The 144,179-nt window shown below is 38.6% G+C and overlaps 1 protein-coding gene across 4 annotated transcripts; it reads left to right on the forward strand.

Moving 5' to 3' along the window:
* Nucleotides 1-10,216: 10,216 nt before the first annotated feature.
* SYT9 (synaptotagmin 9) lies at nt 10,217-77,772 on the forward strand. 4 transcript variants are annotated; one of them, XM_051622215.1, is made up of 8 exons: nt 10,217-10,377; nt 44,310-44,661; nt 47,478-48,024; nt 73,317-73,437; nt 74,486-74,657; nt 75,308-75,437; nt 76,031-76,187; nt 77,234-77,273. In XM_051622215.1, exons 1-7 carry the CDS (start codon nt 10,230-10,232, stop codon nt 76,136-76,138), a joined length of 1,578 nt encoding a protein of 525 aa, XP_051478175.1. In that variant the 5' UTR covers nt 10,217-10,229; the 3' UTR covers nt 76,139-76,187; nt 77,234-77,273. The 4 variants fall into 4 exon arrangements, with proteins under 4 accessions (XP_051478175.1, XP_051478176.1, XP_051478174.1 ...); XM_051622216.1 differs by lacking the exon at nt 76,031-76,187 and having other exon boundaries at nt 77,234-77,772; XM_051622214.1 differs by having other exon boundaries at nt 76,031-77,276.
* The last annotated feature ends 66,407 nt before the right edge of the window (nt 77,773-144,179 follow it).

Below are 144,179 nucleotides of genomic sequence, written 5' to 3' on the forward strand. Positions count from 1 at the left end.
TCAACCCATTCTGTTTGTTTTTCCCTATGATCCTAAGTTTGTTTTCAAAGTCCTGCTCTAGTTACTTATTCCAAACAGCACAAGCACAAGGTGGATAATGTATTCCTCACCTTCCACTGTTTAATATGGGGGAAAGGGGCATCTGCTTTCACACATAATCTCCAGGGACTGGCAAATGCCTCAACAAAATTAAAAATAGCTCAGTTACTGACCGAGGAGCTTGCTGGAGTCAGCTCACTCCAAGTACCACTGAAGAGACAGCCCAAGGGAATGCTGGGACCAGCACAGTATTTTACATTTTACCTGTTTCCTTCAGACAGAAGGTGGACCCCATCATCCACCTGGAATACCATTTAGAATTGTCTCCCAAAGACTCTTCCAGGAGGTTAAAATCAAAAGACACAGTAGACAAAATGACATGACCTCAGTATAACAACATCTCACATCACATTCCAAAAAGGCAAGACCAGGAACCCGTTCTTCACAGGCAATATTTTTTGTCCACAGGTTCCGGCTCACAGAACAAATTAACAGCCCATCTACAGACACCCTGTGCCCCCCACCTTGCAAAAGCAACCTTAGCCCTTCTGGCTGAAAAGATAACTACTCCGGTGAGAAGAGCTGAAAATTCACAGTACCTAAAGAATGAACAGGGCTTCTAAAGCTAACAGTAGCTGACATAGGGTGGGGAACATTGCTGTGACAGCTTCAGTATTTTACCAGAAAAGTACTAACCAATGAATCTCAATGTCCTATTTAGTGGTCCACTGTGGAGTTTTCTTCATGGAGTAATTAATAGCAAAAGAAAACCTTTTCACACAGCAAACTCAGATGCTTGGCACCCTTTGATTCTTAGCAAATAACACGTTTTCCAGACACTCATAATTTGTAAGAGTTTATTTTTAACATCAACTCTGGCATAACATGAAAGTTCAACTGCTACCAATTGCCAGTCTTTCCTAGATTTAGGCAACAATATATTTTGGGAGTATGACTCAAGAAAGCATTCACATGAGCAAGTAAAGCAGGTGGCCAGGACCTACTACATAAGCATCAGCTTCATCAGAACATCCTCAGAGAAGGAAAAATGGCTCTTAACTGTTTGGGGAAATGATCAGAGGATGGAAGAAAAACTGTTCTAAGGAATAGGTTGTAATTATTACAATCAATAAAGCAAACCGTAGAATAAATTACCTCAGCATCACAGAGATATATATAAAAAACATACTACTCTTCTGATCAAAGTGTTTATCACTGTGTTTCCAGTAAGTCTCAAAGAAATTAATTTTCACGTGGGGACTCAGTGATAAGTTTAAGTTATGCTTGTGCCAAGTAAACAGCTTACCTGTTTTTCCCTCAGAATTATCTCTCACAGCAGCATAGCTCATTTATTCACCCAATGTTTCAGCTGCAACAGAAGAAAGAAGCTGTTTGTTAGTCTGTTGGGAACAAGGAGTACAAGCTACCTATAAAACTCTTGCCATTGTATGCAGATTAATGCCAGCAGCCATTGCAGTGAGGTACCCCAAGTCACACTGCAGCCCAAACATCATGTTCAGCTGGGATTCCTTCATCTTCAAGTGAATCAAGCAAACGAGAAGAGGACATAGAACAATGTCATTTCTGTAATGTTTGCTTAGTAACAAGGTTTTGACCGAGTTCACTGTTAGAAAAGCCACTTAGTTTCAGAATAAAGTTTTTCAATATTAGCCAGGGATTTGAGAAAAGGATCCTACCATCTTTACTCAAAAAAGCAGTCCAGGAGTGTTACTGTAGGCAGTCCTGATTCCACATAATACTTAGGAAGCATCCAATTTTAAGGACATGGTTTGTCCCATGTAATTAAAACCAGAAGTATTCTGGTGCTTTAAGCAGAGTACATACATGTGCTTCAACCCTGATTTGAATTCATGCTTGTGGGAAAAGGAATTACATACCAAAACCCTGCCTTGACTCCAGAACACTGATGGAAATCACACATGCTGTAGAGGTATTACTAAAGGAGTCAAGCCAAGGAAACTCCAAAAAGAAAACTGGATGTATAAGACAAAGCCTTTCCTAAACCCAGTGTAACATCACATCAAAAGTGAAAAGAGGTTTTTAAGTCTGTACATCTCCACACAACCTGAGTTCATAGGCCCCATACACTTTGAAAATATTCGTTGAATGCCTAGGAGGAAGGAGAAAATACTGTCCCCTACCTGAGATGGTCACTATTTAATAACCTACATGATTAAGTTATAGAATCAGAGAATCGTTTTGGTTGGATAAAACTTTTAAGATCATTAATTCCAACCATTAATCCAGCACTGCCAAGCCCACCACTAAACCACGTCCCTGAGCACCACATCCCCAGGTGCAGCGTGTCCGTGGGCTGTGCCAGGCTGAGAGCTCCTGGCTGCAGGACAGGCTCAGCCAGCTCCTCACAGCACAGGAGCTCCTGCAGCTCTCACTCAGCACCAGCCCCTGTGCCACCCACCTGCACCTGCCTGTATCAGTGCAGCAGACAGTTCTCACCTGAGCATCTTTTAGGAATAAAGTGGTTTCCTTGTAAGGAAATTCTGTAATAGCTCAGATGAACAAAAGGGAAAGCTTCTCTCCATGGACGGGAGCTGTTCTGCTCTGTGCAGGGCGCAGCAGGAAGATCCATCCAGGCTCCATCCATTGCAGCACAAAGGAATGTATGACTTATTAGCTACACCCCTCTTTTTATTCTGTCTTATTAAAGTGGTTACCTTATTAAGCCATTGGTTGTCAGGCATTTCTTACTGAGATGCAGAAAGAGCCCAGCACCATCTCACTCCCCCCTCACCTGGGGCAGAACACCTCCCCTTCTGACACAAACACACACACACACCATTCTCTGTCCTCGCTGTTGTCAAAGCCATGGCCAATGTCGTCACCCTTAGAACTGTTAAGTGGGGTTCTGAAGAAGAGAAGATGTTTGCTTGCATTAAGTACTATCTATATTGTGACCAAAAACCATGTCACTGTTCTGCTTTATATTGCCCTTTTATTAGAAAAGAATATTGAGTAGCTTTTTCGAGAAACCAGTCAATTTTCCCTTACCTTCAATATAAGGGCCTGATCCCAAAGGTCCAATATACCTGTTGGGACACCATGCTTGTAACAACATTTCTACTGTGTTCACACTTCCTCTAAAATTTAGTTAGCATGTAAAAATAACAGGTACAAGTGTCATACAGGTATTCACTGCCAGAACCCAAATTCATAACTTCCTGTCTCCTTCCAGAGAAAGAAAGCAGAAAATGCATGTTTGAAAAATTAAGAACTCAAATGAGACTGAAAACAAATCATCATTAAATTTTCCTGTTTTAACTGAAGTGATTGGAACAACTTTGATCAATATAATGTTCCTCAAGAAGACATGGATCAACAGTCACCCCAGGTATTTACCAGAGATTACACTGGTCCATGTCTACTCATGATTGTAGTAGCTGCAGACCAAGGAAATTAAACACAAGATGACCAATGAGGCTGCTGGGACATTCCAGGTGCTTGTAATACAAAAGTTGAACTTTCTGTCCAAATGTATCCTCAAAAACATGCTATTACTAATTCGTTCATTCCGTTACTTCAGTTACTACACTTCCTACTTCAAAAATACCCTAGCAGAAAGCATATTCTTGATGCAATTAATCAACTTTTTTTAACCACTATAGCCTTCTAGCTTATATGATTCTATGTTACTAGGCAAAAAGACCTGGCTGAGAAGCTCAGTCAGGAGGAGGTCTGCCAAGTATGTTGCTTGCATCCATTCTGATCTTTGAGTCCTTGTACTTGCAGTTCTAGTCTTTCAAAATAATCCAGTTATGACACACCTGATCTAATAGGAATGAAATTTTTCATCAATCCACAGGGGAACTTGTGGATTTATTTTACTTGCAAGCTGATCCCATCTGATCTATCACTTAATTTAAAAAGTTTTCTAAATTTAACTACTTTCAAAGAAGATCATGACTACAGAAACACTAGTGACAGCTATAATTTAAAAGGCATTAAATTACCAGAAATCAAAAAAGGTTTTATTTTGAGTGGATTTTTTTCTCATGTAGTTGAAAGTTTCAAAGATAAGGGACTATGTCCTCCTCACTGAAAGCTAATTTCTTAGCATTCTCGTAAAAATTCATCAAGCTATAAACCATAAAACCACAAAACATTTCTATTTCTTCTTTTGGTTAGGAAATAGTAACATGTAGCTATAAGCAGCAGAGTGGAAATACATTAGCAGAGCTCTCCTGCAGCCCACATTATGACTGAGCTCTTATATATTCACTTGTATGAACTGTACCACTGAGTGAGACCATCAATAAGAGTTAATTAAATAAAGTCCCTACTAGACAGTATGGTACCAATTTTGAGACTCATTTTTGTCCCAGCTCATTCTGCTTCTTGAACTAGAAAAAAAATACTTTAGAGATAATAACATTTACTTTGTTCAGTGACTTTAAAGTTTGCTAAGCCTGGTTCAGGTTTTACATACAGTCCTGAATATTAGCTAGACTCCTATTTTTTTTTTTCTTCTAGATAAGCTACTTTCACTGACATTTATTACATCATCATTCTACCTTGCACAAAATGGGCTCTATTTTTTTATGCAAATACTCAAATGATATAAAGACATTTTTTGTTGCTGGTTGATTGTAGATGCACAAAGTACAGGACCAACTCCTATCTTGTTATCATCTGACTCCCATTAGCATATAAATATAAATAATATAAATAACAGACTTCATGGATATATCTGGAATGAGTAAGACACTCAATTTTCAGAGGCTTCTTTCTGATATCAGGTTTTCATCTTCCTTAAGGATTTGGATGCTTCAGCACATGAAGGGAGGATACTAGCAACAATGCCTCAGAAAAGAACAATATGAAGGTTGTCCAGATTCATGTAGGAACACGCTTTCCAGCACATTTCCTTTTTCTAAATAATAGTCCACTAAGCAATGTGGACTTTTGCTCTTTATGTGAGAATAATTCTGGTATTAGAGAGCAAGATGGTGTTGTGCCTCCAACCTAGCTGCAGTTATAGTGCAGTTTAGGGAACACACTTGAGCAGTAAAAGAAAGACATCACAGGTGATGATCTGGTTATTACTTGCAAGGTAAAACAAAAGTTTTCATTTGATTGTTTATACATGGGATACAAATTTCCTTGTTTCACACCATGCCTTGATGTGTATTTGTTAGATTAAAACTTCAGTAATAAGAGCAGCATCCAATAACTGGCAAACTTGAAGGGCAAGTGTCACAAATAATATGCCAAATAACAGGAAAAAAAAACGCTAGGTCTTAGAAAAGATGGCTTCATACTCGGCATTCTGTGACTCCATCAGCTGTCACTGGACTCTCTTCAACATGTCCTTCAACAGTTCTTCGTAGGTTTATTTGCAAGATTAGAGAGCTGGCATCAAGGGATGGAAATCTAGACAAAACTGCAGCATCCAAAAAGGAGATAAAAACCACTGACTGCAGACAGAGGACTTTAAATCCATGTGAACAGTCAATAACAAAAACCACAGACCACAGGCTTGGGAATTCAACAATTATCCTCAAGCTCAATTCACTCTCCGAATTGAATTATGCAGTAAACTTTTTTTTTTTTTTAACCAGTAGCATTTGCAAAAGCTGTCAAGGAAGAGATTGTTAAATTTGAATTAAAGTGAAATCAGAAGAGAAGACATGTTTTCTTCCCCTTCTCTACTTTGGAGGACCCTTTCTTAATATAGATGAAAAGAGCAGATGACAAGCTACAGCACCCAGAGTCCTCTCTATTAAGAACATGAGGTGTATGAAGATCAAGAAAAAAAAAGTTATCTGCTATAGAGAAGTCAGGAATGTGATCCATCATCTGAAATAGCTTGCATTAATGTCATACTGTTTAGAGTCTTCCATGCAGTATTTTCTGCGATGACCCTGCATCTCTTCCCTCAGCAGTAAAGCTTTGTCCAATGGCAACACAGGAAAAAAGCAAGCAAACAAAAAAATTCCACTGATGAGCTACAGTAGACTTACAGAAACTGTTTTGCTTTTTCTCACAACCTTCATTCAAACACCTCATTCATTATCTACACCCCTTAAACTCATCTCATGAAAAGGAGCTTCCTTCAGGACCTGCTGTGAGAAAGCAACCTATGTCCCATCATTCAGAAAACTCTGTGTTGACATTTTTATAATTCTGATGCAGGAACAGCTCACAGGCCTCCTGCAGAGGGAATAACAAAGCTTTATACTATCCAGTGTTTAACACTGCTTTTATGCATTCTGTTTTAAAAATCTGAACAGATGTCAATAAGGGACATGTGATTCCACATAAAAAGCCTTAAGATTTTATAAATAATGTAGTGAAAATACACCACCATCCCTTCTCATGTTCCTTCATAAAGATATTTAATACTGATCTCAGAATCTTTAAATGTCTCCATATTATTAGCTGCACCCCAAGTACAGCTACCAAAGTTTTAGAAGACATTCTCAAAAGGAAGATACCACCTTTCCTTTAGTTAACACTAACCTGTTTCTGTAGGACTTCTAGCAGTCAATAAGTAAAAAGCCCATGGGGGCATATCTGTTTTCTAAATACTTATATATACTATAAGTATATACATATATGAGGGAGAGTGAGGCAGAAATTCTGGCACAGACAATGACAGAAAGATTTGATAGATGTATTAATCTTTGATCCGACAGTGGCATCTCCCTTCTCCAGCCTGGACTTCACAATGGCACCCTTTAACCACAGCAATGTCCTCCTTGAGCTCTGCCTTTCCTTGCTACTCTTCAATCGCAGAGTTCACCCACTTTGACTTCTGAACAAAAAAACACAAACAAAACCTTGCTTGTCATGTTGCATTTAGTAAGTTTACTGTCCTACATGTTTCCTTGATTTCCTGAAATACACATAGCCTTCTTTGTTCCCTTTTTTAAAAAAAAGTACTACCATAATGAGCTATATCCATCTATTTGTGGCAACTGTCATTCCAACAGTTATAAATACTTGATATAAATACTTGATAAGTTCTAGTTGCAGCACAGCCATAAGAAAAATTCTGATGCAAGTTGCCTTACTTTCTTCCAGAAAAGCATTTGTTTCATCAGCACTTTAGCTTTGAAGATGATTTCATTGCCAAGCAACCCCTGTGTTACTGCCAGAACACTGGGGAAAAGCTTTATTTCAAGAAAAGAAAGAAGAACGTGTCAATTGATGATGACAGAACCGTTGTAGGTCAAACAGTTAAACTTATTCTGACTCCATGTAGCAGGCTTGGGGTTTTTTCTTCTGAGCAGACTGTACTGCAGGAGGGTGGCTCTAAGCTAAACAGAAAAAAACAGACTTATGGTCAGCATAAGTTGTAACTCTCGAGATAAGGTTAAGAGGAGTCTCCCACTGGACCATGCAGTGCCCTTCTAGGACCAAGGTTGATAAGTACAGCATTCACTAGGAATCTCAAACATAATTAATACAGTCCCCTGACCAGGCAAAACCTGCAGTTGACACAAGAGTAATCTCAGCTCAACTAGGGGTGCCTGCAAGAACACAAACATGTAATCGATGACAACAAAATGGCAAATATAAACCAGTTTTCACAACCAACCACAGGAAGGAAAAGTGGCATTTGCTTTTAGACACAGTGGATTACATTTACTGCTGTTATCTCCAGAAAGAGACATGGGCATTTGGCTTACACAGTGCACTTAGTACTTGCTAAGAGCTTTTGAGAATAGATGCCTTTGTTTACTAGCAGTGATGTACAAACAATTTCATGGTCTTGCCTACTCCAGACTGAAAAATTTCCAGCCCTCACCATCTGCATTACAAACATCTCAACACCTTAAAATTGCTGCTATTTAAAAAATGAAGCGAGATGTTGTAGTTATAGGAGAAAAATAAACAAATTACTACTTCATCACCAGGCTGTCCAGAGTTCACTCTGCTGCAAGCTAGAATCCAGGCTAGCAATGGGCTTGTGGTCCCACAGGATGAAAAAACCTCTCTGGTAAATGCATTAATATCACTTTGCAGTTGATATATTTGACCATCCTGGACAGAGTACAAGCTATAGAACAGCACAGCCATCTAGGTCAGGGCCAAATTACCAAAATATAGCCAAACAATCTGCCTAAATGAGTCATAATGCATAAATTGTACAGTAATTTAAAATCTGGTCACACTTGATCACTGGACTGCTTGGAATGTACTTCACTGATGTCTGTCAGTGATCTCTGATGGCTACTCTGTCTTTCCTCATTTTTATTTCATACTGCCAGCATCGTCCAGGATGTGATTTTGTACTATAGATGAAAAGTTTCCATCCCCAGAGAGCTTATGTACAAATGAGTAACTCACTAGTCGTCTTGCAGCTGCTTTTTTTCCCCAAAAAGGGATTCCGGGATCTCTGGTTTGATCACATTCTTTCAATTTCACCCCTTCTTCTATGAAGTAGGAAGAGCAGCAGTACTGCTAAAGCCTGGTCCTAAGTTTCAGAGAAAGGGCTGTGATTGACAGGACCTCTTAAGAATTGCCTCACTTCCCTCCTTCCCTGCATTCTTGGAAGAACAAGCCTCTTGGAAAAACAAGCCAATCACGTTGGTATTTCCAGCACCAAGATATTTGTGCAGCATTTATTGAGGCTAGTAGGAAGCTTTCCTGTGCCTAGATGTGAAGACGCATATGACATAAAAAAATCTCTGGGCTTCCAAAATACGACCTCAACGACCGTAACAGCTACCTCCCATTTTATTATAACATGTATTAATTCCTGATAACAAGCCAGCATGAAAGAGTTGCCTGTTCCTGACTGAATTATACCTGGTCTGTACAACCATGTTTTACAGACATATTTTTTCTGTTAAAAGTGAGAGGAAAAAATGTCATGCCTTCGAGACAGCAGCAATGCTGCCACAGCAGTAGGAAACATCAAGTTATACTTGGTAAACAACTTTTGTTGTTAACATCCACTCCATCTGCAGAATACATTTCAACTTATTTCAACAATATACTTTTTTCCTTAGAAGAGGAAAAAGCCTCTGCTAGAAGATGTTGCTGTCTACACTGTTTCTAGAACCGCCATCACCAGTCTTTCAACAGCAGGTTCAATATCCACACTGGTCTGAACTCTCCAAGCTCATCATGGCCTTTGATATTTGCTTAAACTAGAGTAAAGGGGGGGGGGAATCCAAGTTAAATGGAGCAGCCAGTTCTCAGCTTTCCCCCTCATGACACCTACCAGCCTCCCTGCCTACAAACCCAGAACGCAAAGCAGCACCTTACAAATCTTCTGCTTGTCAGGATAAACATGTTTAATGGCAGACAGGTTCTCAGCCTCCACCTCCTCCAGCAAAGGCTCTCCTGCCCTCCCCTCAAGCTATGGCTGCTGCTCAAGGTGCCTGGAGATTTCTCATCAGTTCTTCAACTCTTTCTAACACATCGCTCAGGACAAAATGTGCACCTGCTGAAGAACATGGTTCTGTCCACACCACATTTCTAACGTTGCCCCCTCCACTAGGTTTCTAACCGTGAGGGCACACCTTATTTATAGAGAGTAATTTCAAGACAATTAACGGAGTGAATGTGCTCGTTTCTGCACAGGAGTAGGCAGTGAGACACGAAAAGCACGGGGTATCTAACAAACTGTTCCTTAGCACCAAACGCGGAGTGGCGAAGAGGAGGTTTGGGCCTGGCCAGTGATGGAGAGGAGGACGAGGAGCTGCCCATCGGGACCTGCCTTCAGGACCGTCCTTCCTCAGCCCTTGCGCTGCCGCCGAAGTTTTCCTCCGCGCCCGTTTTCGGACGGAGCCGAGCCGGGGGGCAGAGGGGCGAGGGGACCCGCCCCTTGGGGCGCAGGCACAGCCGAGCCCCCCGCCCGCTCCCCCCGCGGGGGATGCTGCGCCAGCGCGGCTGGGCGGTCGCGGCGGGGCCGGCCCTCCCCGCCCTCGCATGCAACTGGTGGGACCCCCCCCCCCCCGTCCTCCGCCCCCGGCAGCGGCGCGGCGCGCAGGCGGCGGCGGGACGGAGCGGGCGGCGGGGGGCGGGGGGCGAGCGGCGGGCGGCCCGGCCCGGCTCGGCCCGGCCCGGCGGGGCGGGCGGCGCTGGCGGAGGATGCGGGCGGCGGCCCCGCGGCGCGGGCGGCTGCAGGCGGGCGGCGGGCAGCGGCGCGGTGCCTGACCGCGGGGCTCCGCTCCGCTGCCGAGGATGCTGGGGGGGCGATGCCCGGCGACAGGGAGGACGAGATTTGCCAGAAAGCGCTGCAGCTGCTGGCCGAGCTGTGCTCCGTCGGGGCGGTGGAGAACGAGAACTGCCGGGATTTCATCGACTACGTGCGGGACAGAGCCCGGCCCCGCCTCAGCGACTCAGGTACGGCCGCCGCCGTTAGGGGTGCGGGCTGAGCGCGGGCACCGGCGGCCTCCCCCGTCCCCCGGCTGCGGGAGGAGGACGAGCAGCCCCGAGCATCTCTCGGAGGCCGGGTGCCGCGGGGCGAGGCCTGCCGGCACGGCGAGGGCTACCCCGGGGTGCGAGCGGCCGGGGAGGGATGGAAGCAGGGATGCGGTCCAAGGAGCCCGGGGCCGGAGGGGTTCGCCCCGGTCTGGGCGGGGGAGGACGCTGGTCCGGGCTCGGCTGCCCGCCGCTGCTGCCGGGTCTCCGTTCGGGGCGTCCAGCGCCCGGGGGCTGGTAGAGATGAGAAGCCGAGGCTCGGCAGCCCTCTCCGCTGCAGCCGGGTTGGCTGCCCGAGCGGCGGCACGGCGGGGGCGGGCAGGGTGGCCGGCAACTTTCCGCCTGTGCTGCCGGCGCTGGGCTCGGCTCAGCCCGGCCCTGGAGCCTCCTGCCCAGCGCTGCCGGCTCCGGAGCGCGCTGCAGTGTCACAAGCCGAGGGGGCTCATCCTCTGCTCCTCTGGCCCTCCCCGGCGCTCGGGGTTGAATTGTCAAAGACGGAGGGGTGGGGTGTAAGCTTCCCAGGTCTGTTATTTCTCAAGCTAAGAAGGCAATTTCTTGCATTTCTGGAGCAGGTGTGGGGGCTGTAGTTCTGACGAGACGTGTGCTGAGTGGTTTCGTGTGTGTGCCTCTGGATTATGGTTGCCTTTTCACATCTTGACTTTAAAACTTTACCTTCAGGAAGCTTTTTAATAAGCAAGCTGAGCTCCAGCTGCTCAAAAATGCTGAACGACTGATGATGTTCTGTACGTCTCTGGCCGGGAGGGAAAGGCAAATTGCAATTTGGAGTAGGAGTTTATTGTATTTATTTTTAAACCATCAAGTTAAGTTCGCTCAGTATGAAGAGAAATTCAGAGAGTTAAAAGAGAAGTTGATAAACGTTTGCAGCACTGGAAAGCCTTGCTGTTAGATCAGCTGATCATCACAGCACAGTATTCCCTTCTTCAGTATTCTCTGGAAGAAATTAGATAATGTAGCATAGGACAGTCTAATGGCACCCTGTTCTTAAGTATTTTTCTGGCATTTAGGAAGTCTGAAGTAGCCTTCAGTCTGCAACTTAACTGACAAATGCCTGGGTATGTTAAAAGGCCTGGAGGAAACAAGTAAAAAGAAAAAAAACAGGGGAGAAGAGATCTGCTATCTCAATAAACAACTGAGGAATTTTCTGACATTGATTTTGCTTGTATTCAGTGCTATTTACAGCCACTCTGGCTTCTCGCTCACTTAAAAATTCTCCCAAGTGATTCATGCAGTGTTTGATAAGGATTCTTTAAAATTAGGCAAATGTAATTGTTATGTTCATATAGGCAAATTTAATTGCTTTTTTTATATAAGCAGTAATTTTTGTGAGAGACACCTGTAATTTTCTGTAATTTTCATTTACCAAAAGATCTATCACATATTTGTATATCAAGTGATTATTCCAAAAATGTCTACGTAAATCAGCACTCACTTTGAATACTAAATTATTTGAAATGCATTTAGGACTTTAACCTCAGCTACTTGGATAACAACAGCTTTTCAGATTTCTTTCAGAAGCTACCTCCTTTTTTTTTCCATCAGCCTCAGGCTAAAAAGAAAAAAAAAAACAAACAACACCTGGCATCTGTTTGGGAGCATTTCTGAATCATGGTGTGCTCTGTAAAAATCTTATCACCTCTACTTAAAGATAAATAAATAACTGTGTATTTCTTTCTACCTGTTTTGCTTACACCATTATTATACAACAGCCTTTCAGTACTGTTGCAAACCTGCTCAATTACACAGAGCAGTGGTCCCTAACCTTCGCCAGCCAATGTGCAACAGCACTGAGCAATTATGCTGCAGGCAGCATCTTCCTATTGGCCTCAATTTCAACATTTTTTTTATTTTTTGCATCTGCAGCCAGTCTCAGAGGGTCCAGCAGGCAACACGTTATCAGTGAGCCCTGACTTGGAAACGGCTTCTGTAGGGTAGCAATGTCAGGAGTGGATTCATTTATCTTGTCTTAGATTCCTTTGATTAAAAGACATATATTGCTCCAGTGAACTGGCTGCCTATGAGGTAGTGCCTATCTGGCTGGACCTTGGATGTCATGATATGGGCTGTAAGGAGACAGTGTACATGACATCCAAAATGAAGTCATATGATTCACAGTCACAGGGCAGTACACTGACCAAATCCAGCTTCATTTGCATAGTGAGTCTCATTCACTTAACAATGGCAAAATGGCATTAAAAAGCCCTGACAAGTGATCCATTCACTTGCCAGCCACTAGTAGTCTAAACAGGGGTGTGAAGAAAACCTGATGCTGGAAGCACCTTCTTGGCAAGAGATAGAATCACCGAATGTTTTCATTTGGAAGGGACCTTAAAGCTAATCTAGTTCCACCCCCCCTGCATAGGTACAGACACAGCTCCCACTAGACCAGGTTGCTCAGAGCCCCATCTAACCTGGCCTTGAACACTTCCAGGGAGGGGGCAGCTTCCCTGGACAACCTGTGCCAATGTCTCAACCACCCTCACAGTAAATAATTTCTTCTTAATATCTAATCTCAATTTACCCTCTTTCATCTTGAAACTGTTCCCCCTTGTCCTATCACTACAAGCCCTTGTAAAAAGTCCCTCTCCAGCTTTTCTGTAGGTCACCTCCAGATACTGAAAGGCCACTACAAGGTCTCCCTGGAGCCTACTCTTCTCCAGCCTGAACAACCCCAACTCTTAGCCTGTCTCCATAGCAGAGGTGCTCCAGCCCTCTGATCCATCTTCATGGTCCTCCTGTGGATTCACTCCAACAGCTCCAAGTTGTTTTGTTGAGGACTCCAGAACTGGACACAGTACTCCACATGGAGCCTCACAAGACCTAAGTAGAGCAGGAGAATCACCTCCCTTGACCTGCTGGTCACACTTTTGATGCAGTCCAGGATGTGGTTGGCTTTATGGGCTGTGAGTGCATGTTGCCAGCTCACGTTGAGTTTTTCGTCAATCAACACCCCCAAGTCTTTCTTGTCAGGGCTGTTCTCAGTCTAGCTGTACTTGTAATAAACTTGGGTTTTTTTTCCTGTGTGAAGGTGATATGTATTAGCTGGACTGAACCTCTTCCTGTTAGGACAGACAAAAGAGACATCTAAAAATGTGTACAACTTTGTTAGAGTAGTGAAAAGTGCAGCTAGAAAACACACATGGTTAGCTTTTTGTACAGAAATTAAAGCATTTCCCCATCTTAAATAAGTTGTTCTGCAAAAAAAAAAAAAAGTGGCTACTTTCCCAAACCCAACTACATGGTGGGTACAGATGATCTTACAGCACATTTGCTTTGAGTCACTCATGTATGTTGGCTTCATTATGAGTAGCGTGGGGGGGGGAATCAAACCCTAATGGAGGGAGAAAGTGAGCAGAGGGGCTGCTGAGCATGACACCCAGGCTTGGCTACAAGCTGAGCCTCACGGCACCCCACAATCCCAGCACTGAGCAGCCAGGTCCGTGGAGACCCACTTGCCTGACATCTGATGCAGTTGGCTGGGTGGCTCTGGGTATTTGGTGTGTGGGTCAGACTTGGAGGGCAGGAGGGAGGGGGACAGGAGGGACCAGATGTTTGTGGTACGTGCAGCACCTTTATTTTTCATGCAGTTTGCTGTATTATGGGAAGTACTGCACAGTGCTTGGAGCATCAGTATAAGGGCTAATGAGTTCTGGGTTTAACACACTGGTTCACTGGACATGACTGAGTCAGATTTTAAAGGTTTTCAGAAAACTAAAAATGCAAATTAGGCATTTAGTGAAAAACCTTCAATTAATGCAGTAAGAGTTACATGTCAGAGCACCCTTCATAATCCCAATAGGCATCCTTAAGCACTTAAGATACCTTAATAAGCTGGATCATTTTCTATTTCATTCCTCCGTTCCCTGTTGTAAACTGTTGATAATAATTCTGTATTATAGATGGGTTTTATGAGGGTAAATTGCTAAGCCTGGGCACACCAAGCGTGTAAGACATTCATTAGAGGGAATTGTGTGGACCTCTTAAGAGATATTCAAGTGAAAAACATATTAGTTGTATGAGCATTTTAAAACGAAGTCATACACCATCACCCCATGACACCAGATAAAGCAAATATTGTAGATGAGGAATGGAAGTTGCTTGACTAGAAGAATTATACTGATGTGTAAACAAAACAGACAAACAAAAAACCCATGAAGACTGAAAAGCTTATTGGAGAGACTAATCATTACAAGAGGAATTAACACCAAAACCAACTGCATTTCCTTGTGGACCACTGCTCTAACATACTTACTTTGCAACTTCTGAACTGAAAAATTGGTGTGGCTTGAATCAAGCTTGCCTGAAAGGGTGTGTAAATATACACACCCTTTGGACTTTTTTAAAAGATGGATATTTTGATGGGAAAAAATCAAGAGGAAGAGTTGCATGGTTTTGATTTTGGGTAGTTTAGAGTTTAGCATAGAAGTGAAAAAGGAAGTATTTTGGTGGCTTGAGCCAGTGTCCTGTTCTCAGTCTGCTTGGTACGTGACTGTGAATGCCACTGGCATTGTCACTGGGTTGACTGCTTTAGGGTTGTGTTTCAGGCATTTCTGAAACCAACCTTAAGGCTTTTACCACCAGTTGTTTTTGTAGTTCTTGGGTGTAGGTGATGCTGGCTCCTTTGGGCATTTTTTAATGGTTGTTCTCTGGTGAACTTTTGTTTTTAAGAGAGCAGCTTCCCAGCGATGGCAGCAGTAGGCTGGGGTTGCTCTTTGTAGACCTGATGAATTTCAGCTTTGCCTTTTGTTGTAGTGTTCTGCCAGCTTTGCAGCAATTTGTGCTGCCTTCCAGTGACTGCTAGATACTGAAACAAAGGGCTAAATGCATAGTTACATGTTTGCTGGCCATTGCTGAATATCAGTACGATTAAATTCTATAAAGGAAGAGTATAACAGAGTTGCACACCAAGAGTGCCTTAAACAAAACTTCATTTCCTAAGCACAGATTGAATTTTTCTTCCTTTGGTTAAAAAGTATGCAAGCCTTGAAAACTTGGAATAAAAAATTTAAAAAGGTCAGAGGAAGCTGTTAGGAACCTGGGGACTTGAAAGAAAAGATGCTTACAAAGATAAGGGATATAAAACAAGTCTAGGCCATTAATCATGAATTTTCATTAATGTTGTTGCAGAATAATGAAGAGAAATTTAAAAGTAAAGTTTGCTCTCCTGTTCTGTTCTGTTGGATTGCACAACTTGAGGATAAGCCAGGGTCTTGAAATATTCTTAATTATGTGCTTTAAAATTGACTAATAGATGCTAAAACAGAATACATGGAAGGTGCAGTTGTGGTCTTGCAATAAAATTGAAGAATCTTATTAATCAGTGCTTTATTTTTTGATGTATGCTTTCAACTTCAGGTAGGATAAAAGCACAAGGAAATTAAAAGGTCCAACTGGCATAAACGTGGCCTCACAGGCAACCAGTGGAATGTGGGAGTCAAGGTTTTCTTGGAGAGTATAGAATCCTAGAATCATAGAATCCTAGGGGTTGGAAGGGACCTCGAAAGATCATCTAGTCCAACCCCAGTATCATTCTGAAAGACTGGTCACTCCCTAGGAAACTGATGCTTCCAATTGAATAGTATGCCAGTAAGCTTCCCTTTAATTCAGAACTGAGTTTACAACCAAAAACCTTTTTTCAGTAAGTAGTGTAAGTTCTTAAGAGAATATTCTTAAATTCTGTAACTGAAATGACTTACAGATTTATCTCTCCCCCCAACTACAAGGAATGTATCAAGCTGCAGAGTTTCATCAAGATGCAAAGTACATCTAGATTTATCTAGAAAAGAAAGCAAAAATCATTTACAGGATTTAAAGACATGAAAAAGATTTGAGTGAGTGAAATAATTTTCAGCATGGATTTTACTTTTATTTTACTCATTATGAGCCATTGCTTTCTCAATTAAAATTTTAATTTTTAAATTTTTTTCCTCCTGCAAAATTAATGTAAAATGCTGCCACTCCAAATTGATAGTATCCTGTATGTTGTGCTAATGCAAAACTCCTCACAAGATGGAGGACAAGTATTAATTGCATTCACTGATACGATGTCAAGTGAATGAAGGAAGTGTGAGGCCCAAGTTCTTTTGAGTCTCAAGAACCAAAGTGCTGTTTCAAGAGTTAAAAAAACAATACAGTGATGTTATGTATTTTAGAATAAAAATATGTATTCTTTTTACTTTTTACTTCCTGACTTTTTGAAAAGTCAGGAACAAGTTTGCAGAAGGTAAAAATAATTCTTTCCTGTTGCTTGTATTCTAAGATGCTCTGCTAGTTTAATTTTATCTAAACAAGCAGGCTTTCAGAGATTTTCCTCATACTGAAGGCATTCAAGATTGGTTTTTCTGGGAAATCTATTTTAAACAGGTAAATCTAAACTTTAAAACAGGGTGTAGAAAAGAAGAAATCATGTTGATGTTGAAAGAAAAGGGATTAGCTGCCTGTGTGTTTAATTACAGATTGAAGCTGTAATTAAGTTATTTTAAATAAAAGTAAATTAAATTAACTGCATATAACTTTTTCCTGTAATAGTTTTTCATTCTTTTGTCAGGAAACCTAAAGATGTATAGATGTTTAAGCTATGATTTGCACTTCAGAACCAGACAAAAGGAAGACTACAAAGACCATTCTTAGAATAAATCTCACCCTGAGCCTTTATCAGGTTGGAGCACAGTCGTATCAAATACAAAGGACAGATCCTTGCACTGCTGAAGTAACTTTACATTTTTCAGTGGTCCAAAGCAACCTCAGTGCAGTAGTACTTGCCTCTAACTCAAGAAGACCAACGTGAGTAGCTTTTCTGTAGTCCCTTTGACCAGGACTCCTGCCACTGCTGCTCTATGGCTGCTCTTGGACGTTGTTGGGAGGAGAGCAAGTTTAACCATATCAGAAAAGCACAAGAGGAAGGTGGCTTCTTACCCTCTTGGCCTCTACATCCACAGTCAGTGTCAGTGTGGAAAGCAAGAGCTTTCTGGGGCTTCCATTTCATTTTTATTTCTCACTGATGTGGGAATTCTACCAAATGTCTGTTGTTTACAGTATGCACTGAACCAACAGCATAACACTGTGTCATGCCTGTGTTAAATAGACTGAAGCCAACTACACCCCTTTGTACTTAATGAAATAAAAGTATGTTTACTTGCATACTATATTCATTGTAAATATATATTACTGTGTATATATACATGTGTGTATATATACTATATATATGTATTAAGTCAGTATATATGTGTGTATATATATTTATTTACTGAAGTCAGTACAGATTCCTGTACTAATTCTAGAAGTTAGAATAACATACAAACTGAATCAGAAGTCAGTTATCTCTACAAACATCCACAGTTTATTCTAGTCTCTTCTAAATGTGTGGTGAATGTTAAAGAAAATGGTTCTTTTGAATTGTTAGTTACAAAACATAGATATAATTGAAAATAACCTGAAGAATAATGACAAAAAATCAACTTTTTAAGAATTAAGATGGCTAAATAGAATACAGTCTGTCTTAGACCTGAATTCTCATCTTAAGTATCAGTTTTGCTGATGAATTTGAACTGAATTTAGCCCTTGTACATATGATGTACTTGCCACAAAAATTTTATCACTGCATTTGTCATAACTCTTATTTCAATGGGATTTGCACATTCTTCCCAGACGGGTGAGAGGGTAAAGAATTTGCTAATAATATTTTCCTAAGAAATATCTGTAAGTTTTCTGCAGGCAACAATTTACATTTGGAGACACAAAGCTCTGATCACTTAAGTAGAGGTGTTACTGTAATGGATTTATGGGTCATTAATTGCTCCAAAATGTGAACCTGTGTTACAATAATGATGTTTTTCAGTACTGGTACAAAATTGTGTTGGTTTTGTGTGATCCGTACATTTAGTGAACACAGCACAAATGATTGGCTGCATGTCCCTCCCAGATAACTTTCTAGAAATTTCCTTTCCAGACTAATTTGCAAGAGTTTAATTACACTGACAATTCAGAGACCTAGAAAAGTAAGTCCAAAATGATTGCTGTCATAACAGCTGATCTCGTTAAATTCAGTCTTGAGGCTGTGCAGCACTATGGCATCTTTGGTGTGTAATAAGGAGAGGCTGAACATAAACTGTAATTTATGTCTTTATATTAAACCACATTTCTGGATTTGAGTTCTTCCCCCACTGAAAATAATGATCATTGCTGGTTTAGTGCAAAGCTGTACTTAAGAACATTGTATTGTGCATCTTTTGCTATATTTTGTCATTAATTTAAGCTCTTTTGTGGCTTTATTTAGACCAAAGAGATAAAGAGAGATTATTTTGGTCTAAAGCTTTATGCCCTTTTCATATTTTGAACAAACTTTTAGTTCAAGGGATAAGAATTTAGAATAATTAATCAGATATGGAAACATTTTTCTTTCAAATGCTGCCAGTTGCAACTTATCATTAATTCCTAACATTCATCATCTTACAAGATACATCTTTTTTTTGATGTTCTGCAGGACTGTTTAGTGAGTACCTCATCCATTTATTTGGAGAGTACAAAACCAATTCTGTCACATAAAGAAAATGTTATGTCTAACAGCTGGTGGCTTGCACATTTGATACATTAGCTGTTGTAGTCACACCGAATCTTGTGTGTTTTAAGCTGCTCAGTGTGTTCAGCTGCATTTTCTTTTTTAAATTTCAGACATTCATTAGCAAAGTAAAATCATTTTGCCTTCTTTTGGCAGCCAAGTACGCTACAGGATTTTTATCCTGTATGCTTCCTATGATTAGTTGGAATTCAGAAATACAGTGGATGCAGTTGAAACCAGCATGTGAGGCTGTATGTCTTCAGCCAATTTACAGTGGATGTGTGGCTACCAAAGATAAACATGGCAAGAGTTTAAGAATATAGTATGTCAGAAGGAGCTCTTAGATTATTGGTGTAAATCCACCATGCTAACAAAAACAAGTCAGGCAGTAGTGATTTGGAAGTTAAAACTTTCAAAGGGCGTGAAAAATAAGAAGAATTAGGAATTAAAACAGGGTCATTCCTTCCAGTATACTTTCTCACTTTTTTCCCCACTAGTTTAGTTTTACACACAAGAGAATAATTTGAAAGCCTGCCTGACTTCCCTTGGAAATACATTTCCATCAGGAAGTTTCTTCAAAATTTCATAATTCTGTCTTACTCTCTGTGAAATTCATCAACTGTTTCCTTTCTCCATACAGCAAGTGGTAAACAACTACTAGCCAAACAGTAAATATTTATCTTTTAAAATCTCTTCTTGCAAACCAGATAAAGGCTTGTCCATCAGCCTTCATCACTCCTACCAGGGTACTCTGTGTGTGTTGTTTCTCCATTTGTTTTCCAGGTTGTGTGTGTACACACCTGTGTTTCACGTGTTGTTTTTTCATCTAGGTGTTCCCCCTCCATTTCTCAAGCAGCATCTCATTTTATTAACTGCTCATACTTCTAGTATTTTAGATTCATCTGTGTTTTTAATTCTCTGACCTCAACACTATGGTTTGTTTTTTCCTCACATTTAGTGTAGTTCAAGAACGTAATGGTATTGCTGTTTAATCAAGCAACACCTAATGGTTGCCCCAACTCACACACAGATGATCTCATGGGACATCTGAGCAATGAGAGCTATCTGAAGTTCTGTTTAGAGTTCTGTTTTAAAACTTTCTGCTTATTTTGTAATTTGCCAGAAGTACCTACCTATAGAGGTAATGGTTTCACTCATACATATTAAGATATTACAGAAGCTGGTTTTTTTATCTATCAGATTATATAAATAATTGCAACCTGTAATTCAGTAAGAATTATCCTACCATAATACATAGAAAGAAATGTACAATGCTAATTAGAAAATTATCAATGAGACCAGTATTCTTGTGATCTTCTGGTTTCATTTGTAGCAGATGTTTTACCCACTTAAAAGGGTTTATTTAAAAGTTTTCTTTAATGTTTTTCCCCCCTCGAGAAGTTTAATGGGTAAAAGTAACACCTAGTTGTTCTATCTTTTTTGGGAAGCCTACCATAAATAGGAAAATCTCAAGTAATCCTTATGCTGAGGTCTCTCTGCACAGCTTAAAGGAAAGAAATGTTACCTGAGCCTGGCTATAGGGAAATAAAGCAGGTAGTGAGCTGTTCTCACTGAGTGCTATTCTATTCCCTGTGGTGGGGCTGATGTAGGATATGCAGCAGTGGCATTATGACAATTCTTACCTGCTGAAAAGAGCTTTTAAGTCCATTAGCAACCGAATACAAAAGAAAACAGATCTGGTATTGCTTAAAAAATACAGAAAGCTCTGAAGAAAAAATTCTCTATCAGAATTTTTTTTTTTTAACTTTTCCAGTTTCCTTGGGGTAATACAAGATACAAATCTAAACTAATAACTCCAATTTTCTTTAATTATATGATTGTCCCATCTGCAGTAGATCATATCATCAGGAAATCCTTCTATTTTTGCAGATGCCACTAAGGCATCCATGGTAACAAAAGCCTAACTTAAACTTTTCCTCTTTTTTTTTTTTTTTAAATTGCCAAATATTAATGATGATTAATGAGTCAAAGCAAAAATTTTCTCCATCCCAGTCAAGAACTGTGAGATAAATCATCCTGTTTAATGAAGAAAGTGAGTATTGGACTGGAAGATGGAGACCAGAAACTGAACTTAGCTGGTAAAGAGAAAGGTGAGGGGTTGACCATTTTTGTTGTTGTTGCTGGATTTGTTTGTTCTACATTTATAGCTGTTCCACAAAGAAAGACAGGTGAAACCTCCAGGTGCAGCAGGCATGAGCAGGAAGACTGTTGCTTGTGCTGTTCAGGAAATGGACAAGAGGAGTAGAAGAGGCAGCCAAGCCTCTGAAGAGCAAGACATCACTCATGTTCCTAAGGGACAAGACAGCACCAAGCAGATTTGCTGTCACTTGGAAATTAAAGTTAACTGGACTGAAACCTGGGATTTTGAGGCCCTGCCTACAGGGACATAGTAGACAGGAAAAGTTGTTGTAGCTCTTTCCGAAGAAGTTATATTTCTGGTTTTTATTACAGTAAAATTTGCCTTTTTTTTTTTCTTTTTTTTCTTTTTCTGAATTTAAAATCCTTTTTAGCTTCTTTGGGGAGTTCACTGTAGAAAAAGATTAACATTAATCTGTCTCAATGTGTTGGCTGTCTTGGGGTCCCATCAGATACTCATCACTTTTATCACTTTTTTTCTTTTTTCTTTTTTTTTCTTTTTCTTTTTTTTTTTGTGGGTTTTTTTTGGATGGTTCATAGCTTTGTATGCCTGCCTGAGAAAGCATAATTTGACATTGACAGTAGGGCTGTGGCTAAGCAGGAAAAAGAAAGCTTGGCCATCGTGGCTTCACTGAGTAAGGAAAACCTGTCACTCTGGCTCTTCCCTATGCAGCAGCATCACCCTTCCTGCCAGCTTCTGTTAGCTGCAGGTGTAACATTTTTATATCTGCTCTCATTTGCACATTAATGTCTTGTTCCTGCCCACCTTGTTCATTCTCTACCTGTCTCTTGTTCTGTTGCCGTTGTATTATAAAGAGTGATTTGACTAGTCAAGATGATTTCACTGAGCCAGTGACGATAAAATAGCTAGAAGCAGTGCCCAGAATAGCAGTGCACAGGTATAGGTTTGGCAGAGCAATTTGATAGTAATTACTGTATCTGTCCTTCTGTGGTGTAGTGTTACAAGTGAGACCCAGCGCTGTGAACAAAAACTGCACTTTTTTCCCCTTGATGTATTTTTCTTTCTTCTTTTCTGTTTTCCTTGGGAGCTGGAAACCAGAACAGACCTTAATAGCAATAGAACCAGCAAACACCTTCAGCCACCTCCTTTTTTTTTTGTTTTTCTCCAAACTGGGGGAAGCAATTTTTCACCTCCAGGAACATCTAAAATTCAATCTCAGGATCGACCTCTCATTCTAAAGCCTCTGTGCACCAAGAAAAGGAGGAACAGAAATTGTGTTAAAATGGAGGTCTTGGGACTTGACATTTTCAGTGGTTTGGCTGTTTTACCTCCTTTTTTCTGCACCCTCTTATGAAGAATATTTCCAGTGTTAGTTGTTGCCATGGTACTAAGCAGGACGAGGTGTCTACTCCAATTTTAAAACTATGGGTTTGGACGTAACGTGAAAATTATCTCTTCTGACAAGTCAGAATTGTTTACGCAGAATTAATACAGCACCACTTCTCTTAGTCCAAAGTGGAGAAAGGCTCTTCAGGTCCTTCCTCATGTGTCAAGGCAAATGTGAGCTTCAGCAGTGCTGGAAAAGCCTTAGCTCTGTCCTTCCACTCCCTTCTTAGCTGTTCAAATGAACAACCGCTTCACGCCCTGCCGAGCAGCTGATTGGCCTTGGAGGGAAGAAGCATCTGAAGCAGTATTAATGATTCATTCAAAATCATGAGAGCCAGGGAGGAGGGGAGGGGAATTAGGGAATTTGAAACTCCAAATCAGTACTGCCTTTTATTTCACTAGGCCCTTTTCTCTTGAGCAGCATCCCTAATTGTCTCCCATGCTGGATTTCCTCTCAGGACGGTCTTGCTGACTTTGTGAGATGTTTTTGCCAAGGGTAAATTTAACCATGTACAGAAAGGAGTTCAGCCTTTTCTCTTCCCTTTGCTTTTCTTTCTCCGTTTTCCATTCCTTGTCCCCAGCCCTATTAACAGTATAGAGTACAACACGTGCTGTATAGCAGATGGAGGGGCAAAGAAGCTCTGCAGTGCCTCCATCTTCCACTGTTTGCCCTTCTCCAGTCATCACTACTGCATCAAGACTTAGTATGTTTACCATGTAAAAATATCTTTTTATTTTCTCAGTAAGCAAAACACATCAGAAAGCTGTAAAATTAGTGCCTTAAAATGCTATCTAAGAGACACATGAACTAACTAAATGTGATAAACCAATCAGGAAAGGAGTAGAGTGGAATGCATGAGAGGAAGGACAGCCAGCTGTGCCTGGGAAATACACAAGTCCATGGACTAAAACAGTATAAAACATCCAAAGCTGTAAAAGAGGAGCAATTTGTACTTTTCTGTAGCCGTCCCAGTGGTTTGAGACGTGGCTGGCAGCCATTCCAGGCTGTTTATTGCCATCATAACAATGCTGATGTTAAAAGAAGCGTTGCCTGAAAGGGAGTATTTGTATAAGAGCTTGGATTCGTTGTAAATAATATAGCACATGCCAGGGTTATTAATCTGGAATTTTGTTAATAAATAAAAATTGTTTTCTTAGGACAGGAGTAGAAAAAATGTTAGATACAGAAATGTTGCGTAATAGATCTTGATTAAGAAGGAACCACCTCATTTACAATGTCGCAAGAAGTGCTGCCTCCAGTAAATGACAGCAGGTGCTAAGTCCTTAAGTACTTCTGAGATCAATATTGAATTTAAAAACCCAAATGTTGCTTATTCTTTACCTATTAGGTAGTCTTTGGAAAAAAGAAGGAAAAGCAAGTTTTACAGAGTATTTCCTGACTCAGCAATTAACAAAAGGAACGATGCTGACACACTTGATTCAAGGTAATGGGAGGATTTAGCCCCAGCTGAGGTGGACTGTGAACATTCAGAAGGGCACAGGAGATACCTGGCTGTGAATCCTGTGAATCAAATATGTTAATACAAACTTGTGTGGCTCAGGAATGTTTTTTAGACACAGTAGTACGGTTTAGTTGACTTGAATAGATTACTAGTTGGAGACTTGGAAATCTAAGGCTCCTTTCATAACTGTGCCAGTCCCTGGGGAGTAATCTCAGAGAAATGTCTCAGAGCTCCTTCTCCCCTGCCCTTTCAGTTGCCTTTTCAGTACTGATATGCAGTTAAAATTCCAGCTAATCCCATGTCTGTAATCAATGGAGAAAGCAGGGCATGTCTCAAGTGTGATGTCCCTAAAGCACTGAACAGAAACTGCCTAAAAAGCAGCCAAGAGAAAAGACTGGGCCCAAGGACTTAGGTGGAAAGTAATCTTCCTGAGTGTGGCTCTGTTTTCATAGTGAACAGGCAACAAGAGCTTGTGCTTTGTCAGGGCCTCTCAGCACTTTACTCTTATAAATAATAAACAGAATATATTTTCCTCCTGTGTAGATTAGCAAATAGAAATGTGCCTCTTACCAGCCAGCAAGCCATAATTGAGAGGCACAGATTTAATGGAATACAAATTCAAATGGGAATAAATAAAAGCATACGGAGGATTTCAAAACCTCTCTTTCTGTGCTGGGCTTAATCTGAACATTTAGCTATGGAATATATTCATGATATCTGTTTGCAAGCTTGGTTTTGTGTTTTCAGACCTAAATCCCACCCCATGCTCTAGCCAGCATTTGATTGTGCTAACAGGGTAACTTCTGGTTTTCTTTTGCATAGCCCAGCATTTTGCCATTTACTGTTCCTTTTTTGGTGTAAGAGTTTCAAACATTGACTTTCATGGCCTGGGCTGCATCACAGATGCACATCTCAGCATCATACCATCTGAAACCAAAACTGAAAGGACTACTGTACAGGTAATCCTGTTGCCATTATTGCAGCAGGAATGCACAATACTAAGGATGCTTCATGGAGGGAGAGGCCTTTGTAATGTGCCCTCGTTCTCCAGTTTGTACCCACCCACACACATACATGTTTGGGATTAAACAATGTATTTTTACAGACTCCATTTACTTTTCAGGATATATATTTGTTTATTAAGTTGTTGCATTCATCAACATGCATGTTTTGCTCATGTTTAAGAAACTTAGAAAATGAACCACTCACCCCTATGTGAAAGACCTCTAGAGAAACTCTTTACCAGGGAGGTAACTTAACTCAGCAACCTGCTAACAGCCCAACTTTCACAAGTCTGCAAGTTTGGAACATGCAGCTCTTTGAAGTGCATGGTCCTTTTCCCCTTCTATTTTTCTTACTTTTTTTTTTTGTTAGTTTTTTTCTTAAGTGACTATAATCTTATCCTTACAAGTGAAATGTTTCCTGTTTTCTTCATATTCACATTTTAGTCATTCAAAACGTTATTCCCTTTTTCTACATACATCTGATTTTCTTCAGCTTTGGGGCACAGCTCAATCCTGCTGTAAGTCAGGTTTCAAAAGCTGCTAAACCAGAGCCACTAAGTCTGACCTCATGACTTCTGTAGTACTACTTTACTCAAAATAATCTTGGAAAGTAAAATTTGCAAGGAAACATACATGAGTGGAACTTCTCATACCCCACTGAAACTGAGTGGGAATTTGATAGATAAGCCCTTCATGTATTTTTAAAAATCTAAGACTTATAATTTGTGGTTGGATATAGTAAATGACTGCTTCTCTTTCAAAATACTAATCTCAGTATTATAATGATCCATTTTGAATGGTCTCATCTCATTTATTCCATTTGGTATTACTTGAACAAGAAATGTGTGTTATAACAAGAAATTAACAAAATCTGCCTCAAAAATGTAAGAAAGGGATCAAATTTCCCCTCAATGCTATGCACTGTCAGCAGCAGTTAGATATTCACAGTGTGAAAAGTAATCTTCGCTAACTTAGTGAGGCAAATATAGGTTGTTAAATGTCAACCCAAGGGTGGGAATAGTGTTAATATGAAGGAAATAGGATCACAGACACTTCCTGAGATGAGGATATATACAAGCACCTGATTCTAAATAGAAGATTTAAAATAATGTTTATGTAATCTGGTTTTATGTCTGTTTTTCCATAATATAGTAAAGCTATCTGAAGTGTCATTATTATGAATTTGTCTCATTTTCCTTATTTATTTTTGGGAGCCTTGTGAGACCAGGATAAGTAGTGGAAATTGGTGGGTGCCTAAAGATGTTGGATAGCAAATAAAAAAGTACCAAGAGTTCAAAAACATTATCCTAAAAACATTCAGCTGAAGTAGCTGAAAAATTAGCAAGTCCCATCAGCACATACCAGTTAGCAAGGGAAGTGGGTTGTAGCTGTCTCTGGGGAGCTGAGAAGAAACCCACATTACTATTTTTAGTTGTATTTTTCCCCTGAACAAGAATAAAAATATAAGAGACTAGAAGATGGCAAACCAGTGGCTAGAAATTTACCATGACTTTACTCTTTGAGGTATGTTTGTTTTTCCCTTAGAAGTGGCAGGATTCTTGGAGTTCTTCAAAACCCAAGGAATTCCCTAGATCTGAGAGCAATCCCCCTGAGCAATTTGTGGGGGAGAAGACACTGAAGTTGTGGGTCAGTGTTTCCACTCCATTTCTTTCAGTATCCCACTGGTGTTTCTGGGAACAAGGGCCTGCTGCCAGCATCTTCTTTACACTCGTATTTCTGAAAGGGAGGTAAGGAGAGCAGTTGTTCTCCCCTTGGAACAGTTCTAAGGAAGGGCAGCCATGAGTGTTCAAGAAGGATGTTGCAAAGTTGATGTTCCCTTCTCTACATCCTATCTGTTTATGTACACCCACCTGCAGACACTAGTGTACAATACAGAGGATATATCGGTGATTATAATTGAACTACTCTTAAAAAAAACTATGCAATATACCATAATTATAATCTCTCACCAGTAAGGTTGTTTATCCTCTTTTCCTTATTTATTGCTTGAATGAACCTAATACATCTGAAATTATGTTTTAGAAGTAGTAAGATACTGTGTAACTGGTGGTATTTCGCTGCAGAGTAACCCCTGAAGGGATTTGTAATCCCCTGGTACTAACATCATTTAATAGTGAGCCAAATTTAATAATAAGCTCAGTGCTATGAACACAGCTTCATATTCAGCCTCATTCTGTTTTAGTTAGCATTGCCTAGTAATTAATTATTATTCTGTATTAATGCTGTCAATGACATCCAGAGGCCAGCCTAAACACGCTGGAGCTGCTGGCAGCAGCAGCACATCTATGTGCAAGTATTTTGTTCTCTCTCTAGAAATGTGCTGTATAGTGTCTCTTAAAAGATCTTGTAGTAAGTCTTTCCTCTGTAGCAAAAGACAACAGGACAGTACATGCTGGACATCAGTCAAAGATGCACAGTGACACATAGATTACTAATTAGTATTAATGTTTACAGGATTTGGAATGTCCCAATTGATCTTGGCACCGAAATGTGCAGTGGCTTAAATTGCTTGTCACCTTTGCTGCATCCTGGGTCTCATTGAGAATCTCATATGCAATTAACTGTAATTGCTATACTGTATTTATCCTGTAATGCACAATACAATACTGGTTTTTTGCTTGGATCTCAAAATTGGGGACTTAATTGCTTACAAAGAGGGAGGGGGGGTTCAGAGTAGAAAAATACAAAGATTTTAACATTGTTTATTTTCCAAACTCTTAGTCCTCCAGAAATCACATTAACTTCAGGGAGAGTAACTTGTTCACAGACATGACAAGTAAATCTGCATTACCAATTTTCTTTGCACAATGAGAGGAGCTGGGTTTGCTGCACCCACCATTCTGGTTACAGAACCTGCATATCCCCGTTGTGCTGCTACCAGCAGTGAAGCTCAAGCCAGTTGCCAGCTGAAGGCAGGCACCAGGCAAGCCTAGAGCACTAAGTGCAGGAGGGCCCTGTCTCCACATTGCCAAACCCTGGAGTCTGGCTTCAGCCTTGGTTCCACCAGCAGGAAAACAGCATCAAACACCATCACCAGTGGTGTGTCTCATTCAAGGGAACACCACCAGGCTCCAAGTACAGATACAAGGCAAAGCTACCGTGAAAAGAGTCATTCCCCCTCCCTCCTCCAATGCTGAATCCCTAATGTGGACACATCCTATGTTATTGAGGAATACTCCAGCTAAAGATGGTGAAACAAATTGTTACGCCATCTGTAACATGGGACAATTGTTTTCTGCACGTGGAACTGTAGAGTAATTCTTGAAAGCAATATATTTCCTCCACATATTCTAGGTTACAAGGTGGAAGAAGCACTGAATCACTCATGTCAATTCATCTGCCAGTTTAGCCTGGCAGGATGTTTTGCTTAAACAGCCAGAGCTCCAGAATTAACATGGTCTAGAAACCTCAATTAAAAAAAGAGCTTTGCCAAGAAGCAGTCTAGGACAGCAAAACATTGAAGCCCTTTGTACTGAAAGAGGACAGGACTCAGAAAAAAATGTCCTTTATGGGAATGGAGAACTGCATTGTCTCCTGATACCACCCAAGGTTTGGATGTTGGTGCATGGGTCTGTTTTTCAAGCTTAGACTGCCAGCATCTGAGCTTCTCATTTCATAGTGGATTGAAAGGAGCAGCTAAACAGAAGTTTTCTCACTGTCCTTTTTAAAGCAGAGAATGCTCTTTAGTGCCTCATATTAAGAAACTAGCTCTTCTGATTTTTCTGGAGAAAATAATTTCAGGAGATAAGATACAGACGTAGCTAAATTAATCAAAGAAAATGCAAATCCAGTACAATGAGAATGTAGATTCTACTTGCTGCAAGCATAAAATCCCCCAAAAATATGGCAAATGATGACAATTGTACATCTTAAAAAGTAGAAATTTCTGCTGTCACAATAAAGGATGCAAACAGAGACTATTTTATTTGAATTTGCTTTGCCTACTGCAAGTGGCTAGAAAAGCCTAAATATCATGGGCTCACTTCCAGCACATTCAAACTACTTTAGAGCTTTCTTTTAATCCAGTTAATTATTCTGCTAGTCTCCATTCAAATAATTATCAGATTAAAGTCCTTATATAATACATAAAATGCTGTTTTGATAATAAAAGATTGCTGCAGAGTTTGCTTTAGAAGAAAGCACAGCAAGATTAAAATCTGCAGAATTCAGAGTTAAAAGAGGCTATTAACTTTGATAGCAATTACTGGTACATGTATATGCCACAAGAAGATGGAGTATATTACATAGTGTATGGAACACTACTACACATCTTTACCATAGGAATCATTTATTATTGTACATAAATACCATTGTTTGGATTTTCTGCTTGGATTTTCCAGCTTTGTCACACCTCTCAAAAAAAAAAACTTTCTTTTTTCTTATTAGAGATGCTAATTGTTTTTGTGTGGTGTTTCAGGCTTACTGGGATCTCCTCTTAAAAAAAAAAAAAAAAAAAAGGATTTTTTTGTTTTACTATCTAAGAATTCATGCTCATCAACCTCTTTATGCTGCCAAGCACAGTGACACGGCTTTTCAGTTGTCTGAGTTGTCTGTACCACTTTCTTTCTGCAAAGCTCTGCTCGTTGTGTCAGCTGGTACTTCACACGTGGTGGCAATATGCCTGTTGCCTCATGGAGAGCAGGTGCATTTGGACAGATGACAGCTTTCTCAGAATTCAATAATTTCTCAATTATTTAATTAACTCATTTATAACTAGATTATTTGAAAAAGCCATACCATCTGTTTAATGGATCAAAATCTTGCTTGTGTGCTAAGCAATGCTTATTAAACTCTGCATCCCTTCTGTGGAGTTGCAGGCTTTCACGAGAAGCAACTGGAAAGCTGCTAGACTCAAAATTAAAAAGTGAGAAGATCCAGGTTCCATTTTTGACTTTTCAGCTGATGTTCCTAATTTCACCTTGAGCAAGCATGCTGCATCTTGGTTTCTGTTGCCTATTTGTAAGAAGGTATTTTAATAACTTTGACATTTATAAATGGAGGGGAAAAGCTTCTTAGTGATACAGTTTAATTATTGTGATAATTGAACAGCTTTGTTCTACAAGCTAGTTGGTAATGGGGATAGATAAATGCTACAGTTCTCCAAATATCATAGAATCACAGGGGTTGGAAGGGACCTCTGAAGATCACTGACTCCAACCCCCCTGCTGCAGCAGGAACACCTGGGGCAGATCACACAGGACTGTGTCCAGACAGGTCTTGAAAGTCTCCAACGAAGGAGACTCCACAGCCTCTCTGGGCAGCCTGTCCCAGGGCTCTGTCACCCTCACAGGAAAGTTTTTCCTCATGTTGAGGTGGAACTTCCTGTGTTGTAGCTTGGTGCCAGTTCCCCTCATCCTATCACAGGGCATCACTGAAAAGAGACTGGCCCACTTTTGACATCCACCCTTCAGATATTTGTAGACATTAATAAGGTCCACTCTCAGCCTTCTTTTCTCAGGACTAAACAGTCCCAGGTCTCTCAGCCTTTCCTCATACAACAGATGTTCCAGCCCCTTATCCTTCTAGCCCTCCCCTGGACTCCTTCCAGCATATCCCTGCCCCTGTTGAACTGGGGAGCCCAGAACTAGACACAATATGTGGTCTTACTAGGGTTTCCAAACACATTTGTTGCACTGTGTATATTCCATTAACATTTTTCAGATTTAGATTTTCTCCCAGTTGTTTTAACTGTATGTGTCCAGGCACTCAGAGAAAGTACATGCAAAATTTTAGTGCTTTCTTTTCCCCATTCCTGTAATATTTTAAATTACTGGAGAAAAATATTTATTTTGAATGGACCTTCCTGTCATCAGAGAGGGCAGAAGGGATGCTGTTAGTTGATGGACAGTAATTATGAATACATCGTGCATCAGAGAAGTAGTCTGAACATTTGGACAAGAAAGGTGTCAGATAACCCCTTATCTTAATCACTCCTAAATAATTACACTCCTGGGCATACAGTAAGCCTGCATCTAGCTGCTAGTAAAAATCAGGGTATCTTAGGTGCAGAGAGGATTTATTTTTATAATTCTAAGGTCACTGTGATGAGTCATCAACTGAAGACTTCTTCACAGAATAGAATCATTTAGGTTGGAAGACCCTTAAGATCATCAAGTCCAACCAATAACCTTACACTGCCACTACTAAACCATGTCCCTAAGCACCACATCTACACATCGTTTCAGTACCTCCAGGGATGGTGACTCAGTGCCTGTATGATGGGCAAGCCTGCCTTTGGCAATGCTTTCTCACACAACTCATCACAACTCAGTTGAAACTGACTGAGGTCCCTCCAGCAAACTGTGGCTCCATTCTTACAGATCTGAGAGTTGCTGTCAGCCTCAATATTTATTTTACTCATCAGAATTCAGTAATTTTTAAAAACACCAAAGCCTTAGAGGCAACATCACTTACTAAGCTTATGTCAGTGGTCACTTTCTATGAATCTAATACATAGTTCAGAATCTTAGATTTCTACCCACGCTGGTTTATCTTAGACTTGGGATTTGCATGTGTGAGTGTGTATGTCAAAGGGGAGAGATGGAATGAGGGGTGAGAAAAAGAAGAAAATGCAAAGGAGACACACAAACCAGTGTAAATTCCTGTGGAGCCATCAGGCTGAGTCTGCAGTGTTTGGAAAACAGGATGTAGGAACCACTCCTGTTCATTGTCATTGAGGGAAATAGATCAAAACATTTAGAACATTTTAAAAATAGTAACTTAATTTTTTAATTGCTTAAGATTTTTAGATGCATTGAAGTAACACACTTCACAGTGTGATTGATAGTGGTAAATAAGAGTTCAACAGGCAGTCATTGCTCTAAATGACTTCTTGTATGAAACGTAAGAACTTCTGATCCTTTCAGTGAGTCTCTGGTGTTCCTAAGCCAGTGTTTCCTTACTTGTGCAAAAAGGCTCACAGTATTTCTTAAATATCAAAATAAAAACACTTCTTGCTTTCCTTAGGTGCAAAATGCACCATGAGGCCCCTTGCAGCTTTTGAATTCTCCAGACAGAGGCAAAGCTAATGTGTTAAGTTACCATCAGCCTTAAAACCCTGCAATGCTTAGTATCTTGACCTTTATGTCAAGATGCATGAAAAACACATTAACTTCTGACTCAGCAGGCCTTTCATATAGGTGTAAGGGCAAAAGTAAGCTGTTTTTGCAGAAAAGCTGAAACATCTTAATCTCAACAGCTGCCAAGATGTCTAGCCTTAATGAATTAGTTATTAATACTGTTCTTTGGCACTTATATTATAATCTGATTATTTCTATAGTACATGGCTATGGATATTCTTGTCAGGAAAGTACAACTGGGACTGGCAAATTTAACAGCACATAAGGTTATATCAAGCTTTCATCTTTGTTCCTTCTAAAGATTTTTCTTCCTTATGAACCCAACAGGTTCTCAAAAACTCGTGACCTTTCACAGTAACCATGTAGTAGGGCCACATTTCTCCTGTATAACTGCCCCATTTTACTCAAGGAAAGGCACATTAATATATTATCTTCACCCTGGATGTATCTCTACAGTCAACTGTAGCACAGCAAGCTGCCTGCCAGTCAGAAAGCCACATACTTGGATGCCTTCTGCATGATATGCAGTAAAAATACCAACAGACTTTCCAGAAAGTAACTGTTGGGCATGAAGGTTATTACAAACCATCTCAATACCAAAACCTGACTGCATGCATTTCTGTAACCCAGATTGCAGTTTGGGAACACTCACTGAACAACAGGGCTAGACTCCACTGCTTTCTTCTCACTAACAAATATTGATCAGGATAGGTCCATTTATCTGGGATGATAGGGCACCTGTCTCTGGTACATGGTGTTTAATATTTGCTTTGTTGGTCATAATTACAGTGTATCAGCTTTCCTCTCCATAAGACTAGTTAAATACAAGAAGAAAAAACCCCTCAAGCTCTCCAGTGTCAATTTTATATTCACAACTAAGTACAACATGAAATTGTGTAGTTCATAAGAAAACTTCAAAGAGTTGTTGCTACTAGTTCTTTTTACAGATTCCTTTTAACATAAGGAATGTCTTGCACAACTGTGAAATTAAACCCAGGAAATCAGAAATAGGATACATTTGATTCTTACACAAAGTATTCATTATTTAGTATATTCTTTGCAAAAATAAGCAAGTTGAAGTTCTCCTTTGAATTTGGATTTGCCAAAATTAGGAAGGCTTCCAAGAGCATCTCAGCTTTAAAATAATCACTTCCTAGAAATGAAAAAGTAGAAGTCTGAACTTTTTTTATCAAATCTGTTTCTCAATTCTATTATTTAGCTGTTACATTTTCAAGCTCTTTCACTTTAGATTTCTCTTTATTTTCTGCTCTTAACTTTCTCTATCCATTTTCATATCCATTCTATAGTTTTCTCTTAGAGAGTATTTTAGACAGATGGGATTTCCAGAATTACCCACTACTAACAGTCTGTAGAAGCCTTGGACTTGTTTCTTTTGCTCTTTGGAGATGATGAGGAGTGTGGTTGGGAAAGAAGTATAGACCTTTTTTTTTTTCCTAACAGGAAATTCATAGTAAACTTTATCTGATTGTAAATTACTATTTCATTATCATACCTAGTAGTAAAATCCCTGACAGTACAACTTCCATCACACCCTAATACATACAGATCAAACTAAAAAGCTTCATTTTATAAAATGGGAACCCTAAGTTCACGCAGGTACACAATATATCCACTGTGGCTCATTTTCTGAAATACTTAAAAAAACAAACAACAACCAACCAGTGTGAGCATTACAGTGCATCTTCATCTGAGAAAAGTAAATGCTTTCAAAACTGCCTTTATTTCCCTTTGTGCCAATAGCTCTCTCCTAAAAAAATATTTTAATCAGTTTAAGATGCTAGTGATATGTCATAGTTTACTTTTCTGTAACAATCTAGGACAATCAATTTCCATGAAGAAGTTCTAACCAGGGCAGTTTTGTAGTATTGTAAACTATCTTTCTATTCTGGATACTATGTAGAGATGAGAGTGCAATCATTCAGGGGAAAAAGAAAAACAAAACATAAGCAAACAAAAAAACAAACCCAAAACAACAACAACAAAAAAGGAAGCAAAAAATCTCATCCCCTTTGGCTCGTGAAGGTCAAGATAAGAAATAAAATTCCTCTTTACCCACGTCAATTTATGTAGGCAACTTTCCTGAAGTCCCCTGTGAGGTTTCAACAGTCCTTGCAACCTTTTTATGATCTGCCAGTGTACAGAAATGCTCTTCCTTAAATGTAAAGCAAGGATTGTAAATATTGAACCACGGTGATGTACCAAGCTCCCACAATACTGGCTTGGAGTAGTTTATTCTGAAAAGGAAGCTAATGAAATAATTGACCTCATTTCCATTCAAAGCAGCCTGACTTTCAAGAGAACCCTGCACTTCTATTCTACATAAATTGCCCAGAGAGTAATGTTGTCTTCTTATTTCTTACACATATATTTGCTTAAAAAAAACCCAACGTTCAGAAATAAGGTTCAAAAATACATAAACTTTTTTTAGGTCATTGAAAGTTAGAAAGGCTAATGGTTTCCACTAGACTTATTTTTTCATAATATTGCATCATGTTCATTAGATTACAGATGTGTACATATCTCTATATGTTTACATATCCATGACTTTAGATATCAATGTGAAATTTAAATTTTACTAAAGCCCAAAGTGCCACTTAAACCCTCCAGTGATCTGTCCACATTTCCCATGGTCCTTTAAATACAATTCCACAAATTTTCCCACCAAAAGAAAGTATTTTTAAAAAATGTTTCGGTAAGTACTGGTTTTTGCTTTTGCTTGTTCTTCCCCTGAAAAGACTGTGCCCTAAAAGGGATGAAAATTAAAAGGGATTTGTTAAAAATTTGAAGGAAATGTTGCTATTTCTTTATTCTTTTTCTAACTTGTCTCTGTTGTTTTGAACACTTTGGTACAGTTTTGCTGGACAGTTTTATACAAGTGGGAAATGAAATGCTGCTCTGTCATTTCTTTTAGTGCTCTCAAATGCTTCTTCACTATTTATTGCAGCTTACCAGGCTTTCAAGAACTATAATGGAATTTAAAGCTCATTGGCATGGTTGTAAGGGGCTGTTTGCTCTTCCTTCATAACCTGGGGACTTCCTGCAACTGGCTGTAAGTTGCAGAAATAAATGGCAATTTCTCTTCATTATTATTCATACGGTCATAGCATTCAAGATTAATGTGGGCTCTCATGGCTTATTCATGACAATGTTCACAAATCTTGAAAGTTTCATACTTCCTAGCAGATGCAATTTGTCCAAAAATTTCTCCTGGAAAGTGTAGTTCTTCTATATCCATCCTTCATCTTAATTTCTCTATTAAAACCTTTCCTTCTTCCAGTGAGGGAACATACTCAGTATTTGCCAAGCATGACTAGTGACTTTCTATGACTAGATGAAAAGTCAGATTCCCCAAGAACGCTACGAACTACTACTTTCCATCTCCTAAAAATAACCAGGATAAACATTTGCAATGTATTAATTAGTAATTCAGTTCAGTTTGTGAATGATCCTACAAGAAAAAGAAAATCCTTAGTGGTCATATATTGCAGTGGTCAATTTGCAGTATAAGTGAATACCCAAAATGTACTTCTCACTCAACATATCACCAGCTACTCTTTATAGCTAACAAGTTATAAACATATTTCAGAATTTTATATTTGGTTGCTCCAGCTACATTTCCTCTCCTGGAAATGTAGTGATTGTGCCTAACAGATGTGATGGAGCTGTTCAAGCCATCCCCATGTCTGGCATGGTGTCTTTAAAACTTTAAAACCTCTCTTCTGCTATTAGTTATGGATTATTTTTTTTTCAGATTATACTATATCAGAATTTTTGCTGGATATTGCAAGACCAGATGCAGACAGTAATTTTACTTGTTTCATCAGTTGTGCAAAGTCTTTCTTCAAGGAGAAGGTAACAACCAAAGAGGATTAAGTCTGAGGCATGGAAACCTGGATAAAACTTGGTACAGTCCTGCATACACAGTCATGAGAAGTTTTCTTTTCTACTATCCTTTCTCTGTATTCCTATTTCTTGGGAAACGAAAGCTTTAGTTTTCACAAGAGGAACAGTATAATTCTTTTGTCAGGAGATAGTACTGCAAGATGTCAGAAAGAAAAATGCAAGCTCTTGAACATATGACTCCCCTCAACTGTGTCTTTAGAATCACTGCTCCTTCAGCCAGCTGTCTGATTAGTAAAGACATTCTTTGTCACTAACAAACTCTAGCAGAGTATTATGCCATCTAAGTTGTCAAGGAAATTTGCTTTAATGCAGACTAAATATTTTAAGAGGAAATTGATGTTCAAACAAGTAGAAATTTTTTAGAACAGGTTTTGCTTACTGGATTAGAGATGTTAAGCTTTATGATAGAAACTGATCAGTTTTCTTCAGCAAATATTTCTGAATGTTGTGCTCATATACAATTTTGATTGCAATTAATACACTCAGTACGAAGTCACCTTACCTGAATTACAAACAAAAATTTTTTTTTAGGTAAGTTTTCATCTTAATAAGAAAACCTGCAGTCTTCTTGCTGCTACAAAGTAAAAAAAAAAAAAAAGGAAAGAATATTTTGTTGTTTTGAATCCTTTTTTTCCTGTTTATGAATACCCATGAACAATTTGTTTTAATTTTTTTTTTCTTAGAGGTCTAACTTTGTGATCTTGCCAATAAACTATTATGTCAGTTTTGTGCCAGTTTTGAATTATGTTGCAGCAACTTCTGCTGGAAAAATATTCTAAGCAAACAAATCTTTTTGTTGTATTTTGTATAGCATTTAGTAATTCTGATTTCATATTGAAATTTTGGAACATATGTAAATTTAAACCAATTGATAATTACCTTGCTGAAGTACTAAGACTGTATTTTATTGATCTAGTTCTTTTATGAAATCCAGTTAATTTTAAGCAATACTTAAAAAAAACCAATACACAAACATGTAGCCTAAGCAAAGCAGATTAAGATAAAGCACACAAAAAACTATAAACTGGAATTTGTAACACTATTTAGGAATTAAAATATATGCAAGTCACTTAGAGGACTTAAACAGTGTCTTAAGCTTTACACACCCTAAGGCCCTACCTTTAGAAGGTAGAATCATAGAATCATAGAATCCTAGGGGTTGGAAGGGACCTCGAAAGATCATCTAGTCCAACCCCCCTGCCAGAGCAGGGTCACCTAGAGTACATCACACAGGAAGGCGTCCAGGCGGGTTTTGAATGTCTCCAGCGAAGGAGACTCCACAACCTCTCTGGGCAGCCTGTTCCAGTGCTCTGTCACTCTCACAGTAGAAAAATTTTTCCTGATATTCATCTTAAACCTCCTGTGCTCCAACTTGTATCCATTACTCCTTGTCCTATCACTGGTCACCAAAAAAAGCTTAACTCCATCGTCTTGACACTCACAACACACAACATGCAAAAACACATAGTCATTAAAAGCAAGTAACAGCCTCAAGTAGTGGCAAAGTTCCAAAGCCCAGTTGCAAACACATTTTTAGATCATGGAAAATGCTATTTCTTTATGAAACCCTGATACTGATGTCACTTAAGTTTTGATGGTCCACATTGACAAATTTCAAGGTCAGACAGGTAAGAGTTGGAGTATTTATGTGTAATAATATAATCTGAGATTTATTCCCTTGGTTTTCCACAGCCTTACTTTAAAGAATTTCCCAGAAAGTATCTAAATTGTCTTTGATTAAGGATAATTAACTCTGTTCAGGAACATTTCAGAAAAGAATATATTAGCTGAGAATTACTCCTTTGTCTCAGGAGTCTTTGCAAAGAGGCACCTTTCATCTTGAACAAGTGCCAGCTATGTTAATTAAGAAAAACTTGTGAAACACAAACCAAACTACACTGCAGTATTAGGTTAAAACTGCTTCGGATACTTCATCCAAACAACATTTCTCCTCTGGAAAAGTTAAGGTCCTCTAGGCTTAAAACAAAAGTGACTCTCACAGTACCATTACTGGGCTGAATTGTGGTTAACCCTCCAAAGATGTATTTGAATGGAAGGAAGACAATTTAGGTTTTCAAAGGCACAGCCAGGATTTAGCCAACAGGCTTTGATGTTTCCATTATTTTCAGTAAGTTAGATGTCTAACCACTTCATATTCCTTAAAATCTCCCCTTAAGCAACAAGAAATGAACAGAGGAACATTGTTTTCTCTGGAATTACCAATGAATTTGGACTGATACACATTCATAAAGATTGACTGATCTGTCCCAATAAGCCGTAAAGTTTAGTAACTTGATTTCCAAACAATTTTTTCATTGTATATTTGACTGCACTTTGACTTTAATGCCTTTTGAAATTTGTTGGTTTTTAAATGAGAAAAGATTACTTGTATCGGACTAAAAAGATCTATATTGCAGGAGTTAACAATAACTAAGATTTACTTCACTTCTTGCAAGCCAAACTTCTCCCAATAGATCAACCTGTGTATTACAATAATGCTGGAGTATCTGAATACCCATTTTAACAGAAAGAGAAAAGTAAATAAGCATAGAAAAGAAGACTTCTTTTATTTGAGTAAGAACTTGTTAAAAGAACTCTCCCTGTTAGGATTTATGGTAGAACATTTTTCAGCTTCAAGTTAAACCACTTTACAGGCAGTTTGCTGGGAAAGGAATTACTTTGATGGAACACCAATCACATCCAGGCAACCAACAACTTGATTACCTAAATAATTATATTATTGATCAGCAGTTCCCTTGATCAAATGTTCTGCCTATGCCTGGTTGATCACAAACTCTGGGTTGTTGGGGTTTTTTCTTCATATGTTTGGTTTTATTTGCATCTTTTGGAGTCAGATGAATCCAAATAGTTTCCTTTGTGCCTTTTGGCTCCAGCTGCGTATCTGGATACATTGATCTGCAGTAGTAATTAATTTCTCCTGTTGTTGGCTAATTTAGCTATTTGATCTTGTATAATATTTAGCAATTCAAATCATAACTTAAACATAAAAATATGTATTTCATTCCTTGTTTTATATTTGGACAGACAAAACCATCACTAATGTTTCTGTATTTCACACATCTTTTTTTGTTGTTGTTTTCTGCATCACAGTTTTAGAGCATGAGGCACAACTGCTTTTACTTGCAAAAACAAGTCATAGACCTGGAATTTTGCACTTTCAGAATTTGAGTGGGACCATTAAACATTTACCTTTAGTCTTATCATATGCAATACAGAACAAGAAACATGCAACATGTATGTATAAAGTCAACACTAACTCAAGTTCTTTTGGAATGTCGTGGTTTGGGCCTAACACAGCAACAAAGAACCACCCTCCCTTCTTCCCAGGCCCCAATTACCTTGTTCCCAATTTCTCTCTGTGGGGCCTCCTAGAGAGTCACAGGCTGCTTCGGGAACAGTCACCTCTCCTGGCCCGGGGGCTTCCACAGCTGCAGATCCAACTCTCTGGGCTGCAAGTCCACATTAGCCCCTCCTGGCACCTTCCACCATGCATGCAGATGGACAGCCAGCCTGCCATCTCCCCATGGGCTGCAGGGAAACTTCTGCTTGGGCACCTCCTTCCCCTTCCTCACCAACCTCCAGACGCTCCCCCCAGCACAGCTCTTTCTCTCCTGCTTGCTGCTCAGGTGTTAATAACAGGTCTTTCATATGTTACTTGCGAAGGTGCATCTATTGTCTTTCTAACGACCCAGCCTTGGCCACCTGTGCCTGGGGAGCTTTTAGCTTCTTACAAGAGCCACACCTGGGGCCCCTCCCCTGCTCCCAAAACCGTGCCGGGACCAAACCAGCACATGGAACAAGCTAGGATTTCATTCAAAGTCAATATAAAAGCATATGTTCTGTAGATCTATATTAAAAATCTGTGCAATATAAACAGAGGCAGAATTTTGTTTCTTTTTTCTTTAAAGTACAATCTCACAGAATCTTAGGGGTTGGAAGGGACTTCAAAAGATCATCTAGTCCAACCCCCCTGCCAGAGCAGGATCACCCAGAGCACATCACACAGTTATATATGCAGTTAGAGCTTTATTGGTATTTTTGTATTGTGATCTGAAGAATGCTACCCACTTAGTATCTTATCCCTACCAAAACAGAATTATGTTATTAGCCTTTTTTAGGGAGGTCAAACATTGGAATTGGTTGCCCACAGAGGTTATGGATTCTCCATCCTTGGAGAAGTTTTGTTTGGGCACAGTCCTGGGCAGCCTGCTGTAGGTGACCTTGCTTGAGCAGTGTGTTGAACTAGGTGATCTGGAGGGTCCCTTCCCCAACCATTCTGTGATGCTGTTTAATAAGGGTAAGCAGGAGATGAGAATTTATATTCCCATCATACAGTCTCTTGACATAAAGAGAGAGATTTTTCTTTTCTTTTGTATAATGTACCTACTTTAAGATTCAAGTTAAAAATTTGAAAAAGAACCAGCAGTGACTCCATAACCAAACTGAGAATTTTTTATAAAGCTGCAATGGAACTGATTGTAATAGAATCTGTCACAGAAACACCGTGCTCATCTTTTTAGTCCATTATAACTGATGATGTGATCCATTGGTAGAAAAGTCTATTTCACTTGCTATTTCTGCATTGTTTTGTCCTTGTGATTGCTACCAAAAAAATGAACAAATGCACTAATTATGCTGATAAATGTAGGAGATTAATAACAAATTGAAAGTCAGTAGAGTAAAAGGCATTCAAACATGATAACCTGGTCAAAAATTAATTAGACAGGCCCTGAGCCAGATATTCAGGGAGCCTGTGTGTCTGTGGCCTTACTGCAAACAACAGCTGATACCTCAGTTGTTAAAACTGCATGGAAATGATGGCAATGTCTTCCAGGTCCTCTTAACAATAGTTACAGTCTCAGCAGACAAACGATTAGATGAAGCTCCCTCATCTTGAGAATGTCTGATGTGGGACTGCCCTCAAGATCTGTATTCTTGCTTTCTATCAGAAGGCTTCCTTTCCTGGTGTATGGAAACACATGGCAGAGGATGTGGTTATAAAAATTACCTGTATGTATATGCAATTGCATTGATAGGTTGCTGTAACTCATGTCAAAAGTACAAAACAATCTGGACTTACTTTCTATGGGACACATTACCCATCATCAACACACTATAATACTGTCCAGGTATTTTGACATCCTGGAATTTGGGAGCTCAGGTCACACTACATATCACCACCTCAAAACACATGGCTGGCATCCTGGTTGCACCAGGAAAGAAACCAATGTACCTGTGGCACAGGGGCCTTCCCTGTGTTCATGAGATTCTCCATTGCAAAACATCAAGATCTCACATCAATGCAGAACAGGTACAGATAGTAGATATATTAGTTAGCCACTAATGGAGCTGGTCAGATGCCAAAAGTCATCACAGATGATGATCAAAAATGTGGCAAAATGTGCTCACTAAATGTATATGTTGGAATGCGACTGCAAAAAATTGTTCTTTCTGAAATACTCAGCACCATTCCTGACTACTCCCAAGGTCCACGGCTGCATGTAAGCTGCTCAGCCTTGCCTGTAGTGTGAGCCTGCATTTGGGTGCACAGTTGCAGTTCGGACTTACATCATATAGTGCTCTGGAAAACACCTTACACTTATTCTGGTGAAAGCAAAGTGAATTGAGAATCAGCTGGATTTTTGAGGAACACCTCATTTGCTGCAGATCTCTGAGTTTTGTAAGGACAAATGAGCAAAGATTTATCCTGCTCTCATTACAAAGAGGAAATTACTGGCATCAGATGAGTACTGCTGCCACATGGGAATACAGACATGGGAATACAGGCTTAGAAAAACTGAAACATCTCGAAAGATGGAGTAAAAATGATACAGTATGTGACAGTACCAATGGCTAATGTAAAAGGAGCTCCAGGATGCAGCCAAAAATCTCTTCACTTGGGTCTGTGCTCACCCCAGCTATTCACACTGACTCTGTCCAGTTGCTGAAAATTGCCAGCCAGGTGTGCAGTATCTGGAAAGTGCTGTCCCATGAAAGGGAAAAGCTTAAAGCACTGCCCTTTAGCCCCAGCTTTTCATAGAAATAAGACAGATACAATATTGTCCCTTTTCCACCCTCAGAAACAAAAATTTCACACCAAAATGGTTTCTAAGGAGTCAGAAAAAGAAGTAAAACCAAGATGATGAAAAGTAATTCCTTCTTATCCTGCAACTTGGCAAGTTACCTGAACTGTTTATTACCCAGCTTCTCTGAAAGTAAGCTGTGAGATAAGGGTTCTTACCTTGTGAAATGGAGAGGTATATTATTAAAGCCCTTCAAACTCTCCAAATGAAAAGTAGTTAATTTTGTCTCATGTCTTTTCTTCTCACTATGTCCATTCTGTGGGTGACTGTGTTCCTTGCTAAAGTCATCCTTAAGGTAGGAACTGTTGTTCTGCCTTTCAAAATTGTTCCTCACCTTCATAAATCCTTGGCACTGGGCAGTCTCCAGTTTTCACCTTATAATCTTATGGCTGGTTTGGACAACTCCTTATTTCTCATGTCTTTCAATGCTGGATAGTTTACTTGAATCACTTCTTAGAAAAAGTGACCTTTTTTTTAGACCTTTGATGTATTTCTTCAGGGAATCCAAGACAAATTGTTTTATCTGAAGGTCTTCTTTCACTACTGCATCCCAGTTCCTCTGCATTTTAATCAATCAGAGAGGTTGTGCTCTGTCTCCACTGCCAGACTTGTTTATCATTAAATATTCCAAAAAATATCAAGAACCACTATTCCACTTTCTCCCAGATTGCATTTTATGCATGGGAGGAATTTCTTTAATTAATTTCAGCTCCAAAACTCTTGCTATAATTCCAAACAGCTGCTCTGCTGTCCCTACTGTTAATGAGCTTTGTCTTCATATGACTGGGAGAAGAACAGAAAGGGCCACACTGGCTAAAATTGTTTAAAATTAGTTTTCAACATGCAAAATAAACTGGACAGCTCCTGTCTGAGACTGATTGTGGCATTGCTCCCCCCTCTGCAGATATCTAATCTGTTTGGGCTAATGAGAACAAGACTCAGAGCAGAGGCAGGAGGTACTGACTTGTCCACTTTTTTTGAAAAATATCCTTCTTTTTCTTTTTCCATTTCTTTTTTTCCAAATTGACTGAGGCTGTTTAGTCTGAATTGTCATTCTTAAATAATTGTCCTAGTAGGAGGAGTACATTTCAACCTCATGCCATCCTTTGAAAATTTAGTTTAGCTGTTAGCTAGAGAGATGCAGCCTGACATTCTGAACCTACATGCAGTGTGAAAAATTGCTTTGATCAGGTTGTGTTTATAATTTAAGGCAGTAAAATAGAGTTCTTACTAATTTTGTTTAAGGCATGATGTATTGTGTAATCCACAGAGAAACTCATTTCAAAAACACTGTAACCATAAAAACAGCTGTTCCACTGAGTCATTTTCCCAACATGCAACTTAAAACAAAGCAAAACAGAGAAAAAAGCCTCTCCCAGTCGTAACTTATTTGTGTTGATAAGATTATGGAGTAGGATAATGGTGGGAATGTGGGGACAAAAAGCAGAAACTTGTCTCCACGTTCCATTTATACCAGAAGTTTGGAAACAGAAAAAAGAGCCTTTGGAGTTAAAAACCAGAAAAATCTCAGTTTTGAAGAGATATTGGTACCTAAACTAAATGATGAACTGCAAGACATGTATTGATAGTCAAAAACAATTTGCAAAGATAAGAATATAGTCTAATATCAGAAGAAAGGGAACTAAAGTAATGAAACAAGGTTGAATACCTAAAAAAAATGCATAGCACAGATGTGCATGGGTGTGTATGTTCATGGTTCTGTAAGTATAACACAGTCCCTGGAAGACAGGAAGATCTGCTAAAGGAGGTGGAGGAAGCTGCACTACATAAAAGGAAAATAAAGAAAAAAAAAACATGTACTGCAGGCACTATTTTTGAAGAAAATTGAGTTCAAACAATTGAACAGCCCTTTTCATACTTCATGCCACCCAGCTTTTTGAGGGAAAATATAACCAGAGTCCTCTCGAGATGAGCCTTATACTGAATTCCGAATAAGATTATTTTTTAATTTATTTTCTTTTTAATGGGGAGGTGGGGGTGGAGGGGGAAAGAGTAGAACATTTAATGTGCTTCTATTATAGGACTGTTGCAGGAACCAGAATTTAATTTTTGTAGATGTGCAATCCAGAGATGCTTACTTCCCATGCTGTATGCCTCAGAGATGCAGAGCTCCAGCAAGCCCATATATGTGACATGTATGTGTTTTTTTTCTTTGCAGATATCTCAATAAGTTTGCTGTCCTTAGTTGTCACAGCCTGTGGTCTTGCTCTGTTTGGTGTCTCTCTGTTCGTGTCCTGGAAGCTTTGTTGGATCCCTTGGCGAGAGCGTGGTCTGCCGTTTGGGAGCAAAGACAACAAACAGGAACCACTGAACTACACAGATACAGAGACCAATGACCATGACTACAGTGAGGATTATATGGGACAGCCTACAGCCTATCCAGAGTCCTCCATGAAGATCAGCCACACCTCCCCTGATATTCCATTAGATGCTCAGGCAGGGACGAAGGAGAACTGCGTGCACGATGCGCGAATGCATCGTCAGATCACTGAGCCAACCTCTTCTGATCGGTCAGTAACTTCATTTTCTCTCTGATATTAATGGAGATACAGTCAAAAGAGCACTGCTTCATCACCCAGTACACTGATCTATTAAAAATGCATAATTTACTTGCCACGTGCCTTTTAAAAAAAAAATTCACAAAAGTTATTCCTTGAGGTGCACAGATCTCTTAAATTAAAAGGACAGGATCACAAGGCTATTCCAGTCTTCTTTCAACTACTGTCTTATTTGTGCCTCTCCCTCAGAAGCTGGACAATACAGAGCACTGTGTGTCCCATAAAGCACCAGAACAGCCTACATTTAGCTTGTAAAGCTTATTCATTTGCACTTAGCTCTCATGCTGAACACTCAGTAAATTCTCCTCAAAGATTCTTAAAACAGCCACAGAAGAAAAGTAGGGCAAGCTAATGAAACACTTGCAAGAGTTAGAAATAGGATTAGAAATCATAGATTTTAGCCCCAGTCATGACTGTGGGGGAAAAAATGACTGAACAAGTCAGTGAGTTCTCCAGAGGAACTGGAGAACCAGTACAGGAGGGAAGAGGAAGGAGGGAAGGTGAGATTGTGTGCAGGGGGAGGTGATAAAAGGATTATGTTTCACACAGTGAGAAAAAAGATCAGCATGTGAAGTCAGTAAATCTCTAAGCCGAAGCAGATGCACTTCAGCTGGAGAAGGTGCAGCACTAGCCCAATTGCTCTTTGCTAGCCTCCTTTCTGACCATCTGGGAGAGCCTGTTTAGCTAAGGCTCTTGCCTGCAGGCACACCTGAACATGGGTAAGGTGACAGCAGCTAGCAGCCAGTTCAGTAATTCCCGTTCAGTAATTCCCAGGAAGTCAAAGCTATAATTATGGATACCCAACCTTGCACCCTACCTCAGGTGAGGCAGAACTCCAACTCAGGACTAAGAGTTCAGAAGTGTGGTACCGGGCTGGTGCTGCTCTGTTTTCAAACTGCTGGGAAATAAGTATGTCATCAGATTCATTAACAACAGATTTCTGACACCCAACACCAAGAGCTCTCATGTGTCTTCGATATTGTGAAAGTATTGAGTCAGATACAGGCTTTCTCTGCTACAGCAGGGCAGCAGAATTGATAATCAAGTGACAAATGCAGTGTCAGCACAGCATAGGCACCTCACAAGAAGCAGCAGCAGTCCCAATCTGAAGAGAATTTACTCAGCATCCTGAGTGCATGGACAATGTCTTTACTCCTGTGAATCTCTGCAGATCTTTCTTCTGGCCTTTGTTCCCAGTCTGGCTCTCCCCAGCAGACATTACAGTGGCTCACTGTCCAAAAGGGTGTGACTTGCCAAGGTCCACTCCTGCCCTGTGCCGTTTGCTGATATATGCTTTGCTCTTTACCCCTCTCTTTCATTGTCCCGTGCTTTTTTGGCAAGGTCTTCTCCAAAATACTGATTTGACTGAGCAGGAGGATCCCATCTTCCTTGAACTGTATCCTTAGTTTGTTCCCCTTTGCTTCTGCTGCTTTCTGGCATATCTGGCTAGCCAGCTGGATCTTTCTGGTGTGGACACAGAGACCAGGCACCTGCCCTCTGTTACAATCCTTGCTAAGCTGTCTCTCCAGTGCCCTCCTTTTTATTCCTCCCCAGGATATGCTGCACCTCCCACTGCGATGAGGAGCTGAAGGGTTGAGCAATAATACTATTTTTTTGTGTGACACAATGATATTTTATCATGGAAATGACTAATGTGTAGCTATAAAATTATGTCTTTGATATGCAACAAGAGAAAAAATTAGGGTAGTGTGTAAGAGGCTGTTCCTGTTTTAAGCATGCATAAACATATTTACAAGCAATGAATGAACAATGATAGCAGAGGAACTATTGCTGATTACATTCAACATAAATAGCTTTGGAATAATCCCATGCTGGCATTTTCCATGTGCTGCCTTCTACATTCAACCACAGCTCATGGTACTCCAGTACACTGAATGATAGTTGCATATATATATAGGACAAGAAGTGGAATCCGACTCGTACAAGATTAGGATTTTACCTAATCCAACTTTAAGATCCCAGTACCCCAACAGGGTTTGCAAATTTGATTTCTGTTATCATCTCGTGAAGTGGAAAATTCAGTCACAATAACTGAGTGACTCTGGGTAATAAATTTCACTGGACCGAAGCTAAGAGCAACTTTCTCTCCTCAGAGTAATGAAATTAAAGGAGCTTTTCAGCCAAAGTACCACAAAGCTCATTACGTCAGGTATGAGAAAAAACAAAAAACAATTGGTGGGGCAGTCAACAAACCATTTCAAATGAGAAGAGCTCATTTGTAAATGAAGTACTTGTAGAGATCAACAAGTGATTAAAATGCAGAGATGTCAGAAGCACCCTTCTTTGGCCAGCTTTAACTTAGCAGAAATCAGCAATCCTGCTGCTGTTTACATAATGTAACTTTTTTCATAGGCATGAATCCAGAGGAATCAGTTGAAAATGGTAACTGGTAAGAACAGCACCATTTATTATCATATCACTTTATGCTTGCCAGTGAGGCCGATCCTCTGGATTTGCAGAGGCCACAAATTTGCAGTTGTTACTTTCTTTGGCCAGGTTTGGAGAGTGCATGCCACTAGTTTGAGACACAGGAACAGAAAATCCTGTGGTATGAGCAGTCTAATGCAGAAGGAGAGCTCTCACATTGGGTATCAGGGTATCATTCTGTGTCGCTCTATGAGAGTAAACATCTGGCCCTCCCATACATTACAAAAACATGTCAAATGAGAACAGGATCTTCAGTGTGTGCACACAGATTTGTATCGTCTTCGGCATGTTCTATTTCAATTCTTTCATTTTCACTTAAGGCATAATTCAATCCGAAGACAGCTCAACCTCTCCAACCCCGACTTCAACATCCAGCAGGTTCAGAAGCAGGAGCAACTGACGGGGATTGGCCGCATTAAGCCAGAGCTGTATAAACAAAGATCAGTGGACACAGACGACGGCCGGAGGAGCAACAGCAAGGCATGTGGAAAACTGAACTTCATTCTGAAATATGATTGTGATTTAGAGCAGCTGATAGTGAAGATACACAAGGCCACCAACCTGCCAGCAAAGGACTTCTCTGGAACTTCAGATCCATACGTGAAGATATATCTGCTTCCTGATAGGAAAACAAAACACCAGACTAAAGTGCACAGAAAGACCCTAAATCCAGTATTTGATGAAGTTTTTTTATTTTCTGTCCCATACAATGATCTGAACGCAAGGAAACTGCATTTCTCTGTGTATGACTTTGACAGATTCTCCAGGCATGACTTGATTGGCCAAGTGGTAGTGGATAATTTTTTAGATTTGGCAGATTTTCCCAGGGAATGTAATATTTGGAAGGACATTGAATATGTCACTAATGTAAGTATCATCATTTTTCTTTCTGAGATTTGTTTGTTTCTGATTTTATTTCCTTAATCAGAGTATAAGTTGTCTCATGAATTTATGAAGGAAAATAGCCCCTGTCTTTCTCAAGCTTTGACTTTAATCCAAGGAAACTGACATGACGTTTTCAGTCCTCATTTCTTGTTCTTTGGATATATTAAAAAATGCCTTATGTTGGAGATAGTAGTTTTAGTCATTGCCCTGCTGATAGGGTAGAAAAGCTGCAGAATGTTTTTCTCTTAATCTTACTTAATCTAAAATTTACTTAAGGAAATAGTATTTTTCTTATTTTGCCTGCCTTTCTGTGCCTTGCATGACTTGCCACATAAATGACAACACACTAACAAGCCAAAAAAGCAGATTCAAGATTTCTTATGTAGTCATCTTCAGTCCTTCAGACTATATTCTCATAAAGTGAGATAACACCCCATCTATAATCCAGGGAAACAGAGTTTGGACAATTCTGTTCCATGACAGCAATAAAGCACACTGAATTGGTTTAACTCTTTGTTTGGCATCACTTTGTTACACAGGGAAATGGGAAACATAAAATAAGGCTATATTGCTGTAATCCCAAAGTCTCTGATATCAAATTCTGCACAGTGATCCAATTAGTGATTAGGTGCAAAACAGCAAAAATTGATTTTGAAGAAGAAAGAGCTTTCTTCTCAAAGCATGAGCCAACCTTCTTGTAAGGGTATTAGAAATTAATCATGCACATACTATGGAGAACAGACCTTTACTGAGAATGATACACTACAGAAATTGACAAGGTGAAGCTACTAGTACCAGGAGTCGGAAAAGATTTAATTTGCTTTGTCAAACCCTGCTCAAATGGAATGCACGCTTGCGGGTCAAATAAACCAAACATCATTAACAGTAAGATCAAAGTGTAAGTTTGTTAGGCATCTGTTCAGGAGAGCATTTAAGCATATATTTATCTGAGTGTAAGTAGTCATTGAAAAGTTAAGGGTGTTCCAAAACAAATTCTTTCCTGAAGTCAGACCCTGACCTTGTATCTCCGTGGTCTCGTAGCATGCTGCATTACAGACCAAATGGATTAAATCCACTTTTTTGTTTGGAATTTCTTTCTGGAAATTGATATTGTCCTCGTTTTAAGGTGATCTATCAGTGTTCTTAGTCAGCATTATGTGTCTTTGCACGGGACATTCTGTGCACCCTCTGCACAAACCTCTTCCTCACTAGGATGGAGCTGAGGAACAGGATTAGCGGTTCCCTCACTTGAAGTAACAGGCAGGGACCGACACCCAGGGTCAGAGAAGGAGGAACCTGCCTTTTCTATGAGAAGTTACTGCTCTTCAGCTACAAGGGAAAAGTAAGAATCCAACAGAGCAGGTGACAGTCATTCCAAGTGAAAGCCTTTCTTCATACAGCATTAAGTGTCCCAAGCTCAATGTTTCAGTTCTGCAGTCACCTGGAAGTTGAATGCACACGTACGCTGGAGTTGCTGCATACACACGAGTCTTTTTTCCATGCTTTAACTTAGGCACAAGACTGGCTCTGGTATTTTCTTTTTAATCACTTTCCCTTCCAACTTTCAAAAGCAAGGCAGCACATAGTTCATCTTCAGATTTTCTGTAATCTCTGAAATTACATTCAGGACTGAAACATGAGTCATTTATGAATTCCTACTCATATTCATTCCTTTCTGAAGTGTAGCGCTGTTTATCCAGACAGAACACATGACCTGCCACCTAGGCTTGTCACTGGATTTTCAGCTAACAGAGACCTTTTCAAGGCAAATGACTCATAGGAGACACAATCCAATTTTGGCTATGAGAGTTCTGAGATAACAGTATCAGATAACTGAAAGCGTGGAGTACTCAGCTTACTAATTAACAGTTCGCAAAATTCAAAGGTTAGAACTTACTCCATGAAGTTATGATAAACCCTCTAGGCATCATTTAAGAAACCAAGTTTGAGCACATTTTCATGTCTGGATAGCTTAGATATCTCGCAGACTGACAGCAGAAACCAAAGCCTACAGGCAACTCAGTGAAGCTGTTGAAGTGAATCCTCCCATGGCTGCTCTCCAGATCAGGCCAGCAGTCAGTGTTAGTGAATCCCTGAAATCAATTTTAGCAAAGGTTTCAGCACTGCTTGCCAGTTTATGGTTGCAAACAGGGACTGTGTCAGCTGTTGCAGTTTTCAATCATTGTATCTTTGAATGTCTTGTTTCAAATAGTAAGAAAACAGACAAATGTTGGGCAAACGTACTGAAGGAAATTCACATGATGTAGATCAGCAGTGAGTGCAGCACAGGAGAGATAAACCAGGGTAACCTACTAGAAAAAGGGAAGGTCCACGCAGCTACATGATGAGTTTGTCATACTTCTGAAGAGCACATTCCTTTTAATTCCTTGTGCATCATATTACACTGCATAACCAGCAATCCCCAAAGCCTTTAGTTTATTTCTCCATTTTATGTTCTAATCCAGTTTGACACAGTAATATAAAACAATGTATCAAATCCTTCTCTGCCCAGCAAAACGGCCTACTGAAATGTCAGGTTTACTGCAAACAATGCCATTAAACTGAAATATTATGCCATGTGCTTTCTTCTCTCTTCTAATAACACTGGAAGATATTTTTTTTTTAATCCAAAACCAACAGTTTTGATTCTTTGGCCTGTAACATCTGCTGCCATCCCAGAGTTTGAAGTTATTTCATAGCACAGATGTGTGTCAGCATAAAAAATTTCTACATGCTCAAAAGCAATCTGCCTCCAAACATAAATCTCCAATATCAAAATTATTCTTCTTCTAATCCCACGTCCTGTAACACTGGCACTTTTTCCAACCAGCAAAAAGCAGCAGTGGGCTGCTTAATGGAAGAAATAATTAAATGGATCAACTTCAGATAAACATAAAATGAACTCGATAAGCTTTATGTATATCTACCAGACAGATTACACTGGGTTCTGGCTCATCAAGAAAAAAAGATGCTCTTTATTTTAGGCTGGGTTTCAGTAGGTTGGTATGTTTTCTTTAGTAGCCTCTAAAACATATTCAGGATTTGGTATGTGGGGTTTTTTGTTTGATTTTGTAATGTTCATAGTGTGATGGAAAGTTTCAAAGATAAAAGAATTGTTAATATTTCCTTGATTTCCATCTTCAAACTCAAATGTGATCAGGCAAAAATACATGGCTTTGTCCCAAAGTAGTATAAACAACTACAAAGCTTCCAGATAGTCCATTTCAGATAAAAGAGAACCTTCTCTTTCAGAAAATGCTAAGAATCCACATACATACCTTGCTGTGCACCCAAATGCTAAGAATCCACGTACATACTTTGCTGTGCACCCAGACAGAAAAATCTTTCCTCAAGAATTGTTTGTGAAACATCACCAGGGAGCTACGGGCCACAAAGAAGGATTTCTGTGAACTGGAAATCTAGCTCTGCTTGCTGCTGGTCCTTTGGATTCTCAGAATGCTCAGCTTTTGTCACTTGATAAACAGGTGATCTTTCCAGACAAGAGGTGGGTATTTAGAAGTGGCCTCCACTTAAAGCAGGAGAATAACAGGAGTGAGAAGGAACAGGGGACATTTCCCTTCTTAGCTGGGCCAGCATTTTACAAAATGACTACTCTGTTTAGGATGCAAATTTGTGATTTTTGTCTTACAGTATATGTAGAGATTTTGACACTGATGCTATTTTTTCAGTTGTCAGATACAGTTATACTTGAGATCTAGGCATGGTGCATTGAAAACTGTTCTTTTTCTGAATGTCTAGGCTTATATATACACTTAAATCTTATTCACAACACCCCCTTGGCACCTTTCTCTCATCTTATGCTGATGTTGAACATCCCAAAGTAACCTGTTTTCAGTAATATTTCTACAATAGTCTCTCCTCAAAGGATATTTACAAGATTTGCAGTCATTATGCACCTAATATTTTATGAATTGTAGATACCATATTGACTGCTCCCATTTATCCTCATCTTGTGGTTCCTTTGAGGCTCTTGCTGTATCCACCTCCTGTGCAGGTGTGAAGTAAACTGAAACTCTGATAAAGGTGAAAGCAGTTGGTCAGGTTCAGTGTAGCATCCAGCCCCAAAGTTAAAAAACAATATATCAGGGTCCAAAAGGAGAGTGAAAATACAGAAGAAAAATATTTCTGAAAAAAAGAGAGAAGATATTACAGAAAGAAAACCCTGGGTGATACATATGGAACTGGAGAAGAAACATGTCACAGACTTTAGAGAATGTATATGGTTCACTGAAAATCCAAAATATAGTTATGGAGTGTTCAAACCTAGAAAGAAACAGAAGGTGTGTATCGAGTTGTTTACTTTTACATATGCTAGAAGTTGCAAAGCCAAGAAATTGGTTGCATCCATTTTTAAGAATCTTCAAGCTATTTTATTACATCCGTAGTGATCAAGAATGCAACGCTGTGTCAGAATGCCAAATTCCTTTTGCACAGAAGCAGTAAAAAAATAATATTTTGAAAAAATAGTGACATTAAGTTGCATGTTGGTATACATGCTTTTGTTTTGACAAAGAGATTGTTATAAGTATTTGAAACTCTGTGTTCTAGAAGTGCTAATTGTTCGCTGCTGTTGTTCTCAAGTTTGCCCTAGAAAGACAGATTTCAGAATCTGTATTTTTAGACATTTATGTTTTATAACTGAGCTGCAACTGAAATCATAACATCACCAGAAGGAGGTTTCAAGTTCCCTGCTTCAGAGATACTAATGCCAACCATGGTATGTGTGGAAGATACACATAAAGAGACTAAATTAATTCAAACAGCTGTTTATGGAAAACGTAATACAAGTCTAAAATTTTGAAATCTGACCAAACTTACCAGATTTTCTGCAGTTCAAACCTGTCGTGTCCTCAAAGTGCAAAATAACTTCCCCAAGGCTTGCACTGCCCAGAACCACTCCTGCTAAGAGGCTGTGAGCACTTTAATGTGTGCCAAATGTACATGCGTAGGTGCAGGTCATAATCCTTAGGGTTTACACCCTCAACACTTGAGGAAAATAAAACTTCCTTCTTTGAAAGAAGTAGGTAAATACTTTCCCTAATTCATGAACAGTGGCATATACTCAGACAAAAAGGATGTGACTTGCTCCAGACATGACACTACTTAACAGCAGAAATGAGACCAAGTCCAGGATCTGCAGATTCCTGGTTCTAGCCTTAATCCACTCTGTGTATCAATGCTTGTCTTCTTTCATATAGTACAGATACTGTAGCTGGCAGTATGTCAACTAAGTCCACCTACTCCAACTTTAAAAAAGGCTTAGCTTCTCAAGATGTTGTAGTCAATATTTTTAAAATTCCTGTTTTGGCAACTTGCTGGGCTTAGAAAAGCAATGGCATTGAGCAAGATCTCAGAAAAGCATTTAAAATGTTCACAATGCTTAACAAAAATTTTTGAGTCAACATTTTGAGACGGAATAGAAGGAAACCAAATCCCTGGCTCTATGTATGACTTCAAACCCAAAGCATCAATGTTAAGTGCCATATCTACTTTTTAGGACTGTAGCATTGTATGGGAAACACTAGTTGATTTTTGTTTTGTAATACAGAAAACACATCTGCTCCATTTCTTGAAACGAGTAGGCTTTGACATCAGTCAAAGTGAGAGTGACAGAGCACTGGAACAGGCTGCCCAGAGAGGTTGTGGAGTCTCCTTCACTGGAGACATTCAAAACCTGCCCGGACAAGTTCCTGTGTGATGTACTCTAGGTGACCCTGCTCTGGCAGGGGGGTTGGACTAGATGATCTTTCGAGGTCCCTTCCAACCCGTAGGATTCTGTGATTCTGTGATTCTGTGATCAGGGAGGCACTCAGTTGCTGATGTGGATGGGTACCTATTTAATTGATTTGCAAAAGCAGGTCTCTCTAGAAGAGATCTATTTGCAAACCCAGGTGTCTTGCCCACATTAAAGCATGCCAAAAGCCTAAGGAGCAACAACAATGATTTCATGCATAGACAAATTGAGGCAGTAAACACAAGAGGTAAGATTCACCTCACTTCAATTGTAGATTTCTTAAAAAAAAAAAAAACCAAAAAACCACAAACCCGGAAGTGCTAAAAAAATACAGACACCATAATTCCCTTCAAGAGGCAGGTCAGTGGATGGTCATCTCCTAAGTCACAAAGATCACTCTTTGTTTCATGATATTTTCTATTCATATTTAATCAAAAGTACAGGAAAAAAATGTCTATGTGTGATGAACCATTTTATAGGCAAAAGATGAAGAAAAGTCAAAGATCTTTAATCCTCCAGATTTCTAAAGATAACCACCATAAGGATGACAAATCAATTAGCCATCAGCATCAGCACAACAGGTATAGTACCTGTTCTCCACATCATACAGTGGAAAATGGCTGCAGCCAGTGTTTTTCCTATGCTTTTACTAACCACGTGTTCAAATGGGTTCATTTTCAGAAGTGGGCTTTTCCATTTGTCTCTTCCTGTTTTCTTTTTTAATCTAATGATTTTCCTAACTACTTTGTTGGATAAGATTTGTCAGAAATGACATATGTTTAAATTATCAGGAGACAGCACTCAGCATGACTAAACGAAGGACAGACACAGTTACATACAGTTACATAGGGTAGAGATAAAATATTGACATGTGTTTTCAGAAATCTTAAAGACAGCAGATGCCTATTTCTGTTTGGAGCAACTAGGTAACTGTGAGAATATTATTCAATAAAACTTGGAAAGGTTCTGAAGTAAAAAAAATATCAAATGCCTTGAAGAGTGATGGTTTGAGATGGAGCTAGGCTGGTCCTGAGTCAGTGGTATGAGCACCCCCAGGCTGGCTCTGAAAAGAATGCTCACTATTCAGTGCAAGTGATTCCTTAACAGCCTTGTAGCTCCAAAGGAACAACCAGTTTACAGAACCCAGGACTGTGGTCGTCAGGGTTTCCAAGTGAGCTTTTTCAGTCTGGATGTCTCTACAAAAAACATTCATACAAGCAAACAAACAATCTAAACAAAAGAAACAAAGTTAATGCAGACAAAAATCCTCCATGTACCAGAAATGGGACCATTTCAGTCAACTAATTTAAAAGAAAAAAAAAAGAATTAAAGTTAGTATTTTGAAAAGACTGAAATTTCAGAATTAGATGTTTTGATTTCTCATTTGGAATGCCCTTCTGTTCCAAGATTTTAAAATATTTTGAAAAGTGAAATATCAACAAAATATCCTGTTTCTTGTAAAAGCAAAATGTTTTGAGTCAAGGGAGGGATATTCTGCTTCAAAATGGAAATAACTCAAAACTCTTTATGAAGTTACAATCCTGATTTCCACACTGGTTCTTCCCCTGCCCATCAATGCTTCATATTCCTGAGCTCTCACTTTTGTATTTGTGTCATATCTGTTTCCCTGGTTCAACAGCCCCAGGACAGCAATAGTGTACGAAGAACATTTTCCTCCACACATTAGCCACATGCTAAAAAGGATTAGACTCAATCCTAAATTCCTGTTTTTCTAGATTAGTGGAAGAGTCTGTATCTATCCCTGTTCTACACATCCCCCTTCTCCTTTCTTCTCAGCCTCCTCTGCCAATTCTTTTTTTCCAGAGATCTCCCTCTAAACAAGGCTCTCGAAGGTAGCCTTGAGTGAAACAGCTCACAGTGACCTGCACACTGCACATAAAGCAAAGCTAAAATGTGATCCCAGTCAGCCAAGCTTGTCCTTCAATTGTACCATTCAAAATTGTTAGAGGGAGCTGCAAACAGGAAAAAAAAAAATAAAAATTGCTCTAGTTTTTTACAATTCACAGGCAGCAATTCCTCAAGCTGAGCAAAGAGCACTCACACAGCATTAGGGCTAAAATAGCTGTATTAAAGGTGATCCTGGCTGTAACCATTCTGCACATAAGATGAGATTAGACTGTGCCATAGCCTTTTTTCTACAGGGTTATATAATTTTCAATTCAAACATGTATTTAGCCAGGCAGTGGAAAAAAAAAAAAAATCACTTCAAACACACATTTAATTATTAAACAGTTTGGGGAATGCTTACCTAGTCTTTTGGTTTTTTAGCAGAGGTCACAGCATTTCAATAACTTATGGATTCATTGACATTTCTGAAAAATCCTACTCTTCAAATCTATTTCCAATATTTGGAGCCAAACTTGAAAGTATTCTTCCTTCTGAACATACTGTGCTTCTGTGAAAAGCCTCAAGCCTTTTTTAGTCTTTAATCCCCACAAGATATCACAGCCATCAGGCATCTTTCTCCACCAAATATTTTAAGAGTTTTACCATTTTCTTCTTTGTATGGTCTGTTTGCCCAGTTCTCATGTAATTTTAAGCAGTGAGTGGACTTATTTGTTACTATGTATTGTATACTTATGTGTACGGTGTGTTCCAAACACTTACCAAGACATACTGGATATTTTTTCAGGGGGTAGCCTGGCTACTTGGGAAGCACCTCCTGCACCCCTTACCTGACAGGCTGGCATTCTAACACTATCTAACATGTGTGCTTGGTTCAATCCAGTCTTGACTTCATCTTTTCCAATACACGTGTCCTAGGTTGTCCCCATTCAAACCCTTTTTAGAGAATGTAACCAGTCTCACACTTTAACCACCCAGCATTCCAGGATCTTCCCAGAGTCCTGTTACAGAGGACAAAACATCTGTACAGAAGGAAGGAATTACTGGACCATAACTGTAGTGCTTGGGAGGGTCGTTTTATGTGTTTACAGGCTAAATTATAGAACTTCCAAAGTCAAGAATAGGCTATACCATTTGCTAAATTACATGAGGGCTCTCTTCAGACCTCCCCACTGTCTTTGTGGAGGGAAAACATTGGAAGTTACAGCTGAGGTTTGAGCTGACTGGAGGAGAGGGACACATTGCAGGAACAATAGGTCCTATAAATATATATCTATAGCTTTTCTAGCTTTTCTCCTAAAAATCTATGAGACTTTTAGCAGCTGATCATGTAGTTTGAAAGAAATAAAAGATGAAACAGCTGAACTGACATAAATGAGAGTAGAAACTTTGAAGGACACGTGTGTTGCTAAGATATGGTTATATGGTCAACAAGTATAATATCAGATATTGTAGAGGCCCTAATAGTTCCTGGGAAGACTCAGAGATGAACATGGTAGGTTTTCTCTCTTCAATCCCCTGCCCTTCAGAGGTTGAGGGTCACTTCTAAGGCTGTGTAGAGAACCTGGCTCTGACTATTGAAGATATGTAGCTATGTATTTCCATTCTTCCACTTTGTAGAAAACAGATTACTTGTCAGCCAAACTGTCTGAGGGAAAAGGGACAGAAAGGCATCATTCTTACATGGCAATTGAGTTGTCTTTCTGAGAGCAAAGCTAAACAAATGATGGCGAGACTGAGGGACCTGTAGCCTGACTAAAAGCTTTTTTATCAAGAGTTATTAGGCCCAAGTTTACTACCTTTTTACGGAATAGACCTGCATTTTAACTCACTATTTTATTTAACTTTTCCTCATGCATATACATTTCTCTAAATATTCAGAAAGATGTATATGTGTCTGGAACAACACATAAAATACAGTGTTCCCTGAAAAAATCCAACAGGCCACTGCAACATCACTGTGCTTACCTGGGTGAGGATTAAATGACAAACACAAGCAAACCTCTGAATTCTGCACAAATACTGAAAGGCAATTTGCAGGGCACACTCAAATTCTAGAATTACAGATGTAACAACTACTGTAGTTAGTCCCACTGAAGTCACTGGAAATATTCACATGGGTAAATGAAGCATCCAATCACTGGCAGTGTCTGAGTCTTCCTGTGGGTCCCTAGCAGAGAATTAGAATGAGTATTTCACACCATGTACGTTGGTGAAATGACAGGCTCAAATGACCAGACAGCATCAGTAATGTTTGTGGGATCATGCCATTTGAGACTTGTAGAGCTGTGTGATTCTGGCATTTCATTGCTTGATTAAACACCTTGCTCTATTTACTCAAGAAAACAGTAGTCACAAGCTAGAGATCACCTTAGTGAGTGCTCTGTCACTCACTACTCCTTCCATCAGACAAACTCAGAATTAAACCTACATAGACCATCTGGAAGAAGATTTCCAACTAGTGATGGCATCTTGCTTGTGATGGGCAGGAAAACAGAAAACAACTGAGAGCTGGAGGTTTTCACAGTTGATGATATGAAGTATTGGGATAAAATTCCCCACTCAGATTTTTGGACTAAATCTGGCATCTTAAAAATAGCAGTTTATCACAACATCAGAAAACATAACCTTGCTTGTCAGGCAACCTATTACTAACAACCACAGCACAAGTGCCTGAAATCCACCACTCCTCCTACCTAACATTTCCTCTTCCATTTCCTGCAGTAAAATTATTTGAAAACAAGCAGTGAAGATTAGCAATATCACGCAATAGTTAATATTTTCTATTAATATAGAAACTGCTAATAAAACACTATGAAACTTAGCACCAGAGAGCAAAAGAACAATTCCCACATTTTAGTTTGTATATTTGATTTCAGAATTCATAGAACTCTATATGTGTTTTCTTTTTATAAGCATGCTGTGGTTTTATAAACATTTTTAAAAGCCAGCTGTAGTTTAATCAACCATCGATCTACATTAGGATATTTCTTCTGAACAACCCAAACAATAGAATAAATTTGTATGCAGTAAAGGAAAACAAAAGTGTGTACAAAAATATGGGAAGAAAACAGCAGACTTTGGTTTTGAGCCCCCTAGAGACTTATTTAAGATCATCAGGAAGAAAGAAATAAATTTAGAATAATGAAAACCTTTCAATGTTTGTACTCCACTGAGCACAGAATCTTACAGTAAATGCTAATCTGTCAATAAGCTTCACTCTGTCAGGACAATAACATTTTATGGAGATAGAAATGAGTAGCAGTCAGGATGAGATCTTGATTCTACTGAAAGTCAGGAGAAGAATTCCCACTGAAGCTCAGATTTCATGCATATCCTCATGCTAGAGTTTGGACATAGTATCTTGTAAACAGTACAAAAAGCCACATGCAATAATGTAAACAAAATCTCCTGAGACGTACATCAGAAAATTTCTATAACAGCAGAACAAGCAAATTACCATCCTTTTATTCCTCTCTGCAAAATAAATACATGACAATGACCTGCTCAGCAAAGATTTAAATCTTCTTCTCCTCCCCTCCCCCAAAACTTGATGGCTATAGTATAAGTGAGCCATCAGTTTTCGTCCTGGAGAAAGCAGATAGAAATCTCTCCATTCCAAATTACCTCTGTTCTACATCCACATCTTGAACTTTTGGCTGGCAGCAGGAGGCCAAATAGAATGAAAACAGAATATTTATTGCTGAATGTTTCTGCAGCGAGCACCCCTGACTCACTCTTTTCAGTAGCTCAGCAGTCTTTCTCATTTGCCAGCTCCTTTTCCAAAATCTTCTCTTTACCCAGTATATAGTGTCAGCATTCTCGGGAAAGCCATGAGAAACATTCCATTCAACACAAAGCTTTTACTATAAAACAGTGTATAACATTTTTCATGTTATCTATAACCACAACATCTTTTTCACCAAAATACTGATTTTTTAAAAAACAAGCCAGTAGATACAGCAGTAGATGCTCATTCTCTTCATCCCCATCCAGCCACTTTCTTGCTCTTCTTAAAACCCATTTATTTCAGGAAACCTTTCTGTGCTAGAGCAGTGCACACAAAAAAAAACATACTCTCTTTCTTTCCATACAATCTTACTCCTAAAGTTATGAGACACTGAGAGATAACTACATTAAATGCTTTCAAAATCACACTTCCTTCCAAAATAGCTGAAGTGCGGCCCTTCTAAGGTGTCAAACTGAGTAGCTAGAATCATTGATCATCCTGAAAGTTACAGAGATCTAAAGTGAACTCACTATTTAGGACAAGCCAACTCACAACTTTTCTTTCACTTCAAAACTATCAGATTATTTAGAATACAGGCAACTAAACAGAAAATTTGAGAAGACACCTAAGTGATCACAAAATATTGTTTACTATGTTACAGGCTTTCTAAAAATGCAACTTTTTTTCCTACCTGTAAGGTAGTATGAACAAAATAGCACTAGTTGTTCTGAAGATGAACATAACCAGATGAATGTCTGGGCAGCTCTCCCAGACTCACCTCACACAAATGCACATGATGCCATCAGGAAGAGAGTAAAACAAGCCACAGAAAAAAGTCCTTTTCCTCTTAAGACACATTTCACATGTAGCACATGTAAAATAAAACAAGTTAGAAGAAAAGTACTCTATGAGGAGGAAGTTCTGTTGTCTCACTTTTATGGACTTAAAGCACTAAAGCACTTCTATATTTAGTACTCTCGTTATCTCACATCTTACACTACCCTCTGTGTATTCTTTAACAGAGAAAGCATGCTCACTAAAGTGCTCCTAAAATTGCCCACAGTACAAGTCTAAATATAATGGGGAGGCACGAGCATATCTGATAGGGAACAAGTATTACAGAAAAAGAACTGTTATCACACTTTACACCATCACATTTCCCCTGCTCATGCTGCTGACACCTGAATGATACACTTGATTTCAGAGTCTGCATTTTCTAAAACAGATTGCTATCTTCTTACTTACCCATCCTTCAGCTTCCTTGCAGTCTTCAGTTTTATTTTATAGCTGTTCTTTCTGTACAGATTGAAAGTAGAGACAGTATTGGATTGGTAAACTGCCTGACAGCTTCAGGATTAAAATACAGTGTTTATTTACAAGGTAGGTGATAGAAAGCATGAATTCTGCATAGCCAGTGTCCTAATGGCCATAGTCCAGAATTGTCTCCAAATAAAAGAGGCTAGCTGGATTTACACAAGCTTTTGGGCAGCATCAGCAGCAAGGATACTGAGAAATACTCAGTTCCTAACACATTCCTGGCATTGCCTGAGAGAAGCGGTAAAAGTAACCCCTTGTTGCTAGATCACCACAGATTCCAGGGCATTGCTTCAGGAGGTCAGCCAGAGAGGTTTGCCCAGAAAGGATTTGATACCAACAGCATCTCAGGATGTTACACAGTTGGCAAATTTTACATAGCAGGCTGTTACACAATTGTCAGCAGCGTCTCTGGGAGGAAACAGAAAAGCCTCCCTTCTCTCCCATCTTTCCCCCTCACCTCGAAAAAATACCCACCAAACCCCCAACTTCTCTCCTGATTCAAATGTGAAGTTCTGTTTCTTTTGTTTGTAGCACAGTTTGAGAAGGAAAGGAGAAAAGCAGCCCTCTTTTTCACACTTCTAGGATGATGCTATCTTGTTATCATTAATTTTATTGTCATTCTCATTCTTCTTTTCCCCCTCTATTATTTTAATTCCTTTTGTATTTGAAAACCAGAGAGATTCTATGGTATAAAATGAAACGATTATGGAGTGTGGAAGATGTGGGGGTTTTGTCTGTTTTAACATATTTAATACATGTGCTTTGTGGCATCCAAGATTGTATTCTTCCATTTAACTTGCAATTAAAATGGAATTGCTGTGCAAGGACAATCAAAGCAGTACAACTGCACACCTTTTTACCCAATTCATTAGTAGAATATGGCTAGCAAGGAAGTAATCCCTTTACCTTGGCTGCTTTTCTTTGAAATTGTCAGTGATTTTATTTTCTTTATGACCCATTTAAATAAATTACTAAGAAGTAAATTAAACTTCTATGGAAATCGCTTTACTGTTGTTAAAAGTGGGTAATTTATACAGAGAATGTCATTAGTAAAATGCATGTTGCAAAATTTAGTTGTGCTTTCAGTCTAATAGAAGGTTACATGGAATGCTCTCAGACATGTTTTTAAGCCATAATGATCCCTTTTCAGCATTTCTCTTATATTAATACTTTCTGTGGATAGTGCATTTGAGTCTCGCAGGGCACCAGTGCTTATACAGGTGACAGATCACAAGGCAACTTCTTGTATTTTAGTTACACCACTTAATAGCAATCAAGTCAATTTCAAAAGTAACAGGATTTCAACATGAGGAACCTCTAGAAAAAAAAAAGAAAAAAAGCACTACTTTTTACCAGAAAAAAAACTATGAAGTATTTTCAGTGGTTCCTGATCTGAGAGGTTGCATGACACATCATGACAGAATTCTGTCTAGAGAAACAAAACACATGGAGAAAATTCAGCAGAAAGTTACTCGGTCCTTGGGTTTAAACTCACAAGGAAATCCAGGAAAGGTACCCCTTTGGAAGAAAAAATAACTTTCCTCTAAATCAGGATGAAGAAAATCTGTGTAACTCATAGAAAAAAAATGGGGTAAATAAGTTCATAAAACTATGCATCTCTCCCCGCCTATTAACTGGGTCCCAAGCTTAAAGGGAGCTACACATAGCAAATAGTACTTTTTAAAAGTCTGCCTTGGATATATCTTATATAATAAATAATTCTTTTATTACTTTTTAGTGGGATGAGAAGCGAAAAAGGATCAAAAAGAGAGTGTGAGAGGAATTTCATTGAACTTGGATTTGATATCCAGATATCACACAAATTTTTGAATTGTTAATCTTCACTAACAGGTCTTTTAGTTATCTCAGAGAAAAGCTCTGGATTGGCCAGAAAGACATGCTACTGAACCATAGATTTTGACATTAGCTTTCTGTTTTTCAAGCACACTGTATTATTTGGACCATTCTATTTTACATACAAACTTCTTCAAAAACAAAATTGAAGAGCAAATTTTACATAGGCTGAAAGTAGATTCCAATTTCCAAAAATGACCTTTCTTTATTACACATTTTTCTAAGCCCAAGTAGCAAGGAAGTCAGGACAGAACACCTAATCTAAGTATGAAGAATACATCCACACTACATTATAGGTGCTTAGACAGATTTAAAAGAAACTTTTTTTTTTTTTTCCTCCTGATACTGTGACTCTCTCCATCTGTTTTCAGAACTACCCAGATATTTAATTTCTCTCCTTTTCAGAATTATGTGCTCACAATGCATGATATAAAAGGCAGCTGCTTTACACAACACAAAATGCCTGTACTGAGAATGACATTCAGTGCTCAGGAAAGGTGAGGAGCCTTTAGTAGGGCCAAAAGCCTTAATATGATCTTATTTCAGCAACATGTATGTGTTAGGGGATTTTTATACAGAACGACCACTCTGCGAGACTTTATCCTTATTTAAGACTGGGTCAGGAGGGTAAAAGGGTTGGCTTCTGCCTGGGGCTGGGATGCCAGAAGCAGTGGGTGCTGCTGGGCAGGACCTCAGCAGCCAGGTCCCATCCCACCACCCCAGACAGGGAGCAGGGCAGACCAGTGAACTGGGGAGAAGGCCTGGCATCAGCCAGCTCCCTGGGGCCAGGCCAAGCCAGGCCAGGCCATGGCTCATGGCTGAGCAGGGCAAGTCTGTGGGGAGCTGGAAACCAGCACCCTACTGTGTCCCTGGGGCAGGGACCAACAGCCCGAGGCTGGGCTGGAATAGGGTCCTAGGCCATGGACAGGGTGAGGGGAACTGCTGGGGGGCAGTCAGGGCTAGTAAGGCACGTTAGTGCCCTCAGGGCCCTGACATACTTATCATAAAGTCATAGAATGGTTTATGTTGAAAGGGACCTAAGAGATGATGTAGTTCCAACCCCGCTAGCATGGGCAGGCACACCTCCCATTATACCAGATTGCTCAAGCCCTGTCCAAGCTGCCCTTGGACACTTCCAGGGAGGAGGCATCTGAAGCACTTACTGCTTTCACTCCCTGCATATGAACAGATAATTGCTTGGGGTTGGGAGATAGAGCATTTTTTGATATTTCAGTTCACATGCAGCCCCATTGTAACCCAAGGTAGAGTGAAAGGCCAATTCATTAATTTGCATACATATTTAGTTTAAATTGACATTATCATTATAAGACAGTGTGAAAAAAAAAATATTAACAGGCAAGTAATTTTGGATTGAAATATTTTGCTTAGTTAACTTATTTTTAAAACCAGCTTCCTCCTTTGCAATTTTTCTTGGATGTGTTTGAGATTTTCATTATTAGGGTGATATTGAGATAATTAAACATTACTTTCAACTTATGACAGAATGGAAGCAAGAGGCAACTGGCAAATAATTCATGGTAGAAATAATTTTATGCGTTAGAATGGATTTGCTGCTTAATTTTCTTCGAACTTGTATTTGCCTAGAGATAGTGAATGTTTAACATGTAATTTAGCCTCCTCTTCTTACAACAAGCCAGAATTTACCCTTGAAACCATGAGGGTTTATTTTCTTATCTCTTTCCATCTGTGTGATGTCCATCCAGGGTTTTCTCTTAAATCAGCAAGGCTGGCCCACCCAGATTAACTTGTATTGCAAGATTCTTGTGCACTACAATGTCATTAACATTGGTTTTTCTTTGGAGTTTTTTTCAATCTCAGTATTTCATAACAAAAAGAAACAAACAAAAAAAAGAGAGATCTAATCCAAATCAGCTTGTTGAAAAATTACTTGGTTTGACATGACAAATACTGATGGACGTTCATTAAAAGCTTGGTCCTCACATTGGGAAACTACTGCCCATTTTTCCAGATTACACTGTTACATCATTATATGAAATTTCCTGTCTGCCTGACCTACTTGTCCGTCCATTTTTGCCATTTTCACCAAACATCAAAACTCTTGTGTTCCCCAGCTGAATCTCTGCCTTACATTTCCTTTTGAGTTTGCAGTTGCCCTCCCTCTGTCTATTCCGGTATAGAACAGTTCATTGCTGTTCCCAAGCTTGCACACATTTCTGAGGCACTACAGCCTCCTCTGCAGAGAGAAAGGTTTGAGTCAGATCCGTGCTGGAGTATTGTCATTTAAAGCTTTAGCATTGTGAAATCAAACCCACCCTCAAAAGGTTTCCCTTTCAAACAGAGTAGCTGGTATTGAAGCACAATACCAGAGGTGGAAACCTGTAAACAGTGACAAGGTGGGACAAGCTGAAGTGAAAGGAGGAGCAAATCTGTCCACAGCACCTCACTTGTTAACATCCTACAGGACATGACATTTTTATTTTTAAATACTAGATCAGGAAGATGTAATTTTCTTCCCTAGGGCTCAAGTGTTGCCTGTCCTCCACACACAGACACGTGCACTGCCTGCCTCCCAGTAGCAATCAAATTATGAAAGGCAGCCTGCAAGGCCAGGAAAAAAGAATTCAGGGCAGATTTTTTTGTATTATTAAATACATACTGAATTTTGTATTTTGGAGAAAGCAACAAATCACAGAGGAGTTGCACAAAGCAGTAACAATTCAAGAAAACAAAATAGTTTTCAGAGGAACAGTTTAACTTCCAAGGAGAAACTTTTATTAACTTCTTTCTCTGACTAACAATGTGATCTAGTAAGCCTTCAGAAACAACTCTGTGTACAAACTTTCCTCCTCTTAATAACTGATGAGGAAGTTAAAAATTAATTACAGTAACTTTCTGGAAAAATTTCATTTTCAGAATTCCTCATTTCTCTTTTTCCGGTGAAATCAATTTCTGACATGGCTACACACACATAAACAGGACAAGTACTCCAGCTTTTCCAATCATGTCTCTACGAATTTTCATTAGCTCAATTCAGACTATCTCCCCAGTTCATCAATTGAGTTTGGAACAAATTAGGACAGTATCTCTATCTCAATAGCTAAGGATAATTCATTAGATTCACTCTTAGACCCAGAGACAAAAAAGCACTTTAGTTGTTGGAGATTGAAAATCTATGTAAATGATTCAGACAGCAAAATCTATAGGATTTAATCATATGTTTAAAAAATATGTATGTGTATGAAGTTTATCTTTAATGAATGGAGGCTTTTTTAAAGTAAGGATCTTATTATGGAGTAATTTGTCAATAATGTCTTAAATGACTCAGTAAGAACAAACATATCCTGTAAATGCATTTGGATAACTGAGGATAGTATGCACCTAACTGATTGGAAAGGCAGTTTTAGTTAATCACTGCCATCCTATTTATATAATATAAATTATGACAGTGGAGATGTTGGGTCTTTAGAGAGGTAAGTACATTGATTGCCTACAAGAAAAGGCCTCTGTCCTTCACTTACTAAGGACGTTGTGGCAAGGACAAGTTACCTGTGTGTTCTCAAATACATTAACTAGATTTGTTCTGAAATGCATGAAGGGGAAAATCTTATCCTTTGCCTCTGTCTACCCCCATTATAAGATATCTTGACTGACTGGCACAACATGAAATCGTGTCTAGAGGATCTTCCTTGTGAGGACTGCAGTGATCTGTGTAAAGAAGTGTAGTCATAAGACAAGGATAATGGAAACAGGAGGGGAAAAAATCCCAGAAAGTCTCTACCGAAAGATCTCCAGGCTCTGGAGCAGAGATGGAGGATATTCTATTTGCTGGATGCTTTACTTTTGTTACTGTATTTCGATAGAGGTTGCCAAGATGCTAAGCAAAACTATGAAGAAGTTAAAATAAGAACATACACTCCCTGAGCTGATAATCATAGCAGCTCTCCACAACCCAGCCTGTTCAGAAGGCATCTGTCTGACTATAAGGTGCTCCAAAATACCTCAGAGAAGAGGTAATAGAAACTCCATTATTATCTCAGCATTACTAATATAAATCCTAATAAAAAAGTCAAGCCACATACTTTGATAAGCAGCAAAGTTGAAGTTGAACTTAGTTGTCAAAGGACTATTTTATTTTTTTTAATTAGAACGTGAAACATCTCCTTTGGACTGGCTGACCTAAGTGCTTTATTTCCCCCTTGAAAGGCTTTTTTGCTGAAATTCATTGCTGGTGATACTTTTCACTGTATTAGTTATGCACAAATCTCTCAGGTCCAGCAGTTTTAGCTAAAGAGCAAATGTTGTGCCACAGACAAGCCCATGGAGAGAGAGTACTAGGGTTTCAAAGTTGCCCTGTCTTTTCCTACCTTTTTCTGCATCCCATCAGACTAACATCTATATGTACTCTTTGTACCATTGTATTGGCATACAAGCTGAGAGGCTCTCTGTGACTGGACATGAAAATTACATTGTGTACCCAAAGCAATATAAAATTCAGACTGAATTACAGGGAAACTCTTCAGCTTTCTTATATTCCTTCATTGTAGTGAAACCAAGCTGCAGAATTGTTTTAATGTTCTTTCCTAGCAAGTGAAGTCAGGCTCATTTTCACATACCTAGCTCCAAAAGCATCTTTACTTGTTTGCTTTCATTTTTTAAAACCATTATTAAAAGAAATAAAGATGATGAAACACAAAAAAATGGAATCCCACAGAGAAAATAATACTCTGCTAAATAACTTAAAAAGCTTGTCATTGATGTATTGAAAGAATAATTGTAAAAGAAAGGCCATTCCCATTTTCCTCAAACTTTACTTAATCATATCTCTGTAGATACAGTTTGACTGAGGCATTAATAAATGCCTACTTTGCTAGAATTCATTTCTTTGATTTAAGATGTCATGAAAATAGAATCTTCCAGTCATATCTTCTCTGTAATGAGTAGGCAGCTGACACTCTTTTAGTCACAGGTAAATTCAATTAAAATGAAACATTTCTAAAAAGTATGTATGTTTCTCATACATATAATTCATAATAATTCTATGATGAAATAATCAGAAGTGTAGAGCTAATTTAATGCAGTAATCATGTTAGATTTGCAATCATTCTCAAACAGATTAGAGTCTCAGATTTGTTTAGCATGATATTTGCATAATATTTGCATCCTGGACATGTACCTGAACTGAATTAATATCTTAGCTGGCTCAAATCTGAATCCAGACTTCTCAACACAGATGAAGAATTTTATAAATGTATATACCAAAAAGCAGATAGATAGCACTTCTTATTTTTAATTCATTTAGACTTACCACATATAACTGGTATACTTAAATTATCCTCATTTTAGCAGATAATTTAATTAAATGGTGGTAATCAATCCTGTGTCTGTGCTCAAATTATATAATCTCACTTCACGAAACCTCTGGTATTTTTCTCTTTTCCAGTGACCTTTGCAGAGACATGTATGACTGCTAAAGGAAGCAGTATGCAAAGTTAGCATTGCCTGAGCTGTACAGCTCTGATCTGACATAGCAATAAGAATGTATAAAATCTCTAAAATCTCTACTGCCTTGAAAACCTCTTCTAACAGTTAGCAACTATAAAAGAAATAAGCAAGGGCATCACTGCCTGCATCACAGTGCAGTTGATGAGGTGCAAAACAATACACCTGAGCACCTCACAATCCCTACTTAGTGTTATTTTGGCGACATAGCAGAAAAGTAAAAATGTAGTGTCTGTCTTTTTCTAGATGGAGACCTGAGGAACCTGGTCTAACTCAGACATATGCTTTCATTAGTGTTGCAGAGGCAGTGCATGATAGCAGCCCTATCCCAGCTTGTCTGCTCCAGAAATACAAAATGCAAGTTTCTGAAGAAATGAGCACAAAGCTTATGATTGCCTAACTCAAGGACAGCATATTTTTTTTCTAGACCAGAGGCAAAAGCAGAAGTTGCAACTTCTAATTTGCCTTGTTTCCTTCCATCCTTTGTGCCTGTTTTGCATGATTTTACATACCCATTCTCTGTTCCCAAATGTATTCATGACAAAGGATAATCCATCCACCGGAGAAATCTGATCCCCAATGTCATCCCTGTTTGCCAGAAACTTCCTAATTACCAGGTAACTTCTAGGTTTCACTGGGAAGGTTTGATCCACCCTGAGCTTCTTATGCAGTCTCCAAGGATCAAAGGAGAAGCCATTTAAAGGCCCATTGTTGCAGTCCTGTTTAAGATTAGATGTCTCCCTGTTTTATAAGCCGAGTTACACTCACCTGAGGACCAGCATGACACAGTACTAGAGAGTGATTTATCCTGCAGGCTGACCTCTTAAAAAATTAATAATTTTAAAATCTAGAAATACTGTGTGACTACAGACTAACAAGCTATTAACATTACTATTGGAATTCAGCATGCAAAAGATATATTATCACCTTGTTGGTTTTAAAGAGGGAAACGGAAATATTTTCTGGGGAAAGCAGGAATGATAAACCTTTCAGTAGAAGCCACTATTAAAAGAATAGCATTTATGTGATATGTCAGATCTTTCCACCAGCAAGGAGAAAGTGTAATGTGAGCAAGGTCATATGTCCACACTCCTAACAGCAATGACAGGGTTTTGTTTATCTTGAGGTTATAGTAAGAGACTCATTGCTTTGTGAGGACACAGTTTTCAGGCAAAACTTGTGATTTACATCTCTAGTTTGGACTCTCCAACAGTCTTCTTACCTATTGTTGAATACATCTAGCTCTCCCAGGTAACACTGGGCAATTTTTTTAAGGAAGGAGCTTCATGCTCTTGCCCTATTGAATAAAGAACTACATTAACAGAACATGGGCTCACTGACAAATCGAGGCAGGATTATTGGAAACAGCCATCAGATAGGTTGTGTGGAGCACTGTGAGGCACAGCTAACAGCATTAAGGCACTCAGCTATTATCCCAAGCCTGAAGCAAAGCCTGAGGCACTTGAAAAGCAAAGCAAAATCTTATTCTACATATTTTAAAAACAGGAGTAAGCAGGTTATAGATTAAAAATGGAGGAGTGCTTTCTTCCTCTGATCATGGACAGTTTTTGAGGTCCTTCGAGCTGAACAGGACAAAACTAAAAATAATATAGCCATGCTCCCATAAATAAATTAATATTGTAATTTAATTATCTTTCAAATATTTTCTTTTATGTTATTAATACTATTAACCAGCCTTAACCTTGCACAGTATGGTGTTACTACTGCACTAAATAGACACAAATTTGGAATGTACAGAATGCATGACTTGATAACCTACAATATTATGAAAACTTTTCCTAAGCAGGAATTTTAAAATGTCTCTAGCAATGTAACATTTATATTGGCACATTTTGTGAAGCATACATAGTAACATATAAGTACTCAATTCAACAAGAAGCATAATCCTTGCAGATCTTACCCTCTATGCTTGTTAATTCTGTTCCTTAAAACTGTTTCTTGGTAATATCGAACACCTTCAGTGACAATCCATGGCTTAAGCTACGTGGCTGAGTGATCTTAAACTAGTGAAGATGTGCAATAATCCTCTCTTTGCTCTCTTACATAGACCTTGCTTCTGTTAAGAAACTGAATTTATACTAAGAACTTGTGTTTGCTGGATGTAACAGTCATGCCTGTGACACCAGTATCTCCAGTCAGAGCGTGCTGCCCGTTCCACTCAGATGAACACACACATGCAGATTCTGTGGTGGGGTCATGGTTTGTGGTACTCTTTGAAGAACATTCTCTCCTCAAGTTGAACCTCGAAGCCCCGACAGTAAATTGTACAATGTTTGAAACAGTTTAAAATATTGCCCTTTGATTATAGAAAATAGGGGTAAGAATGGTGGAATAGCCAGAGCACTGGAAAAGGCTCACTCTGTTAAAAAATTCTATCTTTCCAAAATTAAGAAAACATTTACAAGTAAAGACAGGACTTATTTTTCAGACTCAGAGAAAAAATTGCATGTTAAAAAGCACGTTTCTTTCCTGCTTCTGCCTGGAAGCTTTCCTTCTATTGCATTCTCCAACTGTCATGGTTGGATTGCATTGGCTTACGAACAGACAGAATCTTACAATTGTCTGTCATGTATTGCTGCAACACCTACAGCTTCTGGAACTGGAAAAGACTGAAGAAGTAAAGACTCTGCTTCCAGATTGACAGTGTTTTCCTGTATGATGCAGTGTGCAGTATTTGGAAAAGCAGTAACAAGGTGTTTTTGTCACTGTAGCATTGGACAAAAAATACGTCACAGAGTAGATGAAGATTATTTTTCAAGTGTAAGGCAAAGTTTGTGGATAAGTGTATTATGGCATAATTCCTAATACTGCATTCAATGCATCTTTTCCTTCCTACTGACTTCATTTATGCAGAGGAATAATATTTCTTGGAATTTCTATCTAAAACAATTGTATCGTAATTGATTTACCTATTAACTTCTTGATAAGAAATGAAAAAAGGTTTTTAAATGTTCATTCAGGATAATCAAGTCTAGAATGGAAACTCTTGTATTTGGTAGTAACAGTATTTACAGTACTCACATAATGAATTACCTAGTCCCCAAGTGGAGTGCTGGAGTTGAATACAGAATTACTTTAACAGGGTTGACAATATCTAAGAATGCCAAAGTACAGAGTTAGAACAACAGACACCTGATGGGCTTCTTTGTGGTCAGGGAGAAAACAAGAGATTCAGTTATGTCATCTTCTCCTCAAAGTTTGACCAATCCATTAAAAATGAACTCTCAAAGTTTGCCAGAGTGGCAAATCCCCCAAATTCCCAAAAGCAGACTTCACACAAGGATTTCTTTAAATGGCTTATGAAAAACTCAGAGTTGTATGGTTAGCAGCATGAGAGAGAATTCCACAGCTACAAATCTCAGCACCTCAGGGCTGGGTGAGGTAAACACTTAAATTCTGGAAGTTCTTCCTCACAATGGGAAGGATAATTAAATCTTTGCTTCCTGTTCCCCAGGCTATAGGTGTCAAGCTCTAGCTGACCACTGAAAAAATGTCAGAGATCAGTTATTCTCCTGTAATGTTAAGTGCAGGTGTTAGCCCAGAGAAATTTCTCCTGGATGTGCTGACATAACTTTAGCCTGTAGGACTTCTTACAGCATCACCTTCTCAAACAGCACTTTGATCCTCCCAGCCAAAGCGAGTCAGTGACACACAGTTTGTTGCAGCTTCCAAGTCTGAGCCATCAAGAGACACTAAACAGGATGAGTCATATCAGCTATCTTGATACTGTCACAACCTTTATTAGCTTTACAGCTCCCATGAAACACTGATCTTTAGAATGAAAAATATGATAGTTGATGAAGTCAAGTCAGGGTTAAAAGCTAGTTATTACTGACAAAGGGCCCATAATACCAGTTTTTTCCTTCTTTTCAGCAGCTCTCTCCGATAATGGCACAAAGAAAAGACCTGTATCTGAATGAATGTACATGATCTTTTTTTTTCCCTTTCATAAACTGACAACAAAAGGAAAGATGCCTCTCTTAAGCAAGGAGTTGAATCAAGTGACCTCTAGAAGTCCCTTCCAACATAACATCTTTCTACAACTCTGTGACAGCAATTCTTTCTGTCCTGCATGTCCCTCTGCCAACTCATAAAGCCATGTAAAGTGACTGTTTAGGCCCTAGGCACAGCACTTAGCTCAGACACAAACACTAACCCGTTGCTGTGACAAGGTATTTTTACTTACCTTCTGTGTCATCCATCACCCTTCATTTTTTGGTGACTGACACAGGAGGACCCAACCTGGGAAAGGGGAGAAGGTATTGCACAAAGCTTAGTGAGCAAGATACACATATTCTGCAACAGGTCTGTTGCCCTTCCCTATAAAATCTAGAACAGAGCTTTGAATTTGCTGGACAGAATAACTTTTCTCAGTCAAGAATGAAATATTAGTTTACAGGAGATAGGTCTATAAAAGTACTGGTTAACTGCTCAGTCAAAAAAATGCAAATAAAATCCTAGAAATCATATAATACAATCCTTTATTCAGTGTTTTAATAGAAGAGTTGGATTTCCTTTTTTAAAAAACAGAAGACAGATACTCTGTAACTTCAAACAGGGTTGGCTCATTTCCTGCTACCTTTCTGAAACCCTGATGCCACTGACACAGGGAAGAGTTGCAAATGTTTCTATCAGTGAAGCAGGTGGATAAGATTACTTGAGGGAGCTTGTCTGTGCAAGACACAGGAATCAATGTCCTTACCCTGCTGCCAGTAGGGACTCCCCATTACCAGAGTGACTTCACCCCTATCACACCTGAGTTTATGAAAGCTTGACAGTTGCATAAAACTTTGCCCTGCCTGCCTGATGTACCTTCTGTGAAACTCTCTATGGTTATCCTGCAGAGCAGAAGGAAAAGCACAGAGATCTCCTGCAACTTGTCAACAGTACATGCAAATCATTACAGAATGGAACATATGGAACAAATTGGAACAAATGGAATAAAATGGAATAAATTCCACTGCTTCACACTGTACCTCTTCTCTTAATGCATTTCACCTCCAAGGATAGAGTAGTAGGAATTATAACCACATTTACACTTGAGAACTTTTGTGGTGTAGCAACAAATGTAACTACTTGAATCTTGTATGCAGGTGGTTGTCTGTTTTTTCAGAAATGTTTCTGAAGGAGAATTCAGCTTTTGCTTGCATTAACAGTAGATCCCCAAAGGTATACTTTCTCTTTAGCTCCTGTTCTGGGTAGGGAGAATTGTTATTATTGCTTCACATTGTCTCTCTTTCCTTGAAACAGGATAATGTGGATCTTGGTGACCTGATGTTTTCACTCTGCTACCTTCCAACAGCTGGTAGACTAACTATTACAATAATAAAGGCAAGAAATTTAAAGGCAATGGATATCACAGGAGCATCAGGTAGGAATTAATTTAGTACTCAGTGTGGATTTCTGTCCCACTTCCTTTCTGAGTCCCAGAACTCAGCACTGTCAATTCCCAGAATAATTTTTGAAAAGAGGGTTCTTCAGCTTCAAGCTCTCCAGTTACTTGAGTACAGGAGTTTCTGGGGAGTAAATAATGCATTTTATTTTTTCTAATGCCACCAACAGTTTACAATGATCTGCTTTTAAAAGAAAGCAAGATTATTCTTTCTAAAGCCGCTGTGATTCAGAATAGCATGAGCTGGCCAAACTGCATTGATAATCCTGTGAATTTGATTGTACATCTGACTATTTGTTACAGCTATGGCACAGGGGCAGACCAGCCCCCTCTGACAGCCTCCAAGAGCCACAGAGCCAGTTCTGCTGTTGCTGGCATATGAACAGAACAGTGATCATCCCAGACTCCTTTCAGCAACCCTTTCAAAATTTGATGATGAAAACTACTGTACAGAAGAGTTCATAGATTACTTCTAAATACTAGCAGGGAGTTGTAGAGCTCCCAGAAAGGAGCTACAAGAAATAGCTTTTCTTCCTACATTCAGGAGCTTAAAAATAATTATCATTCTCTCGAGAAATACAAGGCACTAATTGTTATACTTTGAATTACATTTAACCCTACATCAGTAAATCCCAATGTGTAAAATATTATTGTCTTCTGTCTGTCCTACAAATCTGCACCAGTAATTAGGCTGCTATAAATAGACTGCTATGCAGGCTATTGTGTAAGACAGTCATGTATAGCATGGTTCAGTGGATATTTTAATACCCTTTGAGAAGTCAATACACAACAAGGAGCTTCTTGATCATAAATTGTTCATTATCAGCAGTCAACCAAGTAAAACTTTCAAAGCTCCACTGCCTCCCAGGCTTTCCATGCTAATAAAGAACCTTAAATTCCAGTCAGGTCCAGGTGATTGATACTTCAAGCAGGTATGGGCATACAAGAAAGCTGCTCCATTCACTTTCCATTTATGTTTGTTTAAAAACAACAACGAAAACCAACATTGTTCTTATGATTCACACAGATCCCTACGTGAAGGTTTCTTTAATGTGTGAAGGAAGGCGACTAAAGAAAAGAAAAACTTCTACCAAGAGGAATACCCTTAATCCTGTTTACAATGAAGCCATAGTCTTTGACGTCCCTCCAGAAAACATTGACCAAATTAACTTGTTGATAGCTGTTATGGATTATGACCGGTGAGATACCTGTAGCTGTAAAGTAACAGCATCTTTTGGCTTATAAAACCTTGCACAGTAGATTTGCATCCAGAGAAAAAGTCATAAGTGTTTCACAATAAGTGGGAAATCACTGTCATGTTGGCTTTGGTAGTAGACTAAAATTTCTTGTATTGCCAAGCAAAATTTCCTTTCTAAACTTTAAAACATAGATTTACATTAATTACTGACATAACTAAGTTGCATATATGCTTACCAGAACTGAAATAACTGAACATACAATCAGGCAGTCTACACACTGATGTTCTGTTTGTGTACAATCACATTTACCCCCTCAGACACAGGCCTCCTTCACTAAAATCATAGCCTAAATTTTATTTATAGTTGCAATTAATTACAGAACACAGGCAAAGAACTTTTTACATTCTTCGTGCCAAACCAAGAAACAAATACACACAGACACAGAGTGGGTGCTATAATGGGGAAAAGACTAAATTATTCTCATTATGGGAAATGCAAAGAGCAAACCTATGTATTTTTTAATTCATTACATTTTTTCAGGCAAGAATTAATTTTTAAAAACTGTGCTTAATGTTTCTAATGAAAAATGTAAATGGTGTGGTTCTAAAGGTAAAATTTTAAGAAAAAAATATTATGGAACATTTTCACAGTGTAGGTCACAATGAGGTCATTGGAGTATGTCAAGTAGGCAACGATGCAGAAAGTCTAGGTCGCGACCACTGGAACGAAATGCTCTCATATCCTCGGAAACCCATTGCTCACTGGCATCCTCTTGCAGAGGTAAGACTTATTTCTTGCTTCCCTGTTCTTGTAATTGTTAAAACTCTTCCATATGGCATTAGAAATTGGGTAAAATTTTATTAACAAAACCCAGATCCACATGCATGCACAAAATCCTAGAAAAGGGCTTGGAAACACCAGTATTAAAAGTCAAACATAACACAAAAGTCTTCTCCTTTCAATTTTAGGGGGACAGAAAGTTATAAATGGCTTTGATAGATACATGCAGACACTGAACATTATACACTGGATTAAGGGTTTGGTTTTGTTTTTTAAATTAGGATCTTGGGTAACTTTTACTAATAATTGATATAAAGAAGTGGACCTTGTTTACAGAAAAAAACAAGATCTATTTTGTGTATATATATATATACACATATATATATATAACAACCTAATTTGACTTCTTCTCTTGTAAGAATATATCATCCATGCCACTAGCACATGTCAAGGGATGCCTAACTGCACTGAAAAAAAAATGTTTAAGTGTCTCTGGAGATCTGAGGCGTTGATAAGAAGCCACACAATCAGAAAAGCTTTTCAAGGTTCCTATGGTTTTTTTTGTTTTGTTTTGTTTTGTTTTTTGTCTTTAGGGCCCTATTGAGCAGAAATGTTATGCAGGTCTTCTGCGCTTGGATGGCTGCCGAAGAGGCTTCCTCACCCTTTTAACCTATTCAGCAGAAATTTGGCATTCCTGTTGAACTCTTTCTTAGCCATATCCTCAGGGGCTATTCCACAGAGTCCAGTGGGGTAAAGATGTCCTTTTAATCCCTCTGTCTAATCCTCTCCCCAATACAGGGAATGCTAATCCTGATTCGAGGCACAAAAATTGAGCAAAGATCTAACTAAATTGTTTCCTAAGAGTTACTATAATTTACTTTTGACGTTGCTATCACCAGCTAAAGACAGGCAGTAATCCCAATCAAAAGAAACTGCTATGTTTATGAGCAGCCATAATATTACCTTCAATGCTGAAACCTTATTATATCAAGCCACATACAATGCCATAAGCACCTAACATAAAGAGGCAGGCAGTTCACAGTGTCTCTGAGTATACCTCAGGCATCAGGGTGCAGCATGTTACCAGAATGCAGCTGAGGACTTCACCTACATGGTTGTAAGCACTAACACTTGGCAATTCCATAAATGACTGTCAGGCAATAGGAAGATGCTACAAAATGGAAAAAATACCAGTCCTGCCCTGTGTCCATAGCAATTACATTTCCTGGTGCCTGGGGAGCAAAGCAGCACAATTCCAGCAGGGAGGCCTTTGGTTGCTCCCAGGCTCTTGCAGTGGGAATGCCCCATCCCTTCTCAGAGCGTGGGCGCTGCCAGCATGCAAGTAAGCTGTGAAGGAGGATCAAGCAAAGCGGGGGAGGTTTGCCTGTATGTTTGTGCCCTGAATAACAAGTTAGCTACTGGCTGAAGTGCCACACTCAAAATGCCTACCTGGGCATTTGGGAGCTGGGTTTAGAAAGCACAACACCAAGAAAGATCTCAGCAGTAGCCAAGCATTGATAGGAACAGCTTTACAAAGCACATGAGGAGTAGTGTAATGTTTACTGTTGCCCAGTGTCTCTTAGCAAAAGTTGTCTGCATCCTTATATCCAACCTGTCTTCCCTCTTTGATAAATTTTATTGCAGCCAGAGCCCACAATTAGGTTTTGACAGCTCTTCCCTTTTTACAGGCAGCCTGTTCTTTTCATACATGCCTGGCTAACTTCTTTAGATTTCATTACTGTGCATTGCTTTTCATGTCACTGAGCTAAACAGAGACATATTTTTTTCCTTCCCAGGAATCAAGTGGGGGAGGGTGTCCAGCGCATCCAGGCTGTGCAGAGAAATATATACACAGCATATCCTTTTGGTTCCTGAATCAGGATTAGCCTCAGCGTGAGCTTCTGGAACCTCTGTGGCCACAGCCATAGGACCCTGAATATTTGCTGAATAGGACCCTCAGTCTTCTACTGTGTGAAGAGCTATTGGTTTCAAGTAGTGTAATGTTATCCACTTGTAGCATAAATTCTCCAGCTGACACTGTTGCTACTGATAGATTACTTGTATGGTTGTAAGCATTACCCAAATTCAAGTCATGTTTTCTGTTCAGTAGAATAACCCAGGTTTTACAAGCAACATGATAGCAATGAAAACCAACAATTGTAGGAAGCAGCAACAAATATGGCTCTTGTATGTGCAAAAAAAAAATATGCAGTATTGTCAATGGATAGCTTTCTTAATAATTTTTTTTTCAAGAGTTATTGTCATCAGACATTTTTTGGTGACAAGTTGCATCCTCAATCTCAGTTGGTGCCTCCTTTCACCTTACACAAAACCAGATTAATATGATTATTTGCAGAAATCCTTCAAAACTGAAAAACTGAAAAAAAGTTCTATTGGGTGAGAACAAGATACATATGGTATTTGTAATGACACTCTGTTCTTTTAGGAAGAAGATAACCATCTGTATAACATGGAGGCTGTTAGTCCTCAACCTTTGTAAATGATAATCCAGTCAATGTTTCTTGGCTGTGTCCAGGAGACTGTGAGAAGTTGGAAGCATATCATGATAGGCTCTGTCATGCTCTATCACACACACAAGCACACACGTGTGTGCATGTGCACACACCCCCCCCAATGTAATTTTAAAATGCTGTTCCAAATATATGGTGCCTATGAAGTCTTCATTATTATTTGTAGTAGAACTAACAGGGCTGTCTTACATGGTGGTATATTGTAAATGCTGACAAATTCTGACCATTAAAAAAGAATAATCAAAGCACTGGACTCTTTCACATGATGAAATCTATGCCCCTGTGGTAAATTTTTGCCATTTGTTTAGCCATGCATGGAGTTCTCTCTTCCTTCAAACTTTTCTAGAGAGAATTTCCTTCAACTTCTTACGTGGAGATTTTTATTTCATGAATGCAAATGCAACGTATGGGTATTTTGTACAATCTAGTTGCCTACTACATACTTAGAGATAGGGAGCACTTGTCTTCAGTTCTGTGCACACACATTGCTTCAGATCTAGTATGTGTTGAATGCTCACCAATTACTTTGAGTTTGCAATTTTGCTGACAGAAATATGCATGCACAGATTGAAGAAAAGATATGAAATTTTTTATCCAAAATATTAAAAAAAACTGGTTTTGCAACCTATCAGTTGAGGATCTTCCAGAAAACCAGAACAGCTTGGCACTTCTAGGATATCTTGGATCAGTTGTAAATGTGTGCTGCAGCTATAGAGCAAAGTCCTGTAGGAACAGTGGTTTTCAAAAACCTCATGCCATGCTATACAGCTGCCACATACCAGGATACCCCAGGCAAGATAAACAGCTCTTCAAAAGCTGCCCAAGAAGAAATTTCATTGGGGTAACTGAGCACTTCCAGAAGAATGAAAAATACAGATGTAAGGCTGCCCTGGCAAAACTGTTTCACTTCACTTCCAGCTGCAGCTTTATATCAGCAAGCCAGTGATACAGTACAATGTTCATATCTGTTCATGCATGATTCTTGCTTGAGGCAAAAGTCCTGCACTATTTACTCAGGCCCATCTCCCAAGAGTCAACATGGGTAGATGTGCATGAGCAAAGCAGGAGGGCCTGTTCCTTTGGAGTAGAGTTCTTTCATGTCCTGGAAAAATCATTACACATGCATCCCTACCTGGAATGCAGAGCAGGCAGATGCACACTTTCCCACTGCAATGTTGGCAGCAGTAACTTCTGAAAAAAGGAAGAACAACTATGCAAAAAGCTCTTTTTGTGTCTCTGGAAGAGTGCAGGAGCCTAAGATTTGTCTCTAGCAACTCAAAGGGCCATCAGCTGAAAAGTACTATCTTTATAATTGCCAGTGTTTTTTGTTTTATTAGCATACTTTTAGTTTAAAGTTCAAGGGTCTGGCATCAAGAGGATGATTTTGAACACAGTTACATTAAGAACAAAAACAAAAAAACAAGACAAAAAAAACAACAACAACCCCCACAAAGAAATCTCAGTGAGCTTTTAAAGTGGAACCCAACACAATTCAAAAGATGAGCAAGAAAACCTAATTTTTTATGAAATTCTCCTAATGGTTGCTGACTAGTTGCTTGCAAAGTGCCACTCTGGCTGTGGCATTACCATGTGCTTTTTACAAATATCTGCCTTATCATAGCAGTACATTTATGGAATGATAGCTATTTTCTATATTTGGATACTGCATTCTTCACCTTCATACTCTATTTAACAACAGCTGTTTCTCAGACCTGAAATATTTTCAAGTTATGGTTCTGGTAGGCCAGTACCCTGCTGCTGTCTTTGGACTGTACTACAGTAATACAACAGCACATTGGAAGTAACAGAGGATCTACTGCTGCAAGACTGCCTGGGAACCCAGAAATAAAACTAAGATCTCAATACTTTCCAGTCTTTCTTTTCTGAACTATGATTCTCAGAGGTAAATTAGTAGAAGGCTCACAAGAATAACTCCAAACCCACAACACTTTGTTTTCTTATTTCCTGTCAATGCATAATCACACAGAGTCACAGAATCATAGAATCTTAGGGGTTGGAAGAGACCTCAAAAGATCATCCAGTCCAACCCCCCTGCCAGAGCAGGGTCACCTAGAGCACATCACACAGGAACTTGTCCAGGCGGGTTTTGAATGTCTCCCGCGAAGTGGACTCCACAACTTCTCTGGGCAGCCTGTTCCAGGGCTCTGTCACTCTCACAATAAAGAAGTTTTTTCTGATGTTTACATGAAACCTCCTACATTCCAGTTTGCACCCATTGCCCCTTGTCCTATCACAATGGGAAAGCCTTCCAAGCTATTGACACTGAGGCACAGTTATGTGATACTCCCATGCCAAAACATGCACAGCACAATCGCTCAGCAGTTGAGCATTGAAAAATTCCTTTATCCGTTTCCTCTGAAATCTCAAGACATTAAAAGCATTCTGTTCTCTTTTGTGTCCTTTTCCGCTGTAAATAATCCTGGCCGTGGACAAACACACCTGCATCTCAGTCTGGGGAAGCAGGGACTACCAGAACAGAAAACAAACATGTAATATAAAAGAACCAGTGTTCAAATTGTTCCTATCAGTCCGTGCACACTTCAGCTTTCTGTGCCAACGGATCCATGAAACAGTGAAACTGTACATATAAAAAACATGGTATATAGAAGTTCAATTTAACTACCAATAGCAGAACTGCTAGTTCAGTCCGAAGGGAGACAATAGCAAAGGACAACACAAAAGAATTAAAAATAAGAAGCTATTTTATTCTACCCTTTTTGGCTTGAGGTGATAGTTGTTAAGGGGATGGAGGGGATTGGTTGGTTTTGTTCTTTGGGTTGGGTTTTTTTGGGTTTAATTTGTGTGCTTTTAAACACCAAATATGATATTGTAGCTTTATTAATATGGTCATCCAAAGTCAGATGTGCAAGAGACATTTACATGTTTAATCTGGGCAACATTAGAGCACAGAAAAGACCTATTTGCCATTGAAAAAAAAAATGTTGCGAACTCTCCTTTAGTTTAAAAGTAACAAACAATAAAGAGGAAGGGAGAAAGAGGACTGGAAATTCAGCTGAAAAATCTGTCTGACCCAGTTAGAAATCTGTCTGAAATTACATTACTGTTAATGTGTGTTGTTTGAAAAGAAAGTGAAAAACCGTAACGAGGTCACTCAGTCTGAAATGTCATCAATTAAATCCTTTCTTCCCTTTAGAACAATGCATTATCAAGTGATTACATCTCAGTATCAAGTGAGAAAACAATGTCTTTTTTATCTACAAAGAAAAAAACATACAGAGAAAGTAATCCATGATACTGTAGAATTTAATAGCAGCCCTCTGTGCTGGGAAGAACTGACTTGCAGACTTGCAGGACAGACTTTGTAACAGCATCACCTTGAATCTTGCTGTAATTAGTGCAAGGCTTTGCTTGCAACCATAATCGTGTTCTGAAGTGACAGCCTTACAATATGTGAAACAAGCTGTGCAGGGTGAGAAGTATCTCGTAAGGGCACTGCACATTCAGAGCTGAGGAGTTTTAAGAGCTGTGTTTACAGTTAATTTCTAATACGGTGGGTTGGGCAAGGAACTACAGCTGGAAGTTCTCCATGATCCTGCAGTTCTCTGAAAGGACCTCCATCTCCTTGAAGGTCTGTAAAGTGCACTCATCCAGATGGCAGTGATGGACACTATTCAGGGAAGGTGTCATCAGGACACACCTCAGCAGCTGAGCGGACACAGCACACACGGCACAGAGGGGAAGATGACATGAGGACTTGTAAGCATCTGGGCTATTCCTTTGTTTGTTTTTGTCCGGGTATTTTAGTTCCTCCTTCTTTTGCTCAAACGTAGACATTGTAAACCTGGAATGTTTTACCCAGTTGCATGCTGGCCAGCCGTCATTTTTAATACCCATTGCAAAGGTGCGTGAAGAAAGGTGTGTTGTTTTGGTATACTTTTGTTTTCAATAACACATGAACATTGTACTATGCTTTATTATTTCTTGTTCAATGAATAGTCCTGGTATCTCTATGTTTCATGTCTAATTTTGGAGAGCAGAGCCACACCTGTATCAAGGCTCTCTCAATTAGGTGGGCATTTTGTTTGTTTAGTAGAAATAATGCATGATTACCTGCGCAGTGATGGTTTGAGGGACAAAAAAATTTCTTAATTTTATAATATGTATTACAATCTTCTAAACACAAGTAAAAATGTACTGTGATTTATTTATATAAATCTAGTCGGAAGAAGTAAGTTTTGATCTGAATAAAAACTCTGTAAGAAATTGTGCAATTGTAATTTATTACTATTTTGTACTTAATATATTGAAGTTCAATTCATTATTCAGAAAGACAGCAAACACTTTGGAAATATTTTAACTCAATTCTTCTCTATAGATGTTGTGTTTTGATAAAATAAATTAAATCAGAGAGACAAAGCTGTTAACATGACAGTTACTTTACAGCACTCAAGCACATTTTGTGGATACTGAAACTTCCTCCTGTTTCATCCTATGGTCAGAATCATTATTACAAAAAGATTTTTAAAGATATCAAACATGAATCTCATATATACTTAACATTAAGAAGAAAACCAAGAAGCTACAGAACTACTTCTACTGAGTGACAATGTTTTAAATTACCAAAATTAGTATTTAGTAAGGCAGGCTAGCAAAACTAGCAAACCTCCTGTCAAAACCTGACACTTAGAAATTCCCAGGGTCCCCTGGCAGAGCCCAGAAACAAATGGAAAAAAGAACACAGATGTATCTCATACAACCACACAGACTGCACCTAAAAAGATGATATTCTTGGGTTTTTTTCTTGTCTTTTTTCACACCAACTGAAATTACATCTCCGTCAGCAAGTGTGCTACATGCCCATGCCATGACATCTAATTAAGCAAGAGTTTCTCTGTGTCTTTATGGATAAGCTCAGTCTCCTCATTTGGGAGCCCTAGCCTACTTGCACATACTGCATTAATAAAGGCCTGCTGGCATACAAAATGTGACACTAAACAGTAATTTCATGCAACTAAGAAAGGATTTAATATACTTCTGTTCTCTTCTTGGGATTATTTGGTATCACTGACTCATGGAAACGGAACGAGAACACGCCTGTAGTCTTGAAGTTGGTATTATCCTTAACAATGGTAACACCTTTAGGCCCTATATAGATACCTGTTTTTCTGCAGTACATACAGGTACCTGCAAAGGAAATGGTGTTCCAGACATCTGGCCTGCTAGGATAGCAAGAGAGATCTAAGATTCATGAAGGACACACGTAAAGGCATTTTGTCCCTGGGCAATGAGTGTAGCACTCATTATCACTCTGTCCTATAAGCCACTATAAACTGTATTACCTCAGAGGAGGGGTATGGACGTTAAAATTATTTTTAATGTCTTTCAAAAATAGTGTTCTTTATATTTCTGTTTCTTTGTTAAAAAAAGAGCCTGAGTGACAGGACAGGAGTGTGAGTGCAGAGCAGACCAATGTCCCTGAAGACCTGAAGTAACTTAGAAAGTAGCAGACACACAGAACAGGTCCAAACCTCTGCACCTGAAGACATGATCACGTCGACAAACTTTGTGACTCCAGAAGTAACCTTTCCAGGGAAGGAAATCACATGCAGCTTGTGAAAATAGGAAGTTCCAACACTCAGAATTGAGACCCAAAATTGTCCCTTAACAGAAGCAAGAATAAAGTATATTGCAAGCAACTTTTTTTAGCACCCTGATCAGTATTCTAATATTGCCATGTAAACAGTATCCAGTAACTCTCTGGCTATACTTATGCATTTATCATTTCCAAAATAATTACCCACACATTTCAGTTTGATCCACCACACCACCCAAAAGATCATGGCCTACATCACTTAATAAGTTGCAAATAACATTCAGTGTATTGTTGTTCCAACCCAAGCACAACTAATTGTTCCATAGCGTAAGATGTCTGGTTCTAAGAGCCTGACTAAAGAAGCTTTAATATAAAAAATCACTTAGAAGTGTGGGAAATGGCAATGAGCCAGATAGTGTTAGATCCTTACTCAAAGGAAAAACTATCAATAAATTTATCTTTGCTGGGGAAACCATTCCTAATAGTATCTGCAAAATTCTATACTGACCCTTTATAAACCTTTGTAAATTTCAGTTAATAGGCATAATTCTGTTTCTAGAATGTTAATAAACTCCTATCATTTACATCCTATTATTTGACACAAAAACATTCCTAAAACAGTAGAATAAATTAATACTGCTAAGCTACTTTAGGACCCCAAAATTTATAATAAATTTTTTAAAACAGCTTTTAAAAATACAATGGTTTTGAAATTTTTGGATTATTTTTGCCTTTTTTTTTTTTTTAAAGGTGATAGTAGACTACCTAAAATAAAAATATAAATCACTAAATAATATTTGATAAATGAACACATAGCTTAGCTTAATAATCAACTCCAAACTCATCAAACAGTTCTTGTATCTTAGTGAAACTCAATTCCAAATATTTACTGCTTCCCGTAGAAACACCTCTTCTTTGTTCTCAAAAGCAATCTTTTGATCATACTACTAGTATTTCCTCACTTTGAAACCTCAGCTCTCCAAACATGTTGGCATTACTTTCAGTTCAAAGTGTTCTAATATAGACCACATGGTTCCAGAGAACAACATCTAGTATTCAAAAAGTCTTTCCTAAGTCTGGCCCTGGTCCCTTCTCCTCAGTTACACTTGAGGAATCTCACCAGCTTCTAGCTTAGGCAGGCCATACAACAACATACATCACTGAGAAATTCAGGTAACTATATTCTGCTTCGTTTTGCATTTTATTACTAAAATCTTACAAGGAAATGAATCTTTTAAATGTAATGGAAAAGGAATTTGGGAGCTACAGGAACAGCATACACCTCTAAGTCTTATAGCTGCACCAGAACCCCAGGGCCATGCTCTCCCACTCCCCTTTCTGTTCTCAAGCTGCCCAGGAACATCATATTCCAGCAAAACTTCTGGAGTTTTTCAGACAAGATCGAAGATGCTTTGCCTTGGAAATTCCATTGCAAGTAGAAATAATGTCTAAGTTGCATCTAAATATCTGTCTGGCTAACAGATTTTATTTTTATTTTTTCCTCTTTTTTTTTTTTGTACCTCTGGTATCTGCCTTTTATTCTTCTCCTGTTCTTTCCCTCATCATCTATGTGATTTTTGCTAGACAGATGGCTTCAATCCTTCTCATTCTTCATATATAAGAAATCTTTCCCAAACACATTGATTTTTCTTGCAGTTTTCCCAGTGAGACCAGGTCCAACAGACAAGGCTGGTAGCGAGCTGTTTCAACCTTTATTCGCATTTCATCTGGTATTACCTCACAGCAATAACATTTTCCTTGGAAAGGTGAGTATTTTGTCTTCAAGTAACAGACCTAAGGAGTAGGGACATAAAGGCTGCTACAGAATGTCAGAATATGCTAGGATAAGCTGCCAGACCTAAATTTAATGAGCTAATAGGAATAGACAGGCCTGAACTGCTTTTGATGAATGTTTCAAAATCCAAGATGACAGCAAATCACAAAATCAATAGCTACCCATGTCTCTTCCCAAAGACGTCAAACATTTATCAATACATATGAAGTCTGAAAAAGTACATTAATAAAATGTTTCAGGACATACCAGCCTGAAATGTCAGAGTATTCTGTCTGACACTTGCTCAAAGTCGTGTTCAGGAACACAGAGAACAAATGGACAGGTAAGAGAGCTGTGTTTAGAAGAGGTGTTACCAAAAGATTCAGGTGAACTGACATAATATTTGTGCTTCCCAACTGCCAAAAATAACAATTAATTGAAATAACTTCTGGAAGTTTTAGTTAAACCAAAGGCACAGCAAACTTCTAATGTTAGTGTCCTTAAGGGAAAGGACTTCTAAAGAAAGATTTGGATTTACAGCTCTGTATTCATTTCCTTTCACATTTGTCCCATCTTGCACCTTCTATAAATTGTTTCAAAAGGATAACATGAGACAAAACAAAAAGCCTGAAATCTCTAAATCATTATTTATTCAGGATGCTTGAGTAAGAAGCACATTTCAGGGGGTAAGACAAGTTAGCAGCTCTTCAATGTGTGAGGAATGCAGAACATCATGCATTTAGCACTAATGATTTCTAGCTACTCAAAGAAGTAAAAGAATTAGCTTATTTTCTGTTCCACTTTCAAGATCTGATTACACATAATTTTAGGTGTATCCTGCTGAATAGCATGCATGGAAAAAAACACGCATGCTCATTTGCCATACAAGAGTACACCCCATCTCTACATCAGAGAAATACCTGGCAACACAGTCAGCCATGGAAAACAGAACCAGGCAAATCCTGAATTGGGAAAGCTGACTCTATTTTGCTCTGAACAAAACTGTAGCTCCTTATAATACGAGCAGCATCAGACCAGTTTACAGACACCATTGGCCTTCTCTCCAAAGTGGCTTTCCTATAGGAACATAAATATAGTATCAAACCTTTGCTCACATCCCCTGTCATTTAGTGCTTTGTTTTACAGATAGGAACATATTGCTATAATGAAAAATGAATCTTGGTAGTTTCTTTCTACATCATTCAGAGCAGCAGATGACAATCAAACAAGAGACAGGAGTGGAAAAAGCTTTATCATATCCTTAGCAGCTGGCATGTTGGATTAGCTTCCCCTCAATTTTTTCCCATGTAGAATAAGCCCATAGAAGGAAAGAAATTTAAAGCAAATCCCACATGAGCTAACCCTATGATCAGCTTCAACAGCACAGAAACAACCTGCCTTTTAAGTTGATAGCAAATGTCTATAGCACATTCTTAGAGAATACATGGCCCACATGGCTCTCCAGAGCACAGATTTCACTTTACTTGTCCTGTACTTGAAGCAATAGGTATAAAATGAGCTGCTGCAAAGGAAGGATTAAAGTACCTTGATATATCACCTCCATTTTGTGCGTAGGGTGCAGGAGCACTGAGAAAACAATATGAACATATTAATTCAAGTGCCAATTCAAAAACTAAGGGTGTGGGTTTGCAAGAATAAGCATTTCAGAGCAAGTTGTTTGCTCAAAATAGAGTTCTGAGCAAGCCTAGATACTATGCTAAGAGTTTTGTATCCCTCTAAGGCAAGCACTCCAGATACAGACAGAATACAAGGCATGATGAATCATGAAATCTGCAACATAAATAACTTGCTTAGCATTTGATAGGAACTTTTTGGGAAAAGCAGGCACAGAGCATCCAAGTTACTTCCTCCAGCCGGGAGACCTTCCTTTCTCCTGGAGAGTTCACAGCCTGATATACCATAGCCTTCCTGTTGCCTCAAACAGGCAGCAGTCTAATATACAACTGATTACCACACATTCTTTGTTATCTCAGGGAATGCAGTTTGCTCTGAATATGGCAGGGTCGTGGGGAGCAGTGGTAGGATATGACGTTACCATGTTCCTAAGCTGCATTATGTCTCATACTGGCTTTCACAGCATGTTAACAAGCCTCAGTTTTTATCAGCAAGCAACTCATCCTGACATTTCCAAGCCCCCAAATACTGACACATGGTGATTTTTATGCGACACAGTTTGCAAATTAAACTGGAGATTTTGACCCAGAAGATTCAACACCAAACTCCACAAAAATAATTTCACCAAAAACCCTGTCATGCTCCATGACAGTGAATCCAGGTAGAGATTATTATAGTCATAGATGAAGTACTTACAGCTATTCATGCATCTATGCATGATGTCACATTGCCTTAAGTGAGTTTAATTCATCTTGCTGCCTTAAGTGCTTCAATGGTGGTTTTGTGTTTATTTTGAATTAAAAAATAAGTACCACGGGGGTGCTGCAGACTGTGCCTAAAATAGCATCTGGTTTGTAATTACTGTCTGAGACCTAAATTACAAAAAAGCTGTCACTCCATAAAAAGTTACAATTATTGAAAAGATCTTGTATGCATAGTTTGTCTGCATGCTCAATCATCAACTAAATCATTACCATCTAATCCTGCTCATAAATGGAACTTCAGAGATCCCCAAATTCCTGAGCCTGCAGAAATTTGTTTCCAAGTGAACAGTTACCGCATTTATTACCAGATAATTTTTTTCTCCCATTTAAAGAATTCTTCATCCCTTTTCTGATTGCCAAAGGAAGGTATCTAGAAAGGGAATGGTTATCCAGCTACTCTTAGTATCATTCTATTTACTCCAGCCATGCTGCAATTAGATCGTGGCAAGAAACCTGTAAAAAAAAAAAAATCAACTCTGCATACAAATTATTAATTCACTTCAAATAAATGTAGCTACTTTGTTTACTTTTCAACAGCATGAAAAAGAGAACCTGGAAAGTCAGCTGACAAACTCATCTGGGCTTTCAGCCACCTAACCCATATTGTTCAGCTAAAGGAGAAAAAGTATGTTCTTCAGTGTTCTGGATATATGCTTGAATAATACAGCTCTCAACAACAGAAATGTGAACAGAAATCAGTCATAGATCCACCTCTAAAAGCAGCAGTTAACTAATGCTCACTTACTATGTACAGTCTGGCTGATGCTACAAAGAACTAACAATTTAATTTACAGTTGTATCCACATTTAATAAGAGATAAAAAAGTTTCATGACTATTTCAAACATCATATCATTATTAATAATACTATTATTATTCAGTGCAAATACTCTGCTAATTCTGAGAGGTCTGCCACGCCAAGCATGACAAAAACACCTGACTTCAGAGAGCTCACTGAAGAAGCAATGTACCAAACATCTGGAAAGTGAGTAGGAGAGTGAGGTTTGGGTAACACAAATAGGAAGAGACACTGGCTACTTACATGTACATGGGGAAGGGACTCCTTTTAGTCTGAGTCACTCTGAGATACCCCAAAGGCAATAAAATGTTCGGGATTATGGTTTTGTTTTGGTTTTTATTTTGGTTTGGGGGTTTTTGTTGTTTGTGGTGGGTTTTTTTGTCAGAAAATACATCCATCACTTGTACTGTGAATGGGTGTGGGGGGGTTTCTTTTCTTTTCCCCCTAGATCTACAAAGAGAAGGTTTCAGCTTGTTCCAGTTCCATATGCTGCAGGATTTCCTGTACACTCAGACAAAGATCACTGAATAGGAACCCACTCAGAACATCACCAGATTTCCTCTCCTCTTATTCTTTTTCCAAACTGTGTTGAATCCTTCTAAGTTGGCTATTAATGATTAAAGTAATAAAAGCAGTAACATTTTTGATCTTTCAAATCTGAAGTATCTGAGTGGTCCCAGAACGTATTTATACATGGGGTCACTGAAGGAGACTAGCATCTTAGCAGAACCCACTGGGTGCAACAGCAGCAGGGACACAAAGTAATGCCCCATTTTCCAGTAAGTACCAGCAATACAGAGGCGCCAGGGCTCTGCAGTATTTCCTTTGGAGTATCTTTAACTATTAATCACAACCTTTATTAGCTGAGTAATCTTAACAACAAATTCTCTTTAGCATTAACTATTTTAATTGCAGTAGTCATAAATCTATTTTCAACTTCTTGGTGTTATGAACAATGGACATCACTGCTGATTATGTAGAGGATGCAGAACGAATCAAGCCAATGAAGGTGACCTTCTTCCATCATGCATCCTCATGACATTCACCATATCTCTTGAAGAGTCTTGGTCTAAATCTCTGAAAGACAAAGATTTGGATTTTGCTGAACTGAATGAGTTAATTCCTGGATGACTTTAGACACATGAATCATAGAATCATAGAATCCTAGGAGTTGGAAGGGACCTCGAAAGATCATCTAGTCCAACCCCCCTGCCAGAGCAGGGTCACCTAGAGCACATCACACAAGAACTTGTCCAGGCAGGTTTTGAATGTCTCCAGCGAAGGAGACTCCACAACCTCTCTGGGCAGCCTGTTCCAGTGCTCTGTCACTCTCACAGTAAAAAAATTTTTTCTGATATTCACCTTAAACCTCCTATGCTCCAATTTGTATCCATTACTCCTTGTCCTATCACTGGTCATCACCGAAAAAAGCTTAACTCCATCTTCTTGACACTCACCCTTTACATATTTGTAAACATTGATGAGGTCACCCCTCAGCCTCCTTTTCTCCAAACTAAAGAGACCCAGCTCTCTCAGCCTTTCCTCATAAGGGAGATGTTCCACTCCCTTAATCATCTTTGTGGGTCTGCTCTGGACTCTTTCCAGCAGTTCCCTGTCCTTCTTGAACTGAGGGGCCCAGAACTGGACACAATACTCCAGATGCGGCCTCACCAATGCAGAATAGAGGGGGAGGAGAACCTCTCTTGACCTACTAACCACACCCTTTCTAATGCACCCCAGGATGCCATTGGCCTTCTTAGCCACAAGGGCACACTGCTGGCTCATGGTCATCCTCCAGTCTACCAGGACCCCCAGGTCCCTTTCTCCTACACTGCTCTCCAGCAGGTCAGCCCCCAACCTGTACTGGTGCATGGCGTTTTTCTTCCCCAAATGCAAAACTCTACACTTGCCCTTGTTGAACTTCATCAGGTTTTTCCCCGCCCAAGTCTCCAGCCTGTCTAGGTCTCTCTGAATGGCAGCACAGCCTTCTGGTGTGTCAGCCACTCCTCCCAGCTTAGTGTCATCAGCAAACTTGCTGAGGGTACATTCTGTACCCTCATCCAGGTCGTTGATGAAGATGTTGAACAACACCAGTCCCAGTACCGACCCCTGAGGGACTCCACTAGTCACAGACCTCCAACTAGATTCTGCCCCATCGACTACAACTCTCTGACTTCTTCCTTTCAACCAGTTCTTGATCCACCTCACTGCCTGATCATCAAACCCATACTTGATCAACTTATCTACAAGGATGCTGTGAGAGACGGTGTCAAATCCTTTACTGAAATCAAGATAGACCACATCCACCACTCTACCATCATCTATCCACCTAGTAATTTCCTCATAGAAGGCTATGAGGTTAGTCAAACATGACTTACCCTTGGTAAAACCATGTTGACTGCTCTTGATGACCCCCATCTCCTTGATATGTCTAGAGATAGTGCCAAGGACAAGTTGTTCCATCACCTTTCCAGGGATGGAGGTGAGGCTGACCGGTCTATAGTTACCCGGGTCCTCCTTCTTGCCCTTCTTGTAGACTGGAGTGACATTTGCTATCCTCCAGTCCTCAGGCACCTCTCCTGTTACCCATGACTTACCGAAGATGATGGAGAGTGGCCTAGCAATGACCTCTGCCAGCTCCCTCAGCACCCTTGGATGCATTCCATCTGGACCCATCGATTTATGGACGTCCAGATTACTCAACTGATCCCTAACCCAATCCTCATCTACCTGGGCAAACTCCTCCTTTATCTTGACTTCTACTGGGGCTATATGAAACTGGGGCTCATGGGGAAAGCCTGCAGGAGTAAAGACAGAGGCAAAGAAGGCATTCAGCACCTCTGCCTTCTTTATATCCTCTGTCACCAGGGCACCCATCTCATTCAGCAGTGGGCCTATATTGCCTCTAGTGTTAGTTTTGTCGGCTATGTATTTGAAAAAGCCCTTTCTATTGTCCTTAACCCGACTTGCAAGGTTAAGTTCCAAGGAGGCCTTAGCTTTCCTAGTTGCCTCCCTACATTCTCTGACAACAGTCCTATATTCCTCCCAAGTAACCAGCCCCTCCTTCCATGATCTATAGATTTTCCTTTTCCACTTGATTTTGCCCAGCAGTTCCTTTTTTAACCATGCTGGTCTCCTAGCTCCCTTACTAGATTTTCTACCCATTGGGACACACTGACCCTGTGCTTGCAAGAAGTGATCCTTGAATGTTGACCAGCTATCTTGAGCCCCTTTACCTCCTAGCACTCTGTCCCATGGGACTTCCCTTAACAATTGAGGAGGCCAAAGTTTGCTCTGTGGAAGTCCAGGGTTCTGGTCCTGCTGCGTATTCTGTTCCTCCCACACAGGATCCTGAACTCCACCATCTCGTGGTCACTGCAGCCAAGGCTGCCGTTGACCACCACTGCTTCAACAAGGCCCTCCTTGTTGGTGAGCACAAGATCCAGCAGCGCTCCTCTTCTAGTCGGCTTATCCACCATTTGCATTAAGAAGTTATCATCAATGCACTGGAGGAACCTCCTAGACTGTGAAAGGCTGGCTGTGTAAGTCTTCCAGCAGATATCGGGGTAGTTAAAATCTCCCATGAGGACCAAGGACTGTAATTGTGAGGCTGCTTTCAGCTGCCTGTAGAAAGCCTCAACAACTTCCTCATCTTGATCAGGAGGTCTGTAGCAGACCCCCACAACTGTATCACCCATACCACCCTGCCCTTTAATTCTTACCCACAGTCTTTCAACTTGCCCCTCATCAGCCCCTGCACAAAACTCGATACATTCTAGTTGCTCTCTCACATAAAGAGCAACTCCACCACCTCGCTTCACCGACCGATCTTTCCTAAAAAGCACATAGCCATCCATGGCCACATTCCAGTCGTGTGAGCTGTCCCACCATGTCTCTGTTATTGCAACCAGATCATAACCCTTAGACCGCACACAGACCTCTAACTCTTCCTGTTTATTCCCCATGCTGCCTGCATTGATGTACAGGCATTTCAGGAAGCAAGTAGAGCGCACTGGTGGGACCAAATCCTCCTTAGACCACCTTCCTTCAGGCCCTAGTATGTTCCTCTTGGGCTTGTCCCTAACAGACCCAGTTTTCTCCCCTTCCCCCTTCACATCTAGTTTAAAGCTCTCTCAATGAGCCCTGCTAAGTCCTGCCCCAAAAGCCTTTTCCCCCTCTGGGACAGGTGCATCCCACCTGCCACCATCAGGCCAGGTGTCTCATAGAGCAGCCCATAGTCAAAAAAACCAAAGCCCTGCCTTTGGCACCAGTCTTGTAGCCATTCATTTATCAGTAAACTCTTCCTGTTTATCTCTCCACCCATTCTTACAGGAGGTATGGAGGCAAACACGACTTGCGCTCCAGACCCCCTAACTAGCCGTCCCAGGGCCCTGAAGTCTCTCTTCATTGCCCTTACATTTCTTGTAATAATTCCGTCACTGCCAACCTGAAAAATCAGCAGTGGGTAGTAATCAGATGGATTTACCATACTAGAGAGTTTCCTTTTAACATCTCTAATGCGAGCCCCAGGGAGGCAGCAGACCTCCCTGTGGGATGGGTCTGCTCGACAGATGGGCCCTTCTGTTCCCCTCAGAAGGGAGTCTCCCACCACAATTACCCTCCTTTCCTTCTTAGTTGAAGAAGTCCTAAGTCGTGGAGCTGAGCGACAAGTCCTAGGCGGTTCACTAGACAAATCTGTCACTCCAACTTCATTTTCCTGTCCCTGAAGTTCCAAGGCCTCATACCTATTCTTCAGGGGCAATTCGGAGGGTGGAGGGAGTTGGGAGGGTTTTTTCTTGCCTCTCCAAGGACGGACCTCCCTCCATTCCTCCATGTCCCTAACCTTCTCTCCTTCTGTCTGAGGACAGGAGGGGAGGGGATCCGTCACTTCTTCTAGCACCTCTTCCTTCTGCCCTTGCCTCAGGGTTTGGCTCCACCAATCTATTTCGCTCTCACATTCTCTGATAGTTCTTAGTCTTTCAACCTCCTCTGTCAGTCTAACCACCTGCCTGAGGAGATCATTGATTTGCTCACACCGCACACACGCGGTGCCACTGGCTCCCTCTGGTACCAGTGCCAGGCTCAGGCACTCGCTGCAGCCGGAGACCTGCACAGCTGCATGCCTGCTCAGAACCTCTGTCTGAGTTCCCACATCCTTTTTAAATACGGTTTTAGGGCGTGTTGTCACCATGCTAGAGAAAGCTACCGGTGTCTTCTTCTCCCTGCCTCCACTCGCGTGCCCCCGCACCACTCCCTGCTCCTGCTGCTCTCCGCTCTGCGCTGCCGCGTGCTCTGAACACAACCTGGTATGAGCATTATGCCTTCAGTCTCTGACATTTCTTTTTGCACTACTCTGAGTATTCCTCTTCTGTGCCATGGTTTCTATTCTGGAAATAAAAGCTAAATTAATTTCTCTTAAGCCTATAAAATTAAAAACACTGGATTTATCCTGTGAAATACTAAGAAAAGTACTGTGTAGGTCTGTTTCTCATCTCCCAAACTGTCCTCCTGCATTCATCCTTTTACAAGTAATTTCTCCTTTGCCTCCTTGCAACTTCTTTGGCTGCACATACTTAGAAGGTTTCCCCTAGATTTGTGTATTTTAGAAGAGTATTTCTCCTACAGACACATAGAATTTATTCAGAATCTGTCCCAGTAATTATGGCTTCTCCAGCAAAATGTATTTCAAAGGATCAGCCATTTTTCTTCATCTTCTCAGCAAGAAGCAATGTTGCCCTTTTTCCTGCCTACTGCATCAGAAAAGGTCCCCCAGAATAACACCTGTAGAGGATGAATTTTGCACGACTCATTCATATAAATGTGAATATTCATCCAAATTCATATGAATGTGTTTGAAGCTCTAAGCTTTGAACATAACCAGGGAAATGAAGATCAGTGAGAGAGCATTTCCAAGAGGCACAGCTGTGAGTCTGTTTCTAGTATGTCCTGTCACTGAAACTGGAATTTAGATATCAGCCTCTGGGTTTAGCGCCACGTGCAAGACCAGCCATAAAAGTTATTAGGGATTTGTACTGAGGTCAGACCCAGTGCTGCCCACAACTTCACCTGGAATCCCAGTAGATCATTTTGTTTCTGGGATGATGAAATGGACAGGGTGGCAGCAGTGGAACAACAGAACAGGCTTTTATTCCTTCATTTATGGTGTTGGTTTCCACAAATTTGAGTCATCAGCCCATGCACCAATTTCCTTTTCTGTAAATCAGGGATAAGTGTTTTCACCTGTGAAATGTATCAAGCTGTGTATATGGGGCTACAGTAGTTGTGTGACAGTTTATTCAAACATTAATTGGATAAATATTATTTTTGCTTTATTAATCTAAATTGCTCCTAAAACTAATTCAAATAAAATGGACATAGATTTTTAACGACTCACCATTAGGTGTTCCCAGCTGTAAGTAAGCCACCACTTAATTGAAAAAAAACAAACTTGAAGAAGTAACATCTACAAAATATAATAAGTATTATTTAAGACATTATTAACATCTAAATTTTTTACAAGTGAGATCATCCAAATTACTAGCAATGTCAAAGGACAGTAATAATAAAAATCATTAAAATGCCTGTAAAATTATAAAACAAAGAGAAATATTTTATCAGAGAATTTTTGTCATTTAATATTATTTCCTATGTAAGCTCTTAAGAGCTGAACAGTGTACAGTCAATCAAATGGGACTTCAGTCATTAATGTGGAAATATTCAAGCTCAGTTACAGTTAAAATGAAGTAGCAAAATGTACCATAGCTTGTAATTTTTTTGAAGAAACAACAATTTCTTCTGCTTCAGATATTTTAACCTATTATTGCATAGTTATTTGCCTCTATTCAGCCTTATGCAGTTATTTGGCATCGAATGACAAATACAGCATTTTACAATTATTAAGGGTGTTGAAATGAATGATCATTTTCAAAGTTTCCTGCAAACAGCCTCTCTGGAGTTAGGATGATGCACCCTTCACAATGGGATACTAATTGGAGATGAGTAAAAACAGCCATGCACAAAGTAGATTTTGTAATAATGGTAGATATTAAGTACCTATAGCCAGATGCTATAAAGAAAATATGAGCTTCTGATAGGAATCAATGGAATACTCTTTTTTAATTGGAGGAGCTAGTAGAGAAATAAAAGATGTATATATGGCTTGGAAGTCCTTTGTTAGCTTCGAGTTTCAAACCTACCAGCTGCCACCTCCAGAAAGAATTCAAAGCCACCAACTAATAGATTAAACTATAATGCAATAGCAGGTTGTGTGGGGAGAGTGTGGTGATACTCTCCATTTTTCTGAAGTTTGCAGGGAAGAAATAAAGTGAAATGGAGTTTCTAATAAGGTGAAAGAAGAAAAAAACCGCACAGGTAAGGTTCTGCACGTTAACCAGAAGACTCAAAACCAAGTCCTAGTCTGTGATTTGGTCCAAGGCTGTTTCTGTATTTTGTTCATTGTTCCCGTCATATAAAATACAGCTGGATATCCAGGTCTTCGTCAGCCACTGATTCTCCACATATCATTTGAGCAAGTCACTTAAAACCTTGGTACCTCACAGAGCTAATGCTTTTGCAAATCTTACATGAATATTGCAAAAGAGCAAAAATATTAAAAACTGCAGCTTTGGCATTAAGCACCTAAATTCCATCCAGATGCCTACTTCATGCCTTTAAATCCATTCTGATTATTAGTGACACAAAACAACACCTTCTTTTCATCAGTGTTACATATTCAGCATTTTCCCTTATATTTTCCCTGGTGGAACCAAGACACTGAAAAAGTATTTCAGCTTTCATTCTATTTCTCAGAAAGCATTTAAAGAAATCAGAGCGTAAATTAACCTATCTATATTAGGTACTGCTAGACTTCCAGTGATTTTCATGTCATCTTCACATGATCTATGGTTTTTTACATTTGTGTCTGTCTAGTAAGTTTGGACTTTTTTCTTTGCACAGTTTTAAGTATCAGGTGGGTGCAAAGCTCTCACAGTGGGTTCTGTGGTGCTCAGGTTGTGCTGTAACTTTGTCACAGTCGTAACTTTGAAATGGCAAGGCAAGTCCTTTGAAATGGCAGAATTAGAGCTCTTCCTTCATACTTCGCTTTCGCAGACGTCCTGGCCATCTGCTGAGAAACTGAAAAAACACAAAGTGCTGATGACTCCATCCAGTTTCTGAAGGAGGCTTCCCATTTCTTTGCTAGAAGGCCTTCAGTCTAGACTAACAGTGAGTCTCTGTATTTCTAACACCTGTTGCTGCTTCCTAATTGCACTGAGCAGTCCCCAGTAGAGACTTCCATTCTGTTTCAGAGCACTGAGCTTGAATGACACAGTCCTTTATTTTGCATATAATCTAACAGATGAAGGCATTAGTACAGTCCCTCAGGGACTTAATAAAACATTTTAGTCGAGTTTTAGTGCACTTTTCATGCAAACAATGGCTGGATGTTGCTCTCTCATAAAACAAACCAAACAACCACAGATGTTTTAAATAGGCTCCAACTTCTTGACAGAATAACCTATTGTATCTTCATTCAGTTCAAGCAAAAACAGCTTTCTGGCTTTTTCTTGCACTCACTAACACTACCAGTAACATTGCTATTGACTATCACGAAGAAAAAGACCTAGTTTAATATATGCTTCAGTTTATAAAATACTTAATGTGGTGCATATCTCTTCATTTATTTTTAAACATAAAATACAAGGATCTGCACACACAGGGCAGGCAGAAGTAGGACATTAACAAAAGACTGCAGTGCTTTCTTTGGTTCAGTACTAAAAAACCTAAATCCTTGTTTAAGGATATTAATAACTTGGTATTATTAACTGGGTAGTGTGCAAGCCATCCTTTTTGGAGAGATATGTTACACTCAAGGATGTCATCACAAAAGTAGAATGACTGGATGGTAGCAAAGGAAAGTATTAATAGTCTCTGTCAGATCCATCATGAACCGCAGGCACTTCCTGCCACCTCACATTTTTAACCATCCAACAACTATATTCTGTTCCCTCAGCCCATCAGAGACAGGAATGACAGTATTCAATAACAAATCAATAACTTTCCCAAGGGCTTATCATTCATGAGTTACCAAAAATGACTTACCATGCCATCTAATGAAAACAGTTATGTTACTATTAAGCATTCCATCTATGATTAATTCACTTGCATTTTCAGACAAGTTACACTGCACCCATATGAGGACTACACTGCAGAACCTTCTTGTCCATTTATTCCATTGATAACATTATTAAGTGGAAACATTTTGCCATATCCTGCCAAAATCACCTATGGACACCACTGAAGGAGCAGTAATGAATATTGCTAACAATTCCAGAAGCCTCCAGATGAGGAGGCTGAGAATTTTCTCTACCAGCATTCTTTTTAAAGCAAAATTAACAGTTTTTACTGTTTCAGTGCACTTCTACTTTTGGTGTGGCCAGCTGGAAATGTATCTAGGGGATGAGAGGAATATAATTTGCAGCAAAGGCTTAGCACAAATCCCTTTGTGACATAAGAATGTAGACACTCAAGGTTATGTATCACTTCTGAAAATCTTATCCTGCTTAAGTGCAACAAATTCAGGGGCACAATAGGAAACACAATTTTAAACACTTTACATATATCTATCTGTCTGTCTACATTATACATAAACACTATTTAATTGATATATTTCCATTTATTCAAGAGATCAGGGGTAAAAATATCTAAGTGTTGAGACTCTGCAACACATGCTGTAGTAAATACAGCCCCAGCTTTAAGCCTCATTTATTTTTACAAGGCTTTGCTATTAAGGGATTTTATTTTGTTCCAGTGTGCTTTCTCCTCAGAATGGTCTTCCCACTTATCTTTCCTACGTTACTGACAGCCTTTTCAGCATTGAACAACAGTATCAGAGTAGTAATCAATGTTCTGCTGAAGCTCCAAGGATTCAGCAAATACTCTTAAACCACATTACTTAGAGGGACCTACCCACAATTTGGAAAAAATGCCTGTATCTGAAGAAAGCAAATATCATGTAAATCATGCCTGTGATTCTTCTTTGTATAGAGAAAAATTTTATATGAAATAATGAATCAGAAAGTAAAGCAGCAAGAGAACTGAAAGGAAAAAAAAGACAACAGCAAGAGAGATGGAGAGAATATGATGGAAAAAAAATGAGGCAGGAGGAGAATTAAAGGCAATGATGTAGAAAAAATCCTGACAGCTTTAATGGGTTGTCAAAGTAAAACTCCAAAGTTTCCAAAACAAATGAAACAAAGAAAGCAGAGCCATAAAAATATATATAAAAATTGAAGTGGAGCAAAGTATCTCATCTGTTATTTCAGGATGCCAAAATAAAACTATGCTACCTATTAAACTAAAAATGGTCTTTATGGAATGCTGCTTTAGTTTATCACATCTGCAGCCCAGATTGGTCCTAAAGATGAACCTGCATCAAAATGTCTCCAGTCTGTTTCTCCTGAAAAATGTTCTTAGCTTCTGTTGTCTTTGATGCTAAGAAACCATAACAATGCTACGCTTTCCATCTTTCTTGGATACAATTAAGTTGATTAGTTACTCTGATTAATTGCACTGCATACAGTAATTGGGCATGTATGTGAGTGCACATGCATGTGTGGCTTCTTCCCATGCTGGTGAACAGGAAGAATGTGTTTTCTTAATAGTAGCAGTAGTAAAAAATATATCTCCAATATGGAAGAACACTTCAGAAGTGCAAATCATGCATTGAGGACTCTGCTGTGGTCTTTAGACCCTGATCTAGGTCAGGATGATGTTGCATCATCAAACGAATGTGAGATTCGACTGGGTCTTCTGATAGCTCATTACATGCTCAGGCATAGCAGAAGGAAGAGGCTTGCTTCTTTACCCATGAGAAGAATGCTGATTTCTCTGATAATCACATCTACTTCTGTGTGCCTCTGTGCTACAGAATAATCAACCCTAGGTAGATTTAAATTAGCAGATGATGTTTGTAACTAATGAAAAAAAAAAAAAACCAACATCCGTGTTATTTACCATTACCTTTCTAGAGAAATTTAGCTTTAAAAGACAAGATCAGGTAAAGTTTAAAAGACAGTCAATGTAGGTACTAAATGACTGAAGCCATGCAAAAAAAGCTTTCAATATTAGGCCTATATCCATGTGCATTTTTACTCACACACACACACTGTTCCATACTCAGTATGGACAAAAAACATCTCAGGAAGCTCTTTTTCAACAGTAACTGTCACCCATGAAAATTGCTAAAAATAAAGCCATAAAAAACAGTCTTTTTCTCTGAGTCCTGTGTTTCCGTTCCTCCCCCTTCCCTATCCTTTTTTTTTTAAATTATGGTATTTTTATGGGAACTAGATTGTTTTTTTCTAAAAGTTAATCTATTCCTACTGCTCCTTCCTTATCATTTTTTGCAATCCTTACTACATGATATTTCTGCACCAGTAAATAATATGAGGTAGAAGCAATAAAACTGAAGGTTCAGCAGGAGTTCTGTTTCCAAGCTAGCATCCAGATGTTACAGCACATCTACATTTCTTCCTTAAACTTCCTCTTATACCTAATATTAACAAGTCTCTTTATTTTTAAGGTTATTAATGAATTAATGGCAATCATACAAATTATCTCATCATTTTAGAGATGAACAAAGAATGGAAAATTAGTAAAATGTTCAAGAAAAAAAAATTGTATGCCTTTGTTCTCTGTTTTCTGCATTTTTGTCTGTTTTCATCTTTCACAGCCTTCCCACCCATTTATCAGCACTACACTGAACTTTGGGGAAGTAATTAGAAAACACCAACATATATTAGAGACTATTGACACCACGTTTTTTTGTTTTGATTTAGTTTGGTTTGATTTGATTTTAAAAGATAGCTTATGCAAAGACCTCCAGAGCATGAATATTATGAAATGAGCACTAATTAACTGTTTTGGTTTTTTTTCTATTCCACTTAAATATCTGCTTAGGGAAAAAAGGAGGTTATAGTCCCATTTAAGGTCATTTTAGTTTGTTCAGTATCTCTAACTCTAATCCCATAATTTTCTAGTTAGATTATTGGTCAACTATCACTGTTCCTTATGCCCTGCATTTTTATGCTTTAATTGGTATCTGAATGCTTAATTTTGAACATCCTACCTCATAAAAATATTACTTAAGAAAGAAATTTCCACTGACAATTCAACTTCAATTCACTTCAAATTAAGCCTGCAGGGCTCAACACAATGTAAGCACCATGCTCAAAATGCTTTCTGAAGTCAATGTTTGTGTTTCTGAATCTGGACTTTCGCCACAGGAGTTAAAATTGCTATTAGGAGAGGATTATGCATTCTTGAATGCTTTTCATTTTCATTTCTGTTTTATAGTTTCATTTTTCTTTCTTTTTGGAATATCCTGTATAATATAAGGCACAAACCCCAGCATTTCTATAGATGTACAGTCCATTAGGACTGCTAAAAATATCTAAAACGGGTATTACTGTTAATTCTGAAAGCAGATTCTTTATTGCTGTCTTGTGCCATAGGAGCACTTAGAAAGCACCAGAAAGCAGCCAGATTTTTTTTCAACCAGAATTTCTGTCTGCAGACATGACTCTTTTGGAAGTACATAGTTAGTACTTTGATTTCTACAACTACCCTTCTGACCAATAGTGTGCAATTCCCCCATTCTCTTTGGGCTTCTTCAAGAAGTCCAAGTGCTCCTAAGGCAGATAAGACTTCTTTTTTTTTTTTTTTTTCCCTACTAAAAAAAGGCTGAAGCCTTAGCTCTGAATGCTCCTGATCTGAAGGAAGACTTTAAACATGGAGATGTCAAATATAAGAAGCGTCGTTTGTAATAAATAAGGCATATGAAAAAATCATTATTAGATTAAATACATCACCCAAGAGTGTCAAGCAAGGACTATTGTTTATTATATATATGTAATATTCCTAAAGTATTAGAGTTCATCTCTTTGGTGATATTAAATGTAAACATGAAGTAAATACCACCAAGGCTATTGCTACTAGGTTTTAGAAAAAGCAATGCCATTCTTAATGGCACCCATTCACCCTGTATCTTGTTCTTGATTATTATTGCTTTTAGAAAAACAAATTTTAAAAGACTACCATAAGTGTCATGTTTTAAGCTAATAGTTTTCTCTCCTGCCAAGTGTTTAACAACTAGTTTGTGTTCAGTTTCACAGAAATGCACACATTTATAACTGTTCTAAATGAGCAAGTAAAAATGACAAGCAAGTTGCTTAGCTGCTCTAATGAAACTATTTTAATGAACTGGCATTCAGTCATCCACAATGCACATCTAGGTCTGCTTTCCACTGTACTTCTCCAGCACAGGAGACTGAAATTTCATATTAGTAAAAACTGGAATATAGACTGGCAGCCTGTTATTATCAAGCTGCTACTAATAGGTGAATTATTACTATTACACAGTTGGGGGAAGGGTGTAGTTTGTGTATTTTCCATAAAAACAAATTATAAACTCTTTCTAGATGTGATCATTACTAAATGATTACTCTGGGCCAACAGTTTATACTCTCTAAGCTCCATGGGAACTGTTTCCTCTGTATTAGGCATCTGAGTTGTTTTATTTTTGTTCAAGGTCATACAGCAGTTTTACTGTTCCCTGATTTATTAAAGATTAATTCAAACAACAGCAAATGTTCTTAAAAATATTTCTCACTGATGCATCTAAAGTCTACCACAACAACAGCAGCAGGATACTCATCACCATGCTGGTCTCATATTTCTCATGCAGAGGGTGAAAAAGGCAGAATGGGTCACTGAGAGGACAGACTTCCATTTGATAAAGTGTTCTGGTTTGAGCCAGGATGAAGCCTGGGAACAGACCCAAAAAGTCCCAGAGAGGCTGGAGAAACTGTAGAGTGATGAGGGTCAGGAGAGCTTGAGCCTGGGGGTCGAACGGTGACGGATGGATGGAGTCCTTCCTGGATGCCAGCCACGGGTGGAAGAGAGAGGAAGCAAAAGCAGGAAGGAACTTGTCTTCTGTGATCTCTGACCTTCCTCTGAGCTTATGTAGATATATGGAATGGAATATCTCTGGCCAGTTCTTCTGTCTAACTCAGCCTTCTACGGGGCGGGGTCATAGATCTCCCTGTAGTGTCTGACCCAGCAGAGTGAAGATGTGACCTTGAAGGCCCAGCAGTTAGAAAAACATTCCAGCTGTTACCAGTCTTAGTTGAAACACTCTGCTACTAGTTAAAAAAAATCTTACTAAAGGAAAAAAAAAATCAGTAAAAGGAAAACTGGCTTTATCCTGGCTCAAACCAGGACATAAAGCATCTAAAGAAACGCTTACATTGAAGCCTGTCAGTAACTCACATAAACTTTAAACTCAAATCTTTGAAGGAAAAAAAAAATTCTCAGTAGATACTAAAGCAAGAATTTAAAAAATCAGAAAGAAAAAAAAAAATAAAATAGGTGCAGAGGTAGACATGAAAAGGTCAAAGAGCTTTGTTGTCAATCCTCATTTATAGAAGAGAATCAACCATATCTACAACGTCCTTGACAGATGTTTGCCCAGAACTGCTCTGAGGTCTCAGGACTACTGTCTCCCCAAACAGATCACAGGACTGATTCCTGGTATGAGCTCCAGAGCCATTAAAAGACTAAGCATTACTCCCAGTTATTCCTCTTCATTCGGCTCATACCAGTCTCTTCCAGAAGACCACACACAGAAGGTACAATCCTTCCCAATCACTCTAAGCTCACACAATATGAACTGTGCCAGCACTGATTTTAGCTGTGAGGCAAAAGTACAGGTAGTAACAGCTGGCCAAAAACTCTCCAACCATATCTTTGTCAAATATAACAAAATACAGAGGTAGCCCTAGCAAAAATTCTGTGTTGACAAAAATGAGCAGGAAGCCAGAAATGAAGTTGCTGGGTAGCCTTCTAGAATGACTGCAACTAAAAAAGCTGTGCAAGTGACTGAAATGGCCACAGAGTCTTGGTGCCATGAGTGTAAACAAACACTAATGGGCAAGAACTGGCAAACAGGAAAATATTTCCAGAATGCAAGTTGGTTAGTATTAATAAAGAGTGAAAAGCTTTGAGCTATAATGCATTACTCTTTTCAATAGTGCAGATGCTGCAGTGTTTCCCAAAAAAAACCCTATTAAAACCACCTGTAGATGTAGGAACAGAGTTACAGAGATGAAATTAGTTGTCTGCAGCTGTTTAGCAGGTCATTTTGGAAGGCAACTACACTCTAGGTGTTCATGTCCTGAATATGCCAGCCTGAACATCAGAGAGAGATTTTTGGGTTCCTATTGACTCTCAGTGACTTGGGTTCCCTTTTCAGTTTCAGTATATTAGTCCTAGTTCTGCTCCAGTTTCAGTCAATGAATTAGCCGGTTACCAATCATATGGTATGGGCTAAAAACCCCAAAATAATGTGGTTCATCATACTCAGATTTGGTATTGATGTCAATCACTACCACAGCTGTGACACCTCTGCAAAATTACATGAAAATTGCACACAAATGAAGGGCAGTTAGAATCTGCTGAGTTGTCCCTACAGTGATGTAAGAAAACATGACATTGTTTTCCTTGTTACCAAATGCATATTTTGCAGTGCAAATGTAACATGTAATGACCACTTGGTATAAAAATCTAGCTCAGATCAGAACTCACAGTTGTAACATCTGCACTAAGGGAAATACTGGAAAAGGAAAAGCTGCTGACTATTAAACTCCTCCAGTGTTAGGTTTTCATTGTACCCAGTAATATGTGAAGTATGAAGCATAAACAGTTTTCTAAATAAAAAAGTAAAGAGCAGTTGCCATGGAGACATCATGAGTTGCCTTGGGGCTTGAGGAAACACAATTAGCCTACAGGATGGCTTTCAAACATTTTAATTTGAACCTTCTGGAGTTTCAGCAATCCAGTGATCCGCTGAAATAATTATCTGTGCTCTGTATTTTTTCAGCCAGTATATATTACTGTGTGTTCAAAAGTAATGACTATGGAGAAATATCTTTTTATTCTGACATTTTAAATTAAATTTATAGACAAGAAACCTTCATCTTTGGCTTTTTTTGACACTGGATTAAGAAATACAACTAGTTAGTGCAGTAATCTCCTTTTCTCTCTTCAAATCACTCTGATTTCACAACCAAGAAAATTAACTTTTCTTTTCATAAAAAAAATAAAAAGTGTTTCACACTGACTCAAATATTACTTGAAAAATTGCTGCTTGCTGATTTTCAGGCTGTGAATCACAACCCTTGTTCAATAGGATGCAACAAAGAGTAGCAGAAAAACATGAGTTCTGTAAAAGCGTCTCTAAATTCCAAGGGCTAAAGACTTTATTCTTAGGATATCTTTGCAACTTTCAGATGTATAGGACTTAGCAACTGTGATTTTTAAAACTTGAGATTGGACTAGAAGATCTAAGAAGTTCCTTCACAATGACAATGACTCTGATTATAAGATGTGCAATGTAAATAATCTTGTTGGGATTTCTGATACAATGTCACCTGCATCCAAATTCAGTAACTACACAAGCACATGTGCTCATAAGAGGAAGTGAGTAATAGAAGGTAAGTTTAAACCAGTGCTCACTAGCAAGCCACATTGTCAGGCAAACCTTGAAAATCAGGGACATGCTTTTCTCAGATCTTTGGACACCTGCAAATCCCTCTGTGGATACATTTAGTCACCTACTAAAATCCTGTGCAACTTTCACCATTTATACATAGTTCTCCCATCCATCATCTTGTTTATGCCACGTCTGCTAAATTCCTGTCGCTTAATCTGGCCACTGTAAAGGGTGTAAAAGGACTATCATTCTCAAAGCTCAGAATCTGGTTGGAAACTATTATTTCAGCACAATAGCTGATGTTTGAGGGTGCCCAAATATGACTGATGTTTGCAGGGCATTCACACATGAAGGTGTGTGAATAGTAGTAGGATAATAGCAGGATGAAGATGCAATAGAGATAATAGTACTAATTCTAGCACGCAGTTACCTTAACTTGTATCATGCACTCAGGCAATGTCCTAAGCTCACCAGGACATTTTACCTGGAGAACAATGGACCCAACTGCCAGGCTTCTCATTATTTGCAACTGAGTGAGTTTACGGAGAGACAATTTCACAGAATCACACAGAATCACAGATTGTTAGGGGTTGGAAGGGACCTTGAAAGATCATCTAGTTCAACCCTCCTACCAGAGCAGAATGACCTAGAGTAGGTCACAAAGGAACATGTCCAGGCAGGTTTTGAATGTCTCCAGAGAAGGAGACTTCACAATCTCTCTGGGCAGCCTGTTCCAGTGTTGTCACCCTCATAGTAAAAAAGGTTTTTTTAAGCTCATCAAGGTTGTTTTGGTTGTGGGTTGGCAATGACCAGCTGTCCTCAGTCACATCTCTCACAGCTCTGCCCAGGGGCCCATGCCATTTATGATTTACTGCTTTAGTAGAAAGGGATTTTGTAACGACAGGACCTTTGGTCTGCCTAGCATTAGTAAAGCTCAGTAGGAGCACCTTTGTAAAGCCAAAGTGACTGCTGAGCACCTGACACCTATACCCTTTGATGGTCATTTGAGTTCTATTCTTCATAACTTGTTTTATACATAAATGCATGGTTTAGATTCCCTTTGCACCTATATAATAGTAGTATGTAAACAGTAACATTACATTCTTGTTATAAAGTGCTATTAAGTGTAGAATTATGTCCAAATGCATTCCTACCCATTTTCCATTTTCAGACAGAGCAGGTCATTAACTGATTTAGATGGCAACCTAAAATAAACCAAATCAAACCAGTAATTAATGTAAATAGTCTGATCAAAGTATCTGTATAATACAGATATATCTGTAAATATCTGTAAAAAAGGTCAGGTACAAGAGAAATGCACAACTGGAAAAGCATTAATAGAAATTGTGAAAGCAACACTAAATTGAATATAAGTGAAAGATACGGATGGTATATATTAACTTAAGTGAAAGCAGACAAATATAAACAGCAGTAATACTCTCTATGTTGAAAGACAAATAGAATTCAACATGCTGCTCCTTTATTTTATTAAGCACTGTTTTGATTTAGACCAACTTATAAATAACCTTCTTTACAATAGATTTTCTCATTTTTACAGGAAGTCATTAGAAAAATCTAAACATTTAACAATGGTATCTATTTAAATATTATAATTACCATAGACCATTTTACCTCTGTATTTTCATTACAGGAAAACAGGCAGGCACGGAACAGGCACTAAGATCTTAGGTGAATCTCACGTGATTTTCAAACACATTTTTTAATATAGCATCTCTGCCTCTGTTGTTCTCACACAGGGGCTCTCTGCATGCTGATTTCGTTCTTCCACAGAGGATGCCTATGAACTTAGCACTTGCTACATGTCCAACAACAAACAGCCGATGTTCATATCTGCTTTGAGATCATGGCAAGATCATATTCTCTCACAGATTTCCTTGGGAGTGAAAAGTAAGGCATCAAAAGGGACTAACATAAATGGATTTAAATTAAGATATTTGCTGCTTTTATTTAAAATTTCAATGAAGAAAACAAGATTTTTCTTGGCTATTGTACCAAGTCAGTTCTCATTAGAAAAGTGTAATCAAGGATTTGTAAAGAACAGTAAAGTTCCAGCAGATATACTCTGTTTCTCATTTGGCATTGTTCCGTTTTCATGATTCTGCAGACTGAGGCTGAAGTCTGTAGCCTACAGGATGTCTATGCATCTTTCCTTCATTAAGGGGTGCGTGGCAGGAATTCTAACAACTCTTTAACCTACATCTTTGTGTTGAGGTGTAGATCTAATGGCACATTATTATTAGCAAGATATTTTGGAAAGAATATATGAATACAAACAGAAAGATCAAGAGATGAATCACTCAGGCTAAAAGCTGTTATGTGCTTTTTAACACTTCAGATGAAATGAGCTATTCCTGACTGTTAGATCTACCTAAAATCTTTGTATTTCTAATGATTTACACCTTCCTTTAATTGTCTGAACCCATTTCTCAAAGAAAGCCAATTAGCTTCAATACATCTTTGCATATCATTTAGTATAAACAAAAGAAACATATTTCTTGGTAGGCTTTCTAATGAATGGCAACTCGATCTCATTTGCCCCCTTCTTTTCTTTAAAACAAGGTCATATTGGAAACTAATGCTCTGATCTCAATATGCAAAGAACAGGTCTCTAGAAATTATTCTGATTAGGAGAAATACAGATAAGCTTCCCATTTGTGCATTGGCATAATGTCATGTTACAAAATGTTTAGAGATCCTATGCAGGAGAACAGTACTAATTTTACTATTATTACTTTTGAAGGGTAAATATAATCTACAGAACTGCTTGTGTAAGAGTAAAAATTATTAAAAATAACCAACTATTGAGCACACACATTAGACTGTGTGTGACTTAAGGATCAAACAATCTGCTTTTTCTCTGTGCTGCTGTGACTAACCCATTCCTGGTACCCCAAATAACCTCTTGCATTTGCACTGAGTTGCAGCATTCAGAGTTTACAATCACAATCACTCCAAAGTCTGCAATTTTAAAATTACTTATTAGCAGAAGCTGAATAAAGTTTTTGTAAGTTAGTGAATAGGGATTGAACACATCAAGAATCCAGAAGAGCAGAGGTTTGTGAAAAATTCAGTACAGAGTGAAAATGTTACACCTTATAACTTTAGTGCTACTACCTTCTTTCCTATCCATAATACACACATGCAGAACATCAGAGACAACAGTGTATTCAGTTAAACATCAGTAACTAACATTCACTCCCACTGCAGAGGAGTTTTTAGCCCTGTTTCTGTCTAACCCCCCACTGATGTAATGTACATTCAGGGAAGATGGGGCAAGACTGTACAAGGAATGACTGCTCTGCAGGAGATGTGCTGGGTTTGCCAACTGAGCTAGGTTTGCCTTCCCTTCATTATTTCTTCTAGTAAAATACATAGTATGATCCTAGCAGATGTTTTTTTCTTGAGAGGAAAGATCTGATCAAAAGAAATTTTATCAATGAAAGCCAAGCAACTAGACATCAAAGCTATAAAACTGTACATTCAACATCAAAAGGGAAAAATATTTTTTGGAATTTTATTCACAAAATATATCTAATAGATATGCTGGAACAGAACTGTGACTTGTGAACAGCAATTTCAATGTCCTTTTTAACAGAAGTGTCATTTTTTCTAAACTGACACAAGTTCCAAGATAAATTATATTGAACATTTTAGAATATACTTTTCATCTCTTAGCAGTTGTACAGGAGAAGTGTCTTCCTCCTTAGTCTATAAAACTCATTAGATATCTTTTCTCTACAACAGAAGTTCAATTGTAAGACATTTTTAAAAGAAAGATTTCCGGAAGGCACAGCTATAGTCCTACAATGAGATTTCATGAGATTGAAACTGGAAAGATTAGGTCTTTCTTATGTTGATTGATTTCTCTCCTATGCCTACTACCACTCAACTATGTAGCACACTCATGTCACATATGAAAGCATGTTAACTTATATTAAATTTATATTCAATTTATTTTATAGTATTTAGAAAAATCAACAAAGAAAGGCATAACGCGGGGAGAAAGGCGAAATCAACTGGAACTTGTATTAATATTGAACAGAATCAGAATTTCATTTTTAATGAGTGATCCAGTCATACTCTATGAGTTAAGAAACAGATTTTTCTTGTTTCCTATCAAATTTTTTTCTTGAGGCTGTGCTTCACAGCTTAAAAGACATTCTGTGACTCTGCTAAAATTTCATATATGCATGATGACTTGGCTTTTTCTGAGACAAATTATTTGCTGTCCTTAAACCACAGAACACCTGCATTCTGGAATATGACAATTCGTAAGTTCTGCTTTATCAATTAATGCAATTTTTAAACATACAATTATTTTACACATTTACAATTTACTACCGCTTGAACATGTTTTCATAAAACTAAAAACTGTGTATCTGATAGTCTTAGAATGAGAATTAAAAGGTAATTTCAAATGCTTTGTAAGATGTATCTAGCAAGATATTACACTTAGTCATCACTGACACCAGCAGTGATGAAGAGTGTCAGATAATTTGAAACTGCATTCACAGTATTCATATCTTATTTTCATGTGTCTTTCTCCATTGGAGCATCAATCCCAAATTTACATCTGTGAAATTTTAAAAAGTCAATATGGGAGTCCAAACAGAAAAGAATGTGCAAAGAGAACAGAGAAAGCAAGAACTAAATAAAATTAATTTCACAAAATGACAAAATGACTGATCAAAGTGAAATAAGAAATCAAACCTGCAAATTCTAGCAGTAATTAATTTTTGAGCAGAGCTCAGTTCTTACAAAATACTAATAATTGCAAATAAATAGTAGTCCTTTTTTCATCTATAACTCTGTATCACCTGACTAATTTACTATGATGCTACAGAGTAACTCTTAACCTGATCTGTTGGTAGGATCAAACCAACATTTGTAAATAGAAACTAAATGTAAAGGATTACGTTGAAAACCTGCTTTATGTACAAGCGTATATACGTGCAATCAACAATCTTATCAAAGAATAGACAGTTGGGAGGCAGGAATTTAGGTTTTTCCTGTCATATAGACTGGTTAATAACCACTACTCTTGAGCAATGTCTTTACTGAGCAAGACATCATACAGCACAGAAAGTCCACATGTAATTCTGCCATTCTCCAGTCCTCTTTCTATTCTGCAGTTACCACAGATGCACAGTTTATTCCTTTATTGCAACATTTCATTTCAGAATCACAGCCTAACATAAAAGCACTAATAATGGTGTGGATGTAATTAAAAAAAAAATAAAAAAAAAATAAAAAAAAAGAAGCAGAAGGACTTCCATGAGTCTATGAAAGCTCTGAAACAAAGAAATGAGATAGATATCCCCTATTTGGTTCAGTAATATCTACTGAAGAAAACTATGATGTACAAGGACTACCATGAGTAGTATACTTCCAGCATAACATGTTTAGTAGGTAACAGCTAAGCATGGACAAAAAAGTGATTTATGTAAATGCTGTCTCTAACAAACAGCAATATCTGTACAAGGAGCTCCTTTTACACAGATCTATAGGAGATTTTCTTATAATAGGATTGCCCTGACCACGACAAAGCAGTTCTGCCATGATTTTAATATGTCAGGAACTGCTTGGACAGGAACAAGCTGGCTGCATACATTATCATAAATATCCACCTTATGGTACCATTGTCATCAGTTGTAGTTTCTTTTGGAAATGGTGGTTCCATATTCTTTCAAAAATTTTGTCCTATTAGCAGGAAATACTAATGGAAGAAATTAAAATTAAAGCCTCTGAATACACTTAAACCCAATAAATAGCCTACATATGTGAGCTACAAAAAACTGCAAGTAAAAACGAGATGGAAAAATAATATAGGTGAGAAACAAAAACTGGTGCAGTTCCTGAAACAAGGACTTAAGAGGAATCATCATGGCTCAGGGACTCCTATGGTACCTTCAGCTGTTTCATATTCATCAGGTTGTGCATTTGTTTACCAGAAAACTGAAAATTACACATAAAAGCACAAACAATGGACATGTACTAATATTTCTTAATTTTATTTTTACATTTTAAAGTGAGACACCTGAGAAAAGATTTCAGAACATAACAAGCTGTAGCTTTATGTGACAGCTTTTAAAACTAGAAATAAAATTGTCTTCTCTCACAATGGATACCTGTTGTTTAACTGCCCCCAACAGAAGTTTTAAAACAGAGAATCCTCCTGAACTAAGGCACCAGCTGTGCCACTATCCTGATTTGGCTAACTATGGTCATCAAATAAATATATACAGAAAATACACCAAACTGAATCTTTAAACTAAGATTATTAACTAAATCACAGTGTAAGTAATAGCTAAAAACATTACATTATTATATAGCCTGCTCACTTACCAACAGGCCTGGTCTTAAATAATGCAAAGCTGATTGCTAGCTTTGGTGACAGTTAATCTAAAGAAGAGAGGTTTGCTCAAGAACTTGCTCCATAAATTGTAGATGCAGAGAAGAGCAAATTACTTCCTCATCAGTAGGCTCCTCAAAAATTATTCCTCCCTATTTCTGCTGAAGTCAAGTTTCCTTATGATGCATTAACCACACTCCCTGGAAAAAACATGGGAATCTGCATGCTCAGTGAGAACTTAACAAATCAGTGAGAAAATCCTGTTCTGAAAGCTTTAATCTTTCCCCTTGAATGACAGTCTTGCTTCTAAGCTATCATCTGGAAAATAGCTTACTGGTATTCACACTTCTTTAGGTTTGTCTCAACAGACTGCCAGCTGAGAAGGGCTTGCAGATCCCTTGTCTGAATGCTTCTTCACACACTTACTGTTTCTTCATATAACAATGACTTTGTCACAGGTATAGCTGACCCTGTGTTCCAGCTCCATCCCATGTTATTTTCTGAAGAAAACATACACCACCACACAGCTAGCTACCTTCCAAAGAACCCTCAGTGTTTGCCGGAGACTCCAATGCTTTGCCATGGACAAATTACTAACTTCTGTGAAAACTAAAGAGCTGTTCAATTAATAAATTTATAGAAAGATTTTGAAACAATTTTGACTCTGTGTTCAAAATTGGTAGGTCTCTTTTTTTACTTTTTTTTTTTTTTTTTCTTTTTGGCTCATTTCTTTGTTTGTTTTGGGATTTGTTAAATATGACAGCAAGGCAGCTCCCTTCTGGGAAACTACATCACAATAACATAAGGGGAGAATTTACTGTCTGAGCCTCATGGATATGACTGTGAAACTCAGAAATTATATTAACAGCTACATTATAAAATCTACTTCAAATATATCAAATATGTAAGTGAAAAGTCAGAAAAATTCACAACAGGCCAGGAATTCCATGCTGACTTTATTTTCTTTTGCTGAAACATGTAATGGTGTTGTGCTGGTGTCACCGTTTGACTCAGGTCCGACAACAACGCTCTTGATCCCCTCCCACCCGGGCAGGAAGGAGAAAGAGAAAAAGAGAGAGACTTGGCAGGATTGAAAAGTAAACTCTACAGCTTTAACTGAACACTAATGATATAAGAAAATATATGCAACTATATACAAATGTGTTCATGTATGTACAAAAGCCTCTTGCCTCCCCCTCACCCCAGCAACTCCCACAGCATCTCCTGAGCTGGGAACAGTCCCGAAGAGTCCCGGAGCTGCCGGAGAGAGCACAGAGTGATGAGGGTCAGGAGAGCTTGAGCCTGGGGGTCAATGGTGCTGGATGGACAGAGTCCTCCTCGGACGCTGGCCATGGATGGAAGAGAAGGGAAGAAGAAGCAGGAAGGAAGTTGTCTTCTGTGATCTCGGACCGTCCTCTGAGCTTACGTAGATACATGGAATGGAATATCTCTGGCCAATTTTGCTGTCTGTCTAACTCAGCCTTCTACGGGGGGTCACAGATCTCCCCGTAGTGTCTGAGCCGGCAGAGTGAAGATGTGACCTTGAAGGCCCAGCAGTTACTAAAACATTCCATTGTTATCAGTCTTAGTTAGAACACACTGGTGCTAGTTAAAATAAAGCTTATTGAAGGGAAAAAAAAAAAAAAAAATCAGTAAAAGGAAAATTGGCTTCATCCTGGCTCAAACCAGGACAGCTGGTAATCATTAGAACTCTTCTGAAAGTGAATCCAATATTCTAAGCAGTGAATATTGGCCAGTACACCTAAGATTAGCTAGCTTAGCTCTTTTTCACAGTATAGCTTTACATACAAGAATTACAGTTGTAGTACATACTTTAATACATTTTAGTGAAATACTCTGCTTTGAATAAAACGTACTGGAGAAAGGTGAAATCTAAGCTACCTCATTTCTTTTATGTAATGTCAAGGTACTTTATTTAAATAATACACTGGCATTTTATTCTGATAAAGCAAGAAGGCTTGACTTTATGTCATTCCTGTTCACATTTTATATAAAATATTGTAATCAACTATTCAGAAGCTCTAGTGACTGCAACAAAACAGTACAGTTGCAATTATTTTGCTATATTCTAAACAATATTATAGTATGTGGTATAAAACACAAAAAACTGTAAAAACATGTATACCAGAGAGGACCAAGAACAGTAGAGAGAGGGTTTTGTGCTTTTCCAGTGTGTATGTTAATTGTGCAGTGATAGTATTTGAAGTTGTGTACAAGCATCACAGGAAATAACAGAAATGCAGTGTGTTGTAGCCCTAAAACTATACATAAAACTAAACATAAAACTTCTTGCAGTCCACAGACAGATAGAAGTATGCACTCTGATGAACTATTAGGGATTTGATCCACAGCCTCCTTTAGTGTTACAAACATGAGCCTTCCCTGCATAGCTGGTTCAGACAGATGGCAAGCAATCACCCTACATCACCAGTTTTGATGTCTGAAGCAAAAATGTCTGAGCTAAACACCTCCAAAAAGGTTCCAAGCCTGTCTGAGAAGGATGGGATGCTCCTAACCTAAAGTAACCCTCAGAAGATGCAAAATTGACAGGGCAAATTTCATGACAGTCATTTCTTACCCCCTAGTATAGTAAGAATGTTAAGAGTAGGGTAAAGTAATTGGAGCTGGGAGGGCAGCAAACACTGACACCTCTCCCTAATTTTGCAGTTTGTGGTAAAGGATACCTTTATTTCCAGCTCATGCTAACCAGGTGCTGCTGGTTAAGATAGGGTAGTTTCAGTGTTCAAAAAAAAAGCCCTGGCTTCTATATGGAAAGTACAACATAGAAAATCTCAAAGTCTATTTCCTTTCTTCCAGATGCAATTTAAACTGACTCAAGCTTTGCGACAGATTAAGTTCTTACATGTGTGATGAGACCTTTAAAACTCACCACAAATTTCTTTGTCATTAATACATTCCTTGCAAGTTATATTGCTATGCTCTCGGTGTGACTGTGCATTGTTCTTGCAACGTGTGCCTCAAAGAATAATTTAGCCCCATTTACCTTATTACACTGCCATAATAAAAAATTTTAGTCCCTCATCTGCAATTTAATCATATCTATACCATTTAAAAAGACAAGAATACTATGCCTCTCCTATACAGGTCTATTTTATGTGGTAATCCCTGCTGATACTTTACAAATTAATCTTTCCCAGGCTGCTGGAATGTAAAAGAAAAAACAGTTATCATCAATTAATTATCTGTGCAGAAAATACTGACTTTGTTAGTCTTCTATACATTCCTTTATCTTTCAAACAACAGATCATCAAGACCTTATCTTGGAACTGCAATATTAATCCTACTTCAGTTATTTGAGTCAATTTAATGTAAAGTGTTTCAGATAATTTTAGAGTCAGATACTGAGATTTAACATGAAGCTATATTACTATATTCTCTAGTAAAATAATTAATCATTACTACTCTGAAGCAGAAGCCTTCTTCCCTGCCAGGGTCATGTTACTGTGTGGTTCCAGGAGAATAAGAACATACTTATTCTCATTTTTCTAGTACTGAGTATGTTAGATTAACAGATTTCTCCTCACATTAGGCTGCTTTACAAGTGGACGGGGAAGCCTGACAACCTTCCTACAGCCATACAGAAAGTCCATTATATGACAAGGATTTCAACCAGCATTGCCATGTCTTGGGCCAGGCAACTCTTTCTCTTCATCTGTTCCCTAGCTCCCTTTCCCTTATTCCTTTCCCTAGTTCTCCTTAAACTTCTTTTCAAAACATAAGGACTCTAATGAGCCTGTCAAGCTACACTTTGCCTCTTTTTCTTTTGAAAGCAGGCAACAGGCAAAGAGAGAGCAAACAATGCTATCTGCATCCTGAGTACTACAAGCAAACTGAATGCAACTGAATAAAAATACCCAAATACCAAAACCAAAAACCCCATGAGATAATGTAAAGCTAATAAAAATCCCTGGGCATCTTCTTCTGTTCTGAAGTTTTCAGTTCAAAACCGTGTTTAGGAAATACCTGAGCCTCTCCCCTGAAAATGGATTTCCTCAGTTAAAAATTGAGGTAAAGTGATCAATTTTTTCATAAATGAAAGAAGATTGCTTAAACCTAAAACATGTAGCATATTCATCAAATAACTTTTGTTTCCCAAAGAATATGAATAAGATATTAAGGGTAATGAAATGGCCAAAAGGAACCAGTCAAAGGATGCATGAGAAATGGATTTTTCCCCTCAAAATTTTTGCAAAGTTTATTTGTATCTATAGCTCTTGTACAGAGCAAAATTATTCCCCACAGTGATTGATTTTTTTTCCCCATCAGGTGTTAGCAATTGGATTTTAAGAGCCTCATGTAGCAGATCTTCCAAAACATTTTCCATTAGAAGTTGCTTCACAGTCTATTAGTTGAAAGATCCAGAAAACATATCCAATTTATGAATGTTCTTTATGTGGTACCTGTTCATATAAACTAGTAATTATCCTATCCTGTATTAAACCTCAAATGAACTTATCTGGCCTCAGTCCTATTAGAGGGCTGAAAGAAGCCTTAAAAAGATGACAGCAGACGACAGGCAACATGTCTCTTTTCACAGAAAAATATTGTATGAATTATTAATCTGACCCAGAAAAGATCATAATCAAAGACTAGCAGGGGCCCCTTGAGCACTGTTAGTGTGTAACTCTACCCTCTGAATCTTGAAAGCTTGGGCAACTGATACTTGAAGGAGCAGAGCAATAAAGCAGTGTACGTCACTGACAGAAATTTTAAAGAACTATTGTAACATCTACTATAGTGTTACTTGTATAAAAAGATGTATTTTCAATTATTACTCTATTATAATTTATTTTTAAACACAGACAGAGATACTTACAATCACTTTTAAATACTGTCATGGTTTAACTCATGATCAGCAATTAAACATATGGCAACAATGATCTCCATCCCCTTCCCCTTCCACCCAGATAGGGAAAGGAGAGAGGGAATAAAGAGAAAGGCTTTCTGGATTGAAACTAAATTAGAGAGCTTTAATTAAATATTAATGATAAAAGAAAATATGTACAAATATATACAAATGTGTTCAGAAATGTGCAAAGCCTCTATCACCTCGTCCTAGCCCCATGGATAGAAGAAGCAAAGACGAAGAGTTCACTGAAGAAAAAAAAATAAAATTGTGAAAAGAAAATTGGCTTCATCCTGGCTCAAACCAGGACAAATACTATTGAGCAATTACATAATTTTGAAGAGTAGGGGACCCAAAGAAAGTACACCAGCAGAATCTAAAATTTATTTCTTAATTACAGAACCATTTCTTTAGAATTAACAAAACAGTTGCAACCACACACTAGAAAGACATCAAGAGGATCTTAGCTTTTTTCAGCGATGAGTACCATTAGCACCGAAGACATACTTAGATATGGATGCTGCTCAATCATGGCTTTGAATGAGTGAAAAACTGAAGAAAACGGGCAACTAAAGAATTTAGCTCAAGAATAGTCAGCAGCTCTGGTAAAGTTGCCTCTACATTCATCTGTTATAAAAATAGAACGGAGTACTTTTTATTGCTCCTGGGAAAAAAAGATATCTCTGATTACTACCTTCTTTATGAAATTATCAGAGAAATCACCTAAACTAATCCTGATTTACTGATCTTGTTCAACTGTTTTGAAAATGGCAGATCCTGTTAATACAGGATAATGAATAATTTATAAAGTTCTATTGATTACATGTACAAGTAAGTAAATAGGAGTGGAATCAGGACACCAGACTCTCGATCTTACAGTACTTGACAGATTCGCTGCCCAGGCATTACATGAATCATTTCATCTGCCTAAATGCAGGATGTGTTATCTACAGCATCTTGGGTGAGTTGAAACAAAATAAAACAAAACCCTCTTTATTTTCCTCAGTATGTTTCCATTATTACAGTTGACCCACATCAGTATACAGCAGGGTTGATGGCACCTTGTAGTTCATTTGCTCAAAACATACACAAGTTGCCAGCTGCCTGCTCATCCAAACATGAATATCTCATATAATGCAAAACATTCGGAAAACTGTAGCCAATGAAAAGTGTTTACATTACATGTCATCTGAGGAAGTCAGGTAAGGCCAGCCTCTTACCCCAGCAGGCCTGAAATCTACAAAATTGTCTAAAGGTTTGAGGAAATGGGAATCATTGGCTGGTTTCTTCTGCCCCTATGGGATACACGCACGACATAACACAGAACTCTCAGGCTATCTCAGTTTGATATACATTATTATTTATGCAATTCATATAGGATTAATTATTCACAGTACATCTTAAGTCAGGTACACATTCTCTTATCTTCAAAATAAGCATCCCAGGTAATTAATTTCTTATTATTTTCAGCTGCATGTTTTCCCACAACCGTATTTTGAAAAGTAAATTTTGCTCTGCAAGTTCAATGACAAAAAGCAGAGGTATGTATGAAGAAGCCTGAAGCCCTCAGTGTTCAGAGGACAGAAAAATCCTAGGAGGCTTTAAGTAAATAAAACACTAATTACTAAAGCAGACTTGAGAGCAGACAGCAGCTTTAACTGAGCCAAAACTTAGACACAATCTTATACATTGCATTAAGATTAAACTTTCTGGTGAGTATCTAAATCATCCCTATATTACACACAGTTTCATTTCAGAACATATCAGAGGTTGTACTGAGATGATCCTTATTAGAGCAGTTCCTGAGCACTACACAACCCTTTCTGGTTGTCATTTTCTAAGGAATCTGTGAGAAGAGGAAGAGGCTTGAAGGTCCAGAAACTTGTAAGACTGCAGGTACCTAACTGTATTTTTGAAAGTTATTTCCAGAAAGTAAAGCCTCTGAAAGAGTTTTGTGTAGAACTCCCAACTGTGTTAAGAGACTTTTCTCCCAAGATCCTGCTGACATGAAAGGAACTTATTTTTAAAGGAATCTACAGTAGATTATGCATAGACAGAGACAAGACAGCAACAAATGCAAATTAAACATTCAGAGGAATATTATTTGCAGAGTTTTTTGAATTCTAATAAAACTTTAACTTCTAACATATTTAGATAGGTGCAACAAACACCAAGCCAAAAAAATGTTGCTGTTGATTTAAATCGGTTTAACAGTAGTTGTGAAGTTACAGATCCCAGCATCTTTATAGATTCCACATTAATAAGAGTCCATCAGAATTCCAGTAATTTAAGAAAACATTCTGTAAATCGGTATTAAAAATCATCTGATTTTATGTCTGAAATTTCATCTAATACCAATTCCCACTGAGCAGATGAAGCATTCCAGGCAAGGTGGGGGCACTGGTTATGTCAGCTTCATCATCAAACTGTAAACACTGTTGGAACTGATTTTATTATTCCAGACATCAAACAATTTTACTTTATCCAGATCTGCAAACTGCCACATGTCACATTACTCATGCTCGCTTCAGCTACTCCTGCAACTCTGATGGAGTTCAGACTGGGTCTGGGAGAGGTCTGCAATCACAGCTACAGCTGCCTTGGGCCTCTCTGGCAAGTGTTGAACAGGAATCTTGATACTCTCTGCTGATGCACAGTCTCAAACTCCCAAGAGGCCCTCTATCATGCCTTGCCTAATCAAGGCTGTCACCTCCCATCTGATCTCAAGAAGTCCTCTAAAAGCCACTAGTTCTTGGCTTTTCTGAAAAATAGTCAGAAACCACACTGAACCTCAGCCCTTGTTTCTTGCACCCAATCCCAAATTCAGCTTCCCTTAGCTTTGCCTAGATGGACCCCTGCAGGAACATAGCTCTCCCTAAGCTTTTTCTCCACAGCCTTTGGGAGGAAAGGCTTACATCCCCTTACAATCAGCTTTCCACGTTAATCTAATGGATTATAGGAGCAGCTCTTCTGAGAGCAATCTGCTACCAATCTCTTTGGGGTCATCTAAGAAAACCAGCTTGGCTGAACAGTAGCAAAATTAATTACAGCATTTTCTGCAACACACAGACAAACACACACCGAGACGTAACTGCTGTTCGCTTTCCTCCAGTCACCCACTAAACTAGCCTTATCAGGTTTTAAGTGCTTGCAACAGCACACCTGCTCTTGCATTCATTTCCCCAGAAGACCCCCTATGGCCCTAGCAGTTTGTCAGCAAAGCCAGCCTTCTCGCTGGTCATGTTTTGCACTGGCTCCTGCCTAGTCACCGTGAAGCTTACAGTGATTGACGTAACATTTGCCAGCGTGCACCTTTTTCTTGTGAGGTAATGGGAAAAAAATACGACACATGGAGCATCACAAAGCCCTGCAGTAAAAGATTCATGTCAATGTTGGGTAAGTCAGCTGGAAAAGTGGCTTTGCAGCAAAGAGCCCATAGGAAGAAGCTCATTTCTCAGTTTTTGCTCTTAATCTCCATGTTCTTTGGAATTCTCCTTATCTCACTAGACCAGAGATAACAACACAGTTGAGCAAGGAAAGAAAAAATGAATAGGTCTGGAAATGCTGAGATCATCATCCAGAATTGCAGATTATTCTGTGATATCTCAATTTTCTCATTACTGAGAACACTTTAAAAGTTAATTAGTCATCATCATTGATATGTATTATAATTAATACAGAAAATAGTTGTGAACAGTAAGAAGTAAATTATGTGAACTACACATTTCTAATAGATCTTCAGTGAACAAAATTCACAGAATCATAGAATTGCTAGAGTTGGAAGGGACCTCTAGAGATCATCTAGTCAGCCAGCATAAAAGCAAATTGTCAATAGTTTCTAAAATTATCTGAATATATAATATTTTATTACTCTCTGCTGATTAATTTTTAAATGGAAAATATTTTCTTACATGACTGCCACAAATGGAGCTACTGTTTTATGCCCAGATGTAGGTTGTCTCAGAGGATGTGCACAGGCAGAGACTAACTCACAGACATATGCCTCACTGAGTTTCCACAGAACTCTTAATTTTGGCCTTCTTCCTTTTTGGCTCTCAGTAAAAGCAAAATGCAGCCTCCAGTCACAGATGGGAGTGGAAGGTCTTAAAGGTCACTTAAATAATCACTGACAAAGATATCAGGAAAAGCTGATTTTAAAATAGATTTATGAATGTGCAGCTTAACATAATTCAGTGACAAGGTTCACTCTATTACTTGTGTGGAAGGAATGTGTATGGGTTGGATTTGGATTGGAATGACTTACACAGGGATCAGGGAAAAATATTTCTACCGGTATAGGGGAGACTAAGTCAGGATTGGGTTGGAGTGATTTGCCTAGGGAACCAGGAAAAGAATGAGGAAGACTCTCCCATTGAGTCAGGAGGTTCAGAGTGAACCCCCAGGCTTTCTAAACTTCTCTGAGAGGAGTCCAGGTGCAACTAGATCCAGACTTAGTCCCAGACTTGGTCAATATTTTACAACTAAGGGATTTAGGTGTAGGGATTTCAGTGTGATGCTTAAACACCTAATTCAGCTTGATTGACACCATTATAATCAATCACAAAATTGATTATATATTTTTCTAGCAACATTTAATCAATAATCAACAATTTGCTATCATCAATACAGAGGTTCAATTCAGGATCTAACAAAGTTTCTAAACTAAATTGTATGCACACATACAGATGTAGAGGTTAACCCATGTTAAGATGTAACGGGCCTTTGAGCAGCCTGGTCTAGTGGGAGGTGTCCCTGCCCATGCCAGGGGGTTGGAACCAGATGATCTTTAACGTCCCTTCCAACCAAAACCATGCTACGATTCTATGATTCTGTATTAAATTTTGGTACCTAAAGATCCCTGAACTGCATGAAAAGAAGTTATAATGAAATACACCACAGATTAACCTGCAGGATCGAACTATAGCAATTAACATAACTTGATCTTTCCACCCTATGCATAGTAAGTAGCCAGTCACTTAGAACATTTAATCCACCAGTTCAAGTTCAGATGTATGTATGAAGTGGTAGAAATTCTATATTGGTAACTAGTAGAAAAAAGATTATTCCAGATTGTTAGAAAGTTTTTCTGCACTTACCAGGTGTGCTAGATCATACCATACTGGAAAATTATCTAACATGTCCCACTACGGGAATTCTTAGTGTATACTAGTTCACCAAAATTCTCCTCAGGTCTATCGATCACAAAGAGATCAGTGACTCCTCAGACCCAAAAAAAAAGGAAGTTTGACCACTATTTTCTGACCATGCATCTCAGGAACCCCAGTGTCATTTTATCTCTGCCTATAACTTGGTCTCACTGACACATACTATCTGGAGTAACATAAATCTAGATATTGTCAAACTGCATGCATTCATCACAACTTCTGATACTGGCACTCATGTACACACTTCTTTCCCCATGGTTCTCAATGAGACATGGTTCTCTGATGTCCTTTGACAGAAGGAAGGAAGAAAGGAAGGAAGAGAGCTCTGGCATTTGGGACAGAAAGCAGGCAGATGCATACAGGCTCTGGCACAAAGATTTCTAATGAATCAATATCCTGACTGGAGAAGAAATAAAGAAACTCTCTTCTTTGATAGAAAAGCTGCTAAACTGTGCCCTTCTGGAGCTGTTCCAGATGGTTAACAACACAGTTAACAACACAGTTAACACGTGATGCTTTCCTATAACTGCAGAACATATTACCTCCCAAAATGCAAATGAATGTACTGTTTCTCAGAAAAATTAATGACTGTAGCACACAGAACTCTCTCAGCAACTCAGACCTTACTATGTGAAAAAAAAAACACAACACAAGGCACCACTGAACCTCACAATGTTAGCAGTGAATCTTTCCAAAGTTAAATGTTCAGAAAGAAAAAAATGAAAAGGCAAAATTACAATAAAAACCTTGTTTAAAAAAAAAAAAAAAAAGGAAATCAGGGATGCTCAGACATTGCTGAGCTTCAAAAGTGAGCCCATCTGAGCTCACTTGTATCTTTTGAAAAACAATACAAAATAAGTTGACTACAACACAGCACTAAGATGAGTCCAGCTGCAAGTGACATAAATATAGATAATAATACAAATTAGCAATTGCCATAAATGGGATAGAAAAGAAGCTGAGGCAGGAAGAAATCACAACTTAATTTCTTGAGTTTTATTAAAATAGAAGGAGGACTACAGTTTAATGTTTTGTAGTAGTTCTCTTAAAAACTCACAGAAAAATTATTCTCTAGAGAGATTCTGGAGTTTATTGGGAGAGGAATTAAACTAGGAAAGGAAACTTACAGACTTGCAGAAGAAAACTTGCAGAAACTTAAAGTGCACCAAATTACTGCACTTTAAAAGAGAGTTATCAAATGCCAGAGCATATCAATCTTGCAGAAACTTGCAGAAGTGAACCAAATTACTGCACTTACACTGGAAATCACAGTGGGATGCTGGAAGTACAGAACAACACAGATGCCCAGAGCTGTGAAATTCTCTATGTATTTTTAGAGGGAGTATTGAAAACTGTAAAAGGGTTCATGGCACTGTATCTTATAGTCTGCTTATATAAGGTTTTTTTCATTTCCCCTGTTCTAGTGTCTTTGATTTAACACTATAGAAGGAATTATATTCTCCTTGGTTTTCAGTCAGTGTGAGGGTTTTTTACAGATCATAACAACTGAGATTATTAATCAGACAATACTATTTCCAGTCATGAAGACTGAATACTTCCATGGCTGGTGCACAACAATTAGTGGAAACCTGAAGCAGTATGGCAGATTTCTACTGCACTTCAAAGCCTTGCTAAGTAACGATTCCATGGAGATTGCTTTTTAGACAGAGAACACTGTAAAACTGTGTTTTCCCTCTGTAAAACTGAGTAATTGCATTCCTAAAACCACACAGGGACAGCAGCACCCAGCTACTCTTCCTATATATAATTGGGTTAAAGAATACAGTAACAAGAACATGATCATATAAAATATGATCATATAAAATATGTATCATATAAAATAAGTTACTACCTGCTACCTGTTCTCTCTCAAGCAGCAGTGTACCTGTGTATTTTCTAATTTATGCAAAAATAATCCCATGTTTTTCCTTCAGAACTCTCATTCAAACTTTCTTTTACTGCAGTGTCTGGAGCAGCACAGTTAAGCTTTGCTCTGCTTTGACCAGTGTTTACCTAACGAGGCAGAGTCACTCTATCATGATTTTGTGCCTCCCACCTGTTTACCTTGCTAAGTTTTTGTCTACTTTATCCCAGAAGCTTCTGAAAAGAAAAGGCTATAATATTGTTCCACTTATAGAGTACCATGTACATAATTTCATGGCTGCAATTGCAGAACAGTGTTGGATTAAAAGAAAAATGTAAAATAGTAACATCACAACTAGCTGTTTTTTCATTTGCTAGAACTTAACCATAAGAGAATGGTGAATTTAGTGCTTATTTATGGGCACTAGAAATTTATACATATTTTCCACACACATTCAGCTTGTAACTAAGGACACCAAGCTGGCCTAGAGCTTGGGCACAAGACAGATTTCTTGCAGGTTCTCAGTTAAATACAGTAATGGATTGTGAGGTAAAATAGATCATGAGCTAAAAGCACATACATTATCTCTTACAATTTGTCAGCTGATGTCTTATAGCTCAATCAAGTATCTCAGTCCTTAATTTTGATGTTACAGAGAAAGTTTAAGAACATAGAGGGAAAAGTGAGGGGATGTGTATATTTTCCATTACACTTTTTTTTTTCATCATACATTCTAGTTGCATATTATAGGATGCATGTGTCTGCTGGATTAACACAGAGTACAGCATAGCTGTCACAAGTTAGTGAACTTCGGTTGACTGGACAACCTTACCAACAAAATAGAGGGTCTTACCTGATTGAAGACTAGCTTTTGAGTTAAAAAAAAAGAACAGATTTTCTCTCCAGAACTTTGAAAGAAAGGTACTTCTGGTCAGGCTGGAAATACTGCATGGGACAGATGCTCTCAAAGGACTTCATAAATTCTGTTTCCAAACTCAAATTGCCCCTGGGAATGCAAGGCACATGGAAATAAATATACTGGAAACATAATCTCAAAAGTTTTGTCTCTTGAGCATTCATATCTTGCTTCAGTTTTGTTTTGTGATAGCTTTAGCTTTGACTTGCTGTTTATGTCTTTACTATATTATTTGGTAACATAAAACCACAAAAAATCTTTTTACTCCCTAATATGAAGTTCCCCCTCCTTTATATTTCTTCCTCTTAATAACTTCAGATTTCTGAGGCAGCAATACCAGAAACTGGAAAGGATTGTTTCAAGTAGGGAATTGGCATCAGGAAGACAGAAATTCTGAACAAATGCAGATACTAGCTTTGCAATTAAATTGAAAGACAGGCTCTTTTCAAGTCAGTGTCCCTTCTGGTGCAAACAAGTGTCCTTTACTCCATACACTGCACCCTAAAGGCGTCATCTGAAACTTCTGGAAGGGTGATGTTGGACAATTTTATTGCAAGTAATGGATTGCAAATTAGTGCAGTCTTAACACCAACCCCTCAAATCACCTTCATGTTCAAATTGTCACCTCGTAGGGAATTCATTGAGCTTGAGCAAGGTCCCAATTTCCAAGCAAATATTGATGACAGTGATTTTATGATCAACAGAAGCAAAAATATTAATTTACATAAGTATTTTAACTATTACACTGCTGATCTTATTCTAGAACTTTGAAGAAAATCAAATTATGTTACGTTATATTGATTATATAGTTTGTGTATATTATATAACCAATGGAGTTATTGAGCAGATGCAGTTCCAAACAGCTTCATGGAAGCCTCAGGTTCTAACTTATTCTGATGGTCAAGATTCAGAGCAGGGTGAATTCAGAGGCTTGCAGCAGTCATCATCACTAGCACAAGTCAAAATCACTAGCACAAATCAAGTGTGAAGAGTTCAAAAGTACAAAGATGAGCCCTCTGTCTTTACAAAGTGAATGCAGTCCTGACCAGCAGAAACTGGAATAGCGACTGTTCATCTGTAGCTTACAAAAAAAAAAGATTTAATCATGAATTAGAAGAGAGTTGCAGAGCATATCTGAAGTAATAACCTGAAAGAGAACAGCCAATATGGATTTCAAAGGGAAAAATTTAATCCACAAAGATGGTTATAAAGGTTATGCAGCTGATTCAAACTGTTTGATATTCAAAAAGCATCTGATGACACATCTCCTGCTGAAAACCATAGAAAAAACAAATTTGGGTCACAGAGAAGGAAACATCCTATGGTGAGCACTAATTGCATTCATCTTTTATTTATATATGGAAACCTCACAAAACATTGCCTGCCCTAGTGCCATCCTGATACTTTCCAAGCCGAGCTATACTTAGGACTCTGCTCCACTCCCTGGAGGAGGAGATTCTGCCGAACTCTAGGATCTGGTTCACCAAAACTCCTAAAATTCTAAGAGCAAAGGGATTCACTGACCTTTGTTATAAAAATTTAAATTAGTGAAGTTTCACCTTACCTTACCCATCTGCACTTCTCTGTCAACGCTTGCCTGACAGAAAGAAGAATTTTTGGGGCAGAGACAGATTTTTAATCATGACTGCACAAAAACAGGGTCACATTTCAGAAACTGGATATCTGCAGACACTTGTGTACATGCTGATGCTGTGTATCAAGTCATGAGTTATTATTATCATCACCAATTACCAACAAGTATCAATTCTAATGACTTTATCTTTGTGCCCTACCTAAGCAGTACTGACAGAATTCCAACTGTTTTAATGTCATTCCCCCTCCCAGACATTGGGTTAACCAGATGCAACCTCTATTTCTGTCATGTTCTTCAGATTTCAGTAGCTCAGCTTCTGCTACTTCCCTGCAATTATTCCATCAGAACATTAACATCTTTCTGAATTTGTAATTTTACTAATTATTTTAATTTAATTAAAAATTTCATCCTTCTTCCATGACTCCATACAGCAAATTATGAAAAGAAAGGATAGGTTTTTTCCTACGTGTTTATATACAGGCACTCACATTTTGTACCTATACGCAAATACATAAGTACCTTAAATTTCAGATATTATGATTAGCACCTTTAACCCCAAATGTCTTCACTGTGAGTTCTGGATAATATGCAATTTTTGTTAGCAACAAAAGTGAAAGTTAAACAGTATGTGGATATCTCAGGAACACATACATCTTAGCACAGAAGATTTGAGCAATTCTGATTTAACACATTTACCATAACAATACTCCAGTGAAATAGCGAAGCTAACATTAGTTTCTACAAGAAAAAAAGTTTAAAAATAAAGATAATAAAATTACTGTGTAAATTCATTAACAAAAACTGCTTTCCCTTCACAAGTACAATGTATTTTTTTAAGGATAGTTTAATTAAACCAAGGAAAAACGGGTAAGTTGTGTTTCAAAAAGCCTAAATTAATAAATGAATACATTCTTTAAACTGCAACTAACATCGTACATGTTCTGCTTGAAAATCTTGATTATTTTCTATATACATTATTACACTAAATTGTAAAGTCAAGGTTGTAAAAAGAAAAATAAATGGGGAAAAAAAGTGATTTATGGTAACATCTTTGAACTTCAGCATATTGAAAAAGTTAACACACATCTAACTATGTAATATTGTATGTTCTGTACTGGCAGATATTGTACTTTCTGCTTGCATATCTGTACTCACCTAGGTGAGTTTTTTATACATATATCAGTGCTGCACATCTCAACATACAGCACTCCATTTAGGGGCTGAGCACACAAATCCTATCAGCCTACGGTAGGAGCTGAGGGTACTCAACACTTTGAAAGAACATTAAGGACTAAACTGGAAAAACTTTTTTTCAAAAAAATTTCAAAGGAAAAAAAGAGGTTTTCTTTGCACAGAAATGAACCTTTGAGTCATTGCAGCAAAGAACAAATAGCTGTTGTGTATTAATGCTGAAACATATAATTATAGCATTTTTTAAACCAAAGACCTCAATTTTACATCTTGAAATAAAAATATAAACTGAATTCTATTGCAATTAATTTTGCCAGAAAACCCACAAAACACTTTTTTTCTAAAAGTAGGTCTTGGCTATGCTAGTAAACTATTATGCACAAGCCTGTTCATTGGCCAGCTGGCACACAGTGGCTCACGTCCACACTATGAAACTGTCTCACCTGCCAAAACAGGCTGCACTCAAACTGCATGTTGGGAAGGCTTCCTGACCAGTGCTGAATCCTGAATCATGCCTAGCAATAGTAGGAAAAAGTGGCAGTGAGCTCTGGCCAAAATCAAGCTGGAGACCATCTTAGAAGTGAGACAATGCAGACAATGACTTTCCGCTACATGCCAATGTTCCCCAGCACTATTTAATTTACTAGAATCAACCGACCCTGAGTGTTCTTGAACTGGAACACTGGTTCATTGTAGAAAAATGACCTTCACCTTGCACACCAAGGTGAGACGTATTCTATACATATTTAAGCATGGTAGCATCTGAATAGAGTATAGAACAGAATCGTACAGAACACAGTATTTCCCAGTTTTTCCATTGGAAGGGATTACAACAATTATCTAGTTGAACTGCCTGACCAATTCAGGGCTGACCAAGTTATTGAAGGCATTGTTCAAATGCCTGTTAAACACTGACAGGGTTGGGGCATCAGTCATCCCTCTAGCAAGCCTGTTCCAGTGTTTGACCACCCTTTCAGTAAGGAAATGCTCCTAAGAAAGCATTTGTTGTAGTTCCTCTAGGCCATTTTCCATGGTTTCTTTTTTTACCACGCTGCCACCGAGATGCCAGTTGCATATTTTTGGGCTATAGAAAATATTCAACTCCCTCAAAACCCACCAAGTGGGATGAAACAATCCTGCTTTACAGCCTCCTTTCTTCAGGAAAAGGAGCTGTGAGCCAGACAACACCAGTGACCAGGACAAGATGGAGGACCAGTAGCAGCAGGAGGAGGAAGACGAAAATTATGTGGGACAGTTTATTGAGGAGAATATACAGTGGCCCAGTCAGAACCTGGATGAAGACTGCAATATTGTCAGGGACACAGCTGACCTCCTCAAGCCTCCGCAAGACCTTCTCCTGAAGCCCTCTGACTAGCTGCCCTTCCCCCTGCACTGTCTGGGCTTGTCCCCAGCTCAAGGAAGCTCAGAAAAAGCTCCTATTTGCTCTCATTTCCTTCTCCAATACAGATGTGGCTGCTCCAGAGCTGTTCTCCTCAGTGATTAAGCCAAGAGAAATCTCATTTACTCCAAAATAATGTGCATCCTTGTCAACACTAGATATCAAATTCTATGAAGAGATCTACCATAACAAAGCATATGCTTTTTCCAATCCAAACTCTGATTTTTTTTTCTCTAATATCCAATTGTGATGCATACAGACATTTGTGAAAGGCAGTAAGAGGTCAAAATAAAATGGTATATCAAAACCATATGAAATTCAGTGTCCAGGGTGAGATTGTAATGCAAATTTCTTGATTTTTTACCAATTAATATCTCTTGTAGCATGGACCTTTAAACTGGAAAGGATGTGCATGCTACATAGGGTACAAAGGTCACATCTAGTGACAAAGGGAGACACTTAATAACTACTACCTGGCTTGCTATATATGTCAGTATATGGGTAGTGATCTGTCTGATGTGATTGGGCCTGAGACAAGGACTCTTTAGAGAAAATGTGGGCTTTGGACTGTTCATATCTCAATCTCCTAGCACCCTGTGAACTAGCATGCTTTCTCTGCATGCACCATACACCCTGTATAGGCCAATGTCTGTGTCCGTTACTGCACTAAAGTAATTCAACTGTAGCAGAGCTGAGAAGGGATGTGAAATACTAAGAGACAAATAACAAATCAGGCAGATGGTGTCATCACAGAAAATTAAAGCAAAGCAACTTCATGCAACTAAATTTCATTTTCGTGTATACTGAAGCAAGGGATCTGGAAAGAATCTGGATAGGAATGTTTTCTTGTATCAGAATTTTTGGTTGGATACTTACTTGTATTAGTTGTATACATTTAAAATGCACAAATATTTTAAGAGAAAGCAGAAACTGACAGGATCGAGGTGGTGTACAGAAGTTTTTCATACAAACAACTTGAAAAGGCATAACATTCAGTTATTAATAATGTTCCTAGAACCTCCATGAAATTTTGTCCCAATCCTAAGTGGTAGTTTTGCTGCAAACTTTGCTGAGTCTAAATTTGGCTTTCCCTGTCTTCTTTCTCCTCCTTTTCAGTCTCACCAGTTCCACAGAAAAGTAAATATAAATATCCACAATAATATCTTCATCCTATGAACAACTGTATATATTGAGCTTTGCTTCAGTTAGAATTAAAGGACTGTTGATTTTATCAAATCATAATGTATATATTTCTGAAGTGTAAAAATAAAACTATTTAAGCATATGTCAATATTGCCCATTTAGCCTTAAAAATTATCCAATTCAGAGCAGAGGTTATGTATTCCAGTGACATACAGAATAAATAAAAATGAAAAAAAAACCTACCTCAATTTGAAATAATTAACACTAGCTTAACTAGCTTACATTTCATCTAAGATTTAACTTCATAACAAGAGGGCAACATGCATGACCTTTAACAAATCAACTATAAATTGTAATTGGAGTAAGCTGTATAGACAGGTATGTAAGCCTATGAAAAAAAAATACCTTGCCCACAATATCCTGATCTTCTCTCATTTCAGACTTGCATATATTGGGTTATATGCTCTAACCCTTCCTCATATGTGAAAGTAACATGTTTCTAAGTTTCGAATACTGCAGACTGAGATGATAAAAGCTCCAATGTTACTTAATTAGAACAACAAAGAGAAAATTATCTGACCTATCAACTATCAGGCTTTTACAGAATTTGTCAAAGAGATTTTATGTTTCTGTGAGAAAAAATTGCTTGAGACTAGAAAACCTGAAATCATCAAATATTAAACAGAGTAAGGGTAGCATTGTTTCTTTCTGTGTAAAAAAATATGTTGGGGTTTCCCAGTTTCTAGGAAATCACATATCACCCAAAATGTGCTTCAATAACCAAGGAAACAAGTACACCTGTTTCTGTACTAACTGTTAGTCTGAAAAGTTACAACAGCATTTCCTTAATTTTCCTGACTGATATAGTCTATAACATGTCAAAAGAGATCTTATTTATTTTCATACTTAATGGTTACCCTTCTTAAATATAGTCTGCAAATAATCTGATTTTTTATTTCAAATTACTTTGCTTCCCACGTGACTGATCAGAGAAGGCTTCTCATAAACTTACCTGTCCGGGCCCTTCAGACAACATCCTGAGGAACAGGAGTTTTAATTAGACCTGGTTTCAAAAGCTTTCAAATAAAAATCACCTAACAGAACAGTCCTTGTTACCTTCAGCACCAGATGAAGGTTGCTATTATGCTCCTATGAACCTGAAAAAGCCCTCACTTTGCCCGTCAAAGTATCTGCCTGTGCCCATCACGAGAAAACACAGTGTCCTCCTACATCACTGAGATGGAAATTTTCAAGTAACTACTGACATAAGTCACATTCAATTATCAACACATATAGGGAAGTTCCCACAAGGTCTCTTCCCCTTTGCAGGACTGCCAAAAAGATGCACTAGTGGATACATGCCCCCTTCTCTTGAAGCTAACATCCTTATGGCAGGGTGGAAACAGAGTCTCATCATATGAAGCCTCTGCTCCAATTATAATGCAGCAGAGGAATCTAAGAAAAGTTTGTCCTTCAAGACGGTCATCTTCACTAGTTACTGCTCTACTACTGTCTGAATTTTAACTTTTTCAGAACCTTCTGCAGCTTTAAAATTCTCTTAGTGACACAGGAACATTTCCCTCATCGGAAAGTGTACAATGTCCACAAGAAAGGGCCTTCAGCTTATGGATTCTAGATGCTGTTGCATTAAACATTAAAAATAATGAGCATAGTCACTGATACAGCTCTTCCTAACTGTATACTATTTCCATATTCCTCCAAAATTAGTAATTAAAACCACAGCCTGGCTTCATCTTCAAAATTCAAAGCATTTTTGTTTTATTTCAGCAGAGATAAAGGTGGCCTTCCTTGTCTCACTCAACTGCAACTCATTACAAAGGCCTTTGTGACTATTAAGAAAACATCTTGATTTCACCATGCCATTCTAACACAAAATCCATCATATGAGCACTGGATGTGAATACAAAATGAGTATCTTGAATAGTTCACATCTCCTCTGCAATACTCTCAGCTTCTTTCTCTGAAGTACATCAGCAAGGATTTCAGAGCTCCTTGAACAAAATCTTCCAACTTGGCTTGATTAATTAGTGTAGTCAGAAACCTCTTACAAGACTAGTACTACATCTTAATTAATTGCCTAATGTTTCTGTTGCCTTGGGAAATTTGATTAATGGTCTTCAAATAAAACATCTGGTCATACACAGAAGCAATCATTCATTCCTCTAATGGTATACAGATCATAAAGGCACAAGGATTGGTGCAGATTGTATACATGTAGCAGAGCCTGCTGCTACTGTCTCTATTGTTCCAGCACACAGTATCCATTTTAGGAGATTTTCAGGCAAATGTTTTTCTACGCTTGATGCACAGGCACTCAATCCCTTTCTTGGTTTCATATGTAAATTAGTGCAACTCCCAACTTGCACTGGACAAAATATTCATACATCCAATTTTGTACAGCCTGCCTTTTCAGAGCCTGTACTAACAACTCCCTCAAACAACCACAAGAAACAAACAAAAATTATATTCTTCAAGCTTGACTGATTCTAGCCTTTTCTCAAGGGTTTTCTGTCTCTATCATCGTGACTTCTTTTTCTTCAGTGAGCCATACCAGCTCTGTTATATTTGTATCGAGCAAAAATACTGAGTTGCCAGAATAAGACAGCAAAAATTATTCAGCATCATTGTATGAGGTCCTAGCACTTCTGCCCAGGATGATCTAGATGACCATGTATGTCCACACAGAGCTCTACCACCCAACCATCCATTAGTGCATGCACATGCCTGCTCACACAGCTGCTCCTGTGAGTCAGCCCATTTTATAGTTTCAACTAAAAAAGAGACATTTCAGTGCATGTCCAAGGTAAGCAGGAGGTTATCCAGCTCAGGATGAAAATCCCAGAAAATTCCTCTGTAATATTCCATAGGATCTGATAGGACAGTGCTGAGATTGTGCATTTTAAGTCCAAAAAGGGTTAGTACAGCTTAAAATGTGAAAGTCATGCTCAAGACAGCTTCCAGAATACTTTCAGTCTCAAAGATGTTTCTATCTCTGAATTACAACTCTAATTCCTGTAATTTTTAGGTGACTTTCAAGAAGGCAACTTAAGTGCTCAGTCCTTTTGCCAAGGAATTATACTACTAGAAGTCTAAGTATATAAAATCATAACATTTTTGTTTATTATTTGAATTCTGGTATCTTTGACAGAGTGCCTGAAATTAGGAATTCAGTTTTTATATTCTAGTTTTTGAAATGGAATTTGAGAGTCAAATCTCTGAGACTAATTTTCTAGTTAAAAAACCAAGTTGATTCATGTCCTTAGAGATTTTAATAAATATCTCAGTCACTAGAACTTGCTCCTAACACCCCAATATCCTTATGAAAAAATAAAAGGATTTTAAAACTCACAGAAAGATTAATTAAACAAAAATTAAATTTCTTCTACTATATGTGTTATTGCATATTGTTGACAAAATATTGTCAATAAAATATTTTTAGATCCCTGGCTATAAACAGATAGACATATAGTGCAATTGTGTGCAATCTTTTGTGGTTATTAAATACCATATAAGATTCTGAGAAAGTAACAATTTTAAATACTAACTACTTTTAACTACATTCTTATGCATTGGCCTTCTGAAAGAATGCCTTATGTTTGCATGCATCACAGTGGCATGGCAGGAACAAAGACCCTGCCACAGATGGACCTCATCCTGCTACCAGGATAGACATTATTGCCCACCCATTGGTGTCAGGAAGGCACTGATGTAGTACCTGGTTGTACTAATCATCCTGCAGTGCCCACAGGTGGTGGGTCATGAGCTGGATGAGAAGACACACCTGTGCATGTGGGAGCATGAGGAGATGGTGAGCCAGGGAACTACTCAGCTATTTCAAGAGCTGGAGCAGAATACCCAAGAGCAGAGTGGCTTTGCCTGGGGGGGCTGTTTCTTTGCTGCCTTGCAGTAGTGGCAGTTCTTGGCCATTGCTAGAGTCCTGGTCCTGCTCATCAGCCTCTCATGGTGGCTCAGGAAAAGGAGCCATGGGCCAGACGACAGCAGCAAGAGGGACAAGGTGGAGGACCGGAAGCAGGATGAAGAGGAAGGCACCTGGACATTGTCTGCCCCTACCTCTTTGAGAGAGTTCTTTCCTTCTGGGAGCTTTACCTTGTACAAAAATATAAGTAAATCACTTGTTTAACATGTAAACATTGTGTCTGTGAGTGTCTGTGCCTCACTGCATTGGGGAATGCAGGCACAGGGCACTGACTGCTCAGGTGCTGCAGAATCAGAGAGCGTTTCACAGAAGAGCTGGCACAATGGCCTCTGGTTTCATGAATTGCTGGGCTTTGGCTTCTCACAGGTAGTAGGTTAATCCCAGTAGGCATCTTGGCGTCACACAGCTGCTCAGTCACTTGCCCCCAGTGGGATGGTGCAGAGAATCTGATGGATAAAAGTGGGAAAGTTTGTGGGCTGACAGTATAGTAGGTAAAGCAAGAGCTACATGCCAAAGCAATGTAAATGAATATTTCATTTTATATATATATTATTTAATTATATTTGCATGTATAAAAGTGACAAAGATAGAAACCAAAGATCAGTACTCCACTTAACAGCATCAACAGGCTTGTATCCCTCCCAGGCCAGACACTGAAAAGAAGAATGATTGACTTAATGGGGGGTTAAGTATGTCCCCCACTACAAAAATATAATGATTTACAGCAACGCATTTCTAAAATATTTTTTCAGACTGATTCATGGGAGCTATTCTGGGTACAGGAAGGCACCTTCAGCTTCTGAGACTGCAAATCTGAAAAACTAGTCTACAAATGATAAAGTCACCTTTTGGAATCAAGACAAAATGGAGAGTAAAAGGTAATGCCTAAGATAATGGCTATTAGGCTATTTAGAGTGCTTTTAACTGACAGCATACATTTTTTATCCTCCTGGCTTGAAGAAGCCAAATGATAAAATACCCATTTGAGGTAGTCAATGACCAATCATGTCTGAAGCACTCAGGACAGAAAATTCCAGTGTTTATTTTTGTCCAAATTAGTTTGAAGGACATCTGAGAGGTAAAAGATCATCAAGGTGGATATTCTACTCTCATGTCTATGTCTATGGCATTCTCTGAATAATGAAAGAAAAAATAGGTTGGAGTTTTGTGGTAAAACTGTAAAAAGCAAGAGAAGAAAGTGGCTATTCTTCCTGGCTCAACAGCAGAAGAACATTCTTTTAGTAATCTAAGTACATATGTGGAACCACTTTGATGCAGCAGGCTGGTCCAACTGGCAGCCAAAAGAGCCCACAGGGCAGCCCAACCTGACTCACTGGTTTTGTCTCAGAGGCAAGGAAGAAGATGGGGCTGAAGAGAAGAACCTCTAGGGGCAGGCCATGAACAAGCACTCAGACCCCAAAGGTCATCGTGCAGCCCATGCCTAGAACCTAGAACAAGGTCCAGTTCCACAATTAGAAAAGATAGGCCATGCTGGTGGATGGCATAAAGATTGCTGTGATAATCAGCTGTGCAGCCAAGCCAAAACAAAACCGTAATAAAGAAAAGCAATTAGACATTCAGCCCTGAGAAAACACTATCTTTTCTCTCTGTTGTTCTGTAGTTTCAAGACTGTCTGCTGATTCCTACAACATATATCCTTCTTCCCCAATAATATATTATTTTTTTTAAAGGCTGAAAATAGTGCAAAAAAATATTACATTCCCATAAATCTGAAAAACATGCCTGCCAAAGCCCATCAATGTTTGGTTATTGTATCACCGATTCCATCCTGTGCTGTTAACTACATTTAAATTCATGTGATATAAAAATCTTGGACAAGATTTGGTATCACTCACTTCAGCCAGTGACGAATTAGTATTATAAATACTGCTATACACGGGAGCAAGCAATTAAATTCCATTCTGTCTTTGCCTTCAGGGACATTAAGCCTAATACCTGGGTGGACTTCTGTGTTATTTCACTATGAAGACTATTAGTAAAACAATAAATTGTATGTAATATAAAAATGGAGTTACTGAATGCCTTTTGAATTTCCTGCTGGTAATTCTTATTGTCAGGATATCATATAATACAGCCTTCACTGAACAGCAGCAGAATGTAGCTTTTAACTGAAATTGTTGAGACCGTGTTTAGCAATGGGTGAGTAGTAAATTATTCGGCTTATTTATTATTCAGACTAAGCATTCTAGAAACATTTCCTATTCTATTAATTAATAATTTGAAAACTACTCCTTGCAGAAAGCTATGAAGAGACAGCTTTTTAGAATTTGATTGTTTCACGTGTAGAATATAAAATTAAATTGCAAAATTGCACATTTATTTGCTAGGAAATAAACAGCCTTCCTACTCATCACTTCTGCTGTGCAGCTTCCCCAGCTATTCCTACTCTGCCTTAGCTGTCAACCATTTACAGAAGCCAGACTAAAAAGAATCTAAATACTCACCTGTAGCTGATCACCTAATGTATCAAATTCTACCTATCTTACGTTGCATTTCTCCACAGCCTGGCTGCAATATATGTAGAAAAGTTGGCAAATAGTTAACTAACATTGTTGTAACTACAATAGCCTAAGGATACAAGCCAGGCAAGATTTACTGGGACACTTAATATCTTTTATTAGATCAAGTGATGCAGGTGGGAAAAATACAAGCAGGCTTTCAAACACACAAAGCTTACTTCTAAGTTAATTAGTGTTCATATATATGCACACAGGCCAAGCAGATGGACTTTAAAAGTTCACATCTTTGAGAAGCCTCTGAGATAGCAGTGCTACATCAGATGTATGATAATCAGTTCTGGGAGAACTGAGGTTCTTTACCCCTATAGGCAGTGCTGAGAATTAGAAGCACCAATCTGTCCAGCTCTCTCTGTTTACCAGTTGTAATTAAATTACTTTCACAATTTATGTTTCCTCCACAATATTTTGTATACAATTAAGGTTCTTTAAGATTAATTTCTCAAAACATGTTTGCCTTCTATTTGAGGTAAGACAGGGCTTTCATTTGTTTAATTTAGTACTCAAGAGTTCATGCTGAAGACTGATGTTTGAAATTACAACCAACTATTTGGTTGAAAATTGTAAACTGGCAGACATTCCTGACATTAAGACAGATGCACCAAAAGTACATTCTGCTCACTATATACTGACAGTGTAAAAAGAATGTTAACTTATAAATAAAAGATTTAACCATGCTTTAGATTGCAAAATTTATGACTGCTCCTGCAAGTGTGTGTGGTCCAGTGGAATTCAACTCCCTGAACCAAACTTTTACAAACACACAATAAACTTTCTTCAGGCAAGAGAGCCGATTTTTAAATATTTTTATTTTTATTTATGAGTATATAGTTAATATTACAAGAATCTATGAAAGGAAAGAAAAAGGAAATCAGAAGAAGTGAAGCATCAGGGCATTCCTGATAGCTGAGCATAAATTTCAAAAAGAGACCTTAAAAACTCAATTCACAAATCATTCTGTATTGGATACTTGTCAGAAAAGGAAAATCTGCTGTGTTTGGATTTAAAAAAAAAACACTTTTACAATGTCAATACATTGGCATCATGATACAGTTCATAGTCATCAACACTCTTTCTTGTACCATTTGAAGCTGCATCATTCTCATCAACACGTTATGTGAATACAAAAGTAAGTGAATGATGGAAACCTCGCAAGTTTGCACAGGTTCCTTAACTTGGTTTTCAAGATACTAAAGGACTGGAGAAAGCTACAGGAGGGGAGCACTGCAGGCACCAAAGTCCTCCTGACTAAACTGCACCACCTAAAAAGTTCAAACTCCAGCCAAAAGAAAAAACAAACAAACACACACACACAAAATTTAAGGGAGCACCTGATCCAGGAATAATTACCACTTATTTAAATGGCATAAGCAGGAATGAAGTTGGTGAGGAGTAAATTTCAACTTAATGGGAAGTTAGTCCTGAAAAAGTAGTGGTGGGATAGAATGCATGTAAATTAAACTAATTTTAATCACCATTTCTATAGACTTCTGGGGAATACCTCCTAACTTTAGACAGTTCTTTACTTAAAAGTACAATTCCATGCAATGATTGTTTATCCTAAGGATCTAAATCCGGCACAAATATCTGTACATGGTTCCATATTGAAGTTATTTGTGAAGTTTTATCCATGTCCACAAGCACAATCATTATGTACATACATTCATGATATTGAACCATATTTTCTGAATAACTAATCACCGATTAAATCTTGTAATCTGCAATGTTATGCATAAAGCAGTAGAATTCCATTCTCATTTCATGCTGAACTGTAACCTCGACTATGAGGTTGCAGAGCTTTCTCCCTCATCTAATGGTACTCTAAGCAAACCCCACCTGATACTATCAAAAGAAGCATTACAGCAGCCAAGCTTCACCCATATGTCACAATCTGGGAAAAAAAGGTCTTTTACAGCTATTCCACAGTACCAGGTTTACTGCTGTAGAGAAAACAAGTGTATCATACCAATCAGGTAGTTGTGGAAACTATTTCTCATTGAGCATAAATTGGTAATTGCTACCCGAAGGAATCACCCTAGGTGTTTTGGAGTAAATTAAAATTCTTCTCTAAGAATTAGTCCGTGCAAAAGTCCTGCTGGGCAAACTGATTTTTCATGTGCATTTTCAATCTTGCCTGCATTCAGTTAGATTGTAGGAGATTTGAAATTTCTCACGGGATCACGTTCATTGAAAAAAGGTAATTGGGATAGTACAGCTTGTGAAGCTTTTGTGCAGTAAGAATAAAGGCAAATGTTCTGTTTGTATCACTAGCATTGCAAAGTCTTTGCATGGCTTTTAAAGTCTATTAGCCCAGTTGTAGATAGAAACACTAGATAATTAGGTAGGTAAAAAAGACTCTCAAGTGTACAGTTGCATTCCCAATAACTACTTTGGAAACTAGTCCCATAATAGCACTTAGTGCTCTGTGGCATCTTTCATCCAAAGTGTATAGCACCTATCATGTTTATGACTGAAATGCAGTAACTGTGAAAAAGATAACAACTGCTCAGTAATACCAAGCAACCAGGTAAAGTTCACAGGGAGAAAGGAAAATGGGTTTCAACTAATTTCAGCCAATGGCAACTTCAAGAAGAAAGAAATTACTATGAATTCACCTTTATCAGACCATCCAGCTGTAGTCACTCTCCATGTTACAAAGCAGATAGTTGGATCTGTGATTACCACTAGTCAACTAGTTTTATCCAAGACTTGTCTCCTTGAATGTAATACCATTCCCCAATAGCTGTCATACCAGCTCAAGATGCACAGCCACACCTTGGCAGCCATGCTGTGCATTGATGGCTTCCCAATATTGGTTGCTCAGGAGAGAGCCAGCAGGACACATTCAGCAGAAATTCAAGGTTCTATATAGTGAATGGTTTTTAGGAGGCAGTGCTTTTAGGTCCTGCTCCTACATGCTATCATAAACTGTTCCAAATTCTGTTTCAAAGGCAAACAGGTTAGCTTAATTTGTGGATGATTTCTGTCTCTTTGACTGTGCACTGGAGTGGGACAAAAGAGAAATAATGAGATACATTATCAGGAGCAACTGAGAGGGAGGCCACAGACACCAGTGGTCCAGCATCTCTTACCACCCTCCTGAGACAAGTACCTGCCCCTTCCAAACTGAAACAGCTGCTGAAGGTCAGGACCATTGCCAAGCCAAAGCTTAGATCTCACAATCGGGTCATTATGCAGCACAAAGCACAACTTGATGTGCCTTGGCTGCATAAGCAAGAATTTGCTGTAATCCTGTGTAACTGCTGACAGTCACTACATCATACTCCTATTTTCTATACTTCCCAAAATTATCTGCATGCACTGCAATATATAGAGGGCACAGGTTTGACCACCTGGCCATAGATGTCAAACTGAGACATTTTCCAGTGGCAGCATCTGTTTTCTCTACAAAAAGCAGTGTGTTTGCAGGTTTGGGCCTGTTACATGGCAGGCCTACAGATGCATTATCTAGGCTGCCAGATTTTCTTGCATTGCCTTCTTTAACTCTCTAGCATTTTCTTTGTTTGTAAGACTATGTACAAGCATGTTTGTTTGGTTAAGGTCTAATAAGGAGCTAAAGCTTAGCCTACGTATTTCTCCATAGGTTCTATATCACATTCATTCACATACTTGAGCCAAAACTACTATATAAAGGTGGTTTGGGAAGTCCCTAGCACTAGAATTAAGAGCTCACTAGCTTCCAACAGGTTTGTAAAGCAACAGTTCCCATACCAACATCACTTTCTAGTTGGCCTAAGTTGCCTCCTGTCTGAATAATATGTATAGATAGTTCAGAAAATTGGAGAAAAGAAAACTGAGGTCAAACATGGTTGAGCTGTTTTGAAATGGAAAGCTATTTGTACCGCTGTCATTACATGAAAGGAAAAAAAATAAGAAAGAAAAAGAATAACTAGTCAGTGAGGAAAGCCAACTAAAGATGATGATTCCTATCCCCTGTGTGAAACATATACAAGTTGAAAATATATGGTCCTGCAGGGAGGCAGTTATAGGCAGTCTGAGTACCTAACCTATAATCAACAGGCCATGGCACATCCTCAGCTGTGTAGCAACTTTGACTCTTAGGAGCTAAGAACTATACATGTAACAAATGGAAATACACAAGGGTATCATTCAAAACAGATTACAAAGCTGTCTATACTTTCTAATACCTGGAACATGTCTAGCATTTGGATGTGATATTTGCATATCATGCGCAGAAAAGGGAATATCTTGCTATTGTACCAGCAGGCCTAAAAGATGGAGTAGCATGCTAGCTCCCAAATGTCAGGAATAAATATGTCCCATTGGAAGACTACACTGATTCAAGTGCAGAAAAGATATCCCTTATGTACAGATGCTGCCTGCCCTCTGTTGCAGAGAACCACAGCAGGAATTTTATGTTTGAACATATGGACGAGTTAGTCATGCCCTATCTACTCAGAGAAACAAACAGAGCCAGGCTGGATAGCTTGCAGGGCAGAATACCTTTTTTTTTTTTTTTTTCCCTACAACCCAGTAAAAGGCCATGATGGTGGCTTGGAATTTCTTTTTTATTCAGTTAATAGAAACTGTTTCTGATTGTCTGGTCAACAGAGGGCTAGAGAAATGGAACATTTTACCACATAATACATGTATTACTGCATTAATTCAGTCCTCTTCAGCTTTGCCCTTAAGACAAGTGTTCTGCTTTTTTCCTAAGACTTGACTCCATGGGTTGTATGTTTTTATGACAAGACTGCATCGTCTTCAGCAGAAACTCGCATTTCAAAGCACACAAATTCAGTGTGTGCTGAGCCCTGACAGGTCAAAGGGAACAGATCAAACCCTCTTGATACATTGAACATTGCAGAATGTTATATGCTGCACACAGATGTATGTGACCTTTTTCCTGGATGGAGATAATTAACTTTGGTGACACAACAAAGCTTGAGGAACGGATTCAGTATAACAATGACAGCACTGCTAAACAACACACAGACTTCTAAAGAAGAATTAAAGAATTGCTTATCTATTATTCATGACAACTTAATACATTTAAGTCCTTTTCAATCAGCGTAGTACACCTGCTTTATTCTTCATCATGAACTGGCACAAGGGCCACCTCATCCAATACACTGACTTTCAAATGTGATAGCTCTAACCTTAGAGAATAAAGGCCACAAAATCCGTTTTTTGCATTTATGTCATGCTTAGAGTTCACTCTTTGTTAGTTTGGAAGATACTATTTCTAATCTGAAGACTTTTGTGAATGTCTTCTTTTTTATTCATTTTCAGAGATCAGGTGCAGCATAATATGAAGCCTATATTAAAGGAAAATATGAAAGTGTCTTGACATGTTGGGGCCTTGAAAAATGTCTGTTTCAAAACTTGTACAGCTGACTGCTCTGCAGGTCCACCTGATATGCTCTCTCCTGACCTGGAGCTTGTCTGTCAGGAGATTTATCTGAAATAATGCTCAGATTAATGTGCATCAAAAAAACGTGTTCTCCTCTTATCTACTTATTCTGCACTTATTAGCCAGATCCCCTTGCTTTGCACCATAGTTGCTAAGAGCTTATTTTGCTTAGACTCTCTGGCATGCTCCAGGAGTAAGTTCAATATCATAACAGGTTGGCAGAAATAAAAAGTTTGAAATAAGAAAGATTGAAGTGATGAAATTTATTTTTCATACCATATTAGTAAGAGACAGAAACCTACGCCTGTGGATCTCCATTTAAAGTCAGACTGTGTCTCTTTGGTTCAGTTCCTGAACATAGTTCTTAATTTTGAATTCATTGAAAGAAATATGCTTGAATGGTGTATAAATTTAACCAACTTTTCCAGAAGTAGAAATCTCAAGAATCCCAGGTAGAAATCTGAGAATACAGCAGGCCTCATCAGTCTTACCTTGAGACCAGGATTCATCTAATAACAAACAGATTTAAATAGCAAGAAAGATGATCACAGACTTTTTCTTCTTGAATCCTCTTCTGACACTTTTTAAACTTTATTTTAAAACACTCCTTATTTTTTAGCATGACTTGAGTTTGTGCTTGGCCTCTCTCCCTTTACAGGACTCATTTCTATTGGTAGTGTGAAAAAAACAGCACAACAACTTCTGCACAGCTCCTTCAGGGCCTTTTCTGTCCTAGTTCCCCCAGTTCCTAGACATTTTCCTATCTTTTAGGTTTTGGGTAGATTTAAGTAGACACTTGCTAGCACAACTCCATCCTATTCAGTTCAAGTTTCTGGTACTAGAGCTATCACTATAATCTCTGAACTTGTCATCAGTGATCACTTGGAAATTTATTGTAGGGTTAGAGTGCTTGTTTTGAACTGGAGTTCTAGTTTTTTTAGTTGGAAGACTCTTGAATTCACTGCTGTAGTCTCAGAGCACAACACTGTTAAAAACTCTCTTCATAGCTGCCAATGAACTACAAAAACATGCATTATTTATCATCAGTAAGCATTTTTTTCCACCAGCTAGTGACACCTAGTCCTCTCAAAAGGAAGGTTACTTCATAAGTTTTGACAGCTTTCCCAGGTATACACAGATTCCTTCTGTCTTCTTTGCAACAGTCTATAAATTCATCTCTTCAGTACAATAGTAAATGAAACATCACTGAAATATGATTAAATGAAAGGGCAACTGAGCTGATTAGGGGTCCTGAGAACCAGCCCTATGAGAAGAGGCTGAGGAAGCTGGGCCTGTTCAGCCTGGAGAGGGGGAGGCTGAAGGAAGACCTCATTGCTCTCTACAACTACCTGAAATGAGGTTGTGGTGAGGTGGGTGTTGGCCTCTTCTCCGTAGTGACCAGTGATAGCACAAGAGGAAATCACAAAATCACAGAATCAAGCTGCACCAAGGGAAGTTCAGGCTGGATATTGGGAAAAACTTCTTCACTGAAAGAGTGGTGAAGCACTGGAACAGGATGCCCTGGGAGGTGGTGCAGACACCATCCCTGGAGGTGTTAAAAAAAATGGGTAGAGGTGATGCTTCAGGAGACGGTTTAGTGGTTAGGAGTTGTAGGGCGGACAGCTGGATTTGATGATTTTGAAGGTCTTTTCCTAATTTGATGATTCTGTGATTCTGTTATAATGTCAGTTCCTACTACTCCCTCCACACAAAAAAAAAGGGGGGAAAAAAATAAAAAAAAAATTAAAAGGAGGGAAAAAAATAATAGGCATTTAAAATCTAAAAATATCACTTGAGGTTTTCACCCTGGTAAGCTCTAATGAATTATTTAATAAACAGAAGTCATGCATCACACCTAAAATATCTGTTTCAAAAATAAATAAAACCAAAAAACCAAAACTGGCATTTTCAATCGAACTGAGCTGGGCAATTGTCATAATAATTTCCTGTAAGCACACTGAATTTAAAACAATATCATTTTGACTACTGTGCTTCTCAGAACAGGTTTAATGAACATGAACATTCAAGTAAAAATTTAGTGAGAGTGTTCAAGAGCATATTTCACACTGTAAAACATGACCAAAAGCAGAAAAAAAAAAAAAAAAATTAGTTTATATTGAATTACACAATTCAAAGTTTGTTTAGTTTCATAATTCTACAAAATTAAGCTGTGAGGTACAAGGAATTATCTTTGATCAACAGAACATGTAATTTTGAGTGTTAAGAGAAACAAACAGATCACTGTCAATTATTACAAGTGGTTGATTTTTACGTCCACCTATTTAATGATCTGTGCCCAGTTGAAGTTCTGTAGATTATTCCAATATGTAAAAGGGGCTTACAAGACAGACGGGGACAGGCTTTTTAGTAAGGCCTGTGGCAAAAGGACAAGGGATAATGGTTTTAAACTAAAAGAGGCTAGAACCAGACTAGGTATAAGGAAGACATTTTTTACAATGAGGGTGGTGAGACACAGGCACAAGTTTCCCAAAGAGGTGGTAGATGTCCCATCCCTGGAAATTTTCAGGGTCAGGTTGGATGGAGCTCTGACCAACCTTACCTAGTTGAAGATGTCCCTGCTCATTGCAGGGGAGTTGCACTAGATGACCCTTAAAGGTCCTTTCCAATACAAACCATTTTATGACTCTATGATTTAACTAGCTTTGCCTTTGTGATTTCATTTTTAGAGCCAGT

The sequence above is a fragment of the Apus apus genome, chromosome 5 (genome assembly GCF_020740795.1).
Source record: "Apus apus isolate bApuApu2 chromosome 5, bApuApu2.pri.cur, whole genome shotgun sequence".
In the NCBI taxonomy this organism is placed as follows: Eukaryota; Metazoa; Chordata; class Aves; order Apodiformes; family Apodidae; genus Apus; species Apus apus.

Coding starts and splice junctions, on each gene's coding strand:
- SYT9 (XM_051622214.1), top strand. CDS start 10,230: ATGCCCGGCGACAGGGAGGACGAGATTTGCCAGAAAGCGCTGCAGCTG. Junction 73,438..74,485: donor GGATATCACAGGAGCATCAG/GTAGGAATTAAT, acceptor TGATTCACACAG/ATCCCTACGTGAAGGTTTCT. Junction 75,438..76,030: donor ACTGGCATCCTCTTGCAGAG/GTAAGACTTATT, acceptor TTTTGTCTTTAG/GGCCCTATTGAGCAGAAATG.